The 124,557-nt window shown below is 37.7% G+C and overlaps 4 protein-coding genes across 4 annotated transcripts; all 4 read right to left on the bottom strand.

Annotated features, from left to right (window-relative positions):
* Nucleotides 1-19,011: 19,011 nt before the first annotated feature.
* LOC149821276 (uncharacterized) lies at nucleotides 19,012-20,092 on the bottom strand. Its single transcript, XM_089982224.1, has one exon. It carries the CDS (start codon nucleotides 20,055-20,057, stop codon nucleotides 19,362-19,364), a length of 696 nt encoding a protein of 231 aa, XP_089838350.1. The 5' UTR covers nucleotides 20,058-20,092; the 3' UTR covers nucleotides 19,012-19,361.
* A 4,259-nt stretch (nucleotides 20,093-24,351) lies between these two features.
* LOC149821275 (protein SUPPRESSOR OF K(+) TRANSPORT GROWTH DEFECT 1-like) lies at nucleotides 24,352-56,853 on the bottom strand. The gene is made up of 8 exons (XM_089982223.1): nucleotides 56,048-56,853; nucleotides 30,629-30,734; nucleotides 29,748-29,946; nucleotides 26,871-26,939; nucleotides 26,669-26,743; nucleotides 26,297-26,395; nucleotides 25,418-25,573; nucleotides 24,352-24,665 (listed from the first exon to the last, which is right to left on the bottom strand). The coding sequence occupies exons 1-8, from the start codon at nucleotides 56,529-56,531 to the stop codon at nucleotides 24,540-24,542; spliced, it is 1,314 nt and encodes a 437-aa protein (XP_089838349.1). The 5' UTR covers nucleotides 56,532-56,853; the 3' UTR covers nucleotides 24,352-24,539.
* Nucleotides 56,854-68,360: 11,507 nt separating this feature from the next.
* On the bottom strand, nucleotides 68,361-68,756 carry LOC149821274 (uncharacterized). The gene has a single exon (XM_089981925.1). It carries the CDS (start codon nucleotides 68,754-68,756, stop codon nucleotides 68,361-68,363), a length of 396 nt encoding a protein of 131 aa, XP_089838051.1.
* A 36,615-nt stretch (nucleotides 68,757-105,371) lies between these two features.
* LOC149821273 (soluble inorganic pyrophosphatase 4) lies at nucleotides 105,372-122,159 on the bottom strand. The gene is made up of 9 exons (XM_089983049.1): nucleotides 121,950-122,159; nucleotides 120,067-120,208; nucleotides 119,881-119,909; nucleotides 108,110-108,175; nucleotides 107,925-108,032; nucleotides 107,466-107,531; nucleotides 107,254-107,374; nucleotides 106,956-107,037; nucleotides 105,372-105,666 (listed from the first exon to the last, which is right to left on the bottom strand). Exons 2-9 carry the CDS (start codon nucleotides 120,197-120,199, stop codon nucleotides 105,624-105,626), a joined length of 648 nt encoding a protein of 215 aa, XP_089839175.1. The 5' UTR covers nucleotides 120,200-120,208; nucleotides 121,950-122,159; the 3' UTR covers nucleotides 105,372-105,623.
* Nucleotides 122,160-124,557: the final 2,398 nt, after the last annotated feature.

The following is a 124,557-nucleotide window of genomic DNA, read 5'->3' as shown; positions in this document are numbered from 1 at the left end:
GGGGGGTTTCGTAACCCTCCTCCCGCCTGCCTCGCTGTCTTTTAATGACAGCGAGGGGCGGTGGCCCGGGTCGGGTCCGGGTCGGATCCGGATCCGGCCCAAACCAATTTTTTTTTTTTTTTTGATATTACATCCTACCCTCCTTAAAATAATTTCGTCCGCGAAATTTCTATAGCATAAATTGGTCAAAATACAAGTCGGGGTATTTATCCCTGATATCCGACTCAAGCTCCCATGTACATTCACTAATTCCATGGTGTTGCCAACGTACTTTTACAAGAGAAATCGTCTTCGATCTGAGCACTTGGTCTCGACGATCAACGATTGCTACTGGTCTTTCCTCGAACGTCAAGTCCTTATGGATATCCACATCATCATAATGAATGATGTGCGATGGGTCGTGAACATATCTTCTCAGCATGGATACGTGAAAGACGTTGTGAATCTGAGCGTACTGAGGAGGCAGCGCAACGCGGTAAGCCGCCTCGCCGATCCGATCCAGGATCTCAAAAGGTCCGACGAATCGCGGACTCAGCTTTCCCTTTTTCCCGAACCGGAAGACGCTCTTGGTAGGAGATACCTTAACAAAAACCATATCTCCTGTTGAGAACACGAGCTCTCTACGTCGACGATCGGCGTAACACTTCTGCCGACTTTGCGCGGTACGCAGACGTTCCCTGATCATCTGCACTTGCTGAGTATAGTGCTGTAGCACTATAGGTGAATCTAGCATCCGTTCACCAACCTCATCCCAGTAAACGGGTGATCGACAAGGCTTCCCGTACAAGGCTTCGTAAGGGGCCATACCGATACTGGCATGGTAACTATTATTGTACGCGAATTCTGCCAACCCAGTATGAGAGTCCCATTCTCCCCTCCAGTCCAACATGCACGCTCGCAGCATGTCTTCCAAAGTCTGAATCGTGCGTTCAGATTGTCCATCAGTCTGAGGGTGGAAGGCAGTGCTGAATTTTAGCTTTGTGCCCAAGGCCAACTGCAGCTGCCCCCAAAACCTGGAGGTGAACCTCGGGTCACGATCGAAGATGATTGACACAGGAACACCGTGCAATCTCACAATCTCCCTGACATAGAGGTCTGCCAAGCTATCCAGTGACTGACTGAGCCGTATAGGGAGGAAATGCGCCGATTTAGTGAGTCGATCCACGATCACCCAAATCGCATCGTGTTTCCTCCGCGTCCTCGGCAAACCGACGATGAAGTCCATCGTGATGTCCTCCCACTTCCATTGTGGAATCTCCATTTGCTGCACCACTCCGCCTGGTCGTTGGTGCTCGATCTTAACCTGTTGGCAAGTCAAGCACTTCGAAACGTACTCGGCTACGTCCCGCTTCATTCCGTTCCACCAATATCTGCGCTGCAACTCTTTGAACATCTTTGTGCCGCCCGGGTGGATCGTGTACTTGGACTTGTGGGCCTCAGTGAGAATCTCATCTCTCAAAAAAGGATCTTCTGGCACCCAGAGACGATCCTTACGCCATACACCTCCTTCCTCACTCAGTCGGAAGGGGGTATCGGCCCGCTGCGCTAGAGCCTTCAGCTTGTCATACTGCGCATCGATCTTCTGACTGACAAAGATCTTTGACAATAGCTCAGGCTGAGCTACCATGCTGGAAAGACTGATCGAAACTGGAGTGACCACAAACGGTTCCCACGATATCAGATCCTCGACCAGCTTCCACCCCGCAAACAACAAATTTACGGAAACGCTGGGAGACTTGCGGCTCAGAGCGTCGGCCACAACGTTCGCTTTTCCTGGGTGGTAGGACAAGGTAAAGTCGTAATCCTTGAGGAATTCCAGCCAACGTCGCTGCCTCATATTCAGCTCCTTCTGCGAGAACAAAAATTTTAGGCTCTTATGATCTGTAAAAGCCTCGAACCGCTCCCCATACAAATAGTGCCGCCATATCTTCAATGCGAAGACTACCGCTGCTAACTCCAAATCATGAGTCGGGTAATTCTTCTCATGTATTTTAAGTTGGCGCGATGCATAGGCGATCACTCTATCGTTCTGCATTAAGACGCAACCCAAACCTGTCCCGGAAGCGTCTGTGTAAATCACGAAGCCGCCTTGACCCGAAGGTAAGGCCAAAATGGGAGCAGTTGTAAGACGTTCCTTTAACCTCTGAAAACTGCTCTCACACATGTCGTCCCACACGAACCTAGCTTCTTTCTTCAGGAGCTGCGTCAAGGGTAGAGAGATCTTAGAAAAGTCCTGGATAAATCTTCGGTAATACCCAGCTAATCCAAGAAAACTCCGAATGTCACGAACATTCCTCGGTTGCTGCCAACTGAGTACAGCCTCAACTTTCGCTGGATCCACGGACACACCTTCCTTGGAGATGACATGTCCCAAAAACATGATCTCCTCGAGCCAAAACTCGCACTTAGAGTACTTAGCGAACAACCGCTCCTTTCGCAAGGTTTCGAGAATAACTCTCAAGTGCTCACGATGTTGCTCCCAGCTATCTGAATACACCAAGATGTCGTCGATGAACACGATCACGAAGGTGTCCAAAAAGGGTTTGAACACCCTATTCATGAGATCCATGAACGCTGCAGGAGCGTTAGTGAGTCCAAAGGGCATAACCGTAAATTCGTAATGCCCATACCTGGTCCGGAAGGCCGTCTTGGAGATATCATCTCCCTTAATTCTGAGTTGATGGTACCCAGATCTAAGGTCGATCTTTGAGAAGATCCTGGCCCTCTGCAACTGATCGAACAGATCCTCGATGCGCGGCAACGGGTACTTATTCTTTATTGTCGCCTGGTTAAGCATCCGATAATCGATGCACAACCGCAATGATCCGTTCTTCTTTTTCACGAACAAGACGGGAGCTCCCCAGGGCGAGACACTGGGGCGAATGAATCCCTGATCCATCAACTCCTGCAACTGCTTCTTGAGCTCTGCGAGCTCGGCTGGCGCCATCCGATATGGAGCCTTAGAAATTGGCGCAGTACCCGGCAGCAACTCGATGCTGAACTGCACCTCGCGAGGTGGAGGAAGGCCTGGCAGTTCCTCCGGGAAGACGTCTGGGAAATCTCGAACAATCTCCAAGTCTCCCATCGGGACTTGCGTCGGCCCGGACTGGATGACACTGACCAAAAAGGCAGTGCATCCCTTCCTCAGGTAGCTCTGCGCCTTCAACGACGAAATCAACTTGCTCGCCCGAACGGGTTTCAGGATCTTGAATTCCATCTTGGGCATTCCTGGTGGAGATAAAACAATCCTACTATCTCGGCAGAAAATCTTGGCATGATACTTGTGCAGCCAATCCATGCCTAGGATGACGTCAAATTCTGTCATCACTAGCAGGATAGCACAAGCCGGTAAATGCCGATCTGCTAAGACTACGTCCAACTCTGGTACGTAGGCCGCACAAATGGTATTTTTCCCAATCGGGTTATACACTTCAAGAGTATTATGCAAGGGTTTTACAGGTATGTGCAAACACTCGGCAAAATTTACCGAAATAAAAGAGTGTGTGGCACCACAATCAAAAAGCACAAAGGCCGCTTGGTTAGCGACAAAAAGGGTACCTTGCACTAGGTCGCCCTTGGTCAACTGCTCAGCCTTGGCTGAGTAGACACGTCCCGGCGCCCTCTTTTGACCGCTCGTCTGTGGTGGTGGCGACTGATACTGCTGTTGCGGCAGTGGCGGCCGAGGGAGCAAAGGTGCTCCGCTGGTCTGCCTGGAATCATCAGCCGCCTTTTTGCGGCAATCACGGACGTAGTGGCCCATCTTGCCATAATACAGGCATCCGCCTGTGTCGAGCGGGCACGCCTGCCCAAAGTGAGATCGCTGGCATCTGGGGCATACGCTGCCAGCCTGCTGCCTGGCTGGAGGATTGCCCTGTGGCCGTTGACGCTTCGAAGGAGGATATCGTTTCCTTCCTCCTTCGCTCTTTACAGGAAGGAACGGTCGTTTGCCTGAGTCGCCGGAAGGTGTCTTCGGCTCACCACCCGTAGCGGGTGGCCTCCTGCCCTGAGCACTCTTAGTGCGCTCCCATGCTTCACTCAGAACGGTAGCGGCAGCAACTGCCGCAGAGAAGGTCGAGGGCATGCTCGTTAGGACCCGATGCATGAGTCCCTCCTTCAGCCCCCGAACAAACTTTCCTGCTCGCTCGCGATCATCCGCGAACAGGTTAGGGCAGTAGGGTTCCAAACTCTGGAATTTGGCGATGTAATCCGTCAAACTCGAATTGCCCTGGCAGAGCTCCAAGAACTCCACCTTCTTCTTCTCCCTTGCGTGAGGTGGGAAGTAGTTCTCCAAGAAAGCCTTCCTGAAAGCTTCCCAAGGAATGGGCGAAATTCCCGAAAACTGCACACCCCGCGCCATGTCCCACCAACTGCGGGCATTCCCCTTCAGCCTGAAGGTCCCGAAAAGCGTCTTCTTGTCATCGGGTACTGACAAGACCTCGTACACTCGTTCTACCTCCTTCACCCAGTTATCAGCCATATCTGGGTCGGGCTTGCCGTCGAAGGTCGGGGGGTCAAGCTTCAGAAATTTCTCATACGTCACTGCGGTATGCGGGATCGGCTCAGGAACGGGCGCTGGTTCCCTTTGGGAACGAATTTGGTCTCGCATAGCCGCTGCCAGGGAACCCAGGGAATCCATCACGAATCCCCGCTGATCTGACCATTCGTCAGCAGACCCTTCGTTCGAGTTCCTTGCCATCCTTGGAGTAAACAAGGAATACCCATAATTAGAAATTTTAGGAAACTCAAAACAAGCAAAAACATAAGTACTATTCATGTTTAACATGAGTAGTTTATGAAACCCCAACAATGCTGGTATACACACAAAACACGTCAAGCCACTTAACTTAACAATGCCTTGAGCACCTACTAAGCAAGAGGAAAAGTATACTCACAGTGCGATGCGGATGCCCAATGGTCAAGAATCCTTGCTTCCCTTAGCTCTGATACCAAGTTGTAACACCCCAAAATTTCAAGCTTGCAAACCTTTCGAAAAAAAAAGACAAGAGACTAAAAAGGAATCTCTTCATCTCAGAGATGATTTACGAAATCAGCGGAAGACTATACTTTTATTAATTTCAGAAAGGCAAGCTGACAACTTTGAGCGCGTTAGCTAAAAGAACCAAAACGCACAACACATGCTACTTGCGGACACTTGGAAAAGCCACTTTCATTTAAGAAGTTCTCCAAATAGTACAAAATTAGGATCTCCCAAGGAAAATCCGTTACAAAACCCCAAACAACAGGACGCGAGCTAAGAGCAGGAAGAAGAACGTCTTGGAGCCATCTAGCCATCGCGCCATCGCCTGTGGTGTACCTAATCATCACCTGTACCCATAGAATGGGTTAGTTTCACGAAAAACTAGTAGGCGCACAAGAGAGACTACAAGGATCTGAATTATGTAATTTAATTCAGTAAGTTACACAGTTTAAAGCAAATATGCAGTTAAACATGTGAGCAATGCATGCAGATAACCAGTGCAAACGCGTAAGTAGTGCAAGCGAATACGTAGTGCAAGTGAATAAGTAGTGCAACGAATCAGTAGTGCAAGTGAATAAGTAGTGCAACGAATCAGTAGTGCAAGCAAGTCGGTGGTGCAAGCGAGTCAGTAGTGCAACGAATCAGTAGTACAACGAATCAGTAGTGCAGCGAATCAGTAGTGCAACGAATCTCACGGCCCAGCAACCAAAGTGAACAGACTTTATGTTCCGATATTACTGGCCTGCGGGTACGCGCAGGCAAAACATAGAAACAACTGAGACTAGTTCGGGCGTCTATTATTCTATGTATTTTCAATAACCCGAATAGCTAGTTGAGTCCGCTCCAAAGGGGACGGCTTTAGCCGAGAGAGGATTCCCCAGAGGCTGAAAAGCAGTGCCACGGATGCATCCAACTTCTGCAGAAGTGTTAAGCTAACTATTGTAGCCCCTTTCCCCTAACTCCAATGACTGGGGAGGCCGGATCTTTGCCCGTGGGGTGATTGTTAACAACCTGTCCATTGGAGTTTTTGTACCGATCTGTCCTCTCCCTTGACAGACAACCAGAAGCGAACGGGTGCGTTAGGGGTTGCTTAACTAACGACCCATTCTATGCTGTGGTCTTTAAACCACTCGAGCATCTTGCCTGTGAAGGCGAATGTGAGGCCATTTATGTGATTACAACAGTTTGCATTTAGCGTTGTTCGAGGTCGCACGACCGTCTCATCCGATCATCGCAGTACTAGACGTGTCGTGCACGACTATAAGTACTCTACGATAAAGGGGGTATAGCTCCTCAATAGAAGCCTCAACAGGAGTGTTTCACAAAGATGTAAAGTTTATCAACTTTACTCTATCTTTTGAAACAGCAGTACCTTGTGCCAACATGATGCATGTGATTATCTCGAATCACATCCGCTATCGGGGTATCTACATGTCTCGCATGACTCGATACCGGCCTCGATAGACGAGATACGGGTTTCTCAACAGAACACCCGCTAAGAAGTTCGCTCGCTCCCGACTAAACTCTTGTCGCAAGAGGGAGAGTGGTAAATGCTCCTTGCATCCTCCACGAGGATGCCCTTAAGGCATCCGCAAAGAGCAAGAACCTGCACGTCATCTGCAACAGCCAGGCAATACCAACACGTATGCAAAAGCAAGAGGCTAGGCGCAGAGCGCGACGGCAAGGTAAAGGGCAAGGATTTGCGAAACCGCATCCTTGAGTGAAGTGGATACTCGTATAAATATATACATATATATATATATATATATATATATATATATATATATATATATATATTCAATGGTCGCTTTTAGTTCAATTGAACTTAATTCAAATATCCAAGTCTTCCGTGCAATTTTCCCCTACCTTGGAGGGTTACGAGCTTGCTGACGTCTGCGGACGTACACGATTGACGGCTCGGGTCGCGGAGCGCGAGTGGGATCCGTCGTAGCTGCAAATATGCGATATTAACAAGCAAACTCTGACAAAAGCAAAAGCAAGGCAAAGACTCGACTTTTCCGATACATAGGGTTGGGGCCAACCGTCCCAATTGACTCGAAAAGAAGATGGGGCAGGATCAAAAGACTCTAGCTGCCAAAAGAGGGGTGTAGTCAAATGCGAACAGACGACTCACGCTACTAGGAATTCCTCGTTGGAGACCAACAATTGTAATGCTCTGTCCCCATCACGATATAGCTTCCAAAGATTCCCCGGGCTTGTCGGCCAAGGGTATCGGCTTGCGCACAAAGGGCAGGGGGCCATCGGCCCCTGCTGGCAACAAAAAGGCAGGGGCCATCGGCCCCTGCTGGCATAACAAAAGGCAAGGGCCATCGGCCCCTGCTGGCATAATAAAAAGGCAGGGGCCGATGGCCCCTGCTGACAAACTAAAAAGGCAGGGGCCATGGGCCCCTGCTGGCACAAACAAAAGGCAGGGGCCGATGGCCCCTGCTGGCATAACAAAAGGCAAGGGCCATCGGCCCCTGCTGGCATAATAAAAAGGCAGGGGCCGATGGACCCTGCTGGCATAATAAAAAGGCAGGGGCCGATGGCCCCTGCTGGTACAATAAAAAGGGGCAAGGAGGAGGGGCTCGGCCCCTCCCCTGCCGTAACAAAAAAAACAGGGAGGAGGGGCTCGGCCCCTCCCCTACCGAAACGGAGAGCAGGGAGGGGTGTCGTGCCCCTCCCCTGCTAAAAGGGGGCAAAGGGAGGGGGTTTGACCCCTCCCGTGGCCACACAGAGAAATGAGGGAGAGAGAGAGAAGAGACGGAGAGGGAAAAAAGGGAGAAAGAAGAAGCGATGGCGTACCAGGGGGTTTTCGGAGGAACTCGCCGAAGAGGAGCTCGCCGGAAGGAAAAGGGGGGGGGGTCGCCGATGTCGGTGGCGGCGGCTGTTGGGGGTCGCCGGCGTCGGTGACCGTGGACGAGCGAGAGAGGGAAACGGAGAGACAGAGAGCGAGTGGCGGTGAGGGGGGTTTCGTAACCCTCCTCCCGCCTGCCTCGCTGTCTTTTAATGACAGCGAGGGGCGGTGGCCCGGGTCGGGTCCGGGTCGGATCCGGATCCGGCCCAAACCAATTTTTTTTTTTTTTTTTTTTGATATTACAGATCCACTTGAAGGTGTCTTCTCCTTTTGCGGTTGAGCAGTGGTAGCCATGGCTAACAATTTCTTTCATTTGGGACATATGGGTTTGATTTGATATGCCCTGGTTCTTTACAAAAATGACAAACAATCTTGCTATAATCCTTCCTTCCTCCTTGTCCACTATTTCCTTCTTGATTTTGCGTTTTAAAGTAAGGAGGACGATAGGTTCTTACATTATTTCCGGGCCTAGATACCGCGTTGACTTCATCATTGGCTTCGAAGATAGTGGGAACCGCAAGCACATTTGACCCTTGCTTACTTATACCCATACGGGTTTCTTCACCACTTAGTTTGGTGAGAACATCCTCAAGAGGAGTAAAAGATGACAAAAGAGAAGACCTTATTTGCTCAAATTCGGGTCTTAGCCCATTCAAAAAATTGAAGAATCGATCTTCTTTTAGTTGTTTGTGACGAAGTTTAATCGCCTCTCCACTCCATTTTGGTTCGAGCATAGCAAGCTCATCCCAAATGGAAGAAAGATCGGCGAAATATTCTCTAATGGTCATGTCACCTTGACAAAGAGTAAGAGCTTTCTTTTGAAGGTAGTATTTATGGGATAAATCCCTTGACATATACATTTTCTCAAGATAATGCCAAGCTTCCGAAGCTTTCTTAAATTTAATAATGTTGGCATTAATCTTATTCTCAACTGATGAAAAAATTCAAGAAAGAATCTTGAAATTCTTCATTTCTCATTCATCGTGTTTCTTAGAATAATCCTCAAGGGCTTTGGTTCTTTCGTCCCTCTCAAGGATCTTGATTTCACCTTCGTTTATCATGGTGTTTTTTGGTTCCGGTTCTGGGATTGTACTTTGCACATAACCCCAAAGACCTTTCCCTTTAATATGAGCCTCCATATTCTCGGCCCAAACGTGATAGTTGGAGCCATTTAGTTTAAAACCGAGAGCGAAATGAAACTTTTTTTCACCCATTAGAGAGGAAAGATGTAAGAAAAAAATACGTACCACAATAAGATTTTTAAGTCTTATTTGGGATCCATCATTCAAAAGTATGGAGAAATTGATGGAGATGTAAATCATAGGATAAAGGTTGGGTGAATGAAATGGAAAAGTGCTACTGGAGTGCTGTGCGATCGTAGAATGCCATTGCGGTTGAAGGGAAAGTTTTATAGGACGACTATTAGACCCGCTTTACTATATGGTACGGAATGTTGGGCTGCCAAGAGACATCATATTCAAAAAATGAGTGTAGCTGAGATGCGGATGCTTAGATGGATGTGTGGAAATACAATAAAAGATAAGATTCAGAACGAAGAGATACGTAAGAAGGTAGGTGTTGCACCCATTGAAAATAAGATGCGAGAGAATCGTTTACGGTGGTTTGAACATATTCGGCGAAGGCCTAATGATGCTCCAGTTAGAAGGTTGGAGAAATGGGAAAATATATTAGTTAAAAGAGGTCGGGGTAGGCCTAGGAAGACTTGGATGGAGATGATAGGAAAGGATATGAATGCTTTGAACCTCACCGAGGACATGGCGTTGGATAGAAATGATTGGAGGAAAAGGATTCATGTGGAAGACCCAAAATGAATTTCTTTTTTGGTTCATATCGCTGACCCCAATTGTTTTGGGATGAAGGCCTAGTTGTTGTTGTTGTTGTTTGTTGTTGTTGTACTTGTCGCAAGGTCATTTAAAATATTGAAGGAAGAGAATCCACCACTTTAATCTTCAAAAAATCAAAGGCACACTTTTCGAAGCACCAACGAAGCGAAGAATTACACGATTTTCTATCTTTAACCATGCTCTGATACCATGTGAAAATGTCTACAAAGAGACAATACACATACAAGTACAAATACTTTGGAAAAGATGTGCACAAATGTACTCACACAACACTTGAACAAATACGCACAAAAGCATAAAAATAAGCAAACATGCACAAAAACATGTATCTATTGAAAGAGGGCAATGCTTGAGACTCTCAAGCTTTAGGAAATACAATGGGGAAACACCCCTATTTATACAAGTGCTAAAGGGACCACCTTGGGGCTCCCAAAGGAGTCGTTGGGAGCCCCCAATGACTCTATTGGGAGGCCCCCAAGGTGATGACAACGACATAAAAGAATAAAAATAAAAAATGAAATAGAAAAAGAAAAAGGAAAAAAAAAATACAAGCATATTCCAAGTGGAATATGCGTAAAACTGGAAATTACAAAAATACCCTTTTTGGGTATTATGATAAAAGTATATATATATATATATATATATTTATATATAGAGATACATATACATATAGTATATGTATATGTCTCTCTCTCTCTCTCTCTCTCTCTCTATATATATATATATATATATATATATATATATATATATATATGTGTGTACAATGGGATCTTTGGGTTTACATTTTAACAGTACCACACTAACAAGAAGCAAGTTGATAAAAGGTCGCAGTAAGTGCAAGAGATGTTCAATTAAGTAATAGGGTCTTGCATGTAGGTACGTCAAAATGAATATCTGTGCAGGGGAAAAAAACAGTATTAAACTAGAAATAGGGATGTCAACAAATCGGATTTTATCCGATATCCAACCAAATCCGTCTCCACTTAGTCAGCTTTGGTAAGCCAAAACCACATCTAATTATAACCGAATGTTATGGTTTTGATTTTTTGCTACCAAATCCAACGAATGTCTGCATTTGACAGATATCCAAATCTGATTACATGTAAAAACTCGGATTAGGTATGAGCTTTATTCAATCTGAATTTGAATCCGTTTAGCCACCGTTCGATTAGTCGGATCTAGCATCGGCCACACACATGCTGAATCTGAACCATTTACAACCCTAACTAGAAAGCATAACCAAATCATTTCAAAATCAGCATTAACACACATATTATGTCTTTCATTTAATCAAATGAATAAATAAACAAAATGGAAGGCTTTCTTTTGGAAAGAAGTAGAGCTTTATTAGAATAGGATTAGAATTCCAAAAGTACAAATGTGACGAGATGTCACCATAAAGAATGGAGTTACCATGGTGAGCTGAAATAACAAGCATGATAACACATATTGTTAACACAAACTTATATCTAACACACATCAGAAAACACTAATTCCAAAAAAACAAGTAAAACGATTATCTAACAAATCAAAACAATGGCAACATTCAGCACATGAAAGATTCATCAAGGCAGATGAACTTATGTGTTAAGATATTTCCAACATGAAAATCTTAGGGTTCATTAGATGGGCTCTACGACATTTTATGATGAAAAACAGAAGCTGAACTCCTGTTTGACAGCGGATTGCTACTACACCATGTGAGCCATGGCTCACATCATTTTAAGTGACAGAAACCAACCCTTTCTAATTCATCCATTTTGTTGGGCTAAGGTTTCAAGGAAAAAAACAGGTTGATCTTTAGGGGGAACCTATGTCACCTGGGCACGGGTACGACATGACAATTTCAAAAAATGTGGGTATAGGGACATGGCTATATATATATATCACATAGATAAAAAATAAATTCAAAATAAACTGAATATAATCTAAATATATATGTTATATCTAAAATATATATTATATACTGAAAATATGAAGTTATAAAATGAAAATATAATTATAAATTGAATACAAAACTTGTATATACAGAGAGTAAAATGGTGTCTAGGTGTCAACATAGGGATAAGCGTGTCGACACGGGGATACGCATGTCGACACAGGGATACGTGTGTCAACACGGGGATACGTGTGTCGACATGGGTACGAAGGGAAAAATGGAGTGTCCGTGTACCATAGGGGGAACATAAAAGGTGATTATAAGAAATCTCCAAATTTCATCAAAACCCAAAGAGCAAAATCTGACAAACAAGAATCCATTTAGATGCCTATAAAATAGGAAACAGCCATGTCCCTGACTCCAACTTCTTCCATCGAGACAAGCAGGGTGGTGACGGGGTTCAAAGGGGAGAGTTTTTGAGGACATCTTTGATCAGGGGTTACCAAAATAGGTAACAACAATAATAGCAATAATAAAAAAATCCTTGTTAAGTTATATGGATAATTCCATATACAGTTATATATATATTCAAGATATATGTATATATAACTATTATTAATAATGTAATTTAGGTTGCCCACCAGCGGCATTTTGGTCATTTTGCACATGTTCGAAAATAGGTTTTTATTTATTTTCTTGTTTTAATTTTTTGTATTTTATCTCTTTGTGTAAGGGAATTCTTGTAAAATGCCGCCATATAGTTGTTGGAAGTACTCCCAATGATCACAAATATGATCGTTGGGAGCCTCCCAACATCTATTTGGAAGCTCCCTCTTGGCCTCTTCTTGTCTATAAACAAGGGCTTAAGGCCCTTTGTATTGGTAAGCTTCTTTGAAGCTCCTTGATGAAAAAATTCATTATTTTTTAGTGTTGTCTCTCTTTTGATATTGTATGTACTCTTGTGCTTGTGTAAGCCTTAGTGCTTTTTGGATTGTCCCATAGTGGACTTGTGCATGTGCACTTTGTGATTGCGTTCTTCATAAGCCCTTAGTGGTTTTTGTGCTTTGGACGATTTGTAAGTGTGATTTGTGCCTCTTGAGTGAGGTGTATGAAAACTCCTTGTTTCATTATATGGTATCAGAGCAAGGGTGTTCTTAGACCTTTGAAGTGTGATCATCATATGATCGTGGTACCCGTGTGATCGTGGTGATTGTAGTGCCCAAGAGGTTGTGTTGTCTATATCTTTATCTCTCTCTTATAATCTTTCAAGTTAAATATATGTGGGCTTCGGTATGTATTCTAAAATCCTTATATATATAACTATTTTTTAGTTCTCTATCTTTAAAAAGGTATTTATATATTTTTGAAAATTTTGTTTGAAAAATTATGGTTATTTCTTAATCGTGTAAAATGTGTTTTCTTTAAAAAATAAATTGGAACAAGAGTTTGTGTTTTGATATTAACTCATAAGTAGCATATTGTTGAGCTCTTTATGATAAATCCTCTATTTTTTACTTTTCTACAAAAATATATTTTTTTTGAAAATTTTTGAACACTTTTGTGATTATTGATAATTTCATGCATATGTCAAGGCATGTTCTTTGAAACCTATGTAGAGTTTTTTAAAAATAAGTTAATGCTTCTTGCATGTGTTATGATCAATAAAGTCAATATTTTTATCTCTTGTTCTTGTACCTCTTTAGTGGGGGTTTGTGAGTGAATTTTTTTGTAGTTCTTTGAGTATTCTTTTTGGTATTTTAGTGAAACTCCTTTGAGTGTCTATTGTTGGTGACTTAGTGTGAGCCCATTTTGTGGCTTGTGAATGTTCTTTGGTACTTTGGTGAAACTCTTTGAGTGTCCACTTTGTTGTTGTGGTAAATATCTTTTGGAGGACCTTGTTTCCTTTCATTGGTGAACATTTTCTTGTATATTTTGAGTATATTAATGTCTTTATGATTATTTGTGTATATTTCTATAATATATTAAAAATTATGTTCTATGTGGTTTCTTAAGGGCTCTAATTACTATGATTATATGTTTTCTATGCCTCTTCCTTTTTATTGAATAAATGAAATTTTCATCTTGAGCCTTTAACGGATGCCCCTTTGTGGGCTTTGTTGGTGTGCCCTTAATGGACACTCGTGCTTGTCCACTTGGATATTTAATGAATACTAATTTTCTTGATTAACGGTTCTAGTCATTTATAAAATGTTAAGTATTATAGTAGATTTTATGTAGCCTTAAAGTTATTAGATTATTGGATATGCATGAATTTTAATCTCTTCAAGAGTATCCATGATTGATTGTGCTTGGTTATGCTCTTGGTCTTGCATATGGTTCATTAAGAACCTTTGTAAGTTTTGGCCCCTTTTATGTTGTATACCATTGTTGTCTCATAATAGACTTATAATCTAGATTAAGCTCTCTCTCTTTATATAGCTTGTTTATATTGGCCACTCATTATTCATTGTTATTGATGTAATCTTGATTGTCTTTACTTACAAGGTTTATGAAAAATTATAAATTAATATTTTGTGTGCATACGATTGCACAAATCTTTACAAGGTTTTTACCTAACCTTATTGGACTTGATTTGAAACTCGCTTTTTCAAACTGAATATTTGATATGAACTCACCTATTTGGAAATTGAATTATGTATATATTGTTTTTTATGGCATTTGGATTGTCCATCACAAAATTTTATATGATGCATTATTCTCTTGGCCTTGTTATTTGTTCAGAGATGTTTGTTGGGGTGAGTTGTGTGCACCGTGTTTTATGTCAGTTTAGATTGTCAACTTGTGGTTTAGTTCTAACTGACAGTTGATTGATCTCTAAATTTGTGAGTATCACTCATTTGTTGATTGATCGTTGTTATTATTATGGATGCTTACAACTCTATTTATATGTGATAACAATCTATTGTTTAAAACCATAGTGTTTCAAAGGATTGTTAAAATTGATATATTTTTTTGTGTGACATTAGTGTGTTACCATTACAAGCTTTCTTACCTCAAGTGACTTTTTATGTCTTTTATCTAAGTGTCATTATATGTAGACAAGAGATATTTGTTAATATTTTCGTGTATTTTTAGCTCATTGTTGACATTATGATTATACTCTTGATCTAGTCGCTGATACACTTATCTTTTAAGTATCATTATATGTAGATAAAAGATGTTTATCCACACCTTCGTATGTGGTTTTAGCTCATTGTTGACATTGTGATTATGCTCTTGTTCTAGTTGCTGATACACTTATTTTGAGTGTCATTATATTTACACAAGATATGTTTATACACACCTTCGTGTATGTCTTTGGCCCAAGGTGTGTCTTTGGCCCTTTAGTAACTTTATATTTATGCTCTTATTCTAGTCACTGATTCACTTGATTTTGAGGATTGAAGGTCTAGTGAGGTGATTGCTTATGATGGTCAAGCTATTGTTAAAATTTAGAAACATTATTCATTGTGTTATATGAGATTTTTTAAATCTCTTCACAAAATTTTTGAATTTTTACTAATTTATCCTTATATGAAAAATGGTTATTGAAATATTTTCAAGCATTTTGCATCGAATATGCTTTAATTGCATGATGGACACTTTAATTTGTTTCATGATAGACTGCCATGTGTGTTTTGCATATATATTACTATTTGTAAAATATTATTTCGTGAGATTTGTGGAATTTTAAATCTCTTATAAGTTATTTGCTCTTAGAAAAGTTTTTATTGGTCCATAAGTGACTCTTTCATTGGCTCTAAACTATTCCATGATTCATTCATATATACATTAGTTGTATGATTAATACGGCTTCTAAAACATAATGTTTGATTGATCCATGTTTGTTATATTTATCTTATCTTAACCTTTATTAAATTATTTCTTAGATCTTCTGCTGTGTAAAAATGACTTGTTTTAAAAAAGAAATCTATTTATGAGTAAAAAAATCTTCTTTATGCGATTTTATGATTTAAACATTTTTTTGTGAGTCATTTATTCATGGTATTAATATTACTCAACAAATCTATTTCATGTCTTGCATGCATTAATGTGATTTTTTCTTGATAAATATATGTATTGATTATCCTAAAGTTAACTTTTTTATTTGTTGGCTGTTTCTTGAGTTTTTCATATCTTATGCATGATTGTGAAGTTTTCTTATTAGGTTTTACTTTCTCATTTCGAAGTATTGAGGTATTGTGCATATTTCCAAATGTTTTCATGAATGTTTAAAGTGATTAATGATTTATGAGCATGACTCCTCTCATAATATCAATATATTTTGAACAAATAATATTTTAAAATGTTCTTTGTTTTTGTGAAATATATATTCTTTTGTATAGATGGGATATTTGGCTTTCTGATCTATTTACATGTTCTCAAGTATTGAACAAATGATTGAACAAAAAATATTGAAGACTCTATACCAGAGTTACCGGAAGCGCCTAGGCAAAAGGGGAAGCGCGCTTCCCCGAAGCGCGAAACGTCGCGCTTCCGAAGTGTGAGGGGAAGCGTCCCCCTTTTTTGGGAAGCGCGCTTCCCTTTTATGGGAAACGCGCTTCCCATAAATGGGAAGCGCGCTTCCCCCACGCTTCCCCCACGCTTCCCCCACGTTTCCCCCCACGCTTCCCCCTCGCTTCCCCCTCGCTTCCCCATTTTTTTCATTTTTTTTCGCTTCCCCTCGCTTCCGGTTCGCTTCCTAGGTCGCTTCCGGTTCGCTTCCTAGGTCATTTCCGAGACGGTTCGGAATTTTCTTCTAAGTGGTCCCACGCTTCCCCGCTTCCTAAATTTTTGAAAGTGCCTCGCTTCCCGCTCCCGCTTCCCGTATCGCTTCCCGCTCCCGCTTCCTCGACTGGTAACTCTGCTCTATACACCCTTCAATGGAAGGAACCAATGAAGCAACATGATGGAGACTATGAAGACTTGGGTTCTTTTGTATTTGCAAACTTACGGTTACATCACCGTAAGTTTGAGGGGGGTCTTAAGTTATATTTATAATTCTATATATATATATATATATATATATATATATATATATATATATATATATATATATATATATATATATATATTCAAGATATATGTATATATAACTATTATTAATAATATAATTTAGGTTGCCCACCAGGGGCATTTTGGTCATTTTGTATATGTTAGAAAATAGGTTTTCTTTATTTTCTTCTTTTAATTTTTTGTATTTTATCTCTTTGTGTAAGGGCATTCTTGTAAAATGCCTCAATATAGTCATTGGGAGTACTCCCAACGATCACAAATATGACCGTTGGAAGCCTCCCAACATCTATTTGGAGGCTCCCGCTTGGCCTCTGCTTGTCTATGAATAAGGGCTTAAGGCCCCTAGTATTGGTAAGCTTCTTTGAAGCTCCTTGATGAATAAATTTATTATTTTTAAGTGTTATTTCTCTTATGATATTATATGCACTCTTCTGCTTGTGTAAGCCTTAGTGTTTTTTGGATTGTACCATAGTGGACTTGTGCATGCACACTTTGTGATTGCGTTCTTCATAAGCCCTTAGTGGTTTTTGTGCTTTGGACGATTTGTGGGTGTGATTTGTGCCTCTTGAGTGAGGTGTGTGAAGACTCCTTGTTTCATTACAATCCTTCGATTCCCTTGCCTATAAAATAGGACACAACCATGTCTCTAACTCCAATTTCTTCCGTTGAGACAAGCAGGGTTATGATGGGGTTAAGAGGGGAGAAAGATGATGATGGACATGTCACTAATCAGGGGTTCCTAAGAAGATCACCTTCATCATTTCTCCACTCCCTTCCCATCTTTCTGTTCTTCATTTCTCTTACATTAAAAAATGGTGATGATATAATACAACACATAAGATTGCATTATTTAAACATAAGGAGAAGCACAAACACTTTTCTTGCAGAACTCTATAATCATATGATCAAGGAAGAATTACCCTACATCCAATCAACACAGAAAAGAGACAATGAGAATTAACATGTCATTATGATTAAAAATACATTCAACACATGAATGCATGACTAAGAAATGCAAATTACCCATGATAAAACAGCTGAGATAACTGTCTCCTTTATTGCCCTCAAGCTAATTATCCATCAAATAAGATCACGTGAAATGAGCCCATCTAAACAAAAAATTCTTCAAATATGTTGTACTTCGGAGCAGTTGTGATGTTTCCCATTATCTACCATTTTTAACAGTACATCCACTTTCAAGTTTTAACCCACAATAATCATTAATAACAGTCATTACAATCTTCTGCTCCAAGAAATTCCTTCCAACAGGGGCTAGGAAATATCTCACAATGGAACCTCATCAACAAAATTTCCAGCAATATGTAAAATCACTTACTCCGGTTATCTGACAAAGGTCTCTTATTATTGCATGGGCGTATGTGTGTGGCATGCGTTGTGGGTGTGCTTATGTCCTTGCACACATGCATGCACAATCGACTTACATGAAATGTGATTGGTAACAAGAATGCCTGATAGAAATAACTAGCAGTTAAGTGAAATCTATCAGTACAAGCTACATCGGTTTTACATGCACATACAAATTCAGATTCTTGGTAATGTACAAGCACTTCTATTCTGTTCATCAAGCATGATGTCATCTCAGTTACAACGAAACCAACTCAACAACCATAAACCATGCCATCAAAATGCCAACCTGGAACCTGGTGTAGAGCAGGTCAAGCTCAAGAACCAATTAAAAAATGGAACACAAAATGTATTCCTCATCTGTTCTCAAACATGGTGGAAGCTGCAATAAGAGATAGAGACAAGAGTCCAGCTACAACGAAGACTGTAATCAATGACCAAAGCCATATACCAAACTGTTTAACATGAAAGAAAACTTCATGCCTCCAAATTTCTTCTGAGTACAAACAATTTGGTGTGAACAATACATTCTACTGACAAAACGTCTTCCTCTTAAGAACTCTTGCGATGAAAACAATTTGCATGTATTTTTTTTTGTTTGTGATTTATTTAAGCTTCAAGATATGACTCTCTGCCTTGAACCATTCCTTACTATTGTCATCAAGTAAAAGGAACAAGCATGTTTGAACAATTCAAGGTTTTCATAGCAAAGTTATTATCACAAGCTGATATTCCCATAAAAGGAAAAAAACAGAAACTACTAACTACTACCACGAACAGAACTGAATGTCATTCCCGAATCTGAACGAACAATCATAATCCATCCAAAATGGCTAAAATAAACCACCCATCCGTCCATCACAAATACCAACCATCCAGAAGCAAATCATCTTTGACAACTTACACACTTTCGCGAGACGAACATGTATCCTAAGAAAAATGAACAACGCAATCCAGTTTGCTACTCGAGGTGCTGAACTATAACCGCCAACAAAAGCAAAGAATAAAACAAGCAGAAGAAACGTATAATCCAGGTTTCAATATCCAAATACAAATGAATGAGATAGATGACCATTCCTGAACACTCAAACGGTGGAATTTCAAGACACGCAATGCGAATTAAGAAAACCATATCATATAATTATCCATCAAATTTTCCAATAGGTGTACATCCAAGTTCGACCATGCACCAATTGAGAAAAAACAGTCAAGCAAACATCCTCAACTCTGCATCTGAATATAAAATGCCAATAAGCTCCTCAACTATGTATCTGAATCTAAAATACCAACCATCCAAAAGCCAAAACCCTAAAATCCAGAAGATGGGTACCCCAAATTTCAACTAAAAAACTCAGATGAATGGTACCCAAAAGCCTGCCCCCCAACAACCGCAAAACCCATCTACCTCCCCCCACCAGCGTTCATGTTCCTCCTCACAATCCTACCATTGAAACCACCACCACCACCATCGATCAGCTCGCGGAGTCCCGAACTCTCAAACGGATTATCCTTTTCTTCAACACGATCATCCTTGTCCTTAGGATTGGGAACCACCCTCTCGAAATAGTTCCCATAGATATACTCGGGCGAGTAACCCTGCACTTCATCGTAGAGCAGGACGTGCCCGTGCCACTCCCAGACACGATAGCCCTGGCGAGGTTCCTCGTGGAAGCCGACGCAGAGGTGGGCGTCTCTGATAGTCACGGCCTGGCCAGAATTGGGCTTGAGAGTGTCGGTCTTGCCGGACTGGATAATTCGGATGAGCTCCCTCTCGAGCTTAGCTTCCTCTCTGGCGAGCCTCGCTTTGTAATCGGCGTTGCCCTCATAGTTTTCTTCTTTTTCATCATCTTCATCTTCATCTTCATCTTCATCTTCTTCATCTTCGTCTTGGTTGGGAAGGGAGAGGAAGAGGTCCTCCAGGGGCTGAGAGAGGAAGGAGTTGGTGTTGAGGAGGGAAGGGTAGAGTTGGAGCCTCTCCATGAGGCTCATCATCAACTGGCTGTCCAAGGAGGTGCTGCTGCTGCTGTTGTTGGTGGTTGTGGTGGGTTGGCCATCAGAGGAGGTGTTGCTGTTAGGGGTGCTATCTTGGGGGCTCATGGCGCCTCTCTTTTTTGCTGGTCAGGAGAGAGAGAGAGAGAGAGAGAGAGAGAAGGGTGTGGTCTGCTGCTTATATAAGGTTTGTGGTATAGCATAAGTTTACTGTATTAGGTAAGCAATTGACGATGCTATCGGTTTCATCTGTTTATACACGCAAATAAGTAACCCTAGTTGGAAACTTGGAACTCACACGGAGTACGGGACATGGTTAAAACGGCAAAATATCGGCAGTACAAAACTCGTGAGAATTTTTTTTATTAAATTCTCGTGTTTTTAGACAAAAATCTCGGGAATAAAAAATTAAAATTATAAGAAAATATAAATAAAAATCACACGGTTTTTCACGATAAATAGCCATTAAAAACATAAATAACACGTTTAAATTGTGATATTTATGTTTTGATGAAAAAATCACTATATTTTTGAAATTCAATTCAATATTTGAATGTTCCATCCTACATTCAATCTTAGCAATTCAATCAAACGGTTAGGATTTGGTGCTAGTTTTGACCTTGATACAGACTGATCCTATTCTTTTAAATGCTTCAGGTGGATGGCTAAGATAGACATGGATGTGAAGTACATAAAGGACAGTGTGATCTAGTGCCCACCCAAACCCGAATGTTGTGCTCTTTCCTCCCCCTCTCCCCCAACCCACCTCTCTCTCTCTCTCTCTCTCTCTCTCTCTCTCTCTCTCTCTTTGAGTAGATGCCAAGGCCAGTAAAGATCAACACATTGTGGTAAGCTTAACTGCGAGTGTGAAAGTTTCATGGTAATCAAAACCTTCAATTTGAGTGTAGCCTTTGACAACGAGGTGCATCTTGTATCGCTCGATGGACCCAACCACACGATGTTTAATTTTGTAGGCCATTTGCATCCGATGAGTCATTTGCCTGTGGGAAGAGGCACTATAGACCAAGTTGCATTTTTCTCAGCCATGGCCTCACACTATTGTGAACACTTGATTGCTTTGGCAAAACTATTTGGCTCAACATCAAATAGGATGGTTGACATGAAAGTTGCATAACTGGTTGAAAATTTGTATGACGGCAAGTAAAGATCAATGGGGTAAGGTTTAACTAAAGCAAAGCATCACATAAAAGAGCAGAATTGAATAAAATATTAGAGTCTTCTTTGGAAAACAGGGCAATATGTTCTTTAGATGGGTGTTCAAGACGAAGATGCCATGTACCCAAATCATGATTATTGACAACAAGGACTTGGCTCCGAGAGTGGTTGAACCCCAGATGGTAGAGCCCATCATGAACTTCACCCGCTCCAATCAGTTTCTTTGTTGAAAGGTTCTGAAGTAGAAAAGAAAATGGCAACACAATTTTGTAATTGAGGTAGCTTGCTAACCGATAAAAGATTGTATTGGAAATCTGGGACACACAAAACATTTCCAAGACGAAGGTTGGAAGTGATTCAGGTTTTTACTACTTGGGTGACAGTCAGATCTTGGTCCTTGGGAAGCTTGACGGGTCTGATTTTGGACAGTGAGTTGACATAAAAAAAAGAAACCAGATTAGGGCGTCATATGATTTGACGCTCTGGTATCAATCATCCAGGCTGAACTACGGGTGGTGAATTTAAGAGATGCATTACCTGCCAGGTTTGCCAAAGCCGGTTTCATGTTCATGCTGGTGAGAGAACCTAGCTGCCTCCTCAGACAGTTATGCAATGATGGATGAAGGGGACATCCGTTCAACATATGATTCGGGTTTGGCTATAGCTTGAGGTTGTGATGCTGAATTGATCTATCCTCCCTTCATCTCGATTATCATTTGGGATGATTGGGGTGGGTACCCATGTAAGGCATAACACTTGGATTTGACATGATCGAGCATCCCACAATGCTCGCATTTTGGCCTTACACGGTTTTGGTAGTATTTTTCCAGTATATCGATTATTGTCATCAATGCTATTTTTGAAACCTCCGGCTTTGACTAACGTGGTTGTTGCTTCCAAGAGAGGTTTGATGAATTTATGAATATTTGCTTTTCTTCTTGAAAGATCATCAAATATACCTTGCTGATATTGGGCAGTGGTGCAATGGTTAAAATCTAACTTCTTATGATCAAGAAAGTCTCATTCAAACCCATAAGAAATTGATAAACTTTTTCTTGCTGTTGACATGCATTTAGTTTCTTTAGCGCACCACAAGTGCACTGAGAAATGTTTTAAGTAAGAATCCAGCTCATCCCATAGGGACTTGAGCTTGGTGAAATAAGAAGCCAAGGAGGATTGTTCTTGGCGATGGTCGGTAATCAATTTCTTGAGTTGAAAAGTACATGTGGCGTTACCTTGCGAGAACCTTTCTTAAAGCTCAACCCACACATCATGAGCCATGTCAGCATAAATGATGCCGTTGGCGAGGTCTTTCGGCAATGCATTGAGAATCCAAGACAGCACCATGTCATTGCAGCGGTTCCACGCATGAAACTCCGTTGAAGTCGATTTAAGTCTTGAAAGTGACTCGTTGACAAACTGAATATATTTTTCGCACTCAAGGCCATCTTCATTGCCCTTCGCCACGTCAAATAGTTATCACCATTCAGTGGTGATGAAACGATCACTGTATCAGGATTATCCGAATAGTGCAGAAAGTATGGAGAATCAGAATGGAAAGACTGTTTATCATCTCTATTAGAATCGAAAGACTGTTTCTCACCTCAAGGGCCATGACGATGATGGTAGTGAAGGAAATAGGTACAAAACGATGTCTCACTATAACAAGAGAGGCACAGTGCCTCAACAATAAGAAATCCGAAAAAAAAAACAGCAATTAGAGGGCACGAGTGGTGAGACAGAGCTCTGATACCATGTGAAAATAGTAGAGCTAAGAAAGTGAAAAAAAAAATTAGGAAGAAGACTTATTGACTTTCATTACAAAAAAAGAAGGAATATATAAACTTACATCAATTCAATCCCTTCATCGTAGAGAGTACAAAACAGAAAATACAAACAAAAATAAAACAACATACGGCAATGCCAACCCTCTCCTTAATTGACGTGACTCATGCCTCCTTACATACAATATGAGCGTTATCTTATCTACTGCACATTTGGATCAAGATATTGGATATACGTCCAATCAATGTTGTTAGTATAAGTGCGGCTTGTACCAAGCGATACGATACGTATCAGCAGAAAATTGATACGCTTTACCCCTAAATCACTTATTTTTTAATAAATGTAAAAAATACTATGCTATTTTAATGACTTTAACATGTGTCATGTTATAATTGATATGTAATATTTTTTAATTATTTTTGGCAGTGCCAAATGATACAGGGCCGATACAGATATTGACAACATTGGACGAAATAAAAAGTGTTTCAGGTCAGAGGCAGCTTTGACAGTTCCGTTCATCAAATACCAGCAGCCGGAACACCATTGATGGATAGGTTGTTAGTTAAATGGGTCCCACAAAATTTTGGCGAGTCATTCAAGTTTTAGATGAACAGCAAGTTAACATTGCAAAAAATAAATGGCTGAAACAAAAGGTTTTAATGGTGTTCTGCCTTGCTGTTCATCAACTGGCTTTATTTCATTGGCTTATCTTGAGAAGATTTAAAATACGAAGGAAGCAACATCTTAATTTGAAAAAAGTGGATGAATCCTCTCACAGAAATCTATTTGTATTTTCTACAAAAAAAATCCATTTCAAGCTAATGAATATTACCTTCCAACACATCAATTTGGAACAGCTCAAGTTCCATTAAGACAAAATTAAATCAATCTCACGAGAACTCATCGTACCCAAGAGATGGAGATGGTAGGATGTCTTTGCATTCGTTGGTCCTCAAAACAGAAACTTAAAAGAGACTAACCCTTGAGTCTTTCTAATATAACACTCCGGGAAAAAATATGTAAAAACATAGCAGTTATAAAATATCAAAAGCTTATCAAGATTTTATCATTTTTAATATACCATAATAAAATGGTTATATTGTCCCTCGCTCAAGGAAGCAACCCTTGTGCATAATGACCGCACGTAGCACTTGGCATTTATTTTAAGAAAAAAAAGTAGCACTAGTCATGGATATATATATATATATATATATATATATATATATATATATATATATATATATATATATATATATATATATATATATATATATATATATATATATATCATAATCTTCCTATTTGCTAAAGCAAAAATAAAGTAGGCACATTATTGAGATTAGTTAGGGTATCCTTAGGATCAAAGCTAGTATCATGTTGGAACTCTGTTGTAATGAAAGATTGAAATGTGATCAGTTGGCCCAATAAAATGGATGTTAGCTAACACAAAATGGGCAAAGGAAGCCCACACCTCTATTTCGTTAAGCTAACTCCTGTACTTCAAAAGTATCATTTCTTAACACAAATCCCCTTACAGTTGGGAGGAATAGAAGTACCAAATTGGAACAATGTTTGTTGTTACACAAATCAAAATAAATACAATTACGGTACCTGCAGTTCCAAACATCATCAGCCCTCTTCTCCAAACTCCTTAGTGAATCTCTCATGCACTTCAAGATCAGCCTTGCTAACTGTTGGTCTCTGCCTTGAAAGAACTTTGTCAAAATCCATCTTTGCAATGGGCGGAGGCAGAATCTAGATGAAGTGACACCGATTCTACAGTCAGATAATCTAGCAAATGAAGAAATATCATGCTAGAGGCAGCCACTAGGCTAATGAAGATGAAGCTTATGTCAGAATTATCCTACAAATCATAACTGGAAGATAGGAATTATGATCAATTAGGGTTTGAATGAGTGACATCGTCAGTTTAAAAGTCTAGATGACATTTCAACCAAGTCATCTAAGTGAATCTCCATTAACTCCAGAAATCAGAGGTATGTCGCTCAATACCCAAGTTGGAAACAGGGCAATTTATACTGTGTTTGGGAACTGGTAGCTAGGATGGGAGTTTATGCATTTGGCATAAGTATGGTCAAACTACCTTGGTAGTGAATGTTTGGAAATTGGTGGCTAGGATGGGAGTTCATGAATTTTGGGAGAGGAAGTGAGATCTCTCCCCTTTGTATTTGCACCAGCTCCTGGATTTGGTAGCTACCATCTCTAGGCTACCAAATTCAGGAATTTGGCAGCTACCACTTTTCCAAATGCATAAACTCCTCCAACTGCCAGTTTCCGAACAGACCTAGAGTTCATGCTGAAATCAAAGCTTAGGTCAGTTCTCTTTCCTTGCTTTCGGCAAATATAGGCTTTAGGTAAATAAATTGAATCTCCAAATATCTCTCTCTTGGATAGGTACAGGCATCACATGAAAGCTATGTGAATTGAGTGAACGATGTTAAGAATTTACACAGAGAATAAGTCAACATAAACTACTTCAATAGTACCTTGGAAGCAAGGCCTTTGGTGGCAAGCTCCTGCATGGTAGTCTGAATAGATCCACATTGCTTGGGTCCGCATGGCATCCAAATATCATCATCAGTTTTTATAAAGAACATGGCATCCTGGGTTTTGCGAACAGGTTCAAACAGAACATCCTTGACCTGGAAAGGGAGCACATGGAATATTTAGAAATAACAAAAGCAGCAGAATTGAGCTCTGTCTGGGAGCCGGTATTGGTGTGTGTGTGTGTGTGTGGTGGGGGTGGGAGTGGGGCGGAGAGAGAAGACTATAGGGGTGATGGGAGTAGAGACGAAAATGGGAGATGAAGATGGAGTTGTCAACAACATCCTTGTGAGGATGTTGTTAGAAATAGCCCAACACCATGCTCTTTGCCCAAAACATGGTTCCCAAGCACCTGTGAAGGTAGGTGGCATTTATCCTCATTAAATGGAGCCTGAATCAGAATGAGTATTAAGGGCATGTTTGGTTTGCATTCAAATGTGGTTTTGAATCTCACACAAATGAGAGAATGAATCTCATTTGCAAAGCTAATTAAACGTGTGATTTGGAATCTCATGCAAATGAGAAATATAATGTGATTTGAAATCGCATTTGAAGTGAATCACTTCAAATCACATTTGATTCCATCTCATGTGATTTCAAATCACATGAGATGCAACCAAACATACCCTAAATACAATGCGAAAATCAACAAATCAGCCTAATCCAGTCAGATCTTGAATCAAGCAAATCAAAACACTACGTCTAAGTTGCATATATGGGTGGGCCAAGTCCTGGACCAGGTTCAAGTCTTCAAAACACTGCTTAAAAGGCAAAATACAGTCAGAGACCCCAAGAAGGAACATCCAAAGACTGCCACATACACAGACTGAGATATCTGATCCTGAAAAACCTTCTGTCTTGTGTGCCAAATTCTCAAAGTCACTTTCAGTTAAGTTATGAGGTGTATCTCCCAGATGAACCTGCAAGAACCAATGAGAAAAATATCATACAAACAGAATCTGGTGTACCACAAATTGTTAAGACAAATCAGTCACCTATAGAAGGAAGCCCCTACACAAAAACAAGAAAAAGAAACAGTAGGGCAATCAAGATTTCGACTTTTAAAGGGAAAATTCATCATTTAAATATATAAACAAACAATGAACTGTGGATAACATGATTCCTGAAACAACCTACTGCAAATAATGAAGACGGAAAATTTTACAACAGAGCAGGATGAAAAACTAATATACCTTGAACATGTGTTGCCTTGCTTTCAAATCAGGGAGGGGGATGTAAATTCTTTTGTCAAATCGCCGACGAATGGCCTGTAGTTCTAAAATATTAATAATGTGCAGACTGCGGATGCTAGATTAAGCAACTGAAAAGTAAGTTAACCCAGTGACACAAAAAATGCTATTAGAATACAGATAGTGACATATATCCATTCTTGACCTGATCCAGAGCATATGGAGTATTCGTAGCAGCAAGAACAAGAACTTTCTGATCATTGTTGCCCACACCCTGAAAGTATAAAGGTAACTTAGTCCACAGGATAATCAAAGGGCGAAAATTTGCCCCCCTTTTTTCAAGAAGAGAATGGAGAAAACAGTGTTGTGAAAGCGTGCTTCAAGGTGCAAAAAGCCCACCTTGCCTCAAGGCGAGGCCCTTTACGCCTTGAAGTGGGCAGGTATAGTGTAACCATCCTAAGGCATGCGCCTCGAGGTGAGGCGGGCACGTCATGCCACTCTGGTTAAATGGGGGCCTTTAGCATTCTCTCTCTCGCCTTCGTCTCTTCTTCTTCTCTTCTTTATTCTTCACTCCTTTTATTCTTCTTCTGTTGTTGTTCTTCTTCTTCTTCATCTTCATCTTCATCTTTCAGCCTTCTTCTTCCGGTCCCCTCCTCCTCCTTCCCTTCTCTTTTTTCTTGTTGTTCTGTTTCTCTATATTCTATAGAAAATTCTGGGTACTTCGCTTGGTTGTTTTGCTGGTTTGAGTTCATCATGTTGTTGTTGGATTTGAAATAGCATGTTATCTTTATTGTTATATAATTGTTTAACAGGTAGAAGGTGGAAATGTTTGTTGGATAGTGCTTATTTTTATGCTGAATATGTGGTTAATGTCTTGAGCTGATTTTAGCAGTTTAATAAAGCTAATATTTCAAGCAAGTATGCATGAACAACTAGCTTGATGTTTGTTTAGAAATTAGAACTTTAGATGAATTTTGTGTATAGGATTGAGAAATTTGTCATAGAATTCTCTTTTACATGTTATTCTCATTTGTCAGTATTTATGAGATTTCCTATTTCTTATAGGTTGTTGCTTCATCAATAGGACATACCTTTTATTTGTATTTTTAAAATATTTTTTAAAGTTTTTAAATTTATAATTTTTAGGCTTAGGCTTTACGCCTCTCTTCATATTTTGGTGGAGTGTTTTGCTACACCTCAACGCTTTTCACAACATTGGGAGAAAATATGCATATAAAAATGAAGTAAAATAGATCCTAATGATATATATATATATATATATAGAGAGAGAGAGAGAGATGTGTGTGTTAACAATACTAATGTGTAGAACCATGAAATTTGAATTGAACATTTATGAGTTTCAAACAAATGCAGATTTAATCAATGAACATGTTTGCAGAAATATAAAATTAAGAAACATAGAATAAATGAAAGCCCAAGTGCTCAACATAAGAAATAGTAGTTAGGCAAGGAACATAGATTTTTTCAATAGGAAAATAGATATCCACAAACTATTGCATAAACACAAACACCATTGTCTGCCAAGAATGATTTAACTATTATAAATTCCTCCAATTTGTTAGATTCATAATATTGCATAGTATAAACTGAAATTTTAGGTTAAAAGTTTCAAATTCTGAATTCAACAGATTCAATAATTAGCAAAGAAATTTTTAGCCTGCAGCCCTTATCCCAAATAAACAACAATAAAAGTAACCTCGACCTAGTGTTACTGACAACATGCAAGTTCCAACTGTTGGAAGTCATTACTTCGAACACCAAAAACATGCAGCCATCAGGGTAAAAAATCATCCAAATAGAAAAAAAAAACTGAAATATAAGTGATCAAACTAAACTAATGAAGTCACAACGAGATTGCTATCATAGCCAACGCAGCAGAAAAAGGTGCAATTGAAACTAATGACTTTTCACCTACACATCTAAGTAGTCAAAAACGCTCGTCGGCGCCTCGGTGCCAGCCCCCTAAAAGGCCTAGTCGATGCCTAGGCCGGATTAGTCAGCCTAGTAGGGACCACAAAAAGATAAAAACACAATAGATTCTTAAAATAATATACAAGACATTCAACACAATTTATGAAGTTAAACAACTGAAACTCAAAAAAAATCATTAATGAATTTAAATAATATAGACATAATTACATCTCTAACATTCAGCTTCATCTAAACAAATGTTTGTTTAGCTGCATCACCTAGAGATACATAAAAGAATAAAAATATGAAAAGCATAAAAACAAGAGAAAAACTGAAACACTTAAATATTTCAAAATACTCAAGCAAAACATGATTATAATGTTTTTACATATTATAAAAACAAATGTAAAATAGCAATCTTAGTGACCCTCCCATAACCTAAGTACATGCCTGGGCGCCTAAGCGCTCCTGGGCGGTAGACTTGCGTATATGTAGCCTAGGCAGCCTAGTTGAGATTTTAACTACATAGACAAACACACAAAAAAACACATGACAGGTAACAAATTATATCGTCGGGACCCGCATAACGGATTTCAATATTTATGCAAAATGAAAAAAAAATGAAAAAAGGAGTTAAAAAAGGTAATGTTAAATGAATATAAAAACATAACATGACACCCACATACAAAGATTCAAGTGGGGAGGAAAACACAAACAGAGCAGGCAGTGAAACTCCTGGCCAAAGGTTTAAAAGGGAAAAGTTTAAGGTAAATTTATTACTTTAGGCATGTGATCAAGGCACAAGTCTTAAAGCAATCCGAGGCATAGGCCAAGTCAAGATCACAAAGAAATGAAAAAAACAAAAGGAGAATCTTTTTCAAGCAAAAAACAGTACATTCCAAGACTATTAGTATTTTCAAGCAAAAAACAGCGCATTCCAACACTATGTATGTCATCATGTATTCATAAGCCAAAAATGAAGACCAAATCCAGGAATCAAAATTCATGTTCACCAGCAGAATAAATGAAAACATACACAAACAAAACACACATGTTTCTGTACGTGTGTGAACCTGTGTGTGTGTGTGTGTGTGTGTGTGTGTGTGTGTGTGTGATAGAGAGAGAGTGAGAAGCTTTATCATATCATTACCTGCATCTGTACAAGAAGTTCTGTTTTGATCCGTCGAGAAGCTTCACTCTCATTGCCTTCCCCTCGCTGACCACATAAAGAGTCTATCTCATCAATAAAGATGATGGAAGGTGCACTGTCACGTGACATCTGAAAAAGATTTGAAACAAGCTTCTCACTTTCACCCATCCACTTGGAGACAAGGTCTGATGAAGAGATACTACATGAAAACATACATCATTCTTTAATTCACCACTGCACACATGAATAGGCACGCATGCATGCAAATATGAGCATGCCTAAGTAACCACTGATGCAAATATTCACTAGAAAACATTGCAAACTCAAAAGATATAGCTATTTGAGCTCATCTTCAAATGCTTTACATACTGCTGGAAAAAAACGTGATCCAGTAACATTACACCAAAACAAAGGCAAAATCAGAAAGAAAGCATGCTTCTGTATATAACTTTAACAAGACATCTCTGAGAGATACTTGGACCTTACAATAACAGTGATTAGACTGGTTCAAAAAGATCTTATTGTTATTTCAGCTTCCTAGTAATAAAATATGCATCTGAAATGAAGACACTCATCATATGCACAGTCCAGATGGAATGTCCACATTAGCAATTGACAAAAGAAGAATGATACTAAAGGGAAGCTGAAAATGGCAGTACTTTGGAGTTAAAAAATGCATGATTACTGAACATGGTCAAAAGATAAAAAATGCAAATAAAAAGGCCCACTTGATGAATGAAAGAGAAGATTGCTTTAAAGAAAATAAAAAGAAACATTGAGAATTTGAGTATAAAATAGAAATTGGTTCAAGGAAGCCACAAAAAAAACACAGCACAAACAAAGTTTTGTTGCTGTAGCCAGTAAAGAAAGAAAAGAACTACCTGAAAAAAGTAGAATCTGCCTCCGTTGCAACAGCCTTAGCCAAATAGGATTTCCCAGTTCCAGGGGGGCCATATAAAAGGAATGCCCTCCATGGTCTTCGCTTGCCTAAAACAAAAGCAAAACCATTTGTATTTAAATAGATGGAACAAAATTGTAGCTCGTACCTAGCATAGGCTTGATGATGAAAGTAAAATCAAACTGGAAAAATAGAGTAACAAGGTAGAAAAGCAATGGATACAACAGTTCCCTTGACACATTCATGATCAAGCATAACCACCACTTAATCTCTTGACATGAGAATGCATAACTTGGACGAAAGACAATAATCTTGCAGAACACATAAAACCAGCTTGAAGTTATTCTAATTTGGTGGAAGAATCATAAAACAGGGCCATTTTGCTACTAACTACAACCTTTATGGGCTATAAATTACCCCACAATGAATATTATACATTAAACATATCCCTCCTATCTACAAAGACAGTTAAAAAGAATAAACTTATATACTACACATTTCTCTTACAGGGATGGGGAGGGGTACTGATCTCCATCAAGTTCCTTTTAGCTTGGTACCCATTAAAAGGAAGTTGAGAATATCACTTGTCATCCAATTAACTAGAACTCTTTCTTCAAAATACGAATGGTTTTACCCATGGTTGCCAGTTGAGGAAGCGGGAGCAGGAGCGGGAGTGGGAGTGGGAAGCGATGCACTTTCAAAATTTTAGGAAGCGGGAAGCGTGGGACCACTTAGGAGCGAATCGGGAATCGTCTCGGAAGCGACCTAGGAAGCGAAAAAATAAAAAATAAAAAATACAAAAAATGGAAAAATGGGGGAAGCATGATGGGAAGCGTGCTTCCCATTTAAAAATGGCGCTTCCCCGCGCGTTTCGGAAGTGCGACGTTTCACGCTTCCAAAGCGTGCTTCCCCACTTACCTAGGCGCTTCCGGTAACTCTAGTTTTACCAAGCTAACATTCAATGCCAGAGAATTGTACTAGACCAACTTACCAAGATTGATCCAAGACAAACCAGAAAATGAAAACTTTAAGAAAATTATGAAAATATTCTCTCATTTGAAACGAAGAGAAAGTCCCCTCCCCTCCCCCTGCCCCATCCCTGATCTCAGTACATGAGAAGCTCCGATTTGATCTTTCTTTTCCCAAATTTGACTAAAATAGTTAAATTTGTAATCACACAGTAGGAAAACAGACAAATCTTCATGAGATCCATGAGTAATATATGACCAAAGATTTCTTATTCGCAAATGAAGAATTTAGGCAGCTGTGTTGGATTGTAACAATAATATATTGTTTTTACTGTGATTCTCTTTTAAAATATAAGATCTTCCTAAATTATTTCATACACCTTTGTTGCATCTACTGGTAACCCACTTTACATGGATTTTAAAAAACCATCTATTCTTGCTTCCCAATTCTGCTCCCATCCCTAACAATGAAGAGAGGGAGAGAGAGAGAGAGAGAGAGATCACACTGGGGCAAAATCTTCACCTTTACTTCACCAATAACGATGGAAACTCACAGCCATAGTCATCTCTCATGGTCAACTGAGAATCGTAAATGCCCCAGACCTTTATTCTAGATTAGACTTTGAACCACATAACCATTGTTTCCTTAACTAATTCTTGCAGACATAGAAAATCATATTAAGAGCCTTTTGGCTTCACTTGCTGAATATGAGACGAGCCTCTTCAATAATAAATTTTCTTCCTTGCTGTCTATTAAAAGAACTAGTATACGCTCAGCAAAATGTTAGAACAGTTCTATACATAGAAAAGCTATTCAATGGAAGGCTAGAAACCTTATCATGACCTCATACAATGTTCTATTATGCATACTCAACTAACTGATGCCATTTTACAAAAAATACCCATACTTGGGAAGTGTTTTTCACAGGGAGTGGACTTTCCAAGTGTAAAACACAGAACTTCCGAAGCACATGGGAAACATGCTTTAGAAGTGCACAGAACCAGCTAATCCTAACAGGGAAGAGCATAAGATGCATGCTACCTGTACCATGGGAAGCACTCTTTCCTTGCATGCAAAACACACTTCACATTACAATAGGAAGCACGGGGGCGATAATTGGAATTAAACACATTAATTTTATAACTTCCTAGTTAATTGTAACATTATTACTAATTATTTTCAACTTAATTTAACATGTGCAAAAGCAACTGCATATTAAAAAAGATAAGTTTTTTGTTTAATTTAGTGAATATTTTGTTACTAAAGACGCTATTTTGCAAGTTAAGAATCAAGGTAATCTTCACTTTAAATTAACATCTTATAGTATTATTGTGATTCTCTCTCCAGAAATATAAAAGCTTCCAAAGTTGAGCTCTTTTTAGCATTTTCATGTGTCTTGCTTCACATGGATTTAAAGTCATTTTGAATTAGTTTTTTCAACTTGAATTAAATGGATTTAAAGAGTCATCACTTCTTGCTTTTGCTTCCTATGCCACTACTCATTTATATCACCATCTCTCTCTCTCTCTCTCTATATATATATATATATATATATATATATATATATATAGAGAGAGAGAGAGAGAGAGTGCTTAAAATTAATAGTTCTATCATGTGAGGGCAAAGTCCTCACAACGCTTGCAAGTGACTCATCTGACTCTCATGGTTCACTTGAGAATCATAACTTTTATTCAAATAGTCATTCGGTATGGGCATGTGTTACATAAGTACTATTCATATGACATGGCTGTTTGATGAATGAAGGGGCACAAAGTGTTGGAGAAGCGTGGAGACTGATTTCCACCTAGATATAAATTCCTAATTTTCGTTTGGAGGGTAGTTCTATAATTTTACCCTAGTTTTCTTGTTATATTCAATAACACTAGTAGACTCCTTGTAAAACTCGTAGACACCGTCTATTTAAAGGAAGCAATCTGGCTCTTGTATTGTATCTCAATCAATAAAAAAGAAGGCTAAGTGCGGTCATGGACGTAGATAATTCTTTTCAAACTACGTAAAATCTTTGTTCTTCGTGCGTGGTTATTTTCTCCTTTTGTTTTTTTCTCGTGTTTGTTTTTTCGATCCATCGGTAGTTTGAAACCTCATTTCCCAACAGCTGATATCAGAGCCTCGGTTCAGAGGGAATGGTGGGAGCAATAGCGGCGAAGGAAGGAAAGGTGAAGATCGATAGGTTTGACGACAAGGATTTCAGATTCTGTAATATGTAAATCGAAGACTATCTGTATCAAAAGATGCACCAGCCTCTTGCTGGAATTAAGCCAAAAAAGATGAGTCAGGAATATTGAAATATGTTAGACAGACAAGTGTTGGGAGTTGTTCGATTGACGGTTCCCCGAAATGTCGCGTTCAACATCAAGACCGAGAAGACCACGACTGGTTTCATGAAGGCACTCTCAAATATGAATGAGAAATCATCAACATCGAATAAAGTATTTCTAATGCACCATTTATTTAATCTGAAGATGGCCGAAGGTGCCTCTGTTGTAGATCACATCAACGAATTCAACGTCATTACGAGCCAATTGAGTTCGGTGGAGATCAACTTTGAAGATGAAGTTCGAGCATTGATTATGTTGTCCTCTCTGCTGGATAGTTGGAGTGCGACTATGACTGCTATGAACAGTTCTTCTGGTTCAAACAAGTTGAAGTAGAACGAAGTCCGAGATCTGATTCTAAGTGAAGATATTCACAGAAGAGAATCAGGTGAATCCTCAGGTTTTGCCTTGAACATTGAAGGTAGAGGAAGAATAATCAGCGAGATCAAGATCGAGGCAAGTCTTAAGTCTGCGAGAAAGAGTTAGTCTAGACTCCAAAAAACACAAGAGGGACCTAGTTGTTGGAATTATAGGAACAAAGGACACTTAAAGAGAGATTGTAGGATGTCCAAGAAACAAAATCAGAAACATAATAAACAGTCTGCCAATACAACATCGGAGGAAGCTCTCTATGGCCTAATCCTGGGTATTGACAACCCAATTGAATCATGAATCTTGGATTCTAGAGCATCCTTCCATTCTACCTCATACAGATAATTATGCTGCAGAAAATTTTAGAAAGGTTTATCCTATTGATAATGAACCTTTAGATATTATGAAAAATGATGATATTCAAATTAAGACAGATAATGGTAATTTGTGGAAGTTGTATAACTTCAGGCATGTTTCAGGTTTAAAGAGAAATTTAATCTTTGTGGGATAACTTAATGATGAAGGGTATGTTACGAGCTTTGAGGGTGGATCTTGAAAAATCGTTAAAGGTGCTATGGTTATGGCAAGAGTCAACAAGACATGTACCCTTTATATAACTACGAATATGAGAAACACTATGGCAGTCACTGATTCAACCTTTGACTCTAAAACCTAGAACTGTAGACTCGTGCATATGAGTCAGAAAGGGATGAAGATACTTTCATCAAAGGAGAAATTATCTGGCTTGATTTATGTGAATGATGATACATGCTAGACTACCCAAAATGTTTTGGGCTGAAGTAGTGAGCACAACTTGATTAACCAAGGGCCTTCCGTTCCTTTGGACTTTGAATTACCAGAGGAGGTGTGGACAGGCAAAGAGACAAATCTGTCAGACTTGAATTTTTTTTGTTGTATTTCATATGTGCATGTAGATTCTGATGACAGGGATAAGCTAGATCCAAAGTCCAAGAAGTATTTTTTCATTAGATATAGTAATGACAAATTTGGATATCGGTTCTGGGATGATCAGAACAAGAAGATCATAAGGAGAAATATTATATTCAATGAAAATATCTTGTATAAAGATAGATCTATTGAATCTGATAATGCAGGAAAAGGTGATCATGTTGAATTGGAGGATATCTTTTAGCATGACGTAGCAAGGAGAGTTTAGGAGAATCCTGAAAAAATTATGCCACCACCAAAACCTAGTACACCTGTGATGCAGCTAAGAAGATCGTTTAAAGCATCTAGACCTACTCAGTGTTATTCTCCCTTCTCTGCATTACTTATTGTTGACTGATGGTAGTGAGCCAGAATGTTTTAGTGAAACAATGTAGGTTAAAGATTTTCTCAAATGGAAGTTAGCCATGGAAGAAGAGATAGACTCATTGCATGCAAATCAAAATGGGTTCTAACCATTGTCATCGATATCGGTGATATTTTAAAAATATCGCGAGAAATACCAATTGTTAAAAGAGAAAAAAAAAATCTTTTCAGTTTGGGTAGCAGTATGTAATTAGTGAAAAATAGATGGATTCTTTTTGTAACCTATTATTAACTAATTCCTTTAAGATGGGATTAGGGCCTAATGCAGAATAACGATTTTCTTCCTCTCTCCCTCTCTCTCTCTTTCTTTCTTTTTCTGTTTTTCCAAAAACCTCAGTTGACTTCAACATGGTATCAGAGCCACCCATCCTGGGTGACTAACATTGTCGACGACGACGCTGCTGCAACCGCCGCCTCAGGACGTCGCTGCGCGAAGATGTCTCTGCAGTCGCCTCTGTGTGCAGGTGTTGACGTTGCCGCGACCGTCGTCGTTGCTGGTGCAACTGTGATGTTGACGCAATTGTTGTGAAAGCCATTGCTATTGTCGCGTCTGTGCAAGGGTTGGTGCTTCTGGTGTCGTTGTCGTCGTTGCTACCGCTGGGGTCGCCGCTGCGTCTGCCGTGACTGAACCATCGTGTGGAAGACAGATCTGGGTTTCAGATCTGTGTTGAGATCACCATCGAGGTCTGAATACAACAGGTCGATAGGTGATGCAGCCAAGTCTGAATATGTCTGAAGTTGTAATTGATGGAGCAGGTCTGCAACCTCCATCATGATGCAGTCGTGATGATCGTGGAGTGTGGATTGTGGAGAAGACCAGATCAAAAAAGATCTGATGCAGAGAAGTCGTGGAATCAAATCTGTTTTTTTTTTGTGTCAGACGCTAATCTGGAATTAGATACGTCAGATCTGGTTGTGGATTTATCGTGGTGGGGTCCTGGCCAATATCATATCGGACGAGTCCCTAAGTCAGATCTGATGTGATTTCCTGTTTCTTTCGTGTCGCAGATCAGATCTGGACTGATCAGGTCTGGTGGTTGTTTGAGACTAAGTCAAGATGTCTAAATATGGTGATAAAAAAGGGGAGCTAATTGGAGAATATAAAGCCTTTGTGAATCCTTTTTCGTATGGGTCCTCTGTCAAGCTAGATGACTCTAACTATGCAAGGTGGTCCCGAACTTTTATGATGTCTATTTCTGGTCATCGAAAAAACATATTCTTTTAGAACCGAAACCACCCGATAAATCTGGGAAATACAGCACATGGGATGAAGATAACGACATCGTTATGTCGTGGATGATGAACAACATATTGCCTCATATCGCTGATGGACTTATTTACTACACCACTGCTAAAGAGATGTGGGACAACCTTCGAGATACGTACTCTCATGAGACCAATGTAAGCCGCATCTTACAAGTCGAGCAGGAGATTTATCAACTGCAACAAGGAGATCAGACGCTGGCCCAATATTATGCTTTTGTCAAATCTGTATTTGAAAGACTGAATGCACACAAGCCCCTATGTTGTACCACGCAGAAGTTCCATCAGGAGCAAACCATGGTTGAAAGATTCCTAACGGGAATATCATCTGAATTTGCGATTGCCAAGGTTCAGATGTTGACAGGATCGGATGTCCCAACTCTTGGCGAAGCCTACAACCGCCTGAGTAGATTGGCTATCACCCTTCCACAAACTCATTCTGATTCACAAACATCGGCACTTGTAGTCAACCCAGGTCGGGGAAGAGGAAATTTCCCAAATACGCGTGGCAAAGGTACAGGAGGAAGAGGTAGATTTCAGTGTACCTACTATGGCAAATTGGGACATCTTGAGGACAAGTGTTGGGATAAAAATGGTAGACCCCCCACTTCTTCTCAAACATCAAATGTGTCCAAAGCTCAAATTGCGAAGCTTGACATGGAGATTCCCACTGGCTCCTCCAATGACTCGGTCACTCTTAGTCGTGCAGATTATGAAGAATTGATGTCTCACTGTCCTAGTTCGAACGCAGTTACTCCCATTGTTGATGTTGCTTACTCAACAGGTGAATGATTGAATCACCAAGGTAGTAGATGGATTATTGATTCAGGTGCCTCTAGACACATATGTGGGTCTTCACAAAATTTTTCTAAGCTAAACCCCATATGTGATCATCACAAGGTTGTCCTTGCCGATGGGAGTTCATCTCTCATTGTGGGACAAGGAAATGTTTCCATCTCTCTGTCACTTCAGCTGACAAATGTGCTTCATGCTCCTTCCTTTCCTCAAAATTTATTATCAGTTAGTCGTATTGCAAAAGAGCACAATTGTAGAGTGATTTTTGATCCTTTGTATTGTATGTTTTAGGATTTGCTAAATAGGGAAGAGGATTGGTGGAGGCTATGAAGAAGGAGGTGTCTACTATCTTCATCAGGGAGTTGTGCATACCGTGTCTAAGTCATCCACCAGTTCTTATCAATGGCACCTTCGTCTTGGTCATGTGCCGTTGCCAAAACTTCGTAGAATTCTTCCTCAAATTTCACCTTCTGCCTCGTTCCAGTGTAAAGCCTGTTAACTGAGTAAACACCACAGGAGTTTGTTTCCTTCAAGTCAGAGTCCATCGAGTCAAAGATTATTTTAGCTTCTTCACGTTGATGTGTGGGGACCTAGTAGAGTTCCCAGTAGGTCCCAATGTCGTTATTATTTAGTCATTGTCGATAATTTTTCCAGATTATCATGGGTATTTTTAATAAAAGCCAGATCGAAAGTTCCTTCTATCCTTATGTCTCTCATTATTGAAATAAAAACTCAGTTTGATTCTCTTGTCAAGATCATTCGCACTGACAATGCTCTCGAGTTTAAAACCAATGAGTTAATACTGTTTTATAAGAATCGTGGCATTCGACCTCAAACTGCTTGTGCCCATACCTCCCAACAAAATGTAGTAGCTGAAAGGAAGCATAGACACCTTCTAGATGTTGCTCGCAGCCTTATGCTACAATCATGTATGCCTCCTTCATATTAGGGAGATGTCATTCTTACAGCTTGCTACCTTATCAATCGCATGCCGTCATCCTCATTGGGAGAACAAATTCCTGTGAAAATCTTATATCCCAAAGCACCTCTTTTCTCGATCTCTCCCAAGGTGTTTGGGTGTGTTTGTTTTGTTCATAAACTAGGGCCTCATCGAGACAAACTATCGGCTCAATCCATAAAGTGTATCCGTGTGGGTTATCCAAGAAATAAAAAAGGGTATCGGTGTTATGATCCCATCGCTCGTAGAGAGTACGTCAGTGCAAATGTATCTTTCTTTGAGTCCATTCCTTTTTTTTCAAGTACTGCCTCCAGATTACTATGCGATCAGGGTGATGTTATGCCATTACCTATCCCCCCTCTTCCTTTGGAGTCAATTCCTACAAGCTTGCCTACCTCTCACACTCGGTCACGGTATCATGATCCCCCTCTGGTATACTCTCGCAGATCTCCTCTGAAATCAGAACCTACACTACCTTCCTCAGAAGTAAGTCCTTCAGCCACCACTGAAACTTCTATTATGGATGATAATTTGCCAATCGCTATTAGGAAAGGTAAAAGGCAATGCACTTTACATCCCATTTCTAAGTTTGTTACAGATGTGAGACTTGGGAGTCGCATGAAGAAGTTCATCATAGCTCTATCTGTTGAATCTCTACCACTGAATCACCATCAGGCAGTTTTAGACTCCAAATGGAAAGTTGCTATGCAAGATGAGATGGATGCCTTAGTTTCACGGAATACCTGGGAGTTGGTTACTCCACCTGTTGATGCAGATATTGTTGGGTGTAAGTGGGTCTACACCATTAAGTACAATTCGGATGGCACAATTGAACGGTACAAAGCCAGGTTGGTGGCAAAAGGGTACGCACAGACGTATGGGGTAGACTTCTTTGAAACCTTTTCTCCTGTGGCACGCCTTGGCACTATTCGGCTGGTCATATCAATGGTTGTCCATAATGGATGGAGCTTATGTCAGTTGGATGTGAAGAACGCCTTTTTATATGGTGATTTGTCTGAGACTATGTATATGCAGCAACCTCCGGGGTTCGAGGTTCAGGGGGAGTGTTAGCAAAGTCCACGTGCGTGGTTTCAGAAGCTGTTTGAGAGTGTGTCTGCATTTGGTTTTAACAGGTCGGCATCATACCACTCATTGTTTGTTAAGAAAACTCCCACGGGGGTTGTGGTTATGGTTGTGTACGTAGATGACATTATACTCACAGGAAGCAATAAAAAAGATATCTCAGATACCAAATCTCATCTACAGAAGCACTTCGTTACCAAAGATCTTGGTCCTCTTAGATACTTCTTGGGTATAGAGGTGGCTCGAATCCGTGAAGGGTTAGTTCTATCACAGAGAAAGTATGTACTTGATTTGTTATGAAAAACAGGAATGTTAGGAGCCAAACCTGCCAACATTCCAATGGATCCTAAACTTCACATGTTTGAAGAAGCAGAACCTATTGACAATAGAAGTTTCAGGTCTCTGGTTGGTAAACTCTTGTATGTTACAGTGACAAGACCAAATATTTCGCTAGCCGTGAGCAAGATTAGCCAGTTCATGGAAAAACCAAACCAAGTACATTGGCAGACAACAATGATGATTCTCAGGTACTTGAAGTCTTCTCCAGGTAAAGGACTACTATACAAACCAAGCTCCTCTTTTGATATAGTTGCCTATTCGGTTGTTGACTATGCAGGAGACATTAGTGATAGAAAGTCCACTACAGGGTTTTGTGTGTTTATAGGCAAAAATTTAATAAGCTGGAGAATTAAAAAACAGACCGTAGTAGCCCGATCAAGTGCTGAGTCAGAATATAGAGCCATGGCAAAACTGCAGCCGAAATGATATGGGTTAGATCAGTTCTCAGAGATCTACATGTATAGACCTCAACGCCGATGGTGATGAAATGTGATAACAGAGCAGCCACCTATATTGCAAATAATCCAGTGTTTCACGAGAGGATGAAACACATTGAAGTTGATTGTCACTACATAAGAGATCTAGTAGAGACAGGACAAATCTCTACTTGTCGTGTTGCTTCATAGGATCAAGTTGTTGATGTGTTTACTAAACCTCTTGCTAGTGTGGGCTTTCTTAGATGTTGTGACAAGCTGAGCATGATAGATATATATGCTCCTGTTTGAGGGAGAGTGTTAAAAGAGAAAAAAAGAAAATATCTTTTCAGTTTGGGTAGCAGTATGTAATTAGTGAAAAATAGATGGATTCTTTTTGTAATCTATTATTAACTAATTCCTTTAAGAAGGGATTAGGGCCTAATGCAGAATAACGATTTTCTTCCTCTCTCTCTCTCTCTTTCTTTTTCTGTTTTTCCAGAAACCCCAGCCGACTTCAACACCAATATTTTAAGGTAGTCGATATTAAAGGTAATATCTCGCGATATTTTCAAAATATCGCCAAAAGACAAAATATCATGATATTATCACGATGTTATCATGATAATATTGTGATACTTTTGGAAAAACTCTTTTTTAATTTATTTTAAGTTTGCATTTCTTATTTTTTTGTTTCTTTTATATTTTAAAACCTTTAAAACATGTTTCTTTATATTTTTGGAAAAAAAATAATGCAAATTTATTATTTTCTTAGCTTTTTTTGTTGTTATTTATATTTTTTCAATTTTTTAAACACTCGAGATATTCCTAAGATATTCCCGAGATTTATCTACTTTTGCAAATCTCTCCGAGAAAAAACCCCATCAAGAAATTACCTTTAACGATAAAGGTGACTGGTTTTAACCCAACTGCCAAGGGGCAAAAGGGTACTTCATAACAAATAGGTCTATCAAATCAAGGAAGAACTTGATGACAACAAGAGATACAAAGCGAAGCTGGTTGTAAAAGGATTCCAATATAAGGAAGGTATTGACTACACTGAGAATTTTCTATACCGTCATTAAATTGACAAAAATAAGCATGTATTAAGTATTGTTGTAGCTAAAAATCTACACTTAGAGCAGCTAGATGTGAAAATTGTTTTCTTCATGGTGATTTAGAAGACATTTATAGGATGCAACCAGAAAGGTTTACCGCGCAGGGTAAGGAAGAGCTTGGGTGCAAGCTAAATAAAAGCTTGTATGATATGAAACAAGCCCTCAGACAATGGTATAAGAAGTTTGATGGATTCATGTGTAACCACGGATTCATGAGATGTCAGATGGACCATTGTTGTTACCTTAAGAGGTTTGATGATTGCTATATTATTTTGCTCTTGTATGAAGATGATATGTTCATTGCAGGATCTAACATTCAAGAAATCAACAAGTTGAAACATCAATTATCAAAGGAGTTTGCAATGAAGGATCTAGGAGTTGCAAAAAAAATACTTGGGATGAGAATTTATCGAGATCGAGAAGTTGGCCTTTTGAAGTTGTCTCAAGCAGATTGTATTGAAAGGTGTCAAGCATGTTTCGTATATAGGATGCAAAACCCGTAAGTACTCCTTTGGCAAGTCATTTCCAATTATCGAAGGAACAGTCACCCAAGTCAGATTGGACTATGAGTATATGTCCAAAGTTCCATATGATTCAGTAGTTGGCAACTTGATGTATGTTATGGTTTGCAACTTTGCACCAAGTCAGACATAGCACAAGCAGTGGGAGTCGTGAGCAGGTACATGATATATCCAGGGAAGCAACATTGGGAAGCTGTGAAATGGATCCTTTGATAATTGAGAGGTACCACAGACATGGCACTTTGTTTTGACAAAGGTGACATGATTTTGCAAGGTTTTGTTGATGCAGATTTAGGTGGTGTTGACAATTGTAAAAGCACCACATGTTATGTTTACACTTTGGGTGGCACTGCTATAAGCTGGGTCTCTCAGTTATAGAAGATTATCGCTCTCTCCACCACTGAAGCTGAATATGTTACCATTACTGAAGCAATCAAGGAGATGATCTAGTTGAAGAACTTTAAAGAGTTTGGTAGAAAGCAAAACAATAATGTCCTTTTCTGCGACAATCCAAACATGATTAATTTGTCAAAGAATTTAGACAAAACACATTCAGACGAAGTATCATTTTACTCGTGATTTGTTGGCTGATGGTGCACTGTCACTTGAGAAGATACGTGGAACGAAAAACAAGACAGATATATTGACCAAGACAGTTATTGCAGAGAAGTTGAGATTGTGTATAACTTTGGTTGGCCTTTATGGATAGTAGTTGGAGGTGTCGTACCGAGATTCTAGATTGCATGAGGAGAGAAGTCACAAGGTGTGGTTGTTGAAAGGAAATCAGTCTCCAAGTGGGAGATTGTTGGAGAAGTGTGGAGCCTGATTTCCACCTATATATAAATCTCTAATTTTCGTTTAAAGGGTAGTTCTGCAATTTTACCCTAGTCTCCTTATTATATTCAATAACACTAGTAGACTCCTTGTAAAACTCGTAGACTCCTATTTAAAGGAGGCAATTTGACTCTTGTATTGTATCTCATTCAATAAAGAAGAAAGTTAATGCAGCTGTGGATGTTAGCAATTCTTGTTGAACCACGTAAAATCTTTGTTCTTTATGTGGCTGTTTTCTTCTTTTGCTTTTTTCTCGTGTTATTTTCTTCGATCCATCGATAGTTCGAAGCATCGTTCCCAAATACAAAGTTGCAGTTGGGATGTGAATGTTGTGGCAGCGGACAGGCAAAGGCGGGGGACAAGGTCCCCAGCCCCGCCCCGTCTCAATTTTTTTTCTCCATCCCCGTTTCATGTCCTCCATCCCCGATCCAAACAGGGTGAGGCGAGGCAGGGCCTTGTTTCTCTCCGATCCACTGTCATCCCTAAAGGTATTTTAGTTATTTTACTAACAGGGATCGGGAACAGGGCAGAGGAAAGCGTAAGTCCATCCTCGCCTCCATCCCCTCACAGGTTTTGATTTTAACCTCCATCCCTGCCTCCATCCCCGATCCAAACAGGGCGAGGCCCCATTTTCCCCCGGTCCACTGCCATCCCTAGTTGCAAGCTCATATTGCACGCATGCACAAGTATACACACACACACAAAGCAAACATAGAAATCAACTAAAAAATAAAGATAAAAGATGTAAAAAGTATAAATATTCATAACATACAATAGATATTATATATTATACTATTATGTAACATATCTATAAGTGGACACCCAAAAGCAGTCAACAATAGCACCTAAAAGTGAGCGCCAATGTCACAGTATGGCGCAATGACAATTTGCACCATATTGTATTTGTATGATACACAATTTATATAAAAATTGATACGGGTGTTGACATGAGCACACTAGGCATTTTGAAGTACCCAAGGTACATATCTCCAAACATAGAAAAAACATATTAAGTGCCCTTTGAGCTTACTGACTGCATAAAAGCCAAGTCGCATTAATAACATTTATTTTACTCAATTATTTTCTCTAAAAAGCACAAGTCAGCAAAATTGTCAGCAAAGGTGGGTCAACATTATCAACGATCAACAGAACACTAAAACAACTTTGTACAACAGACAAGCAATTCAATGGGAAGTTAGACATTTGCATAACCACATTTGGTGTCTTATTAGCATAACCCCATTTGGTGTCTTATTATCCATGCTCATCTAAGCAATGACATTCTGCAGCAAATACTAATGGCTTTTAACCTATGTCACATGGGTGCGGGTGCGGCAAAAAATAAAATAATAAAAAATAAAATAATATATATATATATATAATTTTTAAGTTTTAACAGTTAACAACATTAACACTAATGAAATAAAAAACAATTATCACAATATCAAAAAAAAAGTTCCTGAAAACACAAAAAAAGTTATAACTTATATTAAAATCAGTCAATTATGCACACAATCAAGATTTATCCGTCATTTATAATATTGAGTGCAAAATTCTAAGTCTCCGTTCATTAAGAAAAAAGAAACGACACCAATAAGTTTAACTAAAAATATGTTTAACAGAGTATAAACCCAAGACTTTTGTAGGGTTTTTATTATTATTTTTAAATCTCACCATACAAACGCGATCTACATGCTCAAGACGGAGAGCGAGTGAGAGAGACAGAGAGAAGAGAGGCAGTGAGAGTGAGAGACGGAGAGCGAGTGAGAGTGAGAGAGAGAGCAAGTACTTGAGGAGGAGGGGTCGGAAGGAGTCGTCGGAGAGCGTCGACGTCGACTTCAGGAGGAATACTCAGGCAAGAGGAAAACTCGAGTGCCCTAATCCTCCTCCCCTCAGCCCTTTTCATCGAGCCTTTTTTTTGTCCAAAAATTGGACATAAATGACCAGGGTCCGGTTGACCGCACCAGGTGTTGCACCCGCACGCGCACCCGATTAGCCGAGTCCCTATGACATAGCTTTTGACCATAGTTTCACAACATAGTCATACGTCTCATCCTCATGATATTCTTGGAAAGGAAATTCCTGAGGATATTTTGGACAAAAAATCTTTTTTAGGAAAATCTTGGGAAAATATCATCAATTAAAAAAAATGTAAAGATACTAACAAGTCATTTATCTTGTCCTAACTATGAAGTTAATCTTGTTGGACCTTTGCAGATTCAACCAGAATCTACTTTAGGATTTTTTGTGTATTGTGCGGCAGCTTTTATTTTGTTGGGATTTACAAGAAATAGTCCCATATCAAGGATTTTGATGAGAAACTCTCTTTTAGCCTATAAAAGAACTCCCTCCCTCCACAATGTGTTAAGGTGGTGGCTGTAATGAGATATTGCGGAAATATAAACATACAAGCACTTACAACAATGAATAAAAGAGACAATATCACAAGTCCACAAAGGGACAATACAAGCACAAGCCTTTAAGAAGGCAACAATATAAAAAGCCTCTTATTGAGAAGAGAGAAAGCTCTCTAGAATGAGAATACACAAGGGGTTCACCCCTATTTATACAAGAGGGAGAGGAGGAAAAAGGAGGGCCAAAGGGCCTCAAAAGGAGAGCCAAAAGGGGGCTCCCATAGAGTCGTTGGGAGCCCCCAACGGTCACATTTGTGACCGTTGGGGGCTCCAACGACTCTAAGGTTGGAGCCCCTTTAGGTCCTCAAAAAAGAATAAAAAATGAATTTAAAAAATAAAAATAAAAATTACATTTATTCAAAAAGGAAAAAATAGTTGTTTTCTAAAACAACTGTGTGAAATTACAAAAATACCCCTATCGGGTATTGATGTAATAAACAGTATATATATATATATTAGATACATTTTAACACCCCCCCCCTCAAACTTTACGGGGAAATGACGGAAAGTTTGCCAAGAAAAAACATGAAGCGAGGAGCCGGAAGAGCTTTAGTGAAGAAGTCCGCCAACTGATATTCTAAAGTGACATATGGCAGAGCAATAGTTCCTCGTAAGAATTCGTCACGAACATAGTGGCAATCCATTTTGATATGTTTTGTACGTTCATGAAAAGTATGATTGCTCGCAATATAGATGGCACTCTTGTTGTCGCAACATAGCTTTGAGGCTTCGGTAATATCAACTCCCATGTCTTTAAGCAAACTGCGAAGCCATACAAGTTCCATTGTCGTGGTTGCCATAGCCCGGTACTCAGCTTCAGTGGATGATAGTGAAACTTTATGTTGCTTCTTGCATCGCCAGGCAATCAAAGAGTCCCCTAAAAAGACACAAAAACCAGTAGTTGAGACTCGATCATTGGGATTACCTCCCCAATCCGCATCAGTATAAGCAAGAAGATTCAAGGAAGAGGAGGAGGATAGAAATAGCCCTTTATTGATAGTATTCCGAATGTAGCGAATGATTCGGAGAACACTCATATGCACAGTTGTAGGAGCATGCTGAAATTGGCTAACTGAGTGAACCGCATGAATAATATCTGGTCTGGTGATGGTTAAATAGGTAAGAGACCCAATGAGTTGTCAGTAAGGTGTGGGATCTTCCAGAAGAACCCCATCCTCCAACCGCAATTTGGCATTAATAACCTCGGGAGTCTCTACTTTCTTATCATCAGAAATCCCAGACTTAGAACATATATCTGCAACAAGCTTCATCTGTGACAAAATATATCCTCTAAGAGAATATGCAACCTCAATGCCAAGAAAATATCTGAGAAAACCTAAGTGAGACATATCAAAGTTATCTTTTAACATATTTTTAACATTGATAATACTACTTTGATCATTCCCAGTGATAATCATATCATCAACATAAAGCAACAAATTACGATACTAGAACCTGCATGTTTAACAAAAAGAGCAGTGTCAGTATAACAAGAGTGAAATCCTAATTTTATCATGATATCACTGAAACGATCATACCAAGCCTTAGGAGCTTGTTTAAGACCATACAAGACCTTCAAAAGCCGAAGTGTTTGACCTTGCTTAATATTTATTCCGGGTGGCGGATCCATATAAACTTCTTCACTTAAACTTCCATTTAAAAAAGCATTTTTTACGTCAAGTTGATAAATAGGCCATTTTTTGGTTGATGCGACAGCTATTAAGGTCCTTACACTAGTCATTCGAGCTACGGGAGCGAATGTTTCTTCGTAATCAATGTCATATTCTTGGGAGTATCCCTTAGCAACTAATCTAGCTTTATATCGTTCTAAAGAGCCATCGCTTTTAGTTTTAACTTTGAAGACCCAACGACAACCAATAGGTTTTTTGTGTGAGGGTAGATTAACTATTTCCCAAGTATTGGCCTTTTTTAAAGCATTTAGTTCAACTTGCATTGCTTCAACCCAATGAGGTATAGATTTAGCTTGATTATAGTGGGCCGGTTCAAAATAAGAATGTAAGGTTATTAAACATGCCCGATAGTTGGGAGTTAAGGAATCATAGGATACAAACCTATTTGGGGGTATTGATATTCTAGAAGAATGCCTAACTTGTGGTTCCTCAATGGATTTAGAAATTTGAGAGTATTTTTCGAGGGCACTAATAGGATTTTCTTGATTTCTTCTTGAGTAAACATTTATATTGGTATCACTATCATGAACATTTATATTTGAATCACTATCATTTGAGAGTATTATGTCAAGAGGGGATACTTCACGAGTATCGTCTATGTTTTCAAGAAAATCTTCTTGTATGTCATCAATAAGATCATATAAGAATACATAATCAATTTCATTTGTTTCTTCTAATTTATCAAAACCATTTTCTTCTTCTAGAAATGTTACATCTTTTGAAATATATAGTTTATCATTCTTAAAATCATAACATCTATACCCTTTTTTATTTTCACCATATCCTAAAAAAACGCATTCAATAGCTTTTGGAGATAACTTATCCCTTTTATGTAGTAGAACAAAACATTTGCAACCAAAAATACGAAGACGATTGAAATCGGGTGAAAATTTAAAGAGTTTCTCATAGGGAGAAGCATTTTTTAACTTAAAAGAGGGCATTCTATTGATTAGATAGGTTGAGGTTAGAACGGCTTTGGCCCAAAACTTCTTTGGAATATTCCTAGAAACAAGTAATGTTCTAGCGGTTTCTATAATGTGCCTATGTTTCCTTTTCGCTAGGCCATTTTGTTGAGGAGTCCTAGGACATGACTTTTGATGGCAAATGCCATTTTGGGTTAAATAGATTTAGAATTCGTGAGATAAGTATTCGCCACCGGAATCGGATCTTAAAATAGATATGTTACTTTGAAATTGATTTTGAACTTTTTTATGAAAATCTTTAAAGAAAGTAAATACTTCCGACTTATGACTAAGGAAATAAATCCAAACATATCGAGTAAAGTCATCAATAAACGTAACATAGTATGAATAGCCCCCTTTAGACATAACCGGAGAAGGCCCCCAAACATCCGAATGCACCAATTCAAAAGGCCTTGATGAGAGAAAAGTTCTAGTTGGAAATGGAATAGACTTCATTTTTCCAAAAATGCAATCTTTGCAATTAATTTCTTTTTCCTTACAAAATTTGTTTCCAAAAGGAAAAAGATACATTTTGGAATAACTTGGATGACCAAGTCTTTTATGCCAAGTTTCCATGTTTTTTTCTTGGACATAAGAACAAAAAAAGTTTGTAGGGAGATCAAGATGGTCCATATAATAGAGGTCTCCCTTTCTATGGCCTTGCCCAATCCGCTTCCCGGACCGGAGATCCTGCACAAAGCAACCATTAGATGAGAAAGATATTTCACATCCATGGTCGGCAATTTGAGAAACCGAAAATAGGTTTAAATTTAGTTTGGGAACAACTCTTACTTTTGGAACACAAATTTTGTGAATCTTTAAAAGAGCCAATACTTGAAATTTTCAAAAAAGTTCCATCGGCCGTAGAGACACAAGAGTCCTTTGAATTGGTGCAAACATCACTAAGTGCATTTTCATAAGGGGTCATATGAAAAGAAGCTCCGGAGTCAAGGATCCAAGAATACGTACCGGGTGAGGATGATGAAGCAATAGCCGCACCCAATGTGGAGGAAGAAACTTTTAGCATTTGTTGGAGAGCCATAGATATTTGTCCAAGAGTTTCTTTAATGTCATTGTTCTTGCCTTCATCTTCTTTGGTGGTGGTTTCTTCAAGAGAGGCCACTTTAGGCTTGAAGGTCCCAATAAGCTTTGGACAAGCGGGTCTAATGTGACCCGGCTCATTGCAATAATGACAAACAATCATTTTTCTTCCTCCATTGTAGTTTCCTTGTTTCCCAAAATGAGGAGGCTTATAGGTTCTAACATTGTTACCCGGTTTTGATACGGCAAGGACTTCATCAACATGCTTACTCATGCCAAGCCTTGTCTCCTCTTGAGTGATTTCGGCAATAGCATCCTCAATAGGAGGAAAAATAGATCTATGGAGAAGTGAAGATCTCACTTACTCAAATTCGGGACGTAGCCCAAAAAGAAATTGAAACAATCGCTCTTGTTCTATTTGTTTTTGCCTTAAATCAATATCTTCCATAGAAACCCATTTTGGCTCTAAGAGAGCCAATTCATCCCATAGGGGGTTTAGGGCACTATAATAGTCTTGAATGCTAGAATCACCTTGCTTGGTGGTTCTAATCTTTTCTTGCAAGAAGTATGCTCTTGCAAGATCCTTTTGGGTATACATACCCCTCATAAAGGACCAAGCCTCATTGTCTCTACAAAATTTAGCTATATTAGCACATACCTTAAGCTCCACATTGTTCATAAACCACGCAAGGATTTTTGGGTGATTGCTTTCCCAATCTTCCACTTCCTTTTGATGACTTTCAATGGCCTTGAGGCGAGCATCTCCCTCAAGAGCCTTTTCTTGACCTTCTTCCATCTTCGTGAGCATAAGCTTTGGTTCCGGAACGGTCCCCATGACAAAACCCCAAAGCTTCTTTCCTTTGAGATTATTTTCCATTGCCGATGCCCACATCATATAATTCTTTCCATTGAGCTTGAAAGATAGGTCAATCTTTGTCTCCATGATGTTGCCAAGAAGTGAGAAGATGTCCACTAAATATGAGATACACGAACCACACTTTTCCTTCAAGAATCGAGTGGCTCTGATACCATGTAATGAGATATTGCGGAAATATAAAGAGTGCATACAAGCACTTACAACAATGAATAAAAGAGACAATATCACAAGTCCACAAAGGGACAATACAAGCACAAGCCTTTAAGAAGGCAACAATATAAAAAGCCTCTTATTGAGAAGAGAGAAAGCTCTCTAGAATGAGAGTACACAAGGGGTTCACCCCTATTTATACAAGAGGGAGAGGAGGAAAAAGGAAGGCCAAAGGGCCTCAAAAGGAGAGCCAAAAGGGGGCTCCCATAGAGTCGTTGGGAGCCCCCAACGGTCACATTTGTGACCGTTGGGGGCTCCAACGACTCTAAGGTTGGAGCCCCTTTAGGTCCTCAAAAAGAATAAAAAATGAATTTAAAAAATAAAAATTACATTTATTCAAAAAGGAAAAAATAGTTGTTTTCTAAAACAACTATGAAATTACAAAAATACCCCTATCGGGTATTGATGTAATAAACAGTATATATATATATATATATATTAGATACATTTTAACAGTGGCCACATCAAGTGGCATGCATGTGAACCTATGTCACATGGACTCGGCCAGCCGGGTGCCGCACCCGCGCCCGTGTCGACACGATGCGATGCAGGTGCGGTCAACGCACCCAGGGTCTTAATTGTCTAATTTTGAACTTAAAAAAAAATATTCTCGATGAAATGGGCTGGGAGGGGGATTAGGGCAAAAAAATCCCCCCCCCCTCTTGACCCTGATGCCTCCTCTTCTCTGTCTCCAACCCAGCGGTGCGGTGACTCCGACATGACGAGGTATGTCACCTTCATTATCTCTCTCTCAATCTCTCCTTCAATCTCTTTGTGAGCTTCCAACTGCTTCACCACATATCAATTCTCTTTCTCTTTCTCTCTGTAATCTGAACCAATCATCACTAGCGAAGAAGCTAAGAGAAAGGGGGAAAATGGCAGAAAAAATAAACCCTAATTTCCGCATAGAGACTTCCATCGATTCTTCGCTCCTAAAAATCCAAGAGTGCTCGATCGTGTTCCCATTTCTCCCTCTCCTTCTTTCTTCATCTTTTCCAGATTTCAGGTTTCTTTTTTCGTCATTTGCTCTCTTGGAGTTAGAGTTTTTCAGAGGATCTTTCTGGTTCGATCGATTTTATGATCTTAAGTTATGGTTTTTAGAGGGGTGGTTATCGTTCTCCCAGGAATTCTTGAATGTTACTTGTATTTTACAAGGGTATTTTCTGTTACATGTATTTTTGTCCTTGGTATTTTCACTATTCTCACCCTAATGCCTTAAAAATATAGCAACATGTTAATAATAAACATTATAAGATGGTAGCAGAGCTCTAATTTGGCTCTGGCACACATGTTCAATGCTCAAAATATTATATTGTTGGTGATATCTTCGAGAGGCCTTGCAAGTTAAAGTTTGGAAGCCCCTTTCCTAATGAGTCATTCTGCTTTAGTTTAAGGATGGTTCTAGATGATTTTTAAATTAAGAAGCTAGTGGTGACATATTCTACCACAAGTGATGTCTTTAGAAGGCCTTGCAAGTTAAAAAGCTAATCTATGTCATTTTAAATTAGCATTTTGTTATATATAAGTTCAGTATTTTCATCGATGATTATTGTTTTTGTTTTTTTCTATAAATTTTATTTTAATATAATATTTTTTTGTTTTAAGATAAAAAATAACAGATAAAGGGAAAGAACTTGTGTCATCCTCATCCCCATATGTAAGTTTTGTTGCTAGTGATGCTGGTAGTGGTAGTGTTGATTCAAGTTCGTTAGCTGCAACATATGATGATGGGGGACCACTATGAGCACATGTAGATAAGCTTGAAAAAACTAGAAAAGGTGGTGAAAACAAGAAATTTTGATGCAAGTTTTGTGAGAGATTATGTTGAGTCTTACACAAGAGTTAAGGTTCATTCGCTAAAGATATCAGGACATGACATTTCAGGATGCAAAAGAGTTGATGAGGCAATACGAAAACAATACAAGATGAATATGAAAAGAGGAAGACAATGAATGATTCTTGTGCAATTAGTGTACTCTTTTTAAGCCACCAAGAAGATGTTAAAAAAAAAGAAAAATGAATGTAGAAGATAAAGAAAGAGAAACAATACAAGCATCATTCAATACATATGGAAAGGAGGAGATGGATAAAAAAGTAATGAGGTATTTTTATTCTATTTCACTTCCATTTAATGCAGCTAGAAATCCTTATTGGAAGGATTTAGTTACTTCATTGGTAAATTGTAACTTGAGTGGCTATGTATCTCTAAGCTCAGAAAAACTACGAACGACAATTCTTGCAGAAAAGAGGGCAAATGCTGAGAGATTGCTAGAGATTAAGAAATTTTCATGGGAACAAAATTAAGTTTTCATTGTTTTTTATGGGTGAACAGATATTCAAAGGCATCCATTGATTAATTTCATTGCTTCTTCGCTTAGTGACCTAGTATTCTTGAAAGAAGTTGATGCATCTGGGCAATATTAAAATATTGAGTATTTGAAAGGGTTGTTTATAAAAGTAAAAAAAGAAGTGGGTGATAAAAAACTAGTGCAAATCATCACAGACAATGCTCCAGTTTGTTCTAGTTTGTAAAAGTGCAGCATTGAGTTTGGAGAGTGAGTATCCTCATATTTTTTGGACTCCCTGTGTAGAGCAAGGCTTGAATCTGGCCCTCAGGAGTACCTGCAACCCCAAAAAAGAAGAAAATTCACCAACATATGTTCTATGTTCATGGATTGAGAAATTAGAAAAAAATGTCAAAAGCATTAAGAATTTTGTTGTCAACTATCATCATGCTAATACTATATTTAATAGGCATTCTAATCTGAAATTGTTGAAACATGTTTTGCGTCAATCATTGTGATGGTGAAAATAATTAAGGAAGTGAAGAATGCTTTGGTTAACATAGTGACTGATGAGAATTGAACATTCTATCGTGTTGATGATATTGTCAAGGCTCAAAAAATTAAGAAATTCATTGTTGATAACGAGTTTTGGGATAGAGTCGTACACTTTATTCAGTTTAAGCGACCTATTTGGGAAACGTTGAGAGAAGTTGATAAGGATGAATTCATGCTTCACAAAGTTTATGAAATGTGGGATAATATGATTAAAAAAATACAAGTTATAGTTTTTAAGCATGAGAAAAAAATCCTGCATTAAATGATCAGAATTTTTTAATCATATTCATTCAATTTTAGTCAGAAGATGGGATAAGAGCAACACTCTTTTACATTGCATGGCACATTATGTTGGTCATGTCCCTCCAAATTTAGACCCAGAGTTATCAAGGCATAGAAATATGTGTATAGTAAGACTTTATCGAGAATCATATATTCTAAATCAAGTCACACAAGAGTTTGAAAAATTTTCATCTTCGAGATTATATGGACATGCATTAATAGCAAGAGAGGAGGAGAATATAGATCTTATCACATGGTGGTTAACATTTGGATCAAAAATACCTCTTCTTCAATGTCTTGCATTAAGATTGCTATCTCAGCCTGCTAGTTCATCCTGTTGTGAAAGAAATTGGAGCATTTATTCTCAAATTCACAACATGAAGAGAAACAAACTCACCAGCAAGCGTGTAATGGATTTAATATATATTCATTCTAATATTCAACTATTTTTGCGAACCAATGATGAATAAAGGTACTAATTGCTCTATTCGTTATTTGACTATTTCTTAGTTTCTTCATTTAAATATACTTGTATTTAACATTTTCAAATTGGGTTTGCAATGCAGATAAGGATCATCCAAATTATGGGATGTAAACCCAGAAGAGTGTGACTTAGAGGGAGAGCATGATTTCAATATTACAAACATGGACTTATCTGAGCCTAATATTCCTTCTTATGATGCATTTGATTATGAAGCAAAAAATTATTAATATTCATTACTTAGTCATCATATACATTGTATAGGATATACTTTTGGTATGTAATTATGCATTGTTTGATTCTTTTATTAGTATAATGTATAATTTACTTCTTTTATGCTTTACTTGTTTGATTGTTTCAATAATATATTTAGGTTGATTTAATTGTGGTGTTAGTTTTTATGATGAAGAATAGAATTGTAGATTGTTAATTTGATTTATTGCATGCATGATGAATTGATTTGATGATATTATGATAATTGTTTTTTATTTCATTAGTGTTACTATTAATTGTTAAAAATTATATATATATATATACTACCGCACCCAAGTTTTTTTAAAGTGTCACATCACCGCACCCGCACCTATGTGACATAGTTGTGAACTCTATTATTATGTTTTTTATTTTAAAAGATACGAGGTTGTTGAATTACAAAGACAACTTGTCCTTGTGTATAATATTGCATGTTGTTATTAACTTATTATTACATTTTTTCTTAAAAATGACCAATTCACAAGAAACCTAAATTTGGTGATATGTAGACTATTTCTAAATTGCTTTTAATTCATTAGATGATTATCATTTTTTGGCGATAAATTAAATATATCAGCGATATTTGTGTCTATGATTGACAATGTTACCCACAGGAAGTGAGCATCCTAGGGAATGTGCATCCTATGCATAAAAGTATATCAAAGGGCAAGGGATAAGCATGGAAATTATGTTCTAGAAATGCAACTGAAGTGCATGGGATCATGCTTAACCTATCAAATGAAAGTGCATGGATGTGTGATACATATACCATGAGTAGCACACTTACTAGCAAACAATGATTACCAGTGGAATGGGAAGCATGAGCAATATCGGAATTAAACCAAACTTCTAGTTTCTTGGAAAATTGGAACACATCTTTTATTTAGATTTTATTAGCTAATAAGGCACTATCCTAAAAATTTAAGATGGTATTTTAGTAAGACAAGTAATTAAAAGGATGGGGATATTAATATATGTATTTGTATTCTTGTTATACATGTCAAAACCTACTCTTGTAATGCTATAGTAGGATAACTAAAGAAAAATCATTATAGAGTAACATATTGATATTATCCAAAGCCTATTCAAATTTAAAAATTTCAAAAGAAAAGGAAAAAAGAATTTGATTCCTTGGATTTTGCCAATCAGATTCTCACTCCTTACTTTGCATGCCTAAAAAGTACATGTTGCCTGATTCCACTTCCCTTCGTGGAAGCCCTGCTTTTGAGCATAAAAAATCTTTTGGGTGCCAGAGAATTCTTGCACACAGAATTTTGAACACCCATAGATTCTGTCTATTAGTCATCGAGGAACCATATATCCCTTTTATGCAAAAACAAAAATCAGTAAAACCATTAAATCTCCTTAATGGACGAATTAAAGCAACCAGAAATTTACCACATCAAAATAATAAAGAGATCAAATGCATACTAAGGCCATCATGTAAATAGCATCGGCGATTAAACAAACAACGAGGCATAACCTGAGCTACGATTAGAGGAATCATATAAACAGTAACCAATGTTCATTCAATCAAATCCCATTCATCAAAACCCGCAATTACCCAGATAAACAACCCACCACTCCAACCAAACCCGCAACCAAGAAATCATTCAACCCGAAACCTCACCTGCCGAAATGCACTCAACCAAACCCGCAATTACCCAGATAAACAACCCACGACTCCAACCAATCACAAAAAACAATAAATGCCACCAAATCAACGCACCAAAATCCAGTATCACCATAAGATCGCCTCAAAATTCGATGGCAGCACCTCAATTCAATCAGCTGCACCCGAACATCACCAAATAATCCAGCCAAAATCCGATCCATAAAACACATAATAACCAAACAACACAACACACATCTATTTCATTAATCTCATATCACAAAATTCGATCAATCGAACGCAGAGCATAAAAAATGAACCAATTTAATAAATAAAAAAAGAGAAATAACACAACAAGACCAGTCCAAAAGAAAACGAATAGAAGGAAAAATAAGAGAATCTTCAACCTGTAAAGAATTGGGGGAATTTGACCGGCAGGATGACAGCCTCCTGCAGCGCCTGCTTAGCGCTCTCGAGCCCTGCCACATCGCTCCACTTGACGTTCGGTTTCTCCCTGATGATCGCGGAATTGAGGCCCGCCCTAAGCTTCGCCTGCTCGGGGTCCTCCCCATCCCCGTCCCCGCCACCGTCCTTGGGCTTCCCCTTGGGCCTGGTCGCAACGGCCGCGTCGACGCTGCTGCCTCCCCCGGAGCCGGGGGCGGTGCCGTCGTCCAGCGCGGCGCGGATCTCCTCGGCGCGGCGGAGGTACTCGGTGAACTTTTGGGTGATGGCGTCGCGGATCTTGGGGTTCTTCTCGTACTTGAGGTGGGTCTTGAAGTACTCGAGGGCGTTCATGTAGAGGGGGAAGGCCTTGGCATAGTTGCCGGCGTTGTCTTCCTGCACGGCCTGCCTCACGTACTCGATCGCCTGCTCCTTGAAGTTGCTGTACATCCTCTCTCCCCCTTCTCCTCCGCGACCGATAGCGGCCGCGAATCTCACGGATGAACGGCCGAGATCGAGGAGAATACGATGGAGGCAAACCCTAGAAATTTCCCCTCTGCGTCTCCTCTGGAAGCGATTGGAGACGCAAATCTCGTAGACGAACAGCTGATATTAGGGGAGAGATGACGAAAACCCTACCGATTTCCCTCCTCCTTCTGGTTTTCCGCGAAGGATCGCATTTGAGAGAGAGAGAGAGAAGGACGCGCTAGACGTGTTCTTTCCCTTTTTCTTCTGTTTTTTTCCTTTTCTTTTCGGTGTTTGGTTGAGTGATAAGAAAAGAATGGAATTCGCGGGGGGAAATTAAAGAGCAAGGAAACAACGGAAGGTCAACGTTATCGTTCTCCGGAAAAAGTGCGTTAGAAATTCAGGATTTCCTCAAAATATCGATGTACGTGAAAATATGTACGAAGCATATATATATCACTGTTGCTAAAATCCTTTTTGAATTGGTTTTTATGCAAGAGCGGAAGCAAACCACTAGCGGCTCTATAGGGTCCATTCGAATTCATTTTGATTGAGTGAATAATTGATTTTTGGGTTACGTTTTTTATCTTAGTTGAGATATGGATTTATCTTAAATCCGATTTAAGAACATGGTTTTTAGTTTTTTTTTTTTTATTATAAATATTTATTGTAGAGAATATAAAAAAGGACATTTCAAGAAAAATGCTAATTAGCGACGAAAATTTGCGATGAATTTTTTCATCGCAAATTTGTGACAGATTAGCGAGCGAAATCTATCCACCGCTAACATTCGGAATATTTGCAAAATTAGTGATGGAAAAAATTCTGTCGCGAATCCGTCGCTGCTTAGCGATGAATTCGTGACAAAAAATTTCGTCTCAAGATCCGTCGCAACTTAGCAACGAATCAGCGGCCAAATTTTTTCGTCTCTAATCTGTCGCTAATTAGCGACAAATTTTGCAAATGAAAATTTTCGTCGCTAATTTTCATTTAAACCAGCCAATTTAGGAAACGAAATTCTCCCTCTCTCTCTCGTTACAGAGTGGCTTGGGATGTCGACGGTGGTGGTGGACCACTTCGATCGGCTTCTTGACTTCGTGTTGCTCCTCATCCTGAACAAGGTAGGCGACGTCAAGGCCCTCGGCCGTTGCTCTGCCGTCTCTGGGCGCTTCGCCTCCCTTCTCCCCCAGGTCGACTCCGTCGTCGTCCGCATCGACTGCATCATCTCTGGCGACGACAACGACGACCCCTCCGTTGGCGGCGGCACCAAGACGGGTGGCATCCTCGCCAAGCTGCTCCTGGGCAGCATCCTCCGACCGATCCAGTCCATCCAGCAAATGCTCAACCCCAAGCGCGTCAACCTCGCGGAGGTCGCTAACGATTTATGGATTCTTTTTGTGATTTTTCTTTTTTTCTGGTGTTTTCAGGAGATCGCTAACGCCAACCCGGCTCTGATGCACCCAATCCACCTCGGACTCACCCTCAACTTCTTTGTCTTCTATTACAAGATCCTGAACTCGCCGGATAGGTCTTGCACCTTGGCGAAACAGGTGAGCGATCGTCGGATCCAGACGATCTTTTATCGGATTTTGCTGCAAAAATCTTCTTGGTTGTTATGAATGAAAACTAGATCGGTTGATGAATGGAGGACCTTCTGGCTCTTCCAGACTTTCAAGTTTTTTTTACGTTTTTGTTTGTGTGTGTGTGGTGGGGAGGGGGTTGTTCACTTGTCTTTCCTGGTATCTTGTTTAGATTATGATCCCATCTCCATTTTCAAGTTCTTGCTCAAGAGAAGACTCATAGCTTTCCAATAGAGCAATCTTCTGTGGTTGAGTCAGTTCAACCAAATCAATGGCTTTTCAATGATGCAGAGATTACTAGCTTCCATGTCGAAAATGCAGTTGTTTCCTATGTTGATTATGGGCAAAATCCGTAATTTCCAACAAGCATAGATTCTCTCTCTCTCTCTGAGTCGAGCTCTTGCCTTCATTTTTGTTCTGTCTTCGTTTCATTTTTTTTCTTGGGCTTATGTTTGAGACTCAGTTTCTTATGGATCATACTCGCTTTTTTACTAGCAACTTAGTTAAAACTATGTAAAAAAATCCTAATTTTTGGTCAAATGAGGACTTTAACCCTCATTGATTAAAAAATTCAAGGCATGTACGCATCAGCTTGAGGCGCGCCTCGTCTCGAGGCATGCGCCTCAAGGCATATGAGGCGCACGCCTCAAGGCTCTTTTTTTTTTTAAATTTTGCGACGGATTAGTGATAGATATGTATCCGTCGCAAATATCCGATGCCAATTTAAATCAGTCGATTTTTGTGATGGAATTTAACCTGCCGCTAATCTATCGTTAAATTGGCGATGAACATTAGCGATGGATACATATCTGTCGTTAAATTGTAGCGACAGAATAAAATCTGTCGCAAAACCAAATCAGTCCTGATGTAGCGACGGATTCACGACGGACATAATCTATCACTAATTAACGATGAATTGGTGATAGATAAATTCTGTCATAATTTAGCGACCAGGATTATGCGATAGACGCTTTTCGTCGCTAATTCGTTGCTAAATACGTTAGCGACGGAAAGCGTCTGTCGCTAATACTCATTTTTCTTGTAGTGGGAGACTCACCTTGATTGTTTTTATGGAGTTCGAGAGAAGTTCTTGTAAAATCAATGTGATCATTCACCTCGAATTGTTCAACCGAATGATTTGAGCCAGATTTAAAAAAATCCTCAAGCAATTCCAACTTGGAGAGAAAGTTCTGGTCAAAATGACTCATCACTCTTTAATGATGTTGTCCGACTGACGAGATTCAGGGTCACTAGCCAATGAATCTTCGAGCAATAGTACGTGCATGGTTGCATGATCCCCAATAAATAATATACATTTATAACATAATGTTATATAATATATATATATATATATATAATATACTAGGCCTAGCTTGGCTTGGGCCAAGGTTTTCCCAATGAGCCTACCCGAACCGAGATGTTGGCCTGACCCATCAATTGATGGACTCAGCTTTGATCGGACTGGCTCGATCCATTAGTGGGTCGGGTCGGCCTGTTGCCCACACCTAGCCATCGACGTCTCCTACGTGCCTCCTCCTTCTTCCCCATGTTTTTCTTCACCACCCCTTAACTGCACCCTCTCCACCTTATTTTTCCTTCCCTTCGATCCCTTTCACCTCTACGTCTTTCACCCATCTGCCAGTCGAAAAAGCACCTAGCTCAACTCCATCATCCACATCCACCACCATGGTTGCTGCTCTTCTCTCACTTTCCATCTTCCTCATACCTATCCACTCACAAGATGAGAGATAACAAGATTCCTACCAATAGGAATCATGCCAAATGGTGGTCGTCATCCATCCCATATTGGTGGGATGTTGGTTCTCGGCCCTGTTAGAGGCCCTTAAAAAATGGTGATTGTGAATGGGTTTGAAAACCCTATAACCACCACCAGAGGCGAAGCTGGTGGGGTGGGGTGGGTGGGGGGCAGTCCTGCCTCCCGGAACAGTTAATTTTTTTTTAAAGCCCAGTCCTAGCCCAACCCTAATTCCATATGAAATAGATTTTTATCCATTTTTGTAGCCCAGCCCTGACTGCAACAAATAGTTTGATTTGTCCATATGAAATAGATTTTTATTAATAATTGTAGCCATTTTTTATTTTATCTCATTTTTTTTCGAGGGCGCTGCCCCGAACCCCTCGACTATCACACCAATTTTTTTTCTACACCCATGTTTGCCCCCCCCCCCCCTCACATGAATCCTAGCTACACGCCACTGATCACCCCCCATTCACCATCGTGAGGATGGGCTCTTTGTAGTGAACTGGTTTATTAGTTCTATTACCCACCCTACTCCTTATAATTTTTTTTATTCACATTTGGTTTTCTATGGTTTTGAACCCATATCTGACCTAGAACAACCGTATTTTGGACCTTAAACCATATCAAAACCCAATTTGCTGCCTAAACCTGATCTAAAATCCCTTAAACTTGACCCAAAAGTTCCAAATTTTGGACCTAGGCCAAACTCAAATGCTTTCCAACCACCCAAAACAGGTCCTAGGATCTATCTCTACCGAGGTCCAACATTAATAAGATAACACCTGCGAGTTCAAAGTGTAGTTTTCAGAGTTTCATAGCCCCTTGGATGCGAAGATATTCTTTGATTGAGCATTTTCAGTGTGATTCTACCTCATGTGTCATTATGTTCTAGAGCATTGTAAGGTCCCGTTGGTAGCAACACGACTTCGAGGTTCAACCCAGGTATGGTGGGATGAGTTGCAGAAAGATCAAGAGAACCAATGTTTGTGACAAGTTCAAACATGGGAGAAGATGTAGTGTTTGATGCACATCAGGTTCGTTCTTTCTGATTATGCTCTAAAGCCAAAACTTCTACCTAAACCCAAGTAGGTGAAACCAAGTTAGAATATAATTTAGACAAACCTCTCTTAAAACCTACTCATGACTTTTCTAAAGACCCAGATCCAATTAAAGAATATTTAGATCTAGATATCATAAATAACATGACCACCCACTACGCAATAACAAACATGGGTAGGTCACCAGGCCAAGGTGAACTCCAACTAAGTACATGGCTAACAACGAGTCTCAAATCTTAACTTGACAGGATTTGACTTGACAAGACCTCTAACTCGAAAGGTCAAATAAACAACTGAACATAACCTAAATGCATGCATGTAAAGTTTTCTTTCATTTTATTTAGGTTCATTTGTTGGTCTCTACCAATGCACATTAAAAAAAAATTTAGTTCTCACTTTCATTATTATCTCCACGAGGGCATCACTGCCTCGGGTCGCTATAAGCTTGCCAGTCGATGTGGAAGTGTGCATTCATGAGTGATTTAATATTTTCTTTTAAACCCTACAAGAACACAGGCCGCCAACACCAAGGTACAAAAATCCTTCATCAAGGAGTTCCTTGCCTTGAAAAAGAGTCATAATGTACTACCGCTAGCGTACATAGCTGGACCTCCACAACAAAAAGAAGTCTCCGTCCCCTAAGCCACCATGGTCGGGGACTTGTCTATCCTAGAGAACAAATCGAGGCTCATAAAAGTGATACACCAACACCAACACCAACTGAGGAGTCCATCGGCAACTCAACACAATCCCACAGGGTTGGTGCAAGCTCGCTCTTAAGGCAAGTGAAGAGTCACTCAAGGTGAGAAGCTACCCCATCTTTCAGAGCATAACCAAAGTATGTGTATCTTGTTTATTTTAACTTTTGATTCATTACCAAATTCTTAATTTCTAAAAGTACCCTTTAGGTACTAATGGCCTTGCCAAACAAGAGACACTAAAATTTATTTTCACAATGTCCTTTTCTCGAGATAGTGCAAACATCTCGATGCACTCTAAATGAGTTATTGTTGTGTCTAGCCACTAAGCTCTCACTTGAGAAAATCATTTTCCAAGGTTCATACCTAGAAAAAAATAAAGAAATTTGAGGATATTCGTAAATCCATAATTTACAAATCTCAAACCTCATACACAACCCCCAAAGCCCTTGTATAGGTTAAATGTTCTTTCTTCTTTATTTTATAGATGTTTTTTTAATTTTTAGGTCTAAAAGGCTTCAGAAGAAATAAAAATATAGTTTATAGTTTTCTATCTTTCCTCTTTTTTTTTCTTTTATGCTATTTATTTGTATATTATTATTATTTTGCTTTATTATTATTTTTTCAATAGCCCTAAGGGTTGAATGCATGTTCATCTCTAGATTTACTTATTTATACCCAATTTCTTTTTTTTTTCTAAGCTAACTATTTTTTTGTTACCATTATTTTATATATATATATATATATATTTAATTCTTTTTCTTTTTTTTATACACATGAACTATACGAGAATCAAGCATGCAGAAATATTCATTCTAAGTGCAACATGGCAGAATTATTTAACTATAGCAAAAATTTATTTTTATTCGCATGTAAGGCATAAAAGCAAGAATTATCTTTTTTTTTATAACTATGACTGGTCACACAGTCTTTTTGTATTTCGACTTAGCAGCAAGCTTATTCTGCAAATGGGGTCAACATGTAAAGTGTAGATAGTTTTGTTACCTTTGTATCGAGTTAAAATTTTAATTTTTCTGACCACTAGTTATCGAGTTACGGCTCAAACCAGAAAACTGATTGTGGACCTGGGTTTTCCCTACTTGGGATAGACCAGTTAAAGACAATCCCAAATAAGGATGAAACTTACTGTTGCTATCAATGGACAAAATATAAAAGTTGTAGATATACTTGTTATATATCCAACAAAACAAAAATTGAGATTTTTTGAGTCTGGATGACCTAGAAAAAGACTAAATAGTGGGCTGGACTGATACAAACCTTGACAGTCACCCGAGTGATTGTCCTTTTTGTTCCGAAATATTTTTGACAGAGACAAATCCCGAGTTTGAAAAATAGTAAAACATAATTTTTTTTAAAAAAGTTATTAGTCATCCAACACATCAAAAATCAATTTTGTCTGAGTTCGAAAGACCCGGATACAGACTAAATGGTGGGTTGGACTGACACAACCATGGATAGTCACCTTAGTGGTTGTCCTCTTTGTTCCAACATATTTTCGATAATGATAACTTTCAAATTTGGAAAATATTAAAACACAAAAAATTTTAGATAAAATTGTTAACAATCTAACACAATAAAAATTAAAATTTTCTGAGTTTGCAAGACCCAAATACGAACTAAATGGTGGGTTGGAATGACACAATCCTTGAAAGTTACTTGAGTGGATGTCCTTTCTATTCCAGCATATTTTTGACAAAGATAACGCCTAAATTTGAAAAATATTAAAAGACAAAACTTTTATATAAAATTGTTAGCGATCTAACACAATAAAAATAAAAAATTTCTAAGTTTGGAGGACCCATATACAGACTAAATAGTGGGCTGGACTGACACAACCCTGGACAGTCACCTGAGTAGTTGTCATCGCTATTCTAGCATATTTTCAATAGAAATAAATCTAGAATTTGGAAAAGAGTAAAACTAAAATATTATTAGGGAGTTCGATAGCTTTCCAATGAGCTAAACCAATTTTTTTTTTACTTTAGATGACAAAGTTATGACCAAAATACTAACAATGGGTCTTCTTAAACAAAATTTCAAGTTACACTAACACAATTATAAAATATTACAAACAAAAATTTAGATTAATCTGATTTTAATTTTAGTGTTTATAGTTCGACCTACACAGAAACACTTCTAAAAGTATTTTCTACAATGTGAAGTTTCTTTCTTCCTTATCCCAACTTCAGTTAGTCCAAATCAAACAAGTATTGCAAAACTAAGCAAAAAACCAAAAATTGCATATACATAGATATGTATGTTACACATTTTTTTTTGTTTTTTTGTTTAGATTATCTAGCATAACATTTCATTAAGACACAATTTTAATTAGTCCACAAAGCTAGAGAAAATCATGGGTTTTGCAGCCATAAATTTTTTTTGACAAAGCCTAACTTGAAATGGGCCTAACACATGCCACTACCGCATAGAAGAGGTCGGCAATTACCTTGATTCGTAATGTCCGACAAGTACAATCCCTAAGAGTTGCTAGACACACCTTCTATCGTGACTCTCTGGCAGTTCTCCTCATTAAAATTATCAAGAACAAAAACATAATTAAAAAATAAGGAAATTTTAGAAAATCATCTCATAAGAACAAGAAAACATAAAAGAAAATAGAGATGAAAGAGCCGACCTACCCGAGTCGACTAGGCCTTCACCCTTAGGCTGGGTGTCTCTAAAAATCTCCACCAACCAGACTCCATAGTTGGCTAACCACCTCAACTGCACCCACTATAGCTGGAAAGGTGAGTGGTACCGCTCAAAGATCCAAAAAATCTAACACCACAAAAAATTGGTTGATGCTAAGGGGAAGAGAGAGTGAGGGAGATAGAGATAGATGAGAGATGAGAGTTGAGGGAATGAGAAAGAGAGTGAGAGAGGGTTGGACGTCCCCCTCCTCTCCTCCTCTCTATGGCAAAAACACCTCTCCTCCTTTCCTCTATTATTACTTTTTTTTAATCCAATAAATGGATTGGCAAAAATGGATGGCATAGCCCCTACTCCCAAATGGGACTAGCAGTTTGCTGCTTCCAATGTATATAGACCAAGCTCTGCATGCATTGGCCCTAGAAAAGGTGGAATTGCTAATTTCTTTTTCCTAATTTTTGAATAGCTATATGGGGTGGCAAAGGAGGTTCATAGCACTTAAGTGGGCTCATAATGAGCTCACTACACAAGTCAGGGGCTGACAATGCATGCAGACGCTGCTCTACATGCATTAGCCCAAGAAAGGTGGTTTTGAATGCCTCTTCTAACTTTTAAAACCAATTTTTCTACCTTTTAAAACACCTCAGTCTACAATATAATTTCAAAAACCTTACCTTGGTCAAAATCTAGTCAAAGTGCATGAGACTAATATGGGTCTCACGCAGTTGTTTTGTCTCTTCAACCAAGGTTGGGACAACTATGTTCCTCAGGGTCAAAAATACCCCTAAAAGGCTCCAGAATTACTCGAATTGCCCTCAGAACTTGCTGAGGGTGTTTTGAGGTCAATTCAAGTTCGATTTTGATGATATAAAAGACAAAATTCATCAAAATTTCATTGCCAATCCATTCTTGACCTCGAAAATAGGGTTTGCCAGCCCAAAACGTTCAAATTTATTTTTGAAAGAAAAGTACTAAAAAATTAAGGTTTTTACATTCTACCCTCCTAAAAAAAATTGTCCTCAAAATTTTACCTGAATAACGAAGGATACCAAATTATCATGTCTTCCTCGAGTTCTCAGGTGCACTCTTTCAAACCATGATATTTCCATTGCACCTTAACCAAAGGAATCACCTTATTCCGCAAGACTTTATCTCATCGATCGATAATCTAAATTGGATTTTTCTCTGCTATCAAGTCTTCTCGCACCTCTAGCTTCACATAATTGATCACATAAGAGGGGTCACCAACACATTTTTGCAACATCGACACATGAAATACGTTATGAATCTAAGACAATTGCGATGGCAAAACTATCCGGTATGCAGAACTACCAATTTGCTCTAAAATCTCAAACGGTCTAACAAATCATGGACTCAACTTGCCCTTCTGCCCGTAGCGAAAGATGTTGCGGGAGGGCGAGACTTTCACAAAAATATGGTCTCTCACCTCAAAAGTCAGTGAGCGACGCCTCCTGTCAGCATAACTCGTTTGCCTACTCTGCACTACAAGCAACCTCTGATGAATCATCTGCACTTGGTCCACGTAATGCTGAATAATCATTGATGACTATCGCTCGTTCACCAACCGCGCTCAAACAACTAAGAAAATGACAATGCCTTCCATATAAAGCCTCATACGAGGCCATCTGAATACTCGTATGGTAGCTATTATTATATGCAAACTCTATAAGTGCAACATGCTTATCCCGGACAACTCTAAAATGCAAGCACATAGCATATCCTCCAAAGTCTGAATAATCCTCTCTAACTGATCGTTTGTCTGTGGCTAAAAAGTTGTGCTAAATTTTAGATTTGTGCCAAGCACACTCTGCAAGTGCTTCCAAAATTGAGAGGTAAATCGAGGGCCACAATCTAATATAATAGATCGCAGAACGCCATGCAAGCGAACAATCTCATCAATGTACAATTCAGTTAGCTTCTTCAAAGATCTATTCCTACTAATCGGCAAGAAATGAGTTGCTTTCGTCAATATGTCCATAATAACCCATATTAAGTTATTACCTCTATGGGTTCTTAGCAGACCAATGATAAAACCCATCGTGACGTCGTCCCACTTCCATTCAGGAATATCCAACTGCTGTAGAAGACCTCTAAGTCTTTGATGCTTGATTTTAACCTCTTGGCAAGTGAGACACTTTGCCACGAACTCTGCTATATTCTTTCTCATGTTGTTCCACCAATAATGCCTTTCAAGATCCTTAAACATTTTGGTACTTCCTTGATGAATTGAGTACCTTGATCGGTGAGCTTTTGTCAGTATCTCGACTCTTAAAGTATGATCTTCAGGAATCCACAATCTCTGCATAAAGCATATCACACCATCACTATTATACAAATATCGAGACTCGACTTTACTAGCCTTGGCTACAAACTTCTCATAACCAGAGCTCACATTCTGAGCAAGAGCAATCCTATCCAAAAATTTTGGTCTAGCACCCCGATTCGCACACACCAACTGGCCGAAACTCTCTACAAATGGATGCCAATCTATAAGATTGCAGAAAATCCCAATCTCGACTGATCAAACCTGAGATAAAAGCATTTATGCTCAATGCATTTGCAACCACGTTGGCCTTTTCTGGATAGTATGATATAGCAAAATCGTAGTCTTTTGAAAACTCTAGCCATCTCTTCTGTCTTAAATTTTGATCCCTTTGCAAAAAGATATACTTGAGATTCTTACTGTCAGAGAAGACCTCAAAAGTCTCACCATATAAATAATCTCTCCACAACTTAAGCTCAAAAACCACTGTAGGTAGCTCCAAGTCATGGGTCGGGTAATTCTGCTTATGAGTCCTCAACTGTCTTGAAGTATATGCAATCACCCTACCATGCTGCATCAACACATATACTAAACCAATACCTGAAGCATCTCTATACACTACGAAGCCTTCTAAGCCACTAGGTAGGGCTAGAAGTAGGACTGAAGTCAGCTTCTCCTTCAAGTTTCTAAAACTCTCATCGCATTGCACCATCCACACATACTTTGCACCCTTACGCAACAACTTTGTTATAAGGACAATAATCCTAGAAAAGTCCTGAATAAACCGTCGGTAATAGCCTACTAAACCCAAAAAGCTACGAACTTTCGTAACACTCTTTGATTGTTCCCATTCTATCATTGCTTTCACTTTTGCTGGATCAACTTCGATACCATGAACGTAAATCACGTAGCCCAAAAACATCACTCTATCTAACCAAAACTCACATTTTGAGAATTTAGCATAAAACATATGTTCTTACAATGTCTCCAAAACAATATAAAGATGAATTTGGTGTTGCTCTGCATTTTCTAAATACACCAAGATATCATCAATGAAGACACTCACAAACTTATCAAGGTACTGACAAAAAACTCGGTTCATCAGATCCATAAAAACTACAGGAGCATTCGTCAACCCAAATGGCATCACTAAGAACTCGTAATGCTCATATCGAGTATGAAATGTCATCTTCAGCACATCCTCATTCTTAATCCTCAATCGATGATATCTTGTATGCAAATCTATCTTCGAGAACACCTTAGCCTTCTTCAACTGATCAAAAAAATCTTCAATTCTCAACATGTACTTATTTTTAATCATTACTTGATTGAGTATCCTATAGTCGATGCATAATCGCAAAGATTCATCCTTCTTCTTAACAAAAAGAACGAGAGCACCCCATGGTGAAACACTCAGATGAATGAAATCTTACTCCAAAAGTTTTTCTAACTGCTTCTTTAACTCTACAAGCTCTACTGGAGCCATTCAGTATGGTGCTTTAGATACGAGAGTTGTACCAGACACCAAATCTATTAAGAACTCCTCGTCTCTTGATGGCAGTAAACCAGGCAAATCTTCTGGAAAGACATCCACAAACTCTTGAACAACTTCCACATTATAAATAGATGCTTCCTTGTGGTTTAAAGCAATCACACTAGTGAGGAACATCTGACCTCCGAGATGCATGAACTTAGAGGCTTTCAATGACGATATTACCCTTCCATCATAAGAGGGTCGAACAACACAAAACTTAACTAGGGGCTAACCGGGCCTCTTCAACAAGACCCTATGCCCACGACACTCCAAACTGACAAAGTGCTCAAAAAGCCAATCTATTTTGAGAATGACATCAAAGCCTGACATCTCGAGAAGGATAAGGTTCACAAGGAACACACAATCATCAATTATCACTGCAACTCTGGAGAGATGCAATCCACAAAATGCCTTAACTCTCAAAGGAGTGGTTATCTCTATACCACAATCCATCTCAACCGTTGGAACATCTAGCAACTGAGCAAAATCCTTTGACAGAAAAGAGTGTGTCGCACCAGAATCAAACAAAACTTGAGCTGAGAAGTCAGTGATGTCAAGGGTACCTTCTATAACTTGATGGCTTGGTCCTCCCTCATCTACAGTAGCCATGTACATACGACCCATGGTCTTTCTCTGTTGTTGCTAGGTTGGCTGAGGTTGTTGTTGTCATAGCGCCTACTGATGCTAAATCTATGGTGGCATTGACTGCTTCTATAAAGGTTGTGGAGCAGGTACTCGTTGAGGACAAAATCTAATAAAGTGGCCCTTCTGGCCACAGTGCAAACATGCACCCATCTCACTAGGACAAGGTTGTCATGCATGATCTCTCTGGCATCTCTGACATTTACCAGCAAATTGTCTTTGTTGTTGTTGACGTTGCTTTCCCATGTACCTCTATTGTTTCTAGTATGAGGCTTGCCTGTAGTTCTTCTTCTAGTTCTTCGGCAATGTCTTCTTGAAGGACTTTTGTGAATCCTTTTTGGTTCCTGATAATGATGGTGGAGGCTCTACCTTGTTCGTATTCTTTTTTGAAGATCTTCAGTCTTTGTCAATGATGTTTGCTGCTTCTATCACCTCTAACAGTGTATGTGGACGCCCAACCAAAACTTTACTACATAGTCCATCACAAAGGCCTGGTGCGAACTTCAGTGCTCGTACCTTATCCATTGGAAAAGTGTTGGGGCAATATTGTTGCAAATGTCTGAATTTGCTTGTATACTCCAACAGGGTCAAGCTACCCTGTTTCAGCTCCAAAAAATCCTGGGCTTACTTATCTCTAGCAAAGTCAGAGAAATAAGTCTCCAAGAAGATTGCTTTAAACTCTTCCCTTGGGATGACTGCAACTCTGCCAAATTTGATCTCTTTTGTGGTCTTCCACCACTTCGTTGTATCATCCACCAACCGGTACGAACCAAAAAGTGTTTTCTTCTCCTCTGGTACATTCAGGATCTCAAAGACTCCTTCAATTTCTTGAATCCAAAACTCTGCACCCTCGGGATCCGACATCCCAGCGAAGGAAGGAGGACTAAGGTCCATGAACTTTTTATATGTCACTGACTGCGGTTGCGCCTAAGTCTGATTTTGCACTATATTTGTGAGTGTCGCAAGGGATTCTAGGATGAAGTCCCTATGACTCATCCAATCTCCTAGATACCTCAGCATCTAATCAAAGAAATAATAAAAAATTAAATTATGATAAAGCCCTTGACTTAAGCTCGTAATCACAGATAAACAGATAATCAATTATCACAAGAGCAAACAACAATTCATTCACCAACTTTTACCCACTCTGCATGGTTAGGCAGCCGACAAATGTGAAACTTGAGCTTCTGGATTGGATCTTGGACCTTTCTGGGAACTCTGCTCTGATACCAAACTATGAGACCCTCATTAAGATTGCACAAAAAATGAGCTATTTTTTTTTAATTAGTGTATAGCAAAAAATCAAATATTTATTCCTTTTAAATAATTTCTCAACCTCCCTTTTTTTTGCAAATGTTTTCTAGCACTAAGGAAGAACAAACATTTTTATAAAAGTTTCATTCAATTCATGTATCCATCACTGATTATAAAATTCAGGAGGTGAACTAACACTGAGTTTCATAAAATTATATTCAATTACATTTCTAGTAAAATCCCAAAATACAAAGCACTCCTATGAAGAAAAGGGTCCATGATCCCACTCCAAAGATACTCCAGTTATGCGCATTTGTTGTTGTCAAGCCTGCCTACTAATGGTTTCTTAGAAAAGAAGAAAATGAGTAGGGGTGAGACAAACCACAAGCCTCAATAATCAACATGAAGCAAACATGGGTAGGTCACCAAGCCAAAGTGGACTCCAACTAAGCCAATGGCTAACAACGAGTCTCAAATCCTGACTCGACAGGATTTGACTCGACAAGATCTCTAACTTGAGAGGTCAAACAAACAACTAAACATAACCTAAATGCATGCATGCAAAGTTTTCTTTTCTTTTATTTAGGTTCATTTGTTGCTCTCTACCAATACACATTATAAATTTTCTTAATTCTCACTTTTATTATTTATCTCCACGAGGGCACCACTGCCAAGGGTCACTATAGGCATGTCGATCGATATGCGGGTGTGCATTCATGAGTGATTGAATATTTTATTTTTAACCTCATAAGAACATGGGTTGCCAGCACCAAGGTACATAAATCCTTTGTCAAGGAGTTCTTCGCCTTGGAAAAGAGTCATAGTGCACTACTACTAGCGTACGTAGCAGGACCTCCACAACAAAAAGAAGTCTTTGTCCCCTAAGCCACTGTGGTCGGGAACTAGTCCACCATAGTGACCAAAGTGGGGCCCATAAAAGTGATACGCAACCACCAGCTGAGAAGGAGACCGTCGGCAACTCAGCACAATCCCACGCGATTAGTGCAAGCTCGCTCTCAAGGCAAGTGAAGAGTCACTAAGGTGATAAGTTACATCATCTTTTAGGGCATAACCAAAATATGTGTATCTTGTTTATTTTAATTTTTGATTCATTATCAAATTCTTAATTTCTCAAAGTACCCTTTAGGTACTCATGGCCTTGCCAAACAAGACACACTAAAATTTATTTTCACAATATTATTTTCTCAAGATAGTGCAAACATCTCGATGCACTCTAAGTGAGTTGTTATTGTGCCTAGCGAGTAAGCTCTCACTTGGAAAAATTCATTTTCCAAGGTCCATACCTAAAAAAAATAAAGAAATTTGAGGATATTCATAAATCCACAAATTATGAATCTTAAACCTTATACATGACCCCATGGCCTTTGTATAGGTTAAATGTTCTTTCTTCTTTATTTTATACATTTTTTTTTAATTTTTAGGTCTAAAAGGTTTTAGAACAACTAAAAATACAATTTTTAGTTTTCTATCTTTTCTCTCTTTTTTTTTCCTTTTTGCTATTTATTTATATATTATTTTATTATTATTATTATTTTTCCTTTATTATTATTTTTTTCAATAGCCCTAAGGATTGAATGAATGCTCATCTCTCGATTTACTTATTTGTATCTAGATATACTAATTTTTTTGATATTATTATTATTATATATATTTAATTGTTTTTCTTTTTTTTTATACACATGAACTATATGGGAATCAAGCATGCAAAGATATTCATTCCAAGTGCAACATGACAAAATTATTCAACCATGGCAAAAATTTATTTTTATTCGCATGTAGGGCACAAAAGCAAGAATTCTCTTTTTTTTATATAACTATGACTGACCACACAGTCTTTTCATATTTTGACTTAGCAACCGACCTATTCTACAAATGGGGTCAACACGTAAAGTGTAGAAAGTTTTGTTACCTGTGTATTGAGCTAAAATTTTAAAATTTTTGACCACTGGTTGTCGAGTTATGGCTCAGATCAAAAAACTGGTTGTGGACCTAGGTTTTCCCTACTTGGGATAGACCAATTAAAGACAATCCTAAATAAGGAAGAAACTTATTGTTTTTGTTGATGAATAAAACATAGAAGTTGTAGATATACTTGTTATCTGTCCAACAAAACAAAAATCAGGATTTTTCAAGTCCGGATGGCCCAAAAACAGACTAAACAATAGGCTGGACTAATACAAACCTGGATAGTCACCCAAGTGGTGGTCCTCTCTATTTCAAGACAGAGTCAAATCTCAAGTTTGAAAAATAGTAAAACACAAAAAATTTAAATAAAATTGTTAGTCATCCAATGCAACAAAAATCAGAATTTTCTAAGTTCAAAAGTTTCAGACACGAACTAAATGGTGGGTTGGACTGACACAACCTTGGATAGTCACCTTAATGGTTGTCCTTTTGGTTTCAATATGTTTTTGACAGTGATAACTGTTGAATTTGGAAAATATTAAAACAAAAAAAAATATATAAAATGGTTAGCAATATAACGCAATAAAATCAAATTTTACTGAGTTTGAAAGACCTGGATACAGACTAATTGATGGACTGGACTGACACAACCCTTGACAGTCACCTGAGTGGTTGTCCTCTCTGTTCAAACATGTTTTTGATATGGATAATACCAAAATTTAGAAAATATTAAAAGACAACTTTTATATAAAATTAATAATGATCTAACGCAATAAAAATTAGAAATTTTTGAGTTCAGAGGACCTATATACAAACTAAATAGTAGGTTGAACTGGCACAACCCTGGACAGTCACGTGAGTGGTTGTCCTCTTTGTTCCAACATATTTTTGACAAAGATAAATCCAGAATTTGGAAAAGAGTAAAACAGAAAGATTATTAGGAAGTTTGATAGCTTTTCAATGAGCTAAACAATTTTTTTATTTTATTTTAAACAACAAAGTTATGACCAAATTACTAATAGTGGGTCTTCTTAGACATAATCCAAGTCACACCAACACAATCATAAAACATTACAAACAAAAATTTAGATTAATCCAATTTTAGTTTTAGTGTTTATAGTTTGACCTGCATAGAAACATTTCTAAAAGTATTTTCTACAATGTGAAGATCCCTTTCTCCTTATCCTAACTTGAGTTAGTCTAAATCAAACAAGTATTGTAAAACTAAACCAAAAACCAAAAATTGCACATATATATATGTATGTTGCATATTTTCTTTTTATTTTTTTTTTAGATTATCTAGCATAACATTTCATTAAGACATAATTTTAACCAGTCCATAAAGCTAGAGAAAATTATCGGTTTTCCAGTCATAAATTTTTTTTGACAAAGCCTAACTCCAAAGGGGCCTAACACATACTACTACCGCATAGAAGGGGTCGTCACCTACTTTGATTCACAATGTTTGACAAGTACAATCCCTAGGAGCTGCTAGACACACCTTCTAGCATGCAAACTTTAGAAAATTATCTACTAAGAATGAAAAAACACAAGAGAAAATAGAGACAGAAGAGCCGACCTACACAGATCGACTAGGCCTTCACCTTTAGTTGGGTGTCTCCAAAAATCTCTACCAACCGGACTCCCTAGTTGGCTGACCTCCTCAACTGCACCCACTATGGCTGAAAAGGTGAGTGGTACCGCCCAAAGATCCAAAAATTCTAACACCACAAAGAATGGGTTAATGCTAAGGTGAAGAGAGAGTGAGGGAGAGAGAGATGAGAGTTGAGGGAATGAGAAAGAGAGTGAGGGAGGGCTGGATGTCCCCCTCCTCTCCTCCTTCTCTCTATGGCAAAAACAACCCCTTCCTTTCCTCTCTATCATTACTTTTTTTTAACATTTGTTTTTTTTTAATCCAATAAATGAATTGGCCAAAATGGGTGGCACAACCCCTACTTCTAAATGGGAGCAGCAGTTTGCTGCTGCCAATGTATGCAGACCAAGCTTTACATGCATTGGCCCCAGAAAAGGTGAAATTGCTAATTTATCTTTTTGTTTTAATTTTTTTCCTAATTTTTGAATAGCTATATAGGGGTGGCAAAGAGGGTTCATAGCACTCAAGTGGGCTCATGATGAGCTCACTACACAAGTTAGTGGCTGACAATGCATGCAAACCCAGCTCTACATGCATTAGCCCAAGAAGAGGTGGTTTTGAATGCCTCTTCTCACTTTTAAAACCAAATTTTTTACTTTTCAAAACACCTTAATCTACAATATAATTTCAAAAACCTTACCTTGGTCAAAACCTAGTCAAAATGCATGAGACAAATATGGGTCTCATGCAGTTGACCTATCTGGTCAACCAAGGTTGGGACGACTATGTCCCTCGAGGTAAAAAATACCTCTAAAAGACTGAAATTATTCGAAATACCCCCAGAACTTGTCGAGGGTGTTTTGAGGTCAATTCAAGTCCGATTTTGACAAAATAAAAGTCAAAATTCATCAAAATTTCACTAAAATCCATTACCAACCTCAAAAACTATGGTTTTTTAGCCTTAAATTTCATAATTTATTTCAAAAATAAAACTACTAAAAAATTAGGGTTTTTATAATAGCTGGAGAAAGTAGAAGCGTGATCTAGCCTTGAGGACAAGTCTTGTCCAATTGAGGGATAGTGATGCAAGAGCGAGAGTGAGACACTATTGGGTCTATAGGGTTCATTTAGATCCATTTTGGTTATTTGAGTTTTTTAATCATTTAAGTGAATATTGGATACTTTGGTTACATTTTGGGTCTTAGTTGAGTTTTAAATATGTTTTAGTTTTAGAGTTTCTAAGGTTTTCTTACGTTCATTATAAATATTCTTTGTACAGAAGATAAAAGCGGAGATTAATGAATTATGAGTGATTTTCATTGATTTTTCTTCAAATTTGTATTATTCTTCCCATTTTTCTCATTTTTTTAGTTTTGTAATTGCACTAGTATATCAATTTTTGCTGGGTTCAATAGTGATCCTCCTATTCACTGCATTAGTCTTGGATCATTCAATTCAAGTCAACTCAGTTATCTGTCAAAATGATGTGAGGGTAAGTTCAACCCCATGAAAAATGGATGAATTTTCAGTTGATTCGGGCCAATTATGCCTTGAATTGGTTAGCTTGCATTTTTTTACAATATTATTTATAAAATTAAATTTCAATATGAACTTTAAAGTTGTCTAATTCCAAAACAATTTGATTTAGAATGATTTAACAATATTGGCATATAAAAGACATATAATATTAAGACCCTGTTTGGATGACAAATCAACAAACCCATTCTTATATAAACTCAAACTTTTGAACTTGTTTAAAACTTGGTTTCTAAAAGAGCTTATGCTTTCTATAACATACATGGAATTAAAAGTTCTATTTTTTTATGATGGGGAACCCTTACTGAAGCAAGGAAAACCCCCGGTGGGGCTCCATGACCACCCTGCCTTACATAGCCCACCTTTGAAAGCAATAGACAAACTCGTGCACTAGTGGGGTTTGATCTGGTGTCTTCACCTCAACATGCTCACAACCACCCGTCCACCAATAGATTAGGTTGCCTATATAGAGCACATGCTTTTATTAACTTTGTCATTAGATTATGCAACTTTTGAAAGTTATTTTTTCTATAATGATTTCAAAATTGTATGAAATTGTATCATAATGTGTGTTTTTTGTTTTTAAATATTTTTCATTATCATGTGCACTTGTTCACATTGTCGTGCAGTGAAAGTGCACATTACTAGTGTTAGAATAAAACCCTATCTTAAAATGAAATAGGTTGAGTGCCCTTTAACATTTTGTCCTTTTCATATAACCATAAAAAAATTCTAGAAGTATTTCATTTTCTTTTTTGTTGCTAGATTGAAAACAAAGATTGCTCTTTCTTATGCATAAGTTTGGATTGAGGAGAGGGCTATGCTTTATTTTGAGTTCTTACACTATAAAATTAGTAAAATAAAATATGCATTGAGGTTCTTGAATGTATACACCAATTTTTTTTCTTTAAATTGGCATATAGGCAAGGGCATTTTATCATACAAAAAATGATCGTACTATCCTTGCAAAATGATGTGCTTCCCAAAATGTCTACCAATGATTAATTTGTCATATATGTGTGTGAAATTAATTTGAATCTTATATTCAATAATTAAACTATGATATTTGACTGATTCCATGCAAATTTTATTGTGATTACAGGATCCGTAACAACAAAATTCAGAGGATCCAATAAGCCTAGTGTACCGGTTCTACTGATTTCAAGTACATGAGTGGTTTCTAACACTATCAGAGGCAACAAAGGGCTGAATTGATCAAATGCATTTTTGATATTTTTTGGAGGTACAATCATAAAACATTGGTCATGGTCTTGTAGAGTCGATTTTGTTCTCTGATATTGAGATGACCATCACGTTGGAAGATGTTACACGTATCACTAGATTTAAGTGCCATGGGGATCCAATGAATGCAAATTGCTTCAGAAATTTCAAACACATGTTAACTTTATTTATGAATGAGGATGATCTGTTCGAAGGAGAAAGACTGAGGTTGTCATGGTTGAAAAAAAAGTTGGCATGTGTTGGAGGGAATGGTAGTCATAAGATAGACAAAGAGTTGGGGGCATTCTTGCTCTACTTTTTTGGCACTTGTGTATTCACTGACACTAGTGGAAAGTCGATCCATGTAACTGATGCAAGACTTTGATCATGTCGATGAATATGCATGGAAAGCAACCACACTTGTATACCTCTTTGCAAGTTTGAGTCAGGTGAGACATGGAAGAAAAAATCACACCGTCATGGTGTTGTTGGAGGTACAAAAAATTATTCATCATTTTGATTTGATTCATACTCAAACATGGTTTTGTTATATTGATGTACTAATTTGTATATTAATCCTTGTATTGATCCTTGCATGTTTGGATATGGGAGTACATATCTATTGGAAGACCCCTGAGACATGACAATATCTATCGATTCTCAAGTGTTACAATATGGGGTAGGTAACACAACGAAGAGGAAGAGAATAATGAAAGATAGTTGAGTCCTTAGTTGTGATGAGTCCTTTGCACTGTAAAGTTGCGTAGGCTAACCAAAAAACACATAAGTATACTTGAAAGTATTGGTTACATTTTTTATCAATATTGCAATGTAGAACTTTAACCATGAACAAAACTTCATACTATAGGTAACATGATGCTCCAACAAAGATGCAGACGATGAGAAATATGTGGTTGTCAAAGCCATAAACCTCATGAAGAAGAACATTTAGTTGCACAACATGAATAAAATTGAGTGCCAAATGACCAATCGAGTGATCTGGTAGTTTGGGTATACTTAATGATGACCCTGTCAGCCTCCCGTAGATAGTAGAAGCATCTCAACCTATTTGAAGGAATAATCCTTTCTACCTAAAGTCATCAAAGCATCTGATTTGTTCCTATAAATGATTAAAAAATACTATTAGAAATATCTCACTATAAGAATTAATATTATGAGCCAACAATAATATACCCATATATTTTCCTTTTAGAAATACATCATCTACCATAAGAACTGGAGTACATCATTTTAAAAATCCATCGATGCATGGATAAAATAATAAAACATGTACTTAAATCGATCTTTATTATCAGTCTCAATGTATCATAGTGTTCTTGGGTTTATCGTCATTAAATGATCCAAATAAGTAGAAAGCATTTTGAAGGACTCTTCATATGTACTATATAACATTTATTTCATGCATTCTTTTTCACACCATGCTTGTTTGCAATTAACCTCTATAATTTCCTCGCAATTGATATCATTGTTGATTTCTCTTGGAGTCATTTTCGGGTTATCATGAAGGTGTTTGGGAATAACACCTGAAATCCACATGACAAACACTTTCTACTCGAAGGTTGCTTAATGATCCACCATATATATGATCTCTATCATACTTTTTTACTTGAAAGAATGATGCTCTACACACCTTTGTACAATGAATCTTCAAGGGGCAGTCACCTATAGTTTGCAAGTTCTTTATTGTGCATACGATAATCACTCTAATATTGTAACTCCTCACAAATTTTGTTTTATAGTTGTTCTTGATCAAATGATCTTTCAAAAACTCATGACAATGCATTACATTAATTATTAAACATTTGGCAAACAACAATGTCTCCAACATTTAAGTGTGTTGTTAGTCACTGAAAATGATCTCAATCATTAAGTTTTTTGTTATACAACCCATCAATCAACTAAGATGTCGTTGCTTCAATGATTTTCAATTACTCTTCATTGTATAAGAATCCATTAAATGAGAACTTATTCAATAATGTTTTATTAATATAAAAATAATAAATAATTCTACTACCTAATAAATGCTCATATAACTTATACAACATACCAAGGGTTTGAATTTCCAATTGTTATTTATGTATCATTTGCATCCGCCATTAATTATCCCATGTCATCATGTGTCTTGGTCATCTCCTATCGTTCTTGAGTCATCATCATCCTACTTGATATAGTCATCACCATCATCCAATTTTCCGTTGTCTACATGACCGCTGCTACCAATAATTGGTTGTTCAAATTCACAAACTAGATCAAAAGTAATTGTATTTATCACTTTATTTTCTTTCATGCATGCATCATTCTTGCATTTTAAACTTTCAAGATTAATTATAAAAATAACACATTCATCATCATACCTATATCTCAAACATAAATTATAAACTCCAACAACTTGTACCTAGTTATGTCATATGCCCTGGAATGTTGGATGTTATCCAAATTATTGCGGTGAAGATCATCCATGGGACAGGTTTGCTAATGTAGTTTCACATCCTATGCAATGATCCTATGATCCTGTACAACATCAATTGTTTATGAAAGTTCTTCATTGTCTGCACACCAAACATCTATAACCCCAATTGGTTTGGGAAACTACATGACCTCTATGCGCTAAGAATATCGATATCCCTAATTAGTTCAAGAAAATATTTGCCTATTGTTAGGAATAGTTGGATGTTCACCAAAGGACTGAGCTCAATAGTTGGTGTCTGAGAAAGATGCACATTCTCCACATGATTCTCAATATTTTCATTATCAACTGCTTATTGTACATCACTTCCAAATTTTTTGAAAGCAACTATTCTTTGTTTAACTTTGCGAGCATCCAAGTAAACATCATCTCTAAATAACATTGGTTCTATATCATCATCATTCAAAGCATTTATCTATATTTGTTGTTTATTTATGCTTAAAGAATAATTATACTAGAGGTTCAATAACTCTTTCGCATATCCAATTTTATGAGAAATCAAAACAATAAATTTTTTAAAACTACTATTTTTATAGACCAATATAGATTTCCAAGTAGGGTGATTAGTGTTGTAGTATTGTACTTTAACCCTTTTAGAGGCCATTATTAATGGCATGCACCAACCACACAACATATTATTCATCAAATGAAAATCACATATGATGTAAAATTCATGACTTTTTGCAAATATTCAAATATGATATTATGAAAATTTCAAAACCTACTTTATGATTTTTGAGCACATGGTTTTGTCCGTATTGAAATTTTGAGAAAAATGACTTTTTATTTCATTAAAAAAGAGTTGCAAGAAGTTCTAAACACATCCAACAAATTTTGGGGGCAAAATGATCATTTTGAGAAAGTTTTGGGGCATATATGACTCGAGGGTTATAGTCAACCAACTTAGTCAACTGCACTGGGGACATGTGTCATTCAATTTTATTCTAAAGGCCATTTTTGGATATTTCTTTCTTTGGAGATTTAATTGAAAATTATAAAAAAAGGTAGGGTAATTTCAGACCTAGTTACATTAACTAGATAGGAACCTAGTTAGTGAAACTAGGCCCTAATCAAAACCAACTCAACTGATATTTATGTTGAACCTGGATTGGATCTAATCAAGATCCAACATTGTAATGCCCCAAAATTTTAACCCTAAAATTTCAGAGAAAACTTTTTTTTCTTCTTAAAACAATGAAAAAACCCTTTTTCTTTGGGTTAAACATTATGAGTGGGTTACAATACAATCAATTATCATAACTGAATTGAAATGTGAACATTAAGTTTTAATTCAGTTTCAATAATTTAAAATACATATCAAAGTATTTTGATAACAATAATTATTTTTTCAAAACTATCCCTTGGAAGGAAAAGACTGGCGTTCGATGCTGCCTAGGCATTCCGCATCCGTTCTACAATTGCTTATCATAATCTACCTGAAACCCCATAACATGGGTCAGACTCGTGAAAGCCTGATAAAAAATAACATACTTGCATAATCTACGATATCAAAATACATTCAAACACAACCTCAGATATATCAATCATGTCATACACATCTTAGGAGACTATAACATAAAATTTATGCTAGAAATTAAAACAATAGTTTAATTTAATGCACAACTATACATGCTAAGATTTACAACAATACAATAAATTATTCATATGCATGAACATATATACAAGATGTGTGAACTTACCATTCCATTGATGTGAGTCCTTCATGTACGAATAAATTCGTATCTTCACTTATTGTTTTCTTGCTTAAATGATGCATGTTGTGTACTATTTATATGCAATTCAAAATCCTGATTCACTTACCAATATATGTTTGTGGGTACAACACAGACTCTCCTATATAGAGGTACGACCCAGGTTTGTATTTTTAAACAATTGTGACTTATTAACCTGCATGATGCCCCAACTATGTATAATCTGGAGAGGAAATATAATTTTATAGAGAGTTCTCAACTCTTGCAATCCTAATATATCAGATTTTTCTCATGAGTCTTACCTACCACACTGTGAACAAATCATGATAGTTCTCTCGATTACTGGTCTTGTAGATGAGGGACAAAAACAACCTTTCATGCTAAGCCAAATATCTTACTTTTTCAATAAGCCCCAAGAGAATTAATTTAATTTTGATTTTTTTTAATTAACTCACTTGTTAATCATGCCAATGCACACATGAACTACATCCAGGGTTCAAATGCAACAATATTTATAGCACTTTATGCATGCTTTGATTAGTCTCTACCATAAAATCAATACAATAATGCAATCATTAGGCATTTACACAGTCAAGGTAGGCTAATCATTGATATTTATGCATGTTCAATTCAATCAATAATAAAATGCATTCATTTAACATGAATATCAGTCCAATATCTTATTTAAGCATCAACAAACATATTATAAAAAGTAAAATACAACTCAGCATTAACACATGTCATACTGTGCAGTTCGGATCCCTGTTAACCCATTTTTGGAAAACCCACAAAAAATTATAAGTACTGAATTTAGCTCTCAAAAATTTACTGAGATTTCCCATCATCTTAAGAACATAGTCCAGAAATAGAATTGCAAAATTTGTTGTAATGAAATCAAGAAAATTTCAGGACTGAACCTTGTTTAGAAAATATATCAGATAGATCCTACTAACTGTAGAAATTTAATCTGGCTTGAGGAATTTCTCAAGATTTTTAAAAAAATATTCTGATAAAATCCTTTTTACAGAATCATTTTACATATGTTACCTTTTACTTAGATTTTTCACAATTTATTTTGATCAGTTCTGATTAGGGTTTTAGTCCTTTCAAAATCTTTAGTTATAACAGTCTCGTTGACAGGGCAGAAAATATGTGTTTTTTTTAATGGACATTTTGGCCTCCAAACTGAACCAAATGAGACAAAACAAAATTTAAAATTCAAGTTCTATATGTGTAAAACACTTAAATATTTTTATTTTTATTTTTATTTATTGACCTCATTTTTATAGAGATATTAATTTTTTTCTGATATTTGTCCGAACAAAAAAATGAGGACAGAATAACCAAGATCCAAACTCATGTAAGATGTATTAAGTAAGAACAAGAAACACAGTGAAACTCATACAATCACGATTTTGAGATGCTCTAAACACATTTACAACATTATACAGTACATTTTTTATCATATTTAGACTAATCTTGCTAAAACATTAACAAACATAATCCAAAAATCATAAAACCTTCATGGAATATCTCAAATACGATTTCATCTATGCAAGAATCATAAGAGATATAAAAATAATATTTAATCATGGATTATTTATGTAATAACATGTTGTTTAATCATGCTATATATGTCATAATCTACCATATATGATCATATTAATTTTTTTTATCATAAAACATCAAAATCCTAAAATGCTTTTGGCAAAATATTTTTTAAAATGATTTTGCATATTTTTAACCAAGATCCATGCAAGAGACATATTTATAACATCAAGATTCATGAAAAAGATACTCAAAAACATGCTTTTACATTCATTATTCATGTTGAACAATCAAATAAAATACAAATCTATCTATTCACATAATTTTTTCTTTTTAGGGTTTCAAAACTAGTCTTTTCCAAATCATTTTCTCAAAATCGATCTTCCAAAACACCATTTTGGGTTTTCGAAAATCTTTTTCATATAGTGTTAACAACCATAGATATTCTAAGCATAAATTATATGAAGATCTAAACCCTGGATAAAAAAGAGAATATGCTAATGCATCCCCAAATTGAACAGTTTTACATGTGGCTTTCTCTTAACACACAGATTTGTTTGTGGTTCTTGTCCATACACACACATAAAAATCACATTTGTGTGTGGTTCCTGTCAACACACACATGCACATAGGAAAATCATAGATTTGCATGTGGTTCCTGTCAACATGCACGCACACAGGAAAATCATAGATGTGTGTGTGTGGTTCCTATCAACACACACACATGAAGGATATACCGATTTGTGTGTGGTTCATGTCCACAGACACTTACAGAAAAATATATTCATGTTCAAAATAACAAAAATTTAATTAATGTTCAAGCTAATTAGGAAATTAGAATCATGCTTATGCTAACAAAAATCAGATTCATATTAGACATTTGATTCACATGAATATTACATTTGTGTCAATCTCGGATTCAAATGGAGATCCAACAATACAACATATAGGCTTTATGGATTTTATGAAAACCCCGCGAATTTCATGAACAATCAAACCTAGTTCTATATACCCATCCAAGGTTAAGTGTCCCTACCTTAACATCGGATTGAAGGACATGTTGGAACGTTGGAACTTCAAAAGCTTAGAACATGCTAAATGTTGACCCTCCTATCAACAACACCTAGGTTCAGCTGCAACTCCAAAAATCGTTAACAAAGGGGCCTCTACCAAGGGTGTGAGGAAAAAAAAGAGAGAAGGAAAGAGGGAGAAGAGAGAAGAAGAAAAAAATCAAAGAGAGGAAAGATTGAAGGGCTGTGTGAAGGCCCTTTTATATAAAGGTGTGAATAGCAATGGGAATAGGATCCAGTAGGTCTACTATTCCTCTTGCAAATGCCTACTTGGCATCCCCATCTTATGCCAAGGATTTTGATGTAGCGGCAGTGGAAGATTTGATACCAAAATGATGTAGTGACATACACACCTTTCCAACAAAGGTAAAATCACAGAAATCTGATATGGATTATCCGATTTATGAACGGATATCTGGACCAATTGGACTGGTCATCGACATACTAACTGGATCAGTCATCTTTGAGAGGGTTTTTTAGCATTCAGACGAAAGAGTTTGGGAAAACTCCAAACGAAAAATCTGTAGATTATCCTTTTATCTTTCCAGTAAATCAAAGTTTGCATATTTTGGCTAAGTATATCGATTTCTATGTCTTTTGGATGTTAGTGTATTTTTTGTTCTAATTGATTTGAATTGCAGAACATGAATTTATACATGCAACTAGCAAAGGAAATTTAGAGCAATCAATTGATCAAATCAGGAAAACTTCAGAACATGGAAAACCCTAAGCAAGAGTTCTACTTTCATGAAAATCAAAAGATTTTGATAATGATATGTTACGAATATCGAGTACTTGTTGAAAACGAACACAAAATGCCAGATTCAGACAAGCAAGTTTGTAGCAGAGATTGACAGTAATATTCACTCAATAAAGAGACAAATTCAAAGAGATTGATAAACATAAAAGATTTAGATCTGGATGTTAGCTTTCCAACAAGCTAATATTCAGATTTTTCTAGTCATCCGTTTGTGAGAACATGGAAAAACACCAAACACTACCAGACAACTCACTGTCAAAACAAGACTTGGGTCACAACCCAATGCCAGAAAAATTACTAGGAATTTAACCACTCTCAGGCATGGATTTCAGTTAAACATCCAACAACAAAGTTGTAGCTGGGTGTCTTGGCTTTCCAACGAGCCAAAGAACAGACAAGTATCTTGGGAGAAACTAAACAAACTAAACTAAAAAAGAAAGAAAATAAGCTAACCAAATTCAAGAAAGTTAACTAATTATTTCACTTTCAAACAAGAAAGAAATAAAGACTAACTAAATTCACTTTCAAACAACTAATTCAAGAAATTTAATTTACTCAACAAGAAACACTCTAACCGACTAATTAAAGAATTCAAGAATTTTAAAAATATAACTAACGTGACTACTAACTAATAGTAGACTAACTAAGCTACTCTACGGATTGTAAAACTAACTTTAACTAAATCTAAAACTAAAGAATAATAAAAACTAACCTATGCTATCTACCACTAACTAATTAATAATGAATTAAAAGAAACAAGAATTGACGCTATGTGTTTAATTAACAACTATGCAAACAAACATCACATCTACACTAAATCTAAGTGATGTGAATTCAAAACTAGCTAATTAAAAACATGAAATATAACTAAACCTAATCTAACTAGTCAATTAGATGACTTTTAACCAATAAACTAATTAAACAGAAAACACGTGAACTTAGCTAACTTACTAACTTAACACAACTAAAACAAACTCCTTGTTAAAATAAGAAAAATGTGAACTAAATTAACTAACTTGAAGCAAATACTAAGTAATTCAAAACAAACGACTTGAAACAAATACAACTCAAGAAAATGTTAAATATAAAGTTAACGAATTTCAGCAATCTAATGAAATCTAATTAACAATAAACTAAACTAAACTAAATAAACGGGACTGTTAATGAACTAACAAGAAATTTTAATCTAACTACTTGAAATAAAAACAAACTAATTGAATCTAACTAATTGATAAAAAAAACAATCTAGCAATTCTAAGCAGCCTAATGTTGGATTCTTAAATGCACTAAATAAGGGATAAAGAAAACACAAACTAAAATATAACTAATCAACAAAGCATGTAAACAAAATAATGATTCAAACAACTCGACTAAACTAAAGTACGCTGGAAATTTAAAGCATGCTAAATAGATCACGCATAAACTAATCCAACTATGCAGATCTGCCAGCTAATCACCATCAATCATGTTGATGCGTGGCTTATGTTAAACCGTAAACATCACCACGTTAATTGTTGTTTTGCTGCAGTCGTGAAACATGTGATCTGCAACGTTTTATTGATGTTCACGTCAAGGATCAAGATGCTAACTGCGTGACTATGAAATCATGCAAGTTATGAATCTTACACCGATCAACGAGATCATTCAGATCTGCTCTGCTATTGACGTTTCATGAAATGCGTGATCAGGACAAAAAAATGAAAAGAAAAAAAAATGAGATATACAACAACACAATAATCTAACAAACTAACTATTGCTGCAATTGAAATTTCAGAACTATACTAACCAACACAACCACACCAAAACCGATTTATGCTTGAAAAAATAAAACTAAAACTATTTGGCAGATTTAAAGAATTGGGAATAAATTTTATCTAAACATGAATCAAACAATAAATAACGATCTACCAACTCGCTATTGTTCTACGCTAAATGAATCAACCAAGTAGACAACGATTTACACTAGATGCTATGCAAATGCAGAAGATAAACTATGATGGATGCAATGCTAAACAAAAAATCATAATATATGCATTCAATAAATGAAAACAAAACAAGAAAATTTAATCTATGCACCTAAACGTAAAGAAAAGAGGGAGAAGAAGCAAACCTCACGATTCATCTTTGATAGAGGGGTTGAGAAGAAGAAACAGTCTTTCCTCCAAGTTGCATGTGCCTCTGACGATAGGGACAAGAAGAACTGACACCAGAAGAGATTAGAAGCAAGACGAGAATAGAGGAGAAAGAGGAAGAGAATAAGGAAAATCGGTTGAGAACAAGAAAGAGGAAGAGAAGAGAGAGAGGGAGAAGGAGCTCACATTTTTTTCTCAAGAGGGAGACGCCCCTCCTCTCTGAAAAAGATGTTTTTATACTAAAAAAAACTAGGTCACACAATTTTTTCTCAAAGCCCCAATTAATTTTCAAAAATTTTAAATAAGCAGTTCTAGAAAAACATGTTTTAAAAAAAAAACACTTCTAAACCAACTAAGATATTATTTGACAACTCCTAAACTAATTAAACTACGAATTAAATTTTTTTAAACTACTCAAAACACTTAAAAATGCAAGAAATGATTTAAATATGTGATTTTGTCTTTATTTTAAATTTCAAAGCAGTTTCTCAAAAACACTGATAAAAATGAGTTTTTAATGTAATTTTTTGATAGATCATGCATAAAAATATATGTATAAGATGCAAAATATATGCATGATTAATTGTGTATTTTGGAAACATATTATCGATGAATTGCCCTTCTAAAAAGAAAAAAACAAAAAAGTTTCTCATCATATGCTACATAACATCATATACAACCACTCCCTTTAATATCAATTTGTTCCAGTTAGTCACATAATTGTTTAGGGTTTACTGATTTCTACACAAGGAAATAGAATACCTTTTAGACCAATCAAGCTTTAAATATTGCTACAACTTTCAAGTGCACTAGTGAAGTGGCGAAATGATAAAGCCAAGATCTATAAGAAAGCTTCTTTATTACAAGAATTTAAGGTTAAGTTGAGTGGCTAAATGATAAAAAAAAATATTGTTTTACCAGGTATGGCATGGGTTTGCTTCATGTAGTCTTTATCGGGTTCAAGAATGATTTCTTTTATAGTGGATCCAATTAAACTCAGGTCCAGACCCAATACCATACCCGAAAATTGGGGTCAGGTCTGGTTTCACCTGGATCTGAACTAAACTCGACCTGTTGACACCCCTAATTGGGAGTAGGGGTGGCAAAATCTGACACGACCCACCAACCCGACCCACCAACCCGCTTCTTATCCGGGTTCGGGTTTGGCTTAAACGGGTTTGTGCCGTAAACGGGTCGACCCGCCTAACCCGTTTATTAAACGGGTCAGGTTAGTGTTAGGGGTATGCCAACCCGTTTGACCCGTTTAATAAACGAGTTAGGCGGGTGGGTCAACCCGTTTACACGAACCCGCAACCCGTTTATATATATATATATATATATATATATATATATATATATATATATATATATATATATATGTATAAATGGGTTGCGGGTTAGTAGCAGTGTCTTAAGACCTATTTATTACTTTCTTCTTGTGGGGAGTTGTCGATTTATCGAGGCGTGGGGCTCGCCTCGACGTGTATTCGTCGTTGGTGATCCTGTTCTGCATGGTCGTGGTGGTCCTCCGATAGAGGCAGAGCTCACTGTTGGCATCTTCGGTGGACCTGTAGATGGCGTCAAGGAGAAGGATGGGCTTCTCGGAAACATTCCTTCTTTCGTTTCCGACCTCCATCTTTCCATCCTTTCGCGTAATTATTATATCTCCACTCGCACACACACACACACAGAGAGAGAGAGAGAGAGAGAGAGAGAGAGAGAGAGAGAGAGAGATGGGATGGCAATGGCGATGGTGTTGGTCTGCTGAAAAAGACTCAAAAGCTGCAGAGAGAGGTGTTTGGTGTTTGGAGGTTGGAACAATTGGAGTGAGCAACAGTGAGACAGGAAGACATGACATCTTGACGTCTTAAGATGAGTAGAGAGAGAGAGAGAGAGAGCAAAGGGTTATGCCAACGAGAGAGGCGCAATCCATGCCTACTGCAAAAAACAGAGGATGGCAGCAGAGAGAGAGAGAGCAAAGGGTTATGCCAGCGAGAGAGGGGCAATCAATGCCTGTTGCAAAAAACAGAGGATGGCAACAGAGAGAGAGGTCACTCCTTCGTCCTTTTTAGCTTCGAGTATGGTCATGTTTTTTCTTGGTAATTTCTGAAGCATGCACTTAAGTTTCCAGCATATTTAAAGAAGGTGACTCGTTTAATAAACGGGTTAACCGTGTCGTGTTGAGTTGCCCGTTTAATAAATGGGTCATGTTCGTGTTTGTCACATCCGACCTGTTTAATAAGCAGGTCATGTTCGTGTTGAGGTATTCTGACCCGCCAACCCGAGCCGCCAACCCGCCGACCCGACCCGATTGCCACCCCTAATTGGGAGTTGGGGTGTTTATGGGTTGTGTATCCAACCCATCAAGGTTCACCCTTCCCCACCCATGAAAACTAGTCAGATAATCCACATCAATTTAGGTCGAAAGAGAAAAATCTCATACCAACCCATATCACTTAAAGGGTATTTTACACTTAAAAATTACATGGAAAATAATGAGGCCAGCCAAGTGGGAGCAGATATAAGTGCATAATTATATGCCAAAGATAGCCTGTACTCAAGTTGGGTCTGGATTGACCCAAATAAATGGACCTGAATCTGGATAATTTGCATTTGGGTTGGGTCAGGTGTTCAACATGAACCTGATCAAATCGGTTCCAGTCATCCCCTATGTCATCCTATCTTCATATTCTTCTTGGGATTTCTTCGATGCAAGTTGTTTTGTTCATATGAGACCCACAGATGTGATCTACATCATTCATTTAATAAAGATAAACATTAAAATCACCGAAATCTGACCTGTGTAGGATTTTTTGGTGATTTTAAAATCAATACAAAATTTTGTGATTTAAAAAATCATTTTTGTTGAAAAATATGATCGAAGGATCAATTCTTGTTAAATCAACCATGTTGAATCCATCTATAGGGTCAGATTTGATCAAAACAACTTGCATCAAAAGACTTAAAGAAGGGGTACGAAGATGGGGGATGATATAGGAGATGAGTGGAACCAAACTCCTAATTGAGATTAGGGCCCTAGCCTGCATCATTCAGCAGGCCGCCAAATCCACTCTTCCCTTCAATTGAAAAGGGTTCCTATGCCACAACATATGTACATTATATGTCGATCCTAGCTGTCCAACAGATGCATCTGGATGGCTAGTCGCCTAGGATTAGTCAACATCTCAGGTGAGAATGTGAATTAATCCTAGCCGTTGGTTGGGTGGCTCGAATCGACATATGATCGATCCCATTGTAGTCGTATGATGGGATCCGTCTTCCCATAAACCATAGCAATAATCCTTCAGAAAATAACACATGCCTAAGTTTAAGCCCAATTGTCCTCTTATATATAGCTTACGATGCCCTTATCATGGGTCCAGCAACTTCATAGTACAAACCATATTTTTAAATTTTTCATAAACTCAATCAATAAGCCAACTTTTGCTTCTCTCATGAGCTAGGGGTGGCAATCTGGTCGGGTTGGCGGGTCAGCATACCTCAACCCGAACCCGACTCGTTTAATAAATGGGTCGGCTGTGGCAAACACGAACCCGACCCGTTTAATAAACGGGTAACCCGACACGACCCGCCAACCCATTTAATAAATGGGTTGGGTCGGGTAAACGGGTTTTCAGGTTGGCGGGTTGATGGATCGGGTTGGCAGGTAGGCAGGTTGGCGGGTCGGGTTGATGGGTCGGGTTGGCGGGTTGACCCACCCGCCTAACCCGTTTATTAAACGGGTCAGCCGGGTTGGCATACCCCCAACCCGAACCCGACCTGTTTAATAAACGGGTTACGCGGGTCGACCCGTTTATTAAACGGGTTGGCTTAAGCCCAACCCGAACCCGCCTAAGAGGCGGGTTGGCGGGTCGTGTCAGAAATTGCCACCCCTATCATGAGCCATAAAGCAACATTATAAAGAGAAAGAGATAAAAGAATCTTATGTGCTCATCTCATGATCTATAAAAACCAGTCTCATGGTCTACAGAACTAGTCAATGTATTACAGCAAATGGGAACAAAAAAAAAACAGGAGAATAAGTATCATGTAAAAAAAGTAGAAGAGAAGACCCCCAAAGATTTTCCAATCTCAATTCTCTCACTTGTACACACAATACCAGAACTCTTCAGGGAAGAACCTCCAAGAGTGCCAAAGATTTGGGTTGCCCCTGATTGAGTGGATCATCTCTGTCATCTATAAAGAACCATCACTCCACCAACATCAAATGGACTCCAAACCTGGCAGAGAAGGGAGAGGGAGAGGGAGAGAGAGAGAGAGAGAGAGAGAGAGAGAGAGAGGTACCCTTTGCTAGATTTATCAAGAGGACCTGACAAGCATATGTTGTACAGTATCTCTTTTCCTTCCTCTATTGTTCTATTGATGCTATCTTTTTCTTTTGATAGAAAAGAAATAATTGGCATTGAAAAAAAGAGTTGGGACAGTGAGAATGTGTTGGCTGTACCTTACCATCGAGGTGATATCCCATGTGGTAAGCGGGGTCCTGTGTCAAGCTGAAGGCCCAGGTTTGAATGCCTCTTTCACCACATGGGGCTTAAGAGATATCTGGTAAGGGTCTGCCTAACCCTAGCTTGCCTTTCAAAAAAAAAAAAAGTGTTGGCTGTACCTTGGGTGAGGATGAGGCATTTAGAGCACTTTATGGATAACTTATATATGGTTTGTTAGGCATTTAGAGCACTTTCTTAAGGTATCATTTTACCAGTTGTTTAGCTGTAACATTATTTTTTATATTTACATCAAGAAACCGCCCCAAAAGATCAGAGACCTAGCCACGCTATCTCTGTCTGCGGTACTTATGCTCGCTGTCTCGACAGAGTAAATCTCTGTGGGCTTATCCCTTGCCCCAGGGAGTCGTCATGCTTGGCTTGCACAAGGGATAACGCCCATGGGATTTGAACATAGATCACCTTCCTAGCGGCCTAGGCCCCACCCCACTATCCTAAACCCCTTTAGGGAGGTTTTAACAGCTTGCTTAGCTGTAACATTTAACCGCCTGTTTGCTTCATTTTCATCACAAGGAAAGATCTTTCATCCAGCTCCACTTTTCCATGAAAATCCTTTGATAAGGTATTTTCATATGAAAAGAGCGAAGGTGAAGGGAAAGACTGAGGCCAACTTCTACCAGCATGACACATCTTATCAAAGAATCTTGTGGTGCACCACCTTGATATGGTCCAAGTTGTAATATCGTGCATTTTCAAACTTAGTTAGATTCAGAGTCCTGTTAAATTTTGGCTGTGTTGTAGAAATTTAGGAAAATGCTTGATATTAGGATGTGATAATTGAATGTGGGCATGGCTCAGGTCTCATTGAGACGACCAAAATGAGCCAATTAAAAGGTAATTAAAAATTTTATTTTTAACCTTTAAATCAAGTAAAATTCAAGCAAAATTTAGGTTAAATTTAGGTGAATTTTGAAGGTGAAATTCAAATTATATTCCGTTAGATGCGCCTCAAAATTTTAAGTTTAATGGTATATTACTTTTCTGAATTTGAGTTACGGTTAGCCGGAAAATCGTATTTTAAAAAAAAAAACACATCTCGATGGGATTGGGTCTGGATTGGATCCGACTAGATCCAATCCATATGATCCAAATTAATATGAATCTAGACTCAGTCTAAGATCCATATTAATTAGGATCTAATCCAACTTAGGATCCAAATGGATTATGGATTTGAAACTAAATATAGATCTAGATTTAAAATCTAGATCCAATGAAAATACAGCTTTAAATTTAAAATAAAGGGTTAAATTAAATAAATATAAGGTCTAAAAGATTTTCAAAGGGGTAAGGTACCCTCTGGAGTTTTTTGAGATTTTATTAATTAATAAATAATAATTAATTAATTAATTAATTTAATATAAAAAATAATATATTCTGAAATTTACTAGAAGAAATAGCTAACTAATTAGGGTTTCTAGAAGTGCTCATTAGTAACTTTAGAAAGAGTAGACGTTGGAAAAAGTTAACAAAAAAAAAGGAGAAAGAGTTTGAAAAAGTCAAACTAGAATTTTAAGAAATTTGGAAAGAGAGCGGGCGATAGACTCCCAGATGGGAAGCTCTATCTCTAGCCATATTAGAAAAACCCTAGAAGGGGAGGCGTCACCCTCTAAGGGTTCCCCTTTATATAAACTAAAAAAAAAGATGAAAGAAAGAGGAGGAGAGAGAGAGAGAGAAAGAAAGAAAGGAAAATCGTGGGAGAGGAGGAGGAAAGGAAAAGGAGAAGAAAAAGAAGGAAGAAGAAGCCTTCTTCCTCCCAGATCATCCGAGATTTTTCGATCATTTTCAAGCTTTAAAAAAGGTATGGGTTCTTATCTTAATTTGAATGGAGAAAAATATCATGCATTAGGTTTATGCAATGTTTTTGGTGGAAAAAAATAATAGAAAAAAAAGAAAAAGAGAAAATCTGGCTTTTTATTTGAATATATATATATATATATATATATATATATATATATATATATATATATATATATATATATACACACTTACGTATATCATGTTCTAGATCGCATGTAGTGCAGCTTAGTTTTTGTCGGGTTATCACATGCAAACTAACATAGATCGTTAGGTTTAAAATAGTTTCTTTTTATGATTTTCAGATAGTTTAGGTTCAGATTTAGTATAGAATTAATTTAGAATAGGTTCCTTATTTTCAGTATTTATTATATTAATTATTTAGATTATAATAAATTAGTCGGTTTAGGGTTTTTATAATTTTTTTCAATTAGATCTGAATATTTTCTATTTATTTTCAGTATTAGAATAGTTTGGTTAATGTTTAATTCACGTTCTTGATATTCGTTAATTGTTTTAGTTAGTTTTGTTTAATTAAATAGTTTAAATTAGAAATCAGTAGAATAAATAATTAGTTATTTTAATTCTTTTAATTAAGCTGAGTAGATTAGATTTAATTTCTGTATTTATCAGTAGTTATACTTAATATTTAGTTCTAGAAATTTTTACTTTCAACACTTAGATTAGAAATTAGGTGTTTAAATTATTAAATATTGATTTTAATTAATTAGATTAAATTTAGTCAAATTAGATAATATCAATTTTGCTAGTTAATTCATTATTTTAATTTCACGTTTTATTCTGATTTTATGTTAATTAAATCAGTATTCTGTTAATAAATTTGTTAGATCAATTGCAAATAGTTTAGCATAATTAGTTTAGAATAAAATACTTTAGCTGAATCATCCTTATTTCCAATTATCATTTTTTTATATATAGCCTAGTTAATATTAATATTTTTTTCATCATGTGTTGTTGTAGCTTAATAATACTTTTGTTTGGTACACATCAATAGTTCGTTTTAATTTTAATGTGGCAAATAAGTTTAGTTAGTTGTTAAAAATCATAGGCGATTCTTGCTTGTTAATTGCTTTAACAAATAGTTAGTTAAATTAGATAGTATAGTTAGTTAGTTTTTATTGTTATTTCAAGTTTTGTTATTAGTTTATTTGTTAATTACGTACAACAAGTGTTAATTAGTTATATTATTAATTGAATAGTTAGATTTTTTATTAGTTAGATTCTTGTCAAACAGTTAGTGCCTTTTTGTTTTGTTTATTTTCTTTATTTATTAGTTGTTAGTTTGTTATTCACTTTTGTCATTTAGCTAGCTTATCATTTAGTATATTAGCTAATTTGTTAGTTTTTATTTAGTTACTCATCCTTAGATAGTTTGTTATTAGTTTGTTATTTAGTTACTTAATTGTTACAAGTTTGTTACATTAATTTCTTGCTTTTCTTGTTTAGAATATTAGATTTTTGGTATAGTTTTTTTACTTTGTTATGCTCGTTTTGTATTTTTGTTTTGCAAGAAAGTGGTTGGACATGCGATAGGCCCTCAAAAGTATCCCTGAAAAGTCCTCTGAGGTCCCTAAAAGGTTTCCTCAAAAGGTCCGTCAAGCCCTCAGAGAGCCCTCAAAGGAGCCCTCACAAATGAAAGACATTTAAATATGAATAAAATATTAGTGGCTCTTGAATTCAAAGAGAAGCAGTGAAGATCAAAGGGATTAAAGCTCAAACAACTGGAGACCCCTTTTTCTTTTCTTTTAGATTAGGGTTATTTATTTCATTAATTTGGGTTTGATTAAGGCCATTTATTATTATTTTTTAGCCTTCTGCAAGAGGGTAACTCATTGTAATAGTTAGTTACTTTTATTTATTTATTTTTAAAACAATAAAGCTTGCAATTTGTATAGAATACAAAGTTTATTCTATCGTTCCCTGAGTTCGACCCAGATCTCACCCTAGTGTGAGACGATTTTTAGTATTTGGTGTTTGGCTTTCACAAAACCGTTTTTATCAAAAATATCTTTTTAAAATATCATTTCATAAAACTTACACCAATAAGCATGGACTTGTAATAAAGTCCTTTTGCCTTATAAGAATTTGTTCAATAATAATGTTGTCCACATGGTCTTTCTAAAACGTCGTTCAACTTCTTTAACTGATACAAATGAAAGTAAATTTTGAGGGGATGTTTGGACCACAACTTCAAATAACTAGGTCTACTCGGTCACCAAGAGAGAAATATATATAAGTATAATAGTCCATCCCTGAAATGGGTTGGACGTGTTCAAGTTCAAAGAAAGAGTGCTTAGACCCTTGGGCCTGATCCTTTCATGGATTAGACCTAAGCCAAAGTTCTGAAATGGGCCAGACCAATCCTTGCTTTGAACTGGGTCTGTCCAATATCATGGATAATGGGTCAGTAAATAATAATAATAATAATAATAATTTATGTGTGTTAGTAGTTTCACATGAGTGTGTTATTTTCATCTATATATGTAAAATCAGACATATGACCAGTAAATCGATAGTATCTCCATCATTTGAAAGAATTTTAATAAAATGTTTGTGGTGTTGAAAAGCTGATGAAATTTTATATTCTATAAAAATTTGAGCTTTGTTCTCAGAGTGTGCATAGAGTTGTGACAGTTAAAACAGCAGAGCAGATATAGGCTTAAGCGGGTCCCGAACCGGTTATGGATCAGTTAAGCAGTGCATGAAATGAATGTATGATATGAACCTGTGTGCTTAAATGTTAAATGAACATGCAGATGTAACCTATAATGCTCTACTTATGCAGGTGGTAAGTGCCTAAAGGGGCATGACATGAAAAGATTTGTGTATGTGTGTAATTGAATGCATATCTGCTATTGAAGTGCATGTGTTGTGCGTTATGTTGTTTATGTGATTGTGTATGGATGCATAGAGTTATTCATGATCAATGCCTATGAATGAATACTTACATGATTATGATGTGTTATAAATTATACATGTGGCATGAAAGCATCTTTAGCATTAAATATTGCATCCATGACCCAAAATTTGTTGCCTAAATCTTAGATTAGATTCATTCTGTATGTGCATGGATTAGAATTAATGTCTTAAAAAGAATAATCATATGAACATTAATTTTATTAGGCTTACAATGAGAGGGTAAGTGATACTTTCGGCTTTGTAGAATATATTTTAAATATGAAAGGTTGCTCCTCCCCAACCACATAGATAGAAGATGCCTTTAATTAGTTGCAAGATAGCAGGTTAAGGAACTCATGATTGAAGTTTGATACATCAGGATAGAGGTGTTGAGAGTTCTCTCTCTAATAGGTCATCCCTTACCCAGGATTGGTGAAAGGTGCCTGGTCAGGACAAAGTCACAAATTGTTTGAATATACCCTCCTAAGTTAAGGTCCTAATCTAGATATCGCTTGTGTAGTACCCACATGGCTAAGAAGTAAAAACCCTAATTGTTTGTGTATTTAGTTAAGCATGACATGCATCACGCAAAAAGAAAACTTAAATAAAGGCAATTAAAATCACTCATGCATGAAAGATCTCTTATCCTACAATGGTAAGTGTATACATATTTATGTGTTCATGCATAAAAGTATAACTATTTAGGAATGATATTCTTGTGATGCACTATGATGAAATGCATACTCAAATCTGCTCATGCATACAATATTTGTTGCCTTATAAAATATAATCTTGGCATGCAACTGTTATAATATATATACCTGAATTGGACGTTTAATTGTTTTAATGGTTGGATGCACGGTAGTATGTCTCATGTATATTGGTTTTGGTTTACCTGTATTGGCAATGCCTACCAGGCTTTCACGAGTCTGACTTGTTTTTTGAGCTTTCAGGTGAAAATGATATATAGTTGTGCAGCGGATGCGGGATGCTCAGGCGGCATTGAGAGCCAGTCTTTTCTTTTCTCGGGGATAATTTTGAAAAAACATTTGTTGTTATTTTGGATTGAAAATACTCTTATATGAATTTTAAATTATTAAAATTGAATTAAATTTTAATAGTGCATGTTATTCGCATTTTAATTCAATTGTGATGATTATTCGCATTGTAACCTGCCTAGAATGTTTAACCCAAAGAAAACTATTGTTTCTACTATTTTTAAAAGAAAAAGAAGTTTCTTGTAAATTTTTAGGTTAAAATTTTGGAGTGTTACATTTGCAGTCCTTTAAAAGAAGTTATTGATACTATTTGTGAGCATTTCAAACTTATTGCTTTCCTGAGTCCCTCCCAGCCTAACAACCGCTTTCTCTTTGTCTTCCACTATGTCTAATACCCACCCTAGCATACCTTAAGCTTCCCAACTACTATTCCCTATGTTTGTTGATGATGCACTTCATCCCTCGTTCCTAATGATCCCTTTTCATCAAGATCTAATTTGTCTTAAAACATATAACACTTTTAAGCCCCTTTTACCATTCACTAATTTATCTATGCCCTAATTGAGAGAAGAAACACCCTAACTCTTCTACCATGAAGTGTACCTACATAGAATATCAATGTGCTCGACAATTATATAAAGCTGAAAAATAGAAGCCACCATCTTTCCACAATCTAACATTCAAGGTTGACAGATCACAATAAAGGATTTGCATTCGAACACCGATTATAGTATGAATAAACAAGTGCATATCACTAGAAATTTGTGGCCCAAGTACATGAATCTCTAGAAAACCAAGTGCAGAAAATGTTCAACCAAAAAAAATTTAAATGTACCACATCCAAAACATCCACAGTATTCTTACAACTGCATAAATGCAAAGTGATTAACCAACTCACACAAGTCAAACCCTAAATTCAAATCTATATCTCTTCCACCAACAAAATGCAGAAAAGATCAATCACCTAAGTAGAAAATCTAGAAACAATCCCACGAGCAAGTAGAACACACTTAAAGATCCCCAACAACTCATTATCAACCACCAAATATAATTTAGATCCACAAAAAACAAAGATTTTACAAAAGGAAGAAATTTCTATTCTGCAACAACTTTGAAGCTCTAAAATCTAAGATTCACAAAGACATAATAGCAGAGAAAAGGAAGACTTTAAAATGCAATTCCAGAGAAAATAGTGCAAAGCAAAACTAAGCATGAATTCTATTTATCTACATATTCAAGTTCTTGTTTTTATTCTATTCCCAAAAACCATGTCTCGCAACTCCCCTTTTATCCTCAGGCATTTAAAACTACTTATCCAGAAATTTAGAATATGCAATAAAAAGGGGATTGTGGATCAAAATCAATTACACCAATTTACATCCACTTCTATAGATAAACAATCACATCCAAACATTCGAAGAGATGTTCAGACGCACCCACTTATCCAGATAAATAGTCACATCTAGACATCCAGAGAGATGTTCAGACACACCCACTTATTCACAACTTTAGGATAAGTTGGGAAATTGATTTACGAAGCTCAATCCAATATTCCAATTTCTAAAACCTAATTTGCAACCAAAAACATAAATCACTCTATCAAACCTTACATGAAATCAAAACCCTAACCACGATATTCCAAATATAACTCGCAGTAAAAAAACATAAATCACTCCAAAATCAATGTGAAATTCAAACCCTAACCATGATCAAAATTGAGAGAGAATGAGATCGACAGTGTCACCCGAATAGGGAGGAGGATTGAAGATGGTAGTCAGTGGTCCGGTGAGATCGCATATATATAGGGCCTGTCAGGCCCTTTTAAATGACTCTATAACAAAGCCATAACTGTTATTGTTAAAGAGTAAAACCATATAACAACGTGATTCAAGTCTCGTCATTATTGATCTATAAAAGCAAAAATTTGTGGCCATTAAATATTATCGTTTAAGTGTTTTAACAACAATATTTAACGACAGAGAATCTTGTCATTATACATATGTCTTCAATGGTGATATAACTCTTGCCATTATAGATTAAAACCCTATAACGATATGATTTAGATCTAGCCATTATTGATCTATAACAGTGAGATTGTATGCCCATTAAATATAGTCGTTAAAGTGTTTTAACGATAATATTTAATGACCAGATAATCTCGTTGTTGTAACTATATCATATTTAATGGCCAAACAATCTCGTTGTTGTAAACATATCTTTAACAACGACATCCAGATGTCACCATTATAGAATATTTAATGATCAGATAATCTCGTCGTTGTAACATATCATATTTAATGGCCAGATAATCTCGTCATTGTAAACATATCATATTTAATGGCCAGATAATCTCGTCGTTGTAAACATATCAGATGTCTTTAACGACGAGATGTGTATAGGTGCAAGGCAATCAAGGTCTGGTCTAGCTTGCCATTATTGATAAAGCAATAACAGTGAAATTCATGATTGTAGTAGAGCAATAACGACATGATATTTATGTCATCGTTATTACCTATCAATTAGTAGGGACAAAACTCTCGTTGTTATTTCTTGATCAATAGCGATGAGTTTTATTCTCACCATTAAAGAGACACTGCAATTGACCCTTATCCTTGTAGTGTCTGTTGTACCAAGGGATTTGGTGGATCCAAGCATTACTATTGAGTCAAATATCGAAGATCTGATTCTCATTGTGGAAGACCCAAATCCAAGTTTTGTTGTCCAAGCTATCAAATAGGACTCATTTCCTATATATCCAAATCCAAATTCTATCCTGCAGTGAAACCCACCCCTAAGGTGTCACATCAGCATCCTCAGCCAAGATAGGCATTTGATTTGGAACATTACTTTATTTTGCATTTGAGATCCAAATCCAGCTCGATATTGAATGAGGCGAAGCAAGAAGAAACCAAACCTATTTGGATGGACCTTGATCCAAGAAGCAATCAAGAACTAGCCAACTATGTGGGTCCGACTAGGGAGGTCGACCTTCCCTCTTAGGGTGCCTAGAAAGACATGCAAAGGTGATTTAAGAAGCCCCTAGGTGTTATCCTGACCCTAGGAAGGTTTTACCTATTTCTAGAGTTGAGTCTCTTAAGATTTCTCATTTTAGCATTTACATTTTTTGTATTTGGTAAGGCCTATATATAGGCTTGTTATCCCAGCAAATGAATCATACATGAAATGAAATAGAATGTTGAAGCTCACTCTCACTAAAAAAATGTCTCACTCTTTAAGGGATGTCTCTCTCTTTCTTTAACCTATCCCTTGACCCCTAGGACTTCCTCACCTCTCTCATTAACCCTCAGGCCTTCTTCTCTCTCTCAATCTTTGTAAATGACTTTGTCTCTGTTGGCTTATGTCTCTAAGAATTAGAAGATCAGAACTAGGCCTGAAACTCGGTTGTCTTATAGGTTGTTGCTCCCAAGAAGCCATAAGGACTGGACATGTGGTTGAATCATAAGAACAATGTCTAAGATCATAAACTTACCAATGAACCTGGAGTCCAGCAACACACTACCCTTACCCAAGCTTGGTCATACCTCGTTGTAAGTTCCAGTAAGTCAACCAACCATGTACCTAAACCTAGACCACTCCCTTCCTTTTCCTCAAGTTGTTAAACCCAAGTCTAGCCAATATTTTGCTTGTTGTAACTAGCAGAATTTGACTCGAATTCATTTGAATGTTTCTTCCAAACCTGTGAGCCTGCAAATTTAACCATAGGCTAATCAACTTGTCCTTAGTCTTCCCACCAAAAAAATGGATAAAAACTTATTTTCAGTGAGGAGAAATAAATTTGATACTGTAACCTATTTTTTACTAAATCCTAGTCCAAAACCAGTCTAGACTCAAACATGTTTTATGTGTTCTCATATTTTTATCTTCATGACCTTAAAGACTCGAAACCATAAATTTTAACCAAACCTTATCCTATCCTAAGTCTACCTTAAATTTTTTTATAATTTTTTGTTTGGTATTCTAAGAGGAATAAATTAATCTCTTAGGGTCTATTAGAATCCAAACAAAACCCTATCTCTAGAAAAATCCAAATTTCCAAGAATTTTATCTCCCAAACAACAGGTCCTAAAATTCCAAAATGTTTACCCAAGCTAGCCTAAGCTCCTTCTAAATTTTAGCAATTTCTCTATTGTAAATTGAGAGAATCGAATTTTTTACTAAACTCTATCAAAGCCCAAACTAAACTTGACCTTGTCTTAGCCTACCCAACCTAACTCGAAACTAAGCTTGAACCCAAACCAACTTACTGGGCCTAGAAATGTAACAACTTGGTATCAGATCGAACGATCCTTCACTCTTTTTTTTTTTTAAGAATGAGTTTTGCCTTCATTCCCAAAATCGTCAACCATTTCACCAAGAGAAAGCTTAACACCAAGCGCGGTGTTGTGGAAAACCACATGATCAAAGTTGCAGCTAGCCTCCAATCAATAATGGACATACTGCAGTAAGCCTTGTAGGAAGCCTGGTCCACACGACAACTTTGATCATCTCTTATAAGTGGAGAAGATATCAAGAAGTGTGTTGAGTTGTTGACATGTGAACCAGTCTTGTTGCCACCCATCGAGAAAGCCAATACAAACAAACTTGTCGTCGTTCTTGAGGTCAATGTGGTTTCTAAGGAACTATTAAGGAGGTGCAACCAGACCCACAAATGCAACAAGAGGGTGTTCCACTTTAGCATGTGGAAAAAATTTCCCCCTCCTCTTGAACTCGCTTGACGAGTTATGCAATGTAAAAAGGCAATCTGTAAGCCTAATGTATCCCCTCAATGATAGATTAGTGTGTGCCTTAGAACGCCTCAATGGCAAGAATTTAAAGTGGGTCCAGTGGCACAAAAAAGGCCATGTGACACTCACTGAGGTCATATTCAAAACTAAAACCCTAAGGGAGTTTGGATTGTCAAATTGCAAAAAATCGAGTACCATGTGCGAGGATTGCCCCAAACCCACCTTGGTAAATGCAAGTTGGAAAGAACCTAGGGAATAAGGGTTGATCGAGCTCATGGCTTGTGACCACAAATCCTAGAATGACACTTTGCCAAATCTGAAGTAGAGGAGGATTGATAAAAAAAATAAACCTTCCTAAAAAAGCCTAGTCAACCCCAAAAATAGTCAAAGGTCTACAACTCAAGCAAGGAGGAGAAAGCCCTATGGATGGCTCCCTCACTCACCGTACCCAAAATCCCTAAAGTATTCATTGTGAAGACTGAGGGGTGTGACATTGGGAGAAGAGCTTATTTAATTCTAGAAGGCCATTTGATGGCTTTCAAAACCCCCGCCAACCATGTCAAGGCCTCGTTGTTGAACTAGAAGGAATTGTTGGTCTATGAGTTGGCACATAGAAAAGGAAGACTAGATTCACATAGGATTAGGGGTGGCAATCGGGTCGGGTTGGCGGGTCGGGTTGGCGTGTCAGCATACCTCAACCGAACCCGACCCGTTTATTAAATGGGTCGGCTGTGGCAAACACAAACCCGACCCGTTTAATAAACGGGTAACCCGACACGACCCGCCAACCCATTTAATAAATGGGTTGGGTCGGGTAAACGGGTTTTCAGGTTCGCGGGTCAGGTTGGCGGGTTGACGGATCGGGTTGGCGGGTCGGGTTGACGGGTCAGGTTGGTGGTCGGGTTGGCGGGTCGGGCAGACGGGTTGGCGGGTTGACCCACCCGCCTAACCCGTTTATTAAACGGGTCAGCCGGGTTGGTGGGTTGGCATACCCCCAACCTGTTTAATAAACGGGTTACATGGGTCGACCAGTTTATTAAACGGGTTGGCTTAAGCCCAACCCGAACCGGCCTAAGAGGCGGGTTGGCGGGTCGGGTTGGCGGGTCCTGTCAGAAATTGCCACCCCTACATAGGATGCACAACATGAGATTCCAATGTCTCTTGGGTTGACGTGCCTCAACCCGGCTATAAATAAATTGGGTCATAGAATTCCTTGATTCATGGGGTATTGTGACTGGAGTTGCTAGACACTGGAGGTCTCAACCAATTGGAAGTGATGCATACTCGATGGCAATAATCAAGTCAGACATCGTTCGTTATGTGTCGCACCTATATATGGCAACCCAATTTTCTTGTGTGTATTGTTTGTCATGGTTGAGTGTTAGGGACTCGTGCCTTGATTGTCATGCCAAAGACTTTAAGGTTGCAACTACCATGATAAGGTATTATAACAAGGTAGTTGTTGGAATCAGAGTGGTGCAACAGAATGAGAACATCGGTCCTTGTGTTGTTCTTTGATGGACTGTGTCTCAAAAAATGTGTACTAGATAATGTGGTTGCAATCGCCTATGCACCATTGAGATGTCATCTCAAGAAGATGAAGTGCATGGTCTCCCTTGTCATCTCCTATTTTGATTTTTTTCTCATAGGCAAATGCAGATCGTGACTTGAGTCTGTATCTCAATAAAAGCATTGATCTGAAAGAGCTCATAGTGTTTGGATCAAACCCAATCACTATTTTTTATCTAGGTGGAGGCCAACATCAAATCCACCACTAGCGAAGTGAGCCTTCTTTTCTTGAGGCTCATAAGTGCAGACCACTCGTGTGTTGGAAGGATGCACGAGTGTCAAGTGGTGTTCAAGGCAGGAGGACAGTCTGCCAAGCAATGCAAAGGATCCTGCCAATGTTGGAGATCGACGACAACCTTCGTAGAAAACCCTTGCCTAATGGACTAAGCAATTCTCAAAGGAGAGGGGATGATACAATTCAAATTTTAGGGAGCCCTGCTCCAGGTTCATTGCCCTAGTCAAGCAAAATGGATCCCAGTGTAAAATACCTGACCTACACTAATTAGCTCAAATAGATCTAAGTATGGAGAATTTAGATTCAAATCTGTTATACCAATGGATTTGGGTGAATCCAAGCAGTACTACTATGCCAACAGTCAAAGACCTAGTTCTCATTATGGAAGACCTAAATTCAAGTTTCATGGTCCAGGCAATCAATTGATGAGGACCCATTTTCTGCAAAGTAGTTGGGACCTGCCCTTAAGGTGTCACATCAACATTTGCAGCATCCTCAGTCAATAGAGGTATTTTATTTGGGGCATCACTTCATTCTGCATTTGAAATCCGAATCTAGTTCGATATTGGATGGAACAAAGCAAGAAAAAACCAAACCTATTTGGACGAATTTTGATCCAAGAAGCAATTAAGGACCAACCAGTTATGTGGGTCTCCCTAGGGAGGTTGACCTTTCTTCTCAAGGTGCTTAGAAAGATATGAAAAGGTGACTTAAGAAGGCCCTAGATGTTATTCTAACCCTAGGAAGGTTTTACCTATTTTTAAAGTTAAGACTCCTTAAGATTTTTTATTTTGTATTTACATTTTTTATATTTAGTGAAGCCTTTATGTCTCTTACATTGGCCTATATATAGGCTTGTTATCTTGGCAAATGAATCATGCATGAAATGAAATAGAATGTTGAAGCTCTCTCTCTTAATTCGACATTGTAAGATGTTTTCACTAAATCCTAGTCTAGAACTAGTCGAGACCTAAATATGTTTTTTGTGCTCTCGTATTTTTATCACCTTGACCTTAAAGACTCGGAACCCCAAATTTTAATTGAACCTTCCCTAGCTTATCCTAAGCCTACCTTAATTTTTCATAGTTTTTTTTATTAGTATTCTGAGAGGAATAAATTAATCTTTTAGGGTATGTTAGAATCTAAACAGAACCATGTCCCCAAAAAATCTTATAACTTTTAAGAATTTTATCTCTTAAATGGTAGGTTCTAAAAACCCAAAAACTTTACCCTAAAGCCCCTTCTAAATTTTTAGCAATTTCTCTACTATAAATTGGGCTAACTAAATTTTTTGCTAAACCTTATCAAAACCCGAACTAAACATGATCATGTCTAACCTGAAACTAGGCTTGAACTCAAACCAAACCAAAAACCCAAGGAATATAACACATATTGAATAGCATCTTGACTAGTTTAGGTAGACCTAAGCTCAACTTAAGATAGACTCTTAGCTCAACTTAGGCATAACCTTGACTAGGTCAGAGTCTACACTCACTTGAGACAAGGACATGAAGAGCACTAGAAGGAGAGCCCAAGAAAGCATGGAGATCATGGGAGAAAAGAGAAGAGAGTTTGTGAGTAATGAGAATGTGAGAGGGCATGAGTTTATATAAGCTCAAGCCCAACAACTAGAAATAAATCTTCGATTAGCAATAAATAGCCTTAAATGGGCTCAAAAGGTAAATGAGTTAGGTACAGTCAATGGGCCAAAAGGCAGTCATAGGATCCAAAAAAAACCTTAAAAAAAACTAAAAAAAAAAAGTCTATCAAAAGAAGTCTCCAACGGTCAACTGCAAAGTCAAATACTATGATAAATTATGAACCACTATATCCATTAAAGGGTGCATGCAAGAGTGTTAAATAAGTTACAACCATATGAAATAGTCAAAGCTCTAAAATACTCTAAGTCTTTTTTTTTTTAAAGGCAAGCTGAGATTAGGCAGAAATGCACTGTTACTTTTGCTTACTTTCTGTGGACTGCCATGCAAGAGCTGGTGGATGCAAAGCTGTGCCTTTTGCTCTCAGCCGGCTCCAAAAGCTCTTGTAAGATCCATCTGAAACATAACCAGTCCGATCATCATGATCGGGCACCATTTATCTATCTAGAAGATGAACGGCATCAGGGACCGTTGAGGGTAATGCCATCAAGATGGGGGTACCACTGACCCGATTCGAATACAAAGTCCATGGAATGAGCAACTCCAATATAATAAATGCCACCACCTATAAAGTTTCAAATTCCCTTCTCAAGCAAATGATACCAACCACGCAGTATCTGATTTATACCAACCACGCGTTTGTTATACTCCTGCTCAAGGGAAGCCTCTATCCTTTGAAAGACCCACTTTGGAGGGAAAATACTTCCTAAAGGGAAAGGAATCAACCCATTTTAACAGGAAAGCCATTTTTTTGCATTTAACATAGGTCCCATCATATATTTCTCATTGACATTTTGTTTCATCCTTTGCAGGAAAGAGGCCCTGTTTCCTATGAAAGAGAGCCCCTTTCATAGGAAAGGGCATGAAACAATCCTCTATGGAAAATCAAATTGATCAGAAATTGGCTGTGGTTGACTTTCAATTGAATCCATGTGAAGCAAATTAACAAACAAGAATACCAAGAAACAAGTTCGATGAGTTCAGGTTACATATTAGAAAGCACCGTATGGAGAGTAGTAGTGTGGTTCGATCACATGATAATTCAACATATACCTCTGCAAATATCTTTATCGAAACCGCCACACAAACTGAATTCCGATAAAAAACCAACTATAATGATTGATATAGGCCTCCCTCAAGATCCATTCTTGAAAGAGCAGCCATCTACCTCCTTAGACTCTCTACAATGTATGTCGCATAGAGATCCCTGCACAACAAAGCCTAGATCAGTCACTAAAAGATGAGCATCAACATCTTGGAGCAGTTATCAGGCATCCCATAGGTATATAAATAATAACATTGCTGGCATCCTCAACAATACATAGCACCCATGGTTGTAAATACAAAGATGGTGGATGCTTTTTTTTTTCTTAAAACCCCCCAAGAAGCTCATGTAAAGATGCCCTTGCCTGGCATCACACACAAGGTGACCAACCTGGTAAATGAACCAGCCAATTTGAGCATGGCTTGGCTTTTTACGATATTTCCTGAACAGAATACAATCTGAATGACCAAAATAGATCCATTTGATACAACATGACATGATGAAATACATTTCTCCAGGTGAACTTTTTCTTTGAGACAGTGCTACTTCTCAGGAAAGAAACATTGACCATTTATTATATGATCCATCTGTTAAAATGTACTTCATATATATATATATATATATATATATATATATATATATATATATATATATATATATATATATATATATATATTACATCAATACCCAATAGGGGTATTTTTGTAATTTCACATAGTTGTTTTAGAAAACAACTATTTTTAATTTCTGTTAAAATGTAATTTCTTTTTCTTTTTTTTTTAATTTTTTGGAACCAAAAGGGGCTCCAACCATAGAGTCGTTGGAGCCCCCAACAGTCACAAATGTGACCGTTGGGGGCTCCCAACGACTCCATGGGAGCCCCCTTTTGGGCTCTCCTTTTGAGGCCCTTGGCCCTCCTTTTCTTTCCACTCCTTGTATAAATAGGGGTGAACCCCTTGTATATTTTCATTCTTGAGAGCTCTCTCTCTTTTCAATAAGAGGCTTTTTATATTGTTGCTTTCTTAAAGGCTTGTGCTTGCATTGTCCCTTAGTGGACTTGTGATATTGTCTCTTTTATTCATTGTTGTAAGTGCTTATAAGAACTCTTTATATTTCCGCAATATCTCATTACACCATCCATCTCTAAGGAAAAGATATAAATGCATTTTTTCCCTCCATAAAAACTATACAATGCCTTGTTTATGCAATTTTCTTCTGGATAGAAGACACACAAGGGACAATTACAGGGCGCAGCCCAACTCAAGTGTTGGCTACTTGAATGCATCAAGCTTGTGGCGAATGTGTATGGACTCTGGAGTCACAATGATGGATCTAGAAACAGCCAACATCACCACAGTATATACCCAGGTATTAAAGCAGTTACCAGATATGCATACAACCAAAGTACAAAAAAGGTGAGGTAACATTATAAAAGTGGAAAGCAGCCTTACATTGAGTGTTGAATGGCTTCATAGGCAGTAGAGGCTGGCAAGAAGTCATTCACTGCAACTTCCTTGTTTTCATTCTTCTTGTCTGATTTTAAATTTGATCAAAGGAAAATAACTCATGTCACACACACACACACACACACACAGAGAACAGCTCCAAAAGATTATCTGAAGGTACACTTCCCTGGGAGATTTAAATGAATGAACCATTGCTCTTGCCATGTCATAGTAATGTGGTAAAAACATGAGAATGCTGATGTTATTGGCATTCATATGCAATTTGAAAAATAATAAAGGATACAGTCTTCGAAAAAGCGTCTGATTTCAGCTAAGCGGTGAGGAGGAAGCTCCTTGATGTCTGTGTAGTGCCGGTATTCAGGATCATCAGCACAAACTGCAATGATTTTATCATCTTTTTCTCCCTATATCACAAAACACTTGATCCATGAGGACCACCTCCAACAAAGAGATAAAGAGAACAGGAAGTAAGATCAAGCAGTCCCCACATAGCACCTGATCAATCATAGGCATGAGTCCTATAGCTTTAGCCCGCAAAAAACAGCCTGGAAGAACAGGTTCCTATAAAATTCATAAGAGAATTCTTATATTGTTTTCAAGAAAAAGAAATTGCAAGAATATGTCTATGGAACTGCACCATCAAGAAAAAGGAATGGAAAGTTTTCCAAGAGAATAAAAAATAGAAGTTGATTATGAATTCCAGGGCAGCAAGACAGTAACCAGAATACAAGTTGTTACGTGCAGTATGTATTAACCAAAATCAGTATGAGTTAGCTAAATAGGTCATATTCAACATTAAGTATTCTTACAAGGGACTAAAAATGTAAGTCACCACTCCAGAACCAAAACAGATCAGTTTTGGTTGAATCTTTAGTCAATCCTCCAGGCCTCTAAATACTTTGTTTCCAACTTCTTGTTATAAAACCTAGGTAGGTTAAAAAATGAACTCTTTACCTGCATAATGACTAAGACATCCATGGGATCACTGTCCTCACAAAGTGTACGTGGGATAAAGCCATAATTGTGAGGGTAAACAACTGATGAATACAATACACGGTCCACCTGAAGGCATGAATATCACATTAGTAGTCCAGCAGACATAAAAAGAGCTCCCAGAAATAAAATAATACTATAATTACCTTAATCAGACCTGTTCTCTTGTCCAGCTCATATTTTACTTTGCTACCTTTTCCAATCTCCACAACCTAAAGAAGTCAACCATTTGGATGTTACTAACCAAGCCTTACTGATGCATGTTCTCCGAAAAACATAACACAAGAAGAATAAAACAAAACAGACATGAATAATACATAACATTACGGGTTGCTACTCTCCCGATGTTCTACAGAGCAGAAACCAGGATGGAATGGGCATTACTCTGGGTGAAATTATTTTAGTAAGATAAGGCTGTTTGTATACATAACCCAAAACATAAGATGCAGGACAGATGGCTTCCCCAAACCACCACACACACACACACACACATGTGTGTGTGTGTGTGTGCGTGTGTGCACATACATATGCATACTGTCCAGGTTACAAAACATTGAACTCCCTAAAACAGTGTTGTTAAAAACGTGCCTCAAGGCACAAAAAGCATGCCTTGCCGCAAGGCGCAAAAAGCATGCCTCACCTCAAGGCGAGGGCCTTTTTGCCTTGAAGCGCACTTGCCCTGAGGCGTACGCCTTATACGCTATGGGGGGTGTGCCTCAGGGCGAGGCACGCCTCAAGCATAAGGTGTGTGCCTCACATTTATCGATTAAAATGAGGGCTTAATTTTAAGGCTAAATAGCCCGAAGTCTCCCTCCCTGCTCTCTCGGTCTCCTTGCATCTCTAGCAAAGAAGAAGAAAAAGAAGGTACCCTCTCTCTCTCTCTCTCTCTCTCTCTCTCTCTCTCTCTCTCTCTCTCTCTCTGTTTTTGTCTCTCTTTCCTCTTTCTCTCGTCTCATGCTCTTTGTCTTTGTTGAGAGTCTCGTCTCTCTTTCTCTCTCTCGCCTCTCTCTCTCTAGTCTCGTCTCTATCTCTTTCCATTCTTTTTCTTTTTGAAAGGCAAGCTGGGGTTAGTCAGACCCCTACCAATTATACAACTATACCATTGGATTTTAACCTACAACACCCCAACACAAGGTGACGTCCACTAGCTGCTCCTACCTAACAAGCTGAGCCCTAGTTGATTTTTTTGGCTGCTTTCTAAACATATCTATGATTGCCTTTGATTTTTGTTTATATTTGAATTTGTTGGGTTTTATTTGAATATCAAAATAATGTTATTTTTTTCGTTTAATGTACAATCAATATGGGCAATAGAGAGTCATCCTTTGATGCAAAGGCATTCTGATCTCAATTTTTTTCTGTTGAAATTCATTGTAATATATGTTGAATATGAATTTTAATTCATTGGATTAGATAAAGCATTGACTCAAATTTTTTAGGGGTGCCATGTGACTCTGAGTTTTTATAAACTCATGTGTTAATATATATTTTCTTATAAGCATTTTTGCAGTTGAACAATGGAAAGAGATGTAGATCAAGTCGTTGCATTAATGTTACTTTTACATGTTAATCTCATATTTTTCAGTATTTATTTGAGATTTTTTTATTTTTTATTGGTTGTTGCTTCATCAATAAAGCATTTTTTATTTATTTATAATTTTAGATATTTTTTATATTTATTTAAGTTTTCAAAAAAAAATTGAGGATTACATTTTACGCCTCACCTCAGTTTTTGGTGGAGCGCCTCGCTTCGTCTCATCGCTTTTCACAGCAACAACAACAACAACAACTACGCCTTCATCCCAAAACAATTGGGGTCGGCGATATGAACCAAAAAAGAAAATCATTCAAGGTCTTCCACATGAATCATTCTCCTCCAATCATTTCTATCCAATGCCATGTCCTCGATGAGGTTCAAAGCATTCATATCCTTTCCTATCACCTCCATCCATGTCTTCCTAGGCCTACCCCGACCTCTTTTAACTAATATATTTTCCCATTTCTCCATCCTTCTAACTGGAGCATCATTAGGCCTTCGCCGAATATGTCCAAACCACCGTAAACGATTCTCTCTTATCTTATTTTCAATGGGTGCAACGCCTACCTTCTTACGTATTTCCTCGTTCTGAATCTTATCTTTTATTGTATTTCCACACATCCATCTCAGCTACACTCATTTTTTGAATATGATGTCTCTAGGCAGCCCAACATTCCGTACTATATAGTAAAGCGGGCCTAATAGTCGTCCTATAAAACTTTCCCTTCAAGCGCAATGGCATTCTACGATCACACAACACTCCAGTTGCACTTTTCCATTTCATCCACCCAACCTTTATCCTATGATTTACATCTCCATCAATTTCTCCATACTTTTGAATGATAGATCCCAAATATTTGAAATAATCATCCACCGGTGTTTCTTGCTCACCAAGCTTCACTACACTCCCATCACTACTTCGTTGCTTACTAAACCGACATTCCATGTATTCTGTCTTACTCTTACTCAACTTAAAACCTCTTGCTTCCAATGTCTGTCTCCATAATTCTAACTTAGCATTAACCCCAGCTCTAGACTCATCAATCAAAACAATATCATCCGCAAACAACATACACCACGACACATTTTCTTGAATTGATCTCGTAAGCTCATCCATCACTATAGCAAATAGGAAAGAGCTTAAAGCAGATCCTTGATGTAACCCAACCGTTATAGGAAAATTGGTTGTCACCCCTCCACAAGTGCGAACATTGGTTACTACTCCTTCATACATATCCTTAATTATACTAATGTACTTGAGAGAAACACCTTTCTTCATCATTGTCCACCAGAGAACGTCCCTAGGTACTCTATCGTATGCCTTCTCCAAATCAATAAAAACCATATGCAAATTTTTTCACAGCATTGCCCTAAAATCATTATGCACTATAAGTGGCATCTTAAAACAAACTTTAATTGCTCAATGTGGTACTGGTTGAGGCAAAATTAAGATCAAATTTAAGGCATAACTTGGGCTGGTAAACAAGCCGAATGAACCGAAAAGGGCATGTTTGGGCTCAGCTTGTTTATCAGTAGATTGAGCTCGTGTTCGTGTTTAGTTGAGACGAGCCAAACACGAGCTGGCTCATGTAAAAACTTTCCATGTTATTTATACATGGAATATATATAATATTTATTACACTTAATAGTTCATATTTTATATACATATTTTCCATGCATCATTCTCTTTGTATATATATTTTATGCATTCTTCTTTATATATCTATATGAATCGATCACGAATGAGTTTGTGACAAGCAGAACCAAGCCACGTCACGAGCTGCTCGGTTCTTTTATCATCCCTAGGCATATCACAATAAATATCAATACGATACAACATGACCAAGTAATGAAAAGATGGCCACAAGAGATGAAGCCATTGGTAGTAAACAGGACATTCAGAAAAGTGATTCCAATAGACCTCTAGAAAAGAATAAAGTGGGCCAGAACAGATAAGGGAGACTGACCATGAAAAGCATTGGGTACCAATAAGGAAAGTGATCAATCGCATACCTCACAACATACTAGTGATATCACACAAACCTCAAACAACAACAATAATGACAAGAAGATGGATTTTATTACACTTTTCTTCACAATTTAGTGCATTCTATCATCTTAATGCTGCAGAATATCATCTTCATTATTTCAAAACTTCAACATAAAAAAGTTATATTAAATAAGCTAAATAACACAAGCAACTGAGCTGGAACAAAAAGTTACAAAGTACAAAAGTAAAGCTGAAAATAAAAATTTACCATAGTTCTACATGAAAAAACAATGATATACTGATGATCGTGATCGGTATTGGGTAAACTTTATGATTTATTGGTGCAATGAGCTAAGAACACGGATACTTTAGTTTCAAATTCTAAATTCTAACATTTAATTATTTTATAGTTATTCCTTTTGTTAATGAGTTTAAATAACCATATATGGATATTGAATTCTTGCAAACTAATCAGAAAAGGCATTAACACATTTTGAAAAGATAACCAACTCAACTATGGAAGCATGAGAGAGCATTAAAAAAGGACCAGCAAATGTTGACTTGGAAAAGAAAAGGTGAATAATCAAAGGAAAGTAAGTTGAACCAGTTGCCTGGACAGATTTCACCAAGCACCCAACCTAATCAGGCCTCAATTTTAGAATAAATAAATTTGGTAACTATTTCATCAGCATGTTGAGTAAATTATGCTAAATGCCTAATGTGGATCTTTCTGGACTGGATCCAGCAACCCAATCCAGGACCAGCTGGCCTGGGTCGGGCCCACCTAGAGGGAAACTTCCCTTATTTTTGGAAAATGGATGGACGATTAAAGGGGTCTAAGAATAGAAGAAGGTGACTAGAATTAGCTTGGCTAATTTGGCCAAGTCGAAGAGGCTTTTACTAAGATTAGCCTAGGTCCTAAGAGGTGTTACCTAATTTTGGTCTTAGGTCCAAGAGGTGTTATCTAGATTTAGGGAAGCATTTGCAATTTGGTTGTAACTTGTGTAAAGGTGTTAATGATCCTTCTGGAGCCTATAAATAGGTCATGTAAACCCCCTTTGAAAGCATGTGAAATGTGGAATGTGAATTTCATCTTGACTCTCTCACTCTCTCAAATTCATCATTCCCTCTCTCTCTCTCTAAAACTCGCCTCTCTCTCTCTTCTATATCTTGACTCACGTCTCTCCCTTTCTCTCTCTCTTACTTCTCTTGCTCCTCAAAGGATCAGACCTCTAATAGGTCTTGGTGTTCAGTGCTCCTTTGGCTGCTGCCCAAGGATCCAAGTATTAGACCATGTGGCTAACTCCAAGGAACCGGTGGCCAGCTGCCTTGAGCTCAATCCTGGTGGAAGCAGCCTCAACCTGGACCTTCAACCTTCTATGGACAACCTTAACTAAGTCTAGCCAACCCCAGTAAGTTAGACTGACCATTACCTTAGCCAAAACCCACGTTAGAACCCACTTGACCCAAGTAGTTCCCAAAACTAGACAGAATCTATTTGTTGTTAACAGCAGATTTCTGTCAGACTTGCATTAGTCATATCTCCCAAACTGAAGCTGATCTAGGGCTGAAATTTTAACCCTAAGCTCTCCTATGTGTCCCCAGCCTACCCTCCAAAAATAAAAAAAAAAATCTCCATTCCAATAGGGAAAAATAATTTTTCAACTACAACCTGTCAGATTCAAAACACAGTCCTGAACCAAAAAGAAACCTAAATCTTGTTGCCTGTTCTCGAGCTCGTATCTCCCGAACCCAGTAAAGTTAGGCCATGAAATTTTGATAAGACCTTCTTCCACGTGTCTAGAGCATTGTCTTAAATTTGAGATTTTTCTGTGCAGTGGTTTGAGAGAACTGAATTTTCTCCTTAACTCTGTCAGAACCTAAATTGAATCAGACCCAGTTTTACCGAGTCAGCCTACCTAACACAATAGGTTGAACACAGTCCGAACCAGTGGGTCCATGCACGCAACAATGCCTTATTGAGATTGTAATATCCGACCCACGTTGACAGACCCGACCCACGTATATGGGTCTGCTGTATATTGATATATGGGTCTGGGCTGACAGACACGACCCACGTTGTATCATAAATATAATACTGAAGATAGGGCACGCTCGATTATGAAGAGTTGCTCCAGTCATTGCCGTCTCTCCTTCTTGCAATATTTCTCTCTTCTACAGTGGATGAAGAACAGATCGAAGGTGTGTGATCTCTTACATGGTATCAGAGAGCGGGTTAAGAAGTGAATACCAGGTCGGGTTCTCCCCTTTCTTTTTTCCTTTCTCCCTTCCTCTTTTCTTTACCCTCTTCCTCTCCTCTTTTCTCCCTCTCTTCGATCCTAAGTCTGATCTTATCAGATCAGACTCTATTCCTCTCCTGTCGTGAAAGTTGATCTCACCATATTAGATTAAAAACCTCCTCCTTAACATTTTAGGTATTTTTCTTCTTCTCTAGTTTTCGATCTCTTATATCAAATACAGTCACGTCACGTAGCCAGGTGACGTCAAACCGGATTTACTTCTCTTAAATCTCGTTGGATTGGATTGTTCCAGCCCATGTGTTTCATTCCCAGTCGTGACACATTGTTTCTTTTCTTCAGCAACGATTAACAATCAAATCTGATCGTATCTGATCAGATTTTTGTTTTCTTTTAAATCCAGATTGTTCTTCTACCTTTCAAGTCAAATCTCATTCTCCAAATTGTTTTGCTTATTCATTATTTCCTGTTCGTATTGACGAATCGGATCTAAATCAGATTTCAACGTCCCAACGTGAAATCTGATCTCATTTCTCACCCAACGTGAACTCTCCTCTCTCGTTTTCACGTCAGTCACTTCCAATATCATATCAAAGTGTCGGTATAATAATTAAAAAAAAAAACATATCTTTCGACCCTTACTTTGCCGTGTCCTGCGGATTCTCTCTGACAGTAATACTATTTTAGCAAAAAAAAAAGAAGAGGGTATCCTTTGCTGGGAACTCCAACTGCCGATCAGAGTGATCTTTTGTTGCCCTTTTACATGGACTTTCCTTCCCTTCCCTCCAGTTTCCTTGGACAACTCATATCTGAGAAATTAAACACCTCAAGATACTTGACCTGGAAGCGGCAAATTTTGCCTTTTCTTAAGAGTTTGGATCTCCCTAGATATATTGATGGAACGATTCATGCACCACCAGAATTCGTCCTGCAAGAAGAGCGAGATGATAAAGGAGAGGTTTCCACCAAATTGATTCAAAATTCAAAGTTTGTAACATGGAGACGCAAGGATCATGCAGTTGTGGCTTACATTACCTCTACACTTGCACAAGAGGTACTAGTGGCCATCCCTGATGAATGTTTTGCCCGAGAGTTGTGGCAACTATTGGCGTAGACTTATTCACAGATTTCAGAAGCTAAGATTTTGCATTTAAAGAGAGAATTTCAGCTTTTGAAGAAAGAAAGTTTATCAGTGAGTGAGTACATGAACAAGGTCAAGAGTATTACAGATCAACTAGCCATAGTGGGTTGTGTGATTCCAAACAAAAAAAAAGGTTCAACCGGCACTGAATGGCCTGGGATCGGATTACCATATGTTAGTTACCTCTCTTCTATGCCTTCCTTCATTGCCTAGTTTTGAGGATCTACGGGCTAAATTACTGCAATATGAAGTTACTATTAGGGGCGAGGAGATGGCCCTACATTCCAACAACCATGAGGTACTCGTCACAGGCGTCATGTCAAGACGAGGTCGCACGGGCTTTCAAGGCGGTCGTGCACAGGGAAGAGGTAATCAAGGAGGTCGTGGACTTCTTCTCACTCCAAATATGTCACCTAATTTATATTCAGGGCATCCTAGAAACATTTCAACATGTTTTCAATATAATAAAATGGGGCACATTAAAGCAAATTGTTGGCATAATCCACAAAACAAAGGCAAATTTAATGGTGTTGAGCCTTCCACTAGGGGAAATGGCCCTAAAGGCGATGAAAAGGAAAATGTGAAGAACCTTTTGATTTTCGCTCTTTTAGAATTGAGCTTCAAGCAAACTGAACAAGGGACGTGGTACATTGACTTTGGAGTCGCTGCACATGTGACAAGTGATATTGGTAAGATTTCGAAACCCGTTCCTTATCGTGATAAATTTAGCATTAAAACTGGGGATGGTTCTCTCCATCCTATCTCTCATGTTGGAAATATTTCTTTTTCTCTTCCTAATTCCTCATTATCTTTAGCTGATGTTTACCATTCTCCCAGTATTGTTAAGAACGTTGTTTTTGTTTCTAAACTTGTTGATGATACTAATTCTTCTTTCGAATTTACTCCTTTTGTATGTGCCAAGGATCTTCTCACGAAGAAGACGCTCGTTGAAGAAAAATGACAGGGAAACATGTACGTCTTTAAGGAGTCTCTTCCAGTTCGTCATTCATTAATAAATTCACAACCAATTCGTCCAGTGTCGTTCAAAGATTGTTTTAGTTTATCCTAATGTAATAAGCCAGAGATTTGGCATCGCCGTCTTGGTCATTGTAATCATTCATTCATTAAGAAGCTTGTGTCTAGTGGAATTCTGCCGCAGTCTAGTTTAAATGTTGAAACTGATTTTCCTCTTTGTTCTAGTTGTCAATTATGTAAGAGTCATGTTCTCCCATTTCATTCAATAAATCAAATAGCTTTTGTGCCTTTTGAAATTGTCTATTTTGACGTCTGGGGACCTGCCCCACAACCCTCTTTATCGGGCAGCCGTTATTATGTTATTTTCATTGATAGTTACTCTAGATACACTTGGATTTATTTTATGAAACATAAATCTGAGGTTTTTAAACTTTTTATCTCATTCTATGCCTTAGTCTATAATCAATTCTCAACTAAAATTCAATATTTCCATTATGATGGTGGAGGAGAGTATTTATCAAAGGAATTTACTAAATTTCTCCAAGATAATGGAATAAGTCACCGAATATCTTGCCCACACACACCATAACAAAATGGTGTGGCGAAAAGAAAACACAGGCACATTGTAGAGAGTGCACTGAGTATGTTACATGACACTTTCATTCCTCTAAACTTATGGATGAAAGCTTTTCATTCAGCTGTTTATGTCATAAATCGACTGCCAATGAAATTACTATCAGATCAATCTCCTTATTTCACACTCTTTGGGGATCACCCTAACTATAATGAGTTGCGAGTGTTTGGCTGCATATGCTATGTTCATATTGACAGTTCTCAATGTGATAAGTTTCAAAACAAAGCATGCAAGTGCCGGTTTGTTGGATATGCAGATCAGTACAAAGGATATTATTGTTATGACCCTACTACAAATCGTGTCTGAGTCTCACAAAATGTTGTGTTTGACGAAGCTCATAATGATGATTCAGTAAATACAGAGAGACACAGTAAAGATGCTAAAAGTTATCAACCATGGCTTGTTGTTGAGGTGCTTGATCACATGGAAATGCATGTTGCACCCTCATGTCACACCCTATCCGCAGAACGGAGTAGTACAGATGCCCACCCAGAAAAAGAAAGGCCAGCCAACACACCAGGTATTTTTATTCTTGTCGTTACAGATGTTACCAACTTTTAAGGGATTACTTATGTGCGACGAAACAAAGACAATGTTCGGCAACCTATCGTTCAACTTAATAGACTTGAAAGGATTCGTCATCCTATTGAAAGATGGGTAAGTTACGACAATTTCTCTACAGACTTGCAACTGTTCATCTCCCAGATTGAAAAGCATGATGAACCCGTCAGTTTCTCTCAAGCATCTATGTCAATCAAATGGATTGAGGCCATGAATGAGGAAATGCAAGCCTTACATGAGTGAAACTTGGGAGATTGTTCCTAGGCCATCAGACAAGAATGTGGTAGGCTCTAAGTGGGTCTATAAAATCAAGTATAAACCTGATGGATCCATTGAACGCTATAAGGTGAGGCTAGTAGCGAAAGGATTCACTCAAGAATACGGGCAAGATTATGATGAAACATTTAGTCTTGTGATCAAGATGGGAACTATTTGATTAGTTTTGTCCTTATCAGTTCAGTATGAATGGGTTCTAAGTCAACTTGACGTCAAAAATGCATTTTTACATGGCAGCCTCAAAGAAGAGGTGTATATGGAGCAACCCTCTGGCTATACAGAACATAGCCCCAACACACATGTTTGCAAGCTACGAAGAGCCATCTATGGCCTAAAGCAGGCCTCCCGCTCATGGTTTGATAGTTTCTCTATTGAAGTTCAAAAACATGGGTTCGTTCGATCTCATCTTGACCATCCGCTTTTTATTTTCCGAGATCGTCACATACGCACCTTGATTCTTATATATGTGGATGATATCATCATTACTGAGAACTCTAATGAACACATAGAAGCTACCAAGATCTTATTGAGTCAACAATTTAAGATGAAAGACTTGAGGGTTTTGCGTTATTTTTTAGGAGTTGAAGTGGACCGACAAGATGACATACTTTCATTATCTCAACACAAATATACTTTGGATTTGTTGGACAAGACAGGCATGAAGGACTGTAAACCTCTATCTACTCCTAGTGTCCTTAATCATAAACTCGGATCTCAGGATGGAGACACATATGAAGATTCCAAGCAATATCGGAGTCTTGTGGGTATGCTTCAATATCTCACATTCACTAGACCAGACATTGTGTATGCAGTGAATCAAGTTTCACAATTCATGAATGAACCCCGAACAGAGCATATGAACGTTGTCAAGAAAATTCTTCGATATCTAAAAGCTATGTCACATGGGTGCGGGTGCGAGAATTCGACACTTTCAAAAAACCTGGGTGCGGCAAATATATATATATATATATATATATATATATATATATATATATATATATATATATATATATATATATATATATATATATAAAGTCCAAAAGTTGGACATAAATGACCCTGGGTGCAGCAGGTTGACTGCATCAGGTGCGGGTGCGACACCTAGTTGGAGAATTCCTGTGACATATATGGCAAAAAAACATTCTTGGCAAATTTTTTTTTAAAAGTCTGAGAATTGGACCAAAATGACCCTGGGTGCGGTCAACACACCCAAGGTCGGGTTGGCCGCACCTGCATCAAGTCGCATCGACGCGGGTGTGGCACCCTGCTAGCCGAATCCCTGTGACATAGTCTAAAAGGAACTCTTGGAGATGGTCTAGTTTATCATTAGTTCAGGACTAAAGGAGAGAAACATACATTATACGTATACACGGATGCAGATTGGGCTGGAGATCCAAATGACAGACGGTCAGTTTCTGGATATTGTGTTTTTCTTGATGGAAACTTGATAGTGTGGAATAGCAAGAAACAACGTGCAGTTGCACGATCCAGTACTGAAGCTGAGTATCGGTCTATGGCGGCTGCTAAAGCAGAGGCTACATGGCTGAGATACCTTTTGACTGAACTTAACGAATCTATGCTACCCACCACTCTCTTGTGCGATAATCAAGGTGCCATACAGATTTCCTTTAATCCTATTCACCATAGTCGCACAAAACATATAGAGATTGATCAACACTTTATTCGGCAAAAGATTGAAGATAGAGAAATTGAACCTACTTATGTTCATACGGCTGATCAAGTGGCAGATTTGTTCACTAAGGGTCTTACCAGTATGCATTTTTGGTTCTTGAAGAACAAGTTGTCCATGTTGCAAAAACATGCACAACTTGAGGGAGGGTATTCAGATTGTAATATCCGACCCACGTTGACAGACCCGACTGGGTTGATACGACCCACGTTGTATATGGGTCTATTGTATATTGATATATGGGTCTGGGCTGACAAACACGACCCACGTTGTATCATAAATATAATACTGAAGATAGGGCACGCTCGATTATGAAGAGTTGCTCCAGTCATTGCCACCTCTCCTTCTTGCAATATTTCTCTCTTCTACAGTGGATGAAGAACAGATCGAAGGTGCGTGATCTCTTACATGCCTGTGGTCCAAGATGAATTTTTGATATTAAACTGCAGGTCAAGAATGACAAAATTGATATGTTTTCACATCCAGACAGTAAGTCATGCATTCACAGGAATTCCAATGTCACTTGCACTGCAAACACGTTCTCAAACATGACCATTAATGATTGACTCTTACAAGACAGAAAATGGAGCCAAAGGATCGGCTAAATTCTCGAAACGACTAATTATGTAAAGAATGGATCAAATTAATTTTTTTAGCATACAAGTCTTTAACTTGAAATCTTTGCATTAACAGCATAACAATACAATTAGTATTTGGATAACCAAATGTTTCTCATAATCAACTTATAAAATTCAAAAAACTAATCTAAAACAAAACAAAATACATATTGTCGCACATTTAATCAATTGCAAGCTATTGAATTGAAGGACATTGAAATGGAGGATCAGTTCTTACACAATTGAAAATAGTTGGAGCTCCAGGTCCTGCGTCCATAACATCAAATATATAGTGAGACTAAATGGCAGCAACATAAAATCTAGATTGTATTGAACTCACCAGCTTAAATTACAACGATAAAGAGAAAATCTAGAAAACAAAGGTTGAAAATACAAGTTGTGACAATGTGACAAGGAAACATACCTATCTCAAGATCATGCCAGGGATGAGCAGCAACAGACCTTCTGGACAAAGACGAAAGTATCCTCTCATTGAGAGGAGGATGTGTATGGTTAGCATTGTTAGATTTGCTTGTGTTTTCAAGTGGTGGAGCCATCTCTACAACCTAAAAATAGAACATATTTTGTCACAATTATTTTCATATATAATAGTATCAAGTAGCCCATTATCTTCATCTTTTAGAATGTGTAACTATAGTTACCATAAAGTTTCTTAAAATGTTGCAAGCTTGCTTTGGAAGCCTGAAACTGCATGCTCCTCTCGTGCTTCTGAAGCATATTGTGTGCGTGTGTGTATTAGCATGCAGTTTCAGGGTTAAGAACTTTATTTTGTGAGTGTATATATTAGCGTGCAGCTCCAAAGGGTGCTTCTAAGACCTAATTAGTTTGTTTTAGTAGGAGGAGGAGTAAGCTTTCCTTTTTTAGGAAGCGAGTTTCTCATTAAGATTTTGTGTGTGTGTGCGTGTACAATATGTTTGTATGTATGTACATCTGCATGTTATTTATGTATGTATGTATGCATAGCCACACCTCAGACCCATAATTTTCCATGTCAGACCCTACATACCCACACACGTACCTATGTGACGCAGTGCATAACTTGGAAGTACATAAAATTAAGGAATACAAATGATCACACCTATCAAGCAAAAGGAAATGAAAGTAATACTAGATCAACGAGAGACCAATATTAACACACAAATACAACAAAGAATCCAGTCGCACGCAATGTGAACTTGAACAGTTAGCCTTTCCATCAAGTTTTGATCACAACATAACGATTATCAGAAGAAAAGATAATCCAGAATGATAAGCATTTAAACAACATCAGAAAGATCACATAAACAGCAGATCGAAATTCCTAATAAGATCTGCCAAAAAAATAAGTAAAACAGAAATATTCCGTTTCACGAAAAACATGAATATGACGATGAAAACGATATGCATCTACACTATTGTGAATATGATAAACGAAACCAACGTCATTGGATCGATTACAATCAAGAATCACAGAAAATCTGTCAGATCAGAACCCTAACTCCCTAGGATCGCACCGAAACACTAACACTGAAATTTCCAAACTCTAGATAGACGGGTGGATGAAAATAGGCGCATCAATGAAATTAACAAGAAAAAAGATATAAAATCAACAAAATGTGAACTCGAATCACAAATCCAAACCTTAAAATCGATCAACACAAAACCTTACGAGAAATCCGAACTCGAATCCACAAAATCATCGAAATTTTTTTATCAATCTCCAAAACTAAAAGGAAGGAAAAACTACTAGCTTCTTAAAAAACCATCAAATACAGAGATATGTCACGAACAAAACGAATTGCAAAAATCAATTCACAGATCAAGAAATCACGAGTCATGTGTCACCGTATGGGAAGAAAACGAGCTCAGGACCCCGATTCTCACTCAGAGAGAGAGAGAGAGAGAGAGAGAGAGAGATCACTCGGATAAATATCTGGCATACTTTCTCACTTATAGAGGCGATTCCCTCTCATAACTACGATATCTCCGCGCATTTTCACACATAGTGATAGAGGCGATTCTCTCTGAGAATACAATATCTCGGCATATTTTCTTTTTTCCTTTTCTAAAAAAGCATCTCCGCGAATCTCTCACTGTGTCACCTCACACTCGCGCGTGCGCATACATACTCTTACATACACACACGCAGAGCGTAAGACCCAAGGGAAACCTGATTCCCTCCAAGAAATGAGACTTCTCCGTGAAGATTTTCAGAGACACCGCTAGAAGCCACGCTGAGCTTCATTAACTCTGAGCAACGAGATCTCCATGAAAAATCTACACTGAGAGAGAGAGAGAGGGATGTACCGTTAGAAGAGCTCACGGATGGTAACGAAAACCCTGATTCTCTCCGATCAACGGATGATCTCCGTCAAAATGAAGAGAGAGATATTTCTATCTCTCGCTCTCTGCAGAGAATCCCAAGCTTCAGAGTAAGGGGACGAGGAGGAAACGCGCTCCAGACAGCGGACGAGGACGAGGAGGGAACGCGCTTTCCTTTTAAAACCCCGCCACTACGACCGACTCTCTCTCTCTCTCTCTCTCTCTCTCTTTTCAAGTCATCGCGGGGAAATGGTGGAAAGAGTCTTCACCGAAAAACCGGAGATTGGAGCGTGGGCCAACTTGAACACGTGTCGAAGTTTCCTTCGCGAACGGTGTGAGCTGGCAAACTCTCCGCTGAGAGCCACAGGATCGGGTGCAATTACATGGCACAAATTTGTGCATTAAGCACCTAATCACCCGCCATCTATGGGACAGGCCTGTCTGTCAGTTGTGGAAATCAGGTGCTTAATGGATAAAATATTTGTGCAACGGATCGGTGTAATCAGCATTAAGCACCTTATAGAAAGAGCATGAGTGGCGTGAAAGCAACTCCCACGCGACGCTTTGATAAGAAGGCTGCTTCTACTGCCTTTTGGGCTTTTGATCCACTGGGCCTGGTTTGACCCAGTTCGAACCTTGTCTTTGGAGCAAATCTCAGCTACTCTATGAAAACATGGCAAGTCAAAGATATTGACCTACTATGCCCCTCGCTTTGGAGCGGATTGCAAGCTATGGGCAGATGGATGGATGAGCTTCCTTGTTCCAGTCAAGCCTTAACATCAATAATTTTAGGGTTTTTTTTTTAGCCATGAATGTATTTTAGTGGAGTACTATAAAATTTATTAATTCATGAATCCATTCATGAATTGTCAAAACATAGCAAATATTTTTACTTTTCAAAACTTTCACCATAGTTTATACTCCTACTTTTCATGTGCATTGTCACATGTTGCATTATCGCCACCTGATCATTTTAGATCAGTATATCTAGATCTAAATAGTCATAAATATGACTGACTATGCATTTCAGGCAAAATCTTTTAAAGCATGAAAAATATCCTTCATATATTCATACAAGCATACTATTGATAGAATTATTTATAATGATTATTTATCATTATATACAAATAAATATCTTCACATGCATGCATAAAATTATAATTCAACTCTCATTATTCCAATGCATTGCATTTAAGTAATATTTGCATTAAGTCATGACATCATGGGGTTTTACATACACTAGCTGAATTTTTTCTTTATGATATATCATCATAATGAGGATACTCACAGACTTAGTTGATTTTTCATTATGAAGTAAAGCATGAATCTCTAGATCCAAATCCAATTTGGATATGCACCAAAAATCATAGCCAATAAAATTTATTTCATTACTATTTGGATATGCAAGATATGAAAGCTAATTTCAAGGCTTTAAACAAATCATAAGCTTGTGAACATATAAGTTTAGATCTATTATCGAATCCACTCACGATCTAAATCCAAATCCATTGGATTTGTATAAGACCATATCCAAATGCGACTTGAGATATTTTTATCAAGTCCAATACAATCCAAACAAAAATGGATCTCCATATAAGCTTAAATAAAATCATGGATCACATAGGATTTGACCATAATCCAAATTCATATCCATAACTATATGTTTTAAATACAAATGGATCCATATTACACATCCAACATTCTTCTTATCTAGATTTATCCGGGTCAAACAAAGACTCATACAAAATATATTATTAGGTCCAATATATGCCTTGTTACTATCTAGATCTATCATAAACTCTTGATCAAATATGGATCCATGTCTCATATCTGGGTATTATATTTTTATGGATTTATCACAAAACCTAGATCAAATCTAGATCCATATCTCATATTCAGGCATTCAGACTCAATACTAGATTCGTTCAAGTTCAACAAGATTCAATTGTCTGGATCCAAAACTAATTCAACTAGATCTACACTCAATCAATTTGATCTATCCAGATCCATATATGTTAAACCAGATCTAATATGCTTTAATAGATCAAACTAGGTCTATGTCACCTTATGAGATCCAACATCGATCATATCCACTCTTAAATTAAGCATAAGATCTAATGGATCATAGTCCAATTAAACTTGATCCATAAAAAAAATCAAATCAATACAAACCATACCATATCCCGATATAATATGATCCAAAACATGAACATAACATTAAGCATATAAAAAATGCAATAACTCCAAGAATTTCAGGATCCAAAAAGTTTTATTGGATCCAACCAGGTCTTTTACGAAAATACATGTACCAATTGGATCCAAACCTGTCAAGATAATGCTCAGGAAGGTATTCTGCTAACCATAAGCACTTTTCTGCAAAATCAAAAAAGTCTAGGTAGTTCTATGTAAACATGAACCTTGAAATAGAATATTCAAAAATTTCTGAGTTAGATAGAAAAAATCAATGGTTTTTTTAAAAATTCAGAAAGATTGAAAATCAGTTTTAAGGAAAAGTAATACTAAAACCTTGTCTTGGGTATTTTTCAGAGAACAAGTCTTTTCTAAAATTATCCAAAAAATAAGGCTCCTATTT

This window comes from Nuphar pumila, chromosome 12 (genome assembly GCF_984573655.1).
Source record: "Nuphar pumila chromosome 12, dmNupPumi1.hap1.1, whole genome shotgun sequence".
Lineage (NCBI taxonomy): Eukaryota > Viridiplantae > Streptophyta > Magnoliopsida > Nymphaeales > Nymphaeaceae > Nuphar > Nuphar pumila.
The sequence above is the reverse complement of the archived record's forward strand: the minus strand, read 5'-3'. Positions and strand labels throughout refer to the sequence as shown.

What these genes read in the sequence shown, in the direction of transcription:
- LOC149821274 (XM_089981925.1), bottom strand. Translation starts at nt 68,756, where the DNA reads ATGGGTCGTATGTACATGGCTACTGTAGATGAGGGAGGACCAAGCCAT.
- LOC149821275 (XM_089982223.1), bottom strand. Translation starts at nt 56,531, where the DNA reads ATGTACAGCAACTTCAAGGAGCAGGCGATCGAGTACGTGAGGCAGGCC. An exon ending in ATTCCCCCAATTCTTTACAG is followed by an intron (nt 30,735 to 56,047) that starts GTTGAAGATTCT and finishes CTTTTGTTTTAG; the next exon opens with GCAAGCGAAGACCATGGAGG. An exon ending in CTCCATATGCTCTGGATCAG is followed by an intron (nt 26,744 to 26,870) that starts GTCAAGAATGGA and finishes TTAGAACTACAG; the next exon opens with GCCATTCGTCGGCGATTTGA.
- LOC149821276 (XM_089982224.1), bottom strand. Translation starts at nt 20,057, where the DNA reads ATGAGCCCCCAAGATAGCACCCCTAACAGCAACACCTCCTCTGATGGC.
- LOC149821273 (XM_089983049.1), bottom strand. Translation starts at nt 120,199, where the DNA reads ATGGCTCCACCACTTGAAAACACAAGCAAATCTAACAATGCTAACCAT. An exon ending in CAGACGCTTTTTCGAAGACT is followed by an intron (nt 107,038 to 107,253) that starts GTATCCTTTATT and finishes ATTTAAAATCAG; the next exon opens with ACAAGAAGAATGAAAACAAG. An exon ending in GAAGCCATTCAACACTCAAT is followed by an intron (nt 105,667 to 106,955) that starts GTAAGGCTGCTT and finishes TTTGTTGTGCAG; the next exon opens with GGATCTCTATGCGACATACA.